Source organism: Chelon labrosus (assembly GCF_963514085.1).
Source record: "Chelon labrosus genome assembly, chromosome: 21".
Taxonomy (NCBI): Eukaryota; Metazoa; Chordata; class Actinopteri; order Mugiliformes; family Mugilidae; genus Chelon; species Chelon labrosus.
In genome coordinates this window covers 21206893-21351071 of record NC_140354.1, presented here as the reverse complement: position 1 = coordinate 21351071, position 144179 = coordinate 21206893, and the positions used below count along the sequence as shown (strand labels likewise).

The following is a 144179-nucleotide window of genomic DNA, read 5'->3' as shown; positions in this document are numbered from 1 at the left end:
AACATTATTTGTCACAGCCCAGTCCCCCATCTCCCTCGACGTACTTTTCCATTGACCCCCCCTCTGCATCACTCAGCCTGCCAGCCACTCCCACCTCATCAGTCAACTCAGCTCACCTGTGCACACAGCTGCTTCTCATTCTCTAATCAGGCCAGCATATATTCTTCAGTTCCACACTCACTCCTCTGTCAGCTTGTTCTTTGCCATGTGAGACTTCCTGGTACAGACCCTACCTGTCTCTGACTCATCTGCTCCATCTGCCTTCCAGTCAACTATCTCAGCCTTCTGTTCCCCACCAAGAGTTTTGTCTTTGTCCTCCTGGTTCCTGTAGCTGTCCCATTAAACCATCAAACTCCACACTGATTCTCAGCAGAGTATTTTGAGTAGGGCTGAGGACAGATGCTTTATATTATTGCATGCTCTCATCTGCTCCACAATAAGCTTCCAGGCAGTGGTGGAACACACTGGTAGGACTGGTGTGTCTGTGTGTCTCTGAGAGGACAATGACATTTAATATTTGTCCAAAAGTCGAATTGTGAGTTGATTCCCTTGAATGTGACTTTAATAGATGGAGTGATGTAGGAGGAGCTGACTGTAACCAAATTCTCACAGGGCTCCAGTTGACATCATATTTAAAGGGGAGTTGAAAACCTACTAATCACACTGTCAACATGGCTGACAGAAAGCTGACACTCTTGGTGGTTGCTCTGTTTGTTTGGAGTGGAGCTGAAGGTTGGACCATAACAGAGTCTGAACCAGTGGTTAAAAGACCTGGAGAGTCTCACACACTGACCTGTACAACATCTGGACTGGACTTCAGCAGCTACTATATGGCCTGGGTCAGACAGGCTCCTGGAAAAGGACTGGAGTGGATTTCCCTTATGCATCCTTCTCTTAGCAGCCACATCTTCTACTCTCAGTCAGTTCAAGGCCGGTTCACCATCTCCAGAGACAACAGCAGAGAACAGCTGTTTCTGCAGATGAACAGTCTGAAGACTGAAGATTCTGCTGTTTATTATTGTGCTAGAGACTCACAGTGACTGAAGTTGGTTGAGCAGCTGTACAAAAACCTCCACAGACAACAAACAGCAATGTGACTCAGAGACAGCTGGGTTTTCTCTCCACCTACAAAACCAGTTTAATGAAGTTTGATGTATTATTTACTGTTAACAGATGAGAAAATACTACTCCCAATAATCACTTCAGTACTATCAAGGTTAAATGTCATATTCCTTCTACATTAAATGAAATGAGTCTCAAACAAAGACCAAACTGAACAGAACTCAAAGTGAATTTGTCTGAATAAGATCATTAGAAATGTGAAATGTTCACAATCTCAACTATATTAAAACATTAGTATGACACAGAGAGATGGAAATAAAGCAACAAGTGATTGTCAGTGTCACATGATTCAAAAGATTGATGACATTTAAAAAGTCTTCATATCCTGTCTGCTCTGCTCATTAGAAATGGTCTTTATACCAAAATGAATTTAATTTCACCTCATTTGAATAAAGCCTGTTTGTTATCAGCTGTCTGTTTATTATTGTGCTTGAGACTCACAGTGACAGGTTCTTAGTTTATTTGAGACACTGGATGAAATCCTACTGTCCTTCTTCTTATCAGAACTTCAGGTAACTTCAGCACTGGACAGCTCCTCTGAACCCCTCTCTACTGCCAGGCTAACACAAGGAGAGGTAACTTCAGCACTGGACAGTGTCTACGGGGGACACATCAAGTTCACCTGTCTCTGCTTGAGGCTTTAGTTGTACATGTTCCCTCTCACAGTACAGCTTCAACATATTGACATTAAAAACCTCCAGTCCTCATCTGAAGTTGGCTGACAGACAAAGACTACCTCACAGAATTATAGTCCTAGTTCTGACTGCCAAAAAAATGAAACTAAAACACTGATCTTGATACAAATACAAGAAGAAATTGTCTGTCTTTCAGTCCAGCCATAATAGTGGTTACTTCACTGGTTTCTGAATGAATCAGTCACTGTCACCATGCTAACTTTTCATTCAGGATTATACCAAACGTGAAAAATTGTATCAGTGAAATTAAATTCTGACATCTTTCCATCATATCATGGAGACTGAAGGTGGAGACAAAAGCAGCCCTGACTCTACATCCAATATAAAACTGGAAAAAAATATCATGTCTTTTTAAATGTGAGACAGACTTGATAATCATTTGATGAAGCCTGCACAGTAGAAAAATCACCAAGAAAGGGTCTTAAGGTAATTGAAAATGGTTCAGTCATTTTTTTTACCAAATGATCCGAAGATATATTCATCCATATATTTTCATAACTGATCACATCCACCTACATCCTTCCTGAGAGGAGGAGTCAATGCAAAACAAAGATGTCTTCCACCTCTACTTATCTGACTGCAGAGAGGATGACAGAGAACAGTGGACACACAGTTTAACATGCTGGACTGTAGGACAGGACTGCTGCTTTTAACTATCTGCTGGGCAGGTCAACACTTTCACTCATCTTCATTTTACATAGCTTTGATTGGAGTCAGCAGCTTATTTCACTTGATGCTTTTTATTCTCTTGACAGGTGTTGATGGTCAGACTCTGACACAATCTGAACCAGTGGTTAAAAGACCTGGAGAATCCCACACACTGACCTGTACATGCTCTGGATTCACATTCAGCAGCTACTGGATGGTCTGGGTCAGACAGGCTCCTGGAAAAGGACTGGAGTGGATTTCCCTTATTCATCCTGATGGAAGTAGCAACAAATACTACTCTCAGTCAGTTCAAGGCCGGTTCACCGTCTCCAGAGACAACAGCAGAGAGCAGGTGTATCTGCAGATGAACAGTCTGAAGACTGAAGACACAGCAGTTTATTACTGTGCCAGAGAGTCACAGTGAGAGACAGAAACAGGAGAGTCATACAAAAACTACTTCCTCTATTTACCATCTTTGTGTTTTTAAAGGAATCATGGATGATCAGGAAAATACTTTACAATGACCTACAGGTGGCAGCAAGACATCATGAATGAGAGGATAGAGAATGAAATACAGATGCACACCAGTAACGGAGCAGCTGTGGTTGTGGTTTGTGACTTCCTGTTTCATATAGTTGACAATAACAAGTTGTTTTTTGGACAACGATTCTCATGAGAAGTTACAGCTCTTGTATCACGGAATGTTTTAAATATTAATAACTCTTATAAGTTTGAATTTTTCATTACAATTTAATATTTAAAAATTAGTTCAATACATTCTTAATGAAAGTAAAACTAGTAGTAAGTTTTAATCAACCATGTCATAAACAGCAGCTGATCACTGATGTTGAACTTCTATGAATAAAAACATTTCTACAAATCAAGAGACAATAATGTCTGGAAATGATGTTAAACTGAAATACAAGATAATGTGAGAGTGAAAAGAGCTTCTGTTACAAAAGATATTCATTAATACACAGGATTAGATGTAACAATCCCTTGTGTCAAAATCCCAGGCAAAACACATTTAGAGGCCCTGTCCAACTGAGAAACCCTAACAAACCTACAGTCATGTGATATGACTCTTAACCTCCAATCTAAATGAACTAAGTAAATGCTGCTGGCCTGTATGGCCCGCTCAGCAGCTAACCAAACAAAAAAATATCGCTGCCAACATGAAGACATCAGGATACCTGGCCAGTCACCAGCAGTATGCAGCATGTCACTGGGGTTTTCAAGTGGGCACCTCCCTTCACCGATGTTTCATTAAGTTAGGCCCACGACACCTCAAGAAGGCTTAACAGTGAATTCCAGCGTCCTGGAGTCACCCCCCACCACGCTGCCACTGTAAAACCCAGTTTTTTCCCACCATTTATCACCATTAATATTAGACAACAACTAATATTTCAATAATTAGCCTCGTCCTTTTATGAATCACGACCCAAACAAACATATCTACCGTGTTTCGCCCCGTTGATGCGGGCTGAAACATGAACCAATCGACCACATCTATGATGATTTGCAAACACACTAAAGTCACGCAGATAGATTAAGATATCAATCCTTGTCATGATTTTCCACCATAATTTTAACTGAACATTCTGTTAAATCTTTAAATGTTAAATCAGTGATCAACATTTATCTCTGTATGTTTGATTGGGTTACATTCCTTAAACAGAAATAAAAGCAACGAGCTGAAAGTCAATAAAACTCCATAAATCCATGAGGAGCTGCAGATTGGAGTCAGAACTCAGTCATCACTCTGAGTCCACTATTACCTGTCTAGATAGGCTGATATTAATGCTTCATATGTTTGACTGTATGCAAACTCAGTGACGTCGTCTCTACTCAGATATAAAAACTTCACATCAGACTGTGGAGTTCACAGAACATCAGACTCAACATGTTTCCTGTAGCTCTGCTGCTGCTGTTGGCAGCTGGATCCTGTGAGTCTCTCTGGGTTTGTCTCAGTCAACAGTTGTTCTTTTAAAGTTGATCATTTGATGGGAACTATTTTCTTCTTTTAACAGGTGTGAAGTGTGAACAGTTGACACAGCCAGCCTCTGTGACTGTGCAGCCAGGTCAACGTCTGACCATCACCTGTCAGGTCTCTTATTCTGTTGGCAGCTACTACACAGCTTGGATCAGACAACCTGCAGGAAAAGGACTGGAGTTTATTGGAATGAGAGTTGGTACTTCAACAATCTACAAAGATTCACTAAAGAACAAGTTCAGTATCGACTTAGACTCTTCCAGCAACACAGTGACTCTAAATGGACAGAATGTGCAGCCTGAAGACTCTGCTGTGTATTACTGTGCCAGATACTCACAGTGGTTAAAGTGAACAGAGAGGCTGTACAAAAACATCCAAGTATTTATTTCCACTAGAACCTCCAGGGGGCAGTAGAAGACCTAAAATATGAAGTTCAACACAAACAGTGAAGACAGCAATCAGCTGATGATGAGCTTTGTTACTGCCCATTATAGTGGTGATAGATCATCAGTCATCAAAGGCTGGTTCACCATCTCCAGACAACAGCAGGTGAATCTGCAGATCAAGGTTCAATATGTTTATTATGGTGCTCCAGAGACACAGTGACACAAGAGGGAGGGACGCTGGAGAAAAACTCAACACATCAAGCAGAACAAAAATAAAAACCTCTCAGTGTCTGAACCCTTGGAACATGAAGCCTCCAGAGGAGGAGCCCTCACACCACTAATGATTTCACATCAGATCACTGAGAGAAACAGTTCAGCATCTGTCAGACTTCTCATCTTTATTCATTATAATCTAAAATAGGGATGATATTAAATTATAATTTCAAACTTATCTGAGTTTCTTTGTTTCTCTTATCTTACAATATTCACATTTATTGTGAAGCCCGTGTGAATAATGACAGCATGATTCTCACTGTTGATTTCAAAAAGAAGACACGTTGCACTGATCCATTAATGATGAATCTATTTTCCCATATTTTAAACTATGTAGAGAACAGCAGAGCTCTCATCAGTCCAGCTTCAGCATCATATGTTCTGCTGGCAGCTGGATGGCTATAAATAAAAGACCATGTAACCTGATGTGTTGATGTTGAGTTTTGTTGGAGGTCAAGTTAAATTAGGTTTTTCATTCAGATTACCTGTGATGGTTCTGTGTTAAGTTTTCCTATGAACCAGTATTGAGTTTCCTGTTTTATTTTGTAAAGTTCTTCCTTGGTTTCCTGTTTAGTGTTCCTCCCTGTGTTTTCCTCTCTTTGATTGTTTCATTGGTTTCTCCTCGTGTGCTCCGTCCTCATTGGTTTCACCTGTGTCTCGTCACCCCTCTGTCCACTTGTGTGTATATATAGCCCTGCCTTTCCCTTTGTTCTCTGTCGTGTCGTCTGTTATTCTTCCTGTGTTGTGTGGAACTTTGGTCCTGTTATTTCTCCTGTCTTCTTATTTTCCTGCCATCCCTCCAGAGCCTTTAGTTTTTTGTTTGTTTTTTCATTAAATACATTTTGTGCCAACTCCTGCCTCAGCCTGCTCTGTCCTGCACTTGGGTCCTACCCCAAACCTTGACAGAATGTGACCTCTCCCTCACACCAAACAGTCCAGACTGTTCTTCAGTCTCTGAGCTTCAGCTCATTCACTTTGAAATCAAACAACAGATACCACATTAAAGAGTCTCAGCTTTGATTGGAGGAGGTTTCCATCAACACAGAAAGAAGTGAGAGTGAGAAAAACATGGAAATCAAAAAAATCTAATTTTATTATATCTCAAATGAACTCAGTTGCACTGTGTCAGGGAGCTATAATTTAAAATGGGGATATAAGTGAAATACTTAAATGATTAGAAAAGCAACATTAGGCCTTTATGCATCTCATTAAAAAGAGCATTGAATGTGACTTTAATAGATGGAGTGATGTAGGAGGAGCTGACTGTAACCAAATTCTCACAGGGCTCCAGTTGACATCATATTTAAAGGGGAGTTGAAAACCTACTAATCACACTGTCAACATGGCTGACAGAAAGCTGACACTCTTGGTGGTTGCTCTGTTTGTTTGGAGTGGAGCTGAAGGTTGGACCATAACAGAGTCTGAACCAGTGGTTAAAAGACCTGGAGAGTCTCACAGATTGACCTGTACAACATCTGGACTGGACTTCAGCATCTACTGGATGGCCTGGATCAGACAGGCTCCTGGAAAAGGACTGGAGTGGATTTCAATTATTGAATATGACAGTGATAGTATCTACTACTCTCAGTCAGTTCAAGGCCGGTTCACCATCTCCAGAGACAATGACAGAGAACAGCTGTTTCTGCAGATGAACAGTCTGAAGACTGAAGATTCTGCTGTTTATTATTGTGCTAGAGGCTCACAGTGACTGAAGTTGGTTGAGCAGCTGTACAAAAACCTCCACAGACAACAGCAATGTGACTCAGAGACAGCTGGGACAGCTTCAACATAATGACATTAAAAACCTCCAGTCCTCATCTGAAGTTGGCTGACAGACAGAGACTACCTCACAGAATTGTAGTCCTAGTTCTGACTGCCAAAAAATGAAACTAAAACACTGATCTTGATACAAACACAGGAAGAAATTGTCTGTCTTTCAGTACAACCATAATAGTGGTTACTTCATTGGTTTCTGAATGAATCAGTCACTGTCACCATGATAACTCTTCATTCAAGATTATACCAAATGTAGACAGTTATATCAGTGAAATGAGATTTTTATTTTATTCATGTGACATCTCAGCATCACATCATGGAGACTGAAGGTTTCTCAGGGGACAGTACATGGAGCTCTAACAACTTCTATTGAATTCAAAACAAACATCCAGTGTAAAACTGGAACAATGTCATGTCTTTTTAAAGGTGAGACTGGACATTTACAGTTGCTTCTCAAAACACTAGAGGGCAGTCTAGGAGCAGGACTGGTTGTGATACTTGTTCTCCGAGAATTACTTGATAATCATTTGATGAAGCCTGCACAGTAGCAACATCACTAAGAAAGGACCTTAAGGTAATTGATAATAGTTCATTCATTTAAAACAAACTTAACCTGATCCAATGATCTATGTTTCATGAGAATTAATATCATATTAAACTATTATTCATTCGTATATTTTCGTAACTGATCAGATCCAGCTGCATCCTTCCTGAAAGGAGGAGTCAATGCAAAACAAAGATGTCTTCCACCTCTACTTATCTGACTGCAGAGAGGATGACAGAGAACAGTGGACACACAGTTTAACATGATGGACTACAGGACAGGACTGCTGCTTTTAACTATCTGCTGGGCAGGTCAACACTTTCACTCATCTTCATTTTACATAGCTTTGATTGGAGTCAGCAGCTTATTTCACTTGATGCTTTTTATTCTCTTGACAGGTGTTGATGGTCAGACTCTGACACAATCTGAACCAGTGGTTAAAAGACCTGGAGAATCCCACAAACTGACCTGTACAGGCTCTGGATTCACATTCAGCAGCTACCACATGGCATGGGTGAGACAGGCTCCTGGAAAAGGACTGGAGTGGATCGCTTGGATACACAGCGGCAGTGGTGGCAGCATCTACTACTCTCAGTCAGTTCAAGGCCGGTTCACCATCTCCAGAGACAACAACAGACAGCAGGTGTATCTGCAGATGAACAGTCTGAAGACTGAAGATTCTGCTGTTTATTATTGTGCTAGAGACTCACAGTGACTGAAGTTGGTTGAGCAGCTGTACAAAAACCTCCAGTACTCGTATCTAAGCACATTGAATCAATCAACAATGAAGTAAATATTTTTTCTCTTACTTTTCTTTTGGTTTTGATGACACAGACTTTATTGGTATGATAAAAAATGTATAAATAAATGAATACATACAAAAAGGAAATATTTAATCAGCAATACAATTACATGCATGTGTTAATGAACCATCTTTCACCAAACTTCTGTGTACAATGTGCTTCTCTGATCAGAGCCTTCAAGCTCAGCTTAAATTCAGCTCATGTCCACAAAGATCCTGAAACAGCCCAGTCACCCCGGACACTCTCTCTTCTCTCTACTGCCATCAGGCCGGCGTTTCCGATGCCTGAGGACAAAGACTGAGAGGCTGAAGAAGAGTTTTTATCCCCATGCCATCCGCCTGCTCAACTCTGAGCCTTAACTTGATTTAAATATCACTGCACTTTATTCATGTAGCTGCTAATGCTGTACATTTATGTACATATACAACTACCCCCCCCTCCTCGAAGTTTACCAGTCTATATTTTTATTCAGTCTATATTTTTATTTTTATTTTTTATTTTATTTCTCTATCGGTGTACATTACACTATATTGCTTACCTTGTGTGGAAACTAATGTTTACTGTAGTACTTACAGTATATATTTTTTTTACTACTGGCTGCAGGTACAACAATACATTTCACTGTGCATGTGACAAATAAAACCTATCTATCTATCTATTGACAGTACAGTTCAGCTTCTGCTGATAACCAGGCAATAGACTGGTTGTGGAGTAAACACACATTTAGAACACACCCAGTGCATTATTTAATTAATGTAAATAATTTAAGATGCTTGCAGATATATAGTTGTAATAATGTTAATATAGTTTCTTCCTCACTGATTACATTAAAGGTCTCCTTTCTCTCCACTGCAGGAAACAGTGTTTAGTTTTTGTAGGAGGGTTTATCACAGTGAGACAGGCTGCTGGTATTTTGACTACTGGGGACAAGGACCTGATCATTTTTTTCAAACAGAGAAGTTCAGTTCATATGTTGTTGAAATTTATACTGACAGAGTTGACCAGGTGTTTTTAATGCTGCTGTTTCTTTAAAATAAAAACGGTACAACTTAACAGTCCAGACTGTTGCAGTATATGTAAAAGTAGAACTACAGTATGGTGTGGTGTATTTATTTTAGTGGATGTTAAAGACACAGTGAGTGTCAGATAAACAAACAACAGAAACAAACAAAGGTTAAATAATTAGAACCTGATGTAGACTGCAGTATTGAGTTTTAAATTTTTTTTAGGGGAATTGTAAAATCATCTCAATATGATCACACACATGAAAAGAGCACAGATTTAAAAATGTTTAACTTCACAACACAGTCCTGCTCTGGCAGGTTTTAATTTAAATTCTGTCATTCTGTCTTGTTTTTGCAAATGTGTTCCTATACACAGAAATAATCAACAGGACAAAAAACATGCTATTCATATTATCTTATCTTATCTAAATAAACAGCAGCATTTAAATTCCATCTGCTCAACTATCAGCAACATATCAGCTGAATGTCTCCACCATCCACACTGTCTAAACGCAGATATTGTGTTTACATGAGGCTTACCTGAAGATATCCTGACTTTAGTTCCTTCACCCCAGACGTCATATAAAGCCCACTCACCCACCCCACCTCTGGCACAGTAATACACAGCAGAGTCTTCAGGCTGCACATTCTGTCCATTTAGAGTCACTGTGTTGCTGGAAGAGTCTAAGTTGATACTGAACTTGTTCTTCAGTGAATCTTTGTAGTGTGACTCTCTAGTATATTTCATTCCAATCCACTCCAGTCCTTTTCCTGCAGGTTGTCTGATCCAAGCTGTGTAGTAGTCACTAACAGAATAAGAGACCTGACAGGTGATGGTCAGACGTTGACCTGGCTGCACAGTCACAGAGGCTGGCTGTGTCAACTCTTCACACTTCACACCTGTTAAAAGAAGAAAATGTTTTCTATCAAATGATCAAGTTTAAAAGAAGAACTACTGACTGAGACAAACCCAGAGAGACTCACAGGATCCAGCTGCCAACAGCAGCAGCAGAGTTACAGGAAACATGGTTTCTGGTGAAACTGACGTGCTGTGAACTCCACTGACAGTCTGATGGTTTTATAGCTGAGGAACATGGAAGGTCACTGAGTTTGCATAGAATGAATCAAACATGTGAAGCATCAGTGCTGCTCTAAGTGGAGTCAGAGTCCAGAGCCTCTGCAGAGTGAATCATAACATGAAACATTATATATTTATTGCATCATTTCAAACAGTGGTAAAGTTATAAGTCCCAATGGTGATATTACAGAAATCAAAACTCATCGATAACACTTCTTGAAATCAGAATATGTCTCTCGTCTTGTCTCGTGTCATTAAACTTTTTTTATTGCTCCATCATCACTAACCCCACATGAGTGTGACAAACATAAAAAGCCTCAGAGAATCTTGTTCGGCACAAGACTCTAAAACCATTAAACACGTCATGATCATGTGAAGTCAAACCTATAGTCCTCATCTGAAGTTGGCTGACAGACCTCACAGAGTTACAGTCCTAGTTCTGACTGCAACAAGAAGAAAACTAAAACACTGATCTTGATTCAAATAGAGGAAGATAATGTCTGTCTTTCTGTTCCACCATCATAGTGGTTGCTTCATTATTATTGAATACATCAGTCACTGTCACCATGGTAACGGTTCATTCAAGATTATACCAAATGGAAAAAATTACATCAGTTAAACTATTTTTTTCTCCACTATTTTCAGTATAAAAAGCTTTGTGAATCAGATATTATTCTGAACAAAGAGGATCTTTCTCAGCATCACATCATGGAGACTGAAGGTTTCTCAGGGGACAGTACATGGAGCTCTAACAACTTCTATTGAATTCATAACAAACCAGTCCAGACAAAAATCTCTACTAGTTTTAAAATATATATGAACATGAAACAATGTTGACTCAAGATCTAGATAATAGAACAATGTCATGACTTTTTAAAGATGGGACTGGAAAATTACTATCACTCGTTTTGTAACACTAGAGGGCGCTCTAGGACCAGAGACCTGGAATTTCAGAGTTTGACAACTTTCCTTGGGTCAAGGCCTCTGACAAGCAGCAGTCACTCACTTCAGCACTAGACAGCTCCTCTGAACCCCTCTCTACTGCCAGGCTAACACAAGGAGAGGTAACTTCAGCACTGGACAGTGTCTACGGGGGACACATCAACTTCACCTGTCTCTGCTTGAGGCTTTAGTTGTACATGTTCCCTCTCACAGTACAGCTTCAACATATTGACATGACAGAGACGAGATCTGCATCAATGACCTGGAGTGGACAAGAGATAGTTTGTATCACTAACCAGTATATTGAGCTTCCAAGCTAGACCCAGGGAAGCAATACTAAAACCTTGTCACCAGGTAAAAATGTTCTACTTTTCCTGTGCTCTTCAAACCAACCTTTCATCCTGACCTGTGCTGTCTCAACATTAACTGAGTTTAACTGAATTTGCTCCCACAGTCCAACAAGTTTGGTTCAGTGTTTTCACACAGTCATTTTTCACCTTAAAGTTTAATGGACCTTGGACTGTAACTGAATTTGTATTTATTTATTTATTTATATATAAATTCAAACTGTTCCTGAGATATGTAAAAAATGGGAGAAAAAAAATGGAAACATAATTCCTCAATTAAATGCAGTCACCAAAAAAAATAAATAAATAAAAAATAAAAAAAACATACACTGTGTCTGGGAGCTAAAATTTAAAATGTCTGTGGGTTGCAGTTCACTTGAGCCTATCCCAGCTATCAGTGGGTGAGAGGAGGGGTCCACCCTGGACTGGTCTCCAGTCTATCACAGGGCTAACACAGAGAGACAGACAACCATTCACACTCACACCTACAGCCAATACGAGCATGTGTTTAGATGGCAGGAGGAAGCTGGAGTACCTGGAGAGAACCACTATATGAAAACATATTAAAACATGACTTTGGCTGATGATTTGGCTTAGATTATTTATTTTGTTGTAAAAACAACCTGATATCTAAACTAGGACTGATATTTTAGAATGATTAAATGAATCATGGTTGTAGTGTTGATGATATACACAGATCAGAGAGGATTGACTTGTTGACATCAGTTCCCTAGTTTTACCAAATATCAGAAGTCTCACACAGCACAAAGGAAGAACAGAGGCTCAACAAATACTTCACAATAGCCTACAGGTGGCAGCAAGACATCATGAATGAGAGGATAGAGAATGAAATACAGATGCACACTGGGAAAGGAGCAGCTGTGGTTGTGGTTTGTGACTTCCTGTTTCATATAGTTGCCAATAACAAGTTGTTTTTTGGATAACCAATGGATAATAATGATATTTTACAGCAGTGTTGAATGACACATGAACTGTAAGTGGACATTTCTCCATAATATTCCAAATCTAAAACTGGTCCAGTTGCTGCTGAGAACAACAATATGAATCAAGTTAAAAACTGCAGTAACATATTGAAGAGAAGTTGTGAAATATATATCATTAATATTGAAGTTGATTTAGCAGCTTATTTCTCCATCAAGTTGTTTATTTATGGAGTCAATAGGAAGCATCATCATCATTTATTTGGAGTTGTGTCTTTGTCCAGTTGAAGCTTCAAGGTGTAAATATCCAAATGTAGAATAATGATCTACATAGTTGAGTTTTCAGAGATGTGTGAAATATGGTGTGTTTCTCTTTGAGGAGGAGGAGTCAATGCAAAACTGATATCTTTGATGTGTTTATATGTGTTGCAGAGCAAAGGTCAGCTCAGTCTAACATACACACTGCAGACTGGACAAAGACAAGTGACTTTTACAATGATCACACCTGTTATATCAGATCATCATGTTTTGTACCTTGGCTGGTAAGGACATGAAAATGTGTTGGACAAACAAAGTGATGTGAAGACAATGTGACTGAACTAATGAGCTGTTTCCATTTCTGCAGGTACTGAGGGTCAAACACTGACTGAGTCTGGACCAGTGGTTAAAAGACCTGGAGAATCCCACACACTGACCTGTACATATTCAGGGTTCAGTGGTGATATTAGTGCTGCTTGGGTCAGACAGGCTGCTGGAAAAGGACTGGAGTGGATTGCTTACATTAGTAGTGGTGGTGGCAGCATCTATTACTCTCAGTCAGTTCAAGGCCGGTTCACCATCTCCAGAGACAACAGCAGAAAGCAGGTGTTTCTGCAGATGAACAGTCTGAAGACTGAAGATTCTGCTGTTTATTATTGTGCTAGAGACTCACAGTGACTGAAGTTGGTTGAGTAGCTGTACAAAAACCATAATGCTCATATTAAGTTGACTCACAGACCAAGGGTCGCTTGGGAACCTGTAAGATTGCTAACATACAGTATCACCTCGGACAGGTTGTATTTTCCCTATCACTCGTTTCAAAACACTAGAGGGCGCTCTAGGACCAGAGACCTGAAATTTCAGAGTTTGACACCTTTCCTTGGGTCAAGGCCTCTGACAAGCAGTAGTCACTCACTTCAGCACTGGACAGCTCCTCTGAACCCCTCTCAACTGCCAGGCTAAAACAAGGAGAGGTAACTTCAGCACTGGACAGTGTCTACGGTGGACACATCAACTTCACCTGTCTCTGCTTGAGGCTTTAGTTTTACACGTTCCCTCTCACAGTACAGCATAGAATATTGATCTTCCAACCTAGACCCAGGGAAGCAATACTAAAACCTTGTCACCAGGTAAAAATTTTCTATTTTTCATGTGCTCTTCAAACCAACCTTTCATCCTGACCTGTGCTGCCTCAACATTAACTCTGGCTTTTTAACAAGCGTTTAGTCTAAACCTGAAATTGCTCCCACAGTCCAACAAGTTTGGTTCAGTGTTTTCACACAGTCATTTTACACCTTAAAGTTTTAATGGACCTTTGACTGTATGGACAAATACCAACTCAGATGGACTAAACCCCAGAGATTCCTGTACCACCTCCCTTATGGCAAACATCTGTAAATGAACTCCTTCATCCCAGTCCCAGTTTTTCAAAATCCGGACAGTATGTGCGTAACATGATGTCTGTAATGTCTGGTGAAAGGGCTCTCTGGGTGATTTACACTGGAATAGCAATGTTTAATCTTGAGCTGCTTTAACACCTGAGGCCAAAAAATATGCTGTAAAATACCATGATATGTTTGAAAGAATGGGAATGTAGAGTCCAATTTATGGAGACACTAGAGGACAGTGAAGGACAAGGACTAAGTTTGATATTTGTTCATTTACAATTACTTGATAATTTTTTGATGGAGTAGTCCTGCGATAGACTGGCGACCTGGCCAGGGTGTACCCCGCCTCTTACCCGATGACAGCTGGGATAGGCTCCAGCAAACCCCGCGACCCTTCACAAGAACAAGCGGTTACAGAAGATGGATGAATGAATGTTTGATGGAGTCTGTGCAAAGGCCTTAAAATCAACTGATAATGGTTTATTTATTCAGATCAAATCTCTGTTGTCTTCTGGTCTAATCATCACCAACGTGTAAAGAAAAATGTATCCTACGTATCTGACTGCAGAGAGGATGACAGAGAACAGTGGACACACACTTTAACATGATTAAAAGCAGTCACCAAGAGAAAAACATGGAAATCAAAGAATCTTGAATTGCAATCAAAATTTTGGTTATTTTAATATATGTAAAATAAACACAATTGCAGTGTGCCAGGGAGCTATAATTTAAACTGGCTCCAGTTAGAACAGCACTATGAGTTTACTAAATGAACATCCAGATGGAACATTAACACTGATGCTTCATATGTTTGACTGTATGCAAACTCAGTGACCTCCTTTGTTCCTCAGCTATAAAAACTTCCCATCAGACTGTGGAGTGGAGTTCACAGCAAGTCAGCTTCACCAACAAACATGTTTCCTGTAGCTCTGTTACTGCTCCTAGCAGCTGGATGTGAGTCTCTTTAGATGATAGTCAGCACATGTTGTTTTCTAATATAACCTGATCATTTGATAGAAAACATTTTCTTCTTTTAACAGGTGTGAAGTGTGAACAGTTGACACAGCCAGCCTCTGTGACTGTGCAGCCAGGTCAACGTCTGACCATCACCTGTCAGGTCTCTTATTCTGTTGGCAGCTACTACACAGCTTGGATCAGACAACCTGCAGGAAAAGAACTGGAGTTTATTGGAATGAGAGTTGGTACTTCAACAATCTACAAAGATTCACTAAAGAACAAGTTCAGTATCGACTTAGACTCTTCCAGCAACACAGTGACTCTAAATGGACAGAATGTGCAGCCTGAAGACTCTGCTGTGTATTACTGTGCCAGAGACTCACAGTGGTTAACGTGAACAGAGAGGCTGTACAAAAACATACAAGTATTTATTTCCACTAGAACCTCCAGGGGGCAGTAGAAGACCTAAAATATGAAGTTCAACACAAACAGTGAAGACAGCAATCAGCTGATGATGAGCTTTGTTACTGCCCATTATAGTGGTGATAGATCATCAGTCATCAAAGGCTGGTTCACCATCTCCAGACAACAGCAGGTGAATCTGCAGATCAAGATTCAATATGTTTATTATGGTGCTCCAGAGACACAGTGACACAAGAGGGAACATTATTTGTCACAGCCCAGTCACCCATCTCCCTCGACGTACTTTTCCATTGACCCCCCCTCTGCATCACTCAGCCTGCCAGCCACTCCCACCTCATCAGTCAACTCAGCTCACCTGTGCACACAGCTGCTTCTCATTCTCTAATCAGGCCAGCATATATTCTTCAGTTCCACACTCACTCCTCTGTCAGCTTGTTCTTTGCCATGTGAGACTTCCTGGTACCGACCCTACCTGTCTCTGACTCATCTGCTCCATCTGCCTTCCAGTCAACTATCTCAGCCTTCTGTTCCCCACCAAGAGTTTTGTCTTTGTCCTCCTGGTTCCTGTAGCTGTCCCATTAAACCATCAAACTCCACACTGATTCTCAGCAGAGTATTATGAGTAGGGCTGAGGACAGATGCTTTATATTATTGCATGCTCTCATCTGCTCCACAATAAGCTTCCAGGCAGTGATGTGGAACAGAGCTTTGAACTGCTGAATGTTCCTTTTTAAACCTGTAGAGGGAGCTCTATGCAAAGTTTTGCTCATTTATAAACACAAAAATGTGAGATGTCCACAATCAATCATAATTTTAAATCATTGGTGTGACTTTGTGAGATGACAAAAACAAGTTAGTCAATGTTCAGAATAATGACTAGTGTACCTGATATCTAAACCAAGACTGACATTTTGTAATTAATAAAATCCTCATGGTTGTAGTGTTGATGATATACACAGATCAGAGAGGATTGACTTGATGACATCAGTTATTCATTTTACCAAATATAGGACTGGCGTGTATCTGTGTCTCTGAGAGGACGATGACAATTTTTAATAAAAGTCTACTTCAAAATAATTTAACACTCTGCAGATACACAGACACTTCCACTGGCTGCAGTTAGACCAACACTGATGCTTCATATGTTTGACTCTATGCAAACTCAGTGACGTCGTCTCTAAACAGATATAAAAACTTCACATCAGACTGTGGAGGAAACAGAACATCAGACTCAACATGTTTCCTGTAGCTCTGCTGCTGCTGTTGGCAGCTGGATCCTGTGAGTCTCTCTGGGTTTGTCTCAGTCAACAATTCAGCAGCTTCAGCAGAATGAATGGATAATTGTTATAAAATATATTCTTCTTCTTTTAACAGGTGTGAAGTGTGAACAGTTGACACAGCCAGCCTCTGTGACTGTGCAGCCAGGTCAACGTCTGACCATCACCTGTCAAGTCTCTTTTTCTCTAAGCAGCTATATTCAATTCAATTCAATTTTATTAATATAGCGTCAATAACAATACAAATCGTCTCAAGACGCTTTACAAAAACCCGGCCTGAAACCCCCAGAGCAAGCCTGAAGGCAACGGTGGCAAGGAAAAACTCCCTTTTAACGGGAAGAAACCTCGAGCAGAACCCAGCTCATATGGAGGGACCCATCTGCCTAAGGCCAGCCGGGTACAGACAGAAGAAAGAGAGAAGAGAACAGCAAAGAGAGAAGAGAAGTGAACAGCAAGATAAACATACATCTGTCATAGATACACATATCTGACTAAAGTGTACATGTGGAATCTTATGATACAAACTGATGATGTTACATGACAGTTTGAAAATGTAAGAGGAATCATAGGCAGGTTGGAGAATTGTTCATTCAGGTAGGAGTGGATAACTGCAGGATTCCATGAAGACTAGGCAGGCTGATGAGACCACGACAACAGATGTAGTATAGAGCTCCACGGGAGGGGGGAAGAGGGGGGAAGGGGGGTGGGGGGGTGGGGGGGGGACACACACAGCAGTAAACATTCTACATAGTAATAGCACAGAATTGTATGACTAGTAGTAGATAGGAAATTAGAGGGCAAGAGCTCTGTGCCAGAGAAAAGAAAGTGGAGGATGCGAGAGGGGAGAGAGAAGAAAGAAGGAGGACATGTGTTTGGTGCATCGTCCCCCAGCAGCCGAGGCCTATAGCAGCATAACTAAGGGATGGTTTAGTCCAGCCCTAACTATAAGCCTGATCAAAAAGGAAAGTCTTAAGCCTGACCTTAAAAATAGAGAGAGTGTCTGCCTCCCGAACCCAAACTGGGAGCTGGTTCCACAGGAGAGGAGCCTGATAGCTGAAAGCTCTACCTCCCATTCTACTTTTTGAAATTCTAGGAACCACAAGTAGGCCTGCACTTTCAGACCGAAGTGATCTGCTGGGATGATATGGTACAATAAGGTCTTTAAGATACGATGGAGCTAGGCCTTTAAGGGCCTTGTATGTAAGGAGGAGGATTTTAAATTCTATTCTAGACTTTAAAGGGAGCCAGTGAAGAGAAGCTAAAACTGGAGTAATATGATCTCTCTTGCTAATTCCTGTCAATGCTCTTTGCTGCGGCATTTTGAATCAACTGGAGGCTTTTTAAAGAGCTATTTGGACAGCCAGACAGTAATGAATTACAATAATCCAGTCTGGACGACACAAATGCATGAACTAGTTTTTCAGCATCACTCTGAGACAGGATGTTCCTAATTTTGACGATATTGGATAAGACAACCTGCAGGAAAAGGACTGGAGTGGATTTGAGGTGCAGGAGTTGGATACACCTCAAGATACAAAGATTCTCTAAAGAACAAGTTCAGTATCAACTTAGACTCTTCCAGCAACACAGTGACTCTAAATGGACAGAATGTGCAGCCTGAAGACTCTGCTGTGTATTACTGTGCCAGGCGACCACAGTAACACAAACCATCAGTAGACCTGAACAAAAACCTCTCAGTGTCTGAACACTTGGAACATGAAGCCACCAGAGGAGGAGCCCTCACACCACTAATGATTTCACATCAGATCACTGAGAGAAACAGTTCCTTCATAAAGTGCATGTATAACAGGCTTAGGGTTAACTAGATTTAAAAAAAATCTTACCAGCGACAAGACATCTTAAATGAATTATTATAACATAAAATAACGACAAACTTCTCTGTATTAATAAACTCCCTTGTATGTACTGAATATATTGATGCTTTATTTTCCTTTTTAATAAACATATATTTTAGTCATTACCTTATGAATAATCATTTAATCCTCCTGTTACCTTCAAATTTATTAACACTTTTTATGCTTGAGTTCAGTCTGACTCCAGCAATTTAAACCTCCAGTAAATGATTAAAATTCAAATAAAATCTCACTGACTGACCTTAAATTGGAAACAGATATGTTTAAGTGGCTTTATATCATTTATAAATACACATTTTTTTTTTTATCTATAACATTTGGTATTAAAAACCATTATCTAGAATCATAACATATATTATGTTCGGGGCCAGTGTCCGTGTCAGTGTCAGCAGCACAAAGCCTTGCTGTAGCTTCACCTTTTGACTTCTACACTCCTGCCAACATGAGCTACCTAATGTAGGCTTGTTAGTGGGTCACATCCAAGTCTATCCAAATGTCCCCATATACTCACCACCCCTCTAAATATGTCATCTCAAGTATATCATTTCTCATTGATGGTATTATAAAGAGCTCCAATGCTGATCTGATGTCTTGGACATGGCTGACAGTATATCTGCTGGGGCCTGGAACCATTTTGATGACATTAGCAGCACTAAGTCTAGCCTGTTGTTCAAGTAGGGAGCTGGACCATAATATCTTTCCATTTTTGGAAGGTAGTGTGTTTACTGGTGGTTGAGAGACAACAGGAGGATCAACACTGAGGGTCTCATTCTCATCAGAGGAGGATGTCTCATAATCAGCTTCCTCCTCAACAACGTCCTCTGTCTCAGACACATTCTCACATTGAGAGAGAGCAGAAAGATAGAGCACACAGAGCACCAAGAGAAATCCAGAAGGTTTAGAAGGCTGCTGTGCAAGCTTTTATATGTTGCTTCACCCCTATGTTGAGTGAACTATCAATATCTTCACAAGAACCATGTTTTCTTCCAGTCACAGCATGTTAGGTTAGGGCCCTAAAGCTGGTTGGAGATTATAAAACTGCATGTTCTAGTGACCTCAACATCATCCACAACAACCATAAGAAATGTGAGTAAAATGTTGATATTTCTGAAATGTTTTATAAACATCTGCTATGAAGTCTGAACAGGCAACATGTAGCTGAATGTTCCTTTTTAAACCTGTAGAGGGAGCTCTATGCAAAGTGTTGCTCCTTTATAAACACATCATCTGGAACTCTCATGTCATTTGTGACAGAGCAGTTTGGAGACTTTTATTAAATCTGACAAACACTCTGATCATAAAGTGTTGAACTATGGAAAATCTACTTTCCTGGAGTTTGTTCTTTATAGTCAGTGTTCACGGTAAGAAAATCATTTCTGCTCTAAAACACTGAAGACTTTTTCTGTTAATATCACAGTATGATGGATGATGATCACAAGTTCTTTGCTTCCAGGAGTTTGGAGTGAGATCAAACTGGACCAGTCTCCTTCTGAGGTGAAGAGACCTGGAGAGACAGTGAAGATGTCATGTGTCACATCTGGTTACGACATGACAAGCTACAATCTTCACTGGGTACGACAGAAACCAGGAAAAGCTCTGGAGTGGATTGGGTGGATGAACACAGGTCGTAACTCTGCTAGCTATGGCAGTTCTTTCCAAAGTCGTTTCATCATGACTGAAGATGTGTCCAGCAGCACTCAGTACGTCCAGGTCCAGAGACTGACAGTAGAAGATTCTGCTGTTTACTTCTGTGCTCGACAAAGCACAGTGACTGAAGACAGTGGAGCAGCTGTACAAAAACCTCCACAGACAACAAACAGCAATGTGACTCAGAGACAGCTGGGTTTTCTCTAAACATATGTCCACAATAGATTTCTGTATGTTTTACATCAAATACATAAGTAATACACATTTTATAGTATTTGATATCAGATATTTATATGAATTAATATGTTAATATTACAATAATAATTATCCCCTGTTATGACCACCTTGACTGGCTGACAACAAACCGATTGAACACAAGCAGAAACTGCTTAAAATGTAATTTATTAAGATTAAACAACTTAAACAATGAAGGAACAAGATGGGTCAGTCAAATAAACTAAACAAAGAAGAAGCCACTCAGGCCAGCCCACAAAGGACCGTAGGACCTGGTGTTTTCCCCCTAACCCTAAACATACCAAACTGAACCCTGATCAGAAATAAGACAGAGAAAGATAGACTACTGAACCCTTCCAACACAATAAAGAAGTAAAACAGAACCTACATAAACACTGACTCCTGCTGCACTGACCAGGAGAATACGATGTGAGACAGAGTGCCAAGGTTCCTCCCCCTATTTATTGGATCCTTCTGATTTCTCCAGATCAGCTTCATCTGAGGGAGAGAACACAAGATGTAAACAGTCTTTCCTGCTCTGGACCAACAGAGGGGAACACCATCATTTTAGATTTACATTTATGTTTGATCTTCTCACATCACTAACAGTAACAGAACTCTTTCAATGACAAAAGCACTGACATTTTAGAATGATTAAAATCCTCATGGTTGTAGTGTTGATGATATACACAGATCAGAGAGGACTGACTTGATGACATCAGCTCCACAGTTTTATCAACTATCTGCAATAAAGCTGCATCCTTCCTGAGAGGAGGAGTCGATGCAAAACAAAGATGTCTTCCACCTCTAATTATCTGACTGCAGAGAGGATGACAGAGAACAGTGGACACACAGTTTAACATGATGGACTGTAGGACAGGACTGCTGCTTTTAACTATCTGCTGGGCAGGTCAACACTTTCACTCATCTTCATTTGACATAGCTTTGATTGGAGTCAGCAGCTTATTTCACTTGATGCTTTTTATTCTCTTGACAGGTGTTGATGGTCAGACTCTGACACAATCTGAACCAGTGGTTAAAAGACCTGGAGAATCCCACACACTGACCTGTACAGGCTCTGGATTCACATTCAGCAGCCACTGGATGGTCTGGGTCAGACCGGCTCCTGGAAAAGGACTGGAGTGGATTTCCTTTATTCATCCTGATGGAAGTAGCAACAAATACTACTCTCAGTCAGTTCAAGGCCGGTTCACCGTCTCCAGAGACAACAGCAGAGAGCAGGTGTATCTGCAGATGAACAGTCTGAAGACTGAGGACACAGCAGTTTATTACTGTGCCAGAGAGTCACAGTGAGAGACAGAAACAGGAGAGTCATACAAAAACTACTTCCTCTATTTACCGTCTTTGTGTTTTTAAAGGAATCATGGACGATCAGGAAAATACTTCACCATGACCTACAGGTGGCAGCAAGACATCATGAATGAGAGGATAGAGAATGAAATACAGATGCACACTGGGAAAGGAGCAGCTGTGGTTGTGGTTTGTGACTTCCTGTTTCATATAGTTGCCAATAACAAGTTGTTTTTTGGATAACTATTCTCATGAGAAGTTACAGCTCTTGTATCATGGAAAGTTTTATATATTAATAAATCTGATTAGTTTGAATTTTTCATTACAAGTTAATATTTAAAAAAATAGTTCAATACATTCTTAATAAAAGTAAAACTAGTAGTATGTTTTAATCAACCATGTCATAAACAGCAGCTGATCACTGATGTTAAACTTCTATGAATAAAAACATTTCTACAAATCAAGAGACAATAATGTCTGTAAATGATGTTAAACTGAAATACAAGATAATGTGAGAGTGAAAAGAGCATCTGTTATAAAAGATATTCATTAATACACAGGATTAGATGTTACAGTCCCTTGTGCCAAAATCCCAGGCAAAACATATTTAGAGGCCCTGTCCAACTGAGAAACCCTAACAAACCTACAGTCATGTGATATGACGATTAACCTCCAATCTAAATGAACTAAGTAAATGCTGCTGGCTTGTATGCTCCACTCAACAGCTAACCAAACAAAGAAATATCGCTACCAACATGAAGACATCAGGATACGTGGCCTAGTCACCAGCAGTATGCAGCATGTCACTGGGGTTTTCAAGTGGGCACCTCCCTTCACCGATGTTTCATTAAGTTAGGCCCACGACACCTCAAGAAGGCTTAACAGTGAATTCCAGCGTCCTGGAGTCACACCCCTCCACGCTGCCACTGCACAACCCCGTTTTTCCCACCATTTCTCACCATTAATATTAGACAACAACTAATATTTCAATAATTAGCCTCGTCCTTTTATGAATCACGACCCAAACAGACATATCTACCGTGGTTCGCCCCGTTGATGTGGGCTGAAAGACGAACCAATTGACCACATCTATAATGATTTGCAAACACACTAAAGTCACGCAGATAGATTAAGATATTAATCCTTGTCATGATTTTCCACCATAATTTTAACTGAACATTCTGTTAAATCTTTAAATCTTAAATCAGTGATCAACATTTATCTCTATATGTCTGATTGGGTTACATTCCTTAAACAGAAATAAAAGCAACGAGCTGAAAGTCAATAAAACTCCATAAATCCATGAGGAGCTGCTGATTGGAGTCAGAACTCAGTCATCACTCTGAGTCCACTATTACCTGTCTAGATAGGCTGATATTAATGCTTCATATGTTTGACTGTATGCAAACTCAGTGACGTCGTCTCTACTCAGATATAAAAACTTCACATCAGACTGTGGAGGAAACAGAACATCAGACTCAACATGTTTCCTGTAGCTCTGCTGCTGCTGTTGGCAGCTGGATCCTGTGAGTCTCTCTGGGTTTGTCTCAGTCAACAGTTAAGCAGCTTCAGCAGAATGAATGGATAATTTGTAATAAAATATATTCTTTTTCTTTTCAACAGGTGTGAAGTGTGAACAGTTGACACAGCCAGCCTCTGTGACTGTGCAGCCAGGTCAACGTCTGACCATCACCTGTCAGGTATCTTATTCTCTTAGCAGCTATAGGACAGGTTGGATCAGACAACCTGCAGGAAAAGGACTGGAGTGGATTGGAATGAAATATACTGGAGATTCATTCTACAAAGATTCACTAAAGAGCAAGTTCAGTATCAACTTAGACTCTTCCAGCAAAACAGTGACTCCAAATGGACAGAATGTGCAGCCTGAAGACTCTGCTGTGTATTACTGTCCCAGAGAACCACAGTGCCCCAAACCATCAGTAGACCTGAACAAAAACCTCTCAGTGTCTGAACACTTGGAACATGAAGCCACCAGAGGAGGAGCCCTCACACCACTAATGATTTCAGCTGTGTTTACTGTTACAGTACAGACAGAAACAGTCTTTAGATTTGATCAAATGTTCTTCATTTAATACACAGTAAATGTTTAAACAGTTGAAATGCTCTAACAGTATAATCATTCTTCATTAGTTTAAACAGTACAATACAATTTTATTGAAATAAAATCAGCTCAACATGACTTTAAAAATATAAATTTATCTTAAATAAATCATTTTATCTTTCATCATATTTTTACTGGAAAAGAGAGTTTTAGTATTCCTATCATTATATATACTAGTGCAGTGCCCGTCGGAAGTATGTATTCCTATAGTGGGAGCCTACAGGTGCTGTGTATGAGGATTAGTGGAAATATTAGAGCGGAGAAAACCTATTTTACCGATATATTTTACATTTCTTATCCAAACAACGTCAAACTTAGCAGTGCACATCTTCGTGCCCGTAGCGAGACACCTGCCCAGTTTCAAATCCATCGGGCCAACGGTTCGCGAGATATGCGTCCCACAGACAAACAGACACACAGACAGACGCTCCTTGCATTATTAGATAGATAAGATTACTGACAAACTCGTCCGAGTCTCATGGTTGCCTTGGCAACCGCTCAGCGTATCGGTACGGCAGCGCGGCGCTCTGACATTCATACGGGTGACCAATAAAAGCTCAAGACACAACCATTAGAGCACTAAATACTAAAATATGTTTACTGGTACAGCATATAAGATGTAGCTGATTGAGTTTGACACCACTGTCCTAAACAACCAATCAAACCACAATAGTCTAATAAAATAGGCTATGCCCATGAACTGACATCTTCTGGTAAAAGCACAACCCGATAGGAAATCAATCATAACATAATGTCCCATATCGTATCAGTCTCAGAAGATGATTGGGGATGAAGAACGTTTTTTGAGGAGTATCGGGATGTAGAGGACATTTTTAAAAGGCGCGGGTTATGTGAGCAGCGCTGTGTGTGGTGTCTGTCTCTAGGCAACAGTGACAGGGGGCGTGGCTACAGTCAGACGGAGCAGAAGAACGGTAAATTAGTAAATGCTTGTTTTAACGATATCTTTAGTGTTTATGGTCCAGAAACCACGAAGCTTTGGACTGCACTCCCGCGAACCATTGGGAAGATACATAGCAAATTTGAGGTGGATCGGATAAGTGGTTCGAGAGTTATGCGTGGAACAGACAAACAAACCAACAGAGTGACACACAGACAGACGCTCCTTGCATTATTAGATAGATAGATATATATTTTTTTTTCACACCACACATGTCTGATAAAGTTTAAATAGTTGAGATGTTCGAACATAATATGAAAACTTTGTTTCAAAGAAAATAATCCAGAAACATTTTGTGTGATTGTATTTGAATAGCAGCATGAACATTGTTTTGACATGTCTCTAATAAATAAACCATGGAGATAAAAATAATTAGAGGAACAAACAAAGCAGAAAGCACAAAATTGTCTTAAGGCTCTTTTACTTTAAATGGATACCTCAAATGAGTCACAATGTTCAGTTTGTCAAATACGGTATCCTTCCTGAGAGGAGGAGTCAATGCAAAACAAAGATGTCTTCCACCTCTACTTATCTGACTGCAGAGAGGATGACAGAGAACAGTGGACACACAGTTTAACATGATGGACTGTAGGACAGGACTGCTGCTTTTAACTATCTGCTGGGCAGGTCAACACTTTCACTCATCTTCATTTTACATAGCTTTGATTGGAGTCAGCAGCTTATTTCACTTGATGCTTTTTATTCTCTTGACAGGTGTTGATGGTCAGACTCTGACAGAATCTGAACCAGTGGTTAAAAGACCTGGAGAATCCCACACACTGACCTGTACAGGCTCTGGACTCTCAATCAGTGGCAACTATATGGCTTGGGTCAGACAGGCTGCTGGAAAAGGACTGGAGTGGATCGCCTGGCATGATAGCGGCAGTGGTAGCAGGAGATTCTACTCTCAGTCAGTCCAAGGCCGGTTCACCATCTCCAGAAATGACAACAGACAGCAACTGTTGCTGCAGATGAACAGTCTGAAGACTGAAGATTCTGCCGTTTATTATTGTGCTAGAGACTCACAGTGACTGAAGTTGGTTGAGCAGCTGTACAAAAACCTCCACAGACAACAAACAGCAATGTGACTCAGAGATAGCTGGGTTTTCTGTCTCAGTGTTTGTTACTTTATCAAGTACAAACCATATAAGATATGAAATCAGGTCGATCACAATTATATCAAAGCATGATTTTGGCTGATTAGGAATGTGAGAACAGAGGCTCAAAAATACTTCACAATGACCTACAGGTGGCAGCAAGACATCATGAATGAGAGGATAGAGAATGAAATACAGATGCACACTGGGAAAGGAGCAGCTGTGGTTGTGGTTTGTGACTTCCTGTTTCATATAGTTGCCAATAACAAGTTGTTTTTTGGATAACCAATGGATAATAATGATATTTTACAGCAGTGTTGAATGACACATGAACTGTAAGTGGACATTTCTCCATAATATTCCAAATCTAAAACTGGTCCAGTTGCTGCTGAGAACAACAATATGAATCAAGTTATAAACTGCAGTAACATATTGAAGAGAAGTTGTGAAATATATATCATTAATATTGAAGTTGATTTAGCAGCTTATTTCTCCATGAAGTTGTTTATTTATGGAGTCAATAGGAAGCATCATCATCATTTATTTGGAGTTGTGTCTTTGTCCAGTTGAAGCTTCAAGGTGTAAATATCCAAATGTAGAATAATGATCTACATAGTTGAGTTTTCAGAGATGTGTGAAATATGGTGTGTTTCTCTTTGAGGAGGAGGAGTCAATGCAAAACTGATATCTTTGATGTGTTTATATGTGTTGCAGAGCAAAGGTCAGCTCAGTCTAACATACACACTGCAGACTGGACAAAGACAAGTGACTTTTACAATGATCACACCTGTTATTTTCTTCATCATGTTTTGTACCTTGGCTGGTAAGGACATGAAAATGTGTTGGACAAACAAAGTGATGTGAAGACAATGTGACTGAACTAATGAGCTGTTTCCATTTCTGCAGGTACTGAGGGTCAAACACTGACTGAGTCTGGACCAGTGGTTAAAAGACCTGGAGAATCCCACACACTGACCTGTACATATTCAGGGTTCAGTAGTGCTATTGATGCTGTTTGGGTCAGACAGGCTGCTGGAAAAGGACTGGAGTGGATTGCTTATGTAGACTGTTGCAATAGTAACGTCTACTACTCTGTCAGTTCAAGGCCGGTTCACCGTCTCCAAAGACACAAGCAGAAAGCAGGTGTATCTGCAGATGAACCGTCTAGAGACTGAAGATTCTGCTGTTTATTATTGTGCTAAATACTCACAGTGACTGAAGTTGGTTCAGCCGCTGTACAAAAACCTCCAGTCCGCATCAGGGACGCTCACATACATAGAAAGGGTACATTCTAATTCCTTTTTTAATATACATATACTTTTAGTCATTACCTTATGAATAATCATTTAACCCTCCTGTTACCTTAAAATTTTTTAGCACCTTTTATGCTTGAGGTCAATTTAACCCCACCAAGTTCAAACTCTAGAAAATTATTAGAATTAATATAAAATCTCACTGCGTGGCACAGTAGTGTGGTGGTTAGCACTGATGCCTCACAGCAAAAAGGTTCCGGGTACAAATCCATGGCTGACTAGGGCCTTTCTGTGTGAGTGTGAATGGTTGTTTGTCTCTTTGTATATCTTGGTCTGTGATAGACTAGAGACCTGTCCAGGGAGTATCCTGCCTCTCGCCTGATGACAGCTGGGATAGGCTCTACCTGACCCCCACCCCGCGACCCTTCACACTACAAGCAGTTACAGAAGATGAATGAATGCAGTTGTTAAGGTTACCTTATCTACATCAGTACAGACTGAGTATTACCGAAGATCTGAACATATGCCCAGCAGAGATGATTAAGCATGGAGTCTTTTTCCACAACAACTTGTTTTCAGTAGAATGTCTGTCAGGAAATCACGTTATTTAATTAGTTGTAATCCTAGTCAGTTGGATGTTTATTAAAATCGCACACTGAAAATATGGAGTTTAAAAATGTCCTGTGTTGTGATGTTAGACCTCAGAGTGATTGACAATTAAACATGAAAAGCAACAAGTGGGATGATTCAACAAACTGTGACAGTGTGTTAGTAGATGAGCCCCTCCCTCCTCAGGATATCCTGATGCAAATGTTCAGTGTGTGCAGTGTACTTCTGTCCTGCTGACTGCTCTTGTTCTTTGTGTGGAGCATCAGAGGTCACATCTCCAGCCTCAGGATGATGAACACACTCACTCTTCTGCTGCTTGCTCTCTCTCTGCCCTGTGAGTTCTCCTGCTTCCTTCTGTTTCATCTTTGATCAGACAACATTGACTGATGGTCAGTCAGTGACAGCAGAGAACTTCCCAGATGACTGTCTGACTTTCTTCTGTGCTTCCTCTCTCCTTTCATCTCATCAGGTTGTGCAGGTCAGAGTATGGAGTCCATTGCTTCCAGTTCAGTAGTGAAAAGGCCTGGGGAGACTCTCAGTCTCTCCTGCAGGGGATCTGGCTTCACATTTAGCTGCTGCAGTATGCACTGGATCAGACAACCTGCAGGAAAAGCACTGGAATGGATTGGACGTATCTATAGCGATGCTAGCAAAACTGATTATTCTAGCAGTGTGCAAGGACGAATTGAAGTTACCAGAGATAACAGCAACAGCATGGTGTACCTGAGACTGTCCAACCTAAAGCCAGAGGACTCTGCTGTGTCAAACACTGACAGTGGTTAAAGTGAACAGAGAGGCTGTACAAAAACTCTGGAGAAAACATTTTCACTATGACCTCCAGGTGGCAGTAGAGGATATGAATTAGATGACATTAAATAAACAATGTCTCTAAATATGCCACAAACATGAACACTATGAAAGTAGCAGCTGACTTTGTGGTTAGTGACTTCCTGTTTCTTTGGGTTATGAATAGTAAACACATTATACACTGAAAAAAGTGATACTTTGGATCAACTTAAAAAAATTAGTGTAATTTGTTACACCTAAATTTATTAGTTTTTCACAAATTAAATTTATAATTTGGTTGAAACATAAATTTTGATTTAATGTAAATAAATTTTGTATTTTAAGACAAAACAAAAAATTTGCTTTCATACAAAGTAAAAACATTATTCATTACAAAGACCATAAACTATTTTTTTTTCTCTTTTACAACTTATTTTTTTCATTTGGGAAAACTTAATATTAATTATTACTTCTAACTATAAATTTTACTTTGGAATAAACTAATTAAATTGCTGTAATTCTGTTACATGCAATTTTTTTAACTTTTCTCAAGTTAATTTTCTACTTCAGTACAAAGTATTTTTTTTAATTATACCATAATCAATATATTCTCTTTAGTCAAACGCCAAAGTATTACTTAAATAATGATATTTTTTGCCTTTTTTAAAACTGAGATATCACCATAAACAAAATGTCATTCCCTATAATGCAAGACTAAAACTCACTGAACTGACTGACTAAAGATAAAACTTAAACAAGAACATTCTCTTCAAAAGACCATTTATTTTGGCTCTGAAATAGGCATCACCTTTAAAATAAAAACAAAACATCAAAAAATAAAACTTGCAATCAGCAGCCAGTAAAGTATGTGCTTTACACCTCACTTAAAACAGAAACTTGCATGTAAAATAAAATAAACTGGTCTTTTCAACATGTCGTTATTTAAAACTTGCTGTAACTGTAAACACATTAATTTACATGCACATCTTCACATGTATAATTGGTTGTACCCTTCTTTAAAACTTGAGTTTCTAACAGTGTTAAATCTTTGCTATCCTTTGACAGAATGATCAAAATGTATTAATATCATTACTTTTAATCATTATAAATGCAAGGAAGCCAAAAAGATACACCAAGGATAAACACAGTTGCTATGGATGCAATTGTACAAAGTCAGTTCAAGGAAAAAAATGGAACCATTACTAGTGTTTTTCCTGAATTTAGCATTGTTCACATCTTTTGTGTTACAATACAACAGAAAGAATTCCATTAACGAAGAATGGAATTTAAATTTTCTTTGGCTCTATCTCCATGAATATTTTCTGCAGTGCATCGAAAGTGTGTTTGAGCTCACCTGGGCAGCTCAAGTTTAGAGCATAGATGAGGCCAAATAAGAGGGCACATCCATGTGCAATTGATGGCAGCTCATTAAGCACCTCCACACCTTCAATAATGATGCCTATGTCATATGGTTGCTTCAATGGATCTTTCTCCTCTCTGATGACAAACACTGCCATTGTGCACTGCTGAAGCTCTCTTTCGGCGTCATCCTTCTCACCAACCTGACAAAAGACAAGACATTTATTGTAGGGCTAATCTGTATGTATGCACACAAGTCCGTCTCATAGCAGGAAGTGATGTAATCATACAGGAGAAGACCAGAAGACTTTTTCTCTCAGCTGTAGTAAACTTGTAGTGGACAGTTACTCATAGTTTCTGCCTGTGATTTTAGTTATTTTCCTTTGGAAGGGTGCTCTTGTGATACTCAGAGTGTCATAAAGAAATGTAAGTACCATTTCTGTTGTACTTACGTTTTGTTTCAGTAACTCAGGTGTTACATGTTAGATTTGCGTATATATCCATATAGTGGGAGTGACCAGAGCACCGCAACGCATTATCTGCCGCGAAACTCGTTCATTTCACCAATATTTTGTTATCGTACGCTAGTGCTATTCCCCGTTGAGTCCGAAGTTACCCGCTATCATCATCTGGGGTCTGTGGATTGACCTACGGACCCTGGAAGATGTTATCTCTGAGCACTGCGCGCACCCGCGACGGTCGGCTTGTTTATCTGTAATAGTTTTTTGCAACATGACTGAACATTTTTCCGATTCTGAGGTTGTGGACGAACCACAGCAGTAGTGAATTACAGGTAAATAAGCCACCGTTGTGGGTGCGCACGGCACTCAAAGATGACATCATCCAGGGTCTGTAGATTGACCTACAGACCCTAGATGATGATGGCAGGTAACTCCGAATTCAACGGGGAATAGCACTAGCGTACGATAACAAAATATTGGTGAAATGAACGAGTTTCGCGGGAGATAATGCGTTATTTAGAGGCTGCGTTACGGTGCCCCATTCACTCCCACTATATGGATATACAAGATCTAAATATCTCCCGAATGACTACATATTACACAAAAGTTATATGGGTGAGTAAACGATCGTATTTTATGCCAGAAATAAGGTCCAGGTTGTAAGAAACAGTAGTTCCCCTTTAAGTACACACCTGATCAAGAACTTTCAGCACATCCCGGGTCTTCTCTCTGACAGTTCCTCCCTTGTTCCTGATGATCTCAATCAGCTTGCTGTGGTGCTTGTCCAAGGAAGCAAGGAATCGCGGTTGAAGTGGAACAGTAGTAATCCTCAGAAATTCAGCATTGATCTTTATAAAACAAAATATCACATATGCAAGTTATTACATTACATTAAAACTCTGGAGTAACATCTTTTTGTGGCATTTTTGTGACTGCCTTGGCTAATATTTTTTCACAAGTTTGATATAATAGGGGATATTAATATTTAATTAATATTTAATTTACAGGCTACCACTGACCTTTTGTTATTGAGTAAACAAATTAATTACCTCATCCGCTGTGAACAATGCAGGCCACCTCTCTTTCACCTCTTCCACTCCTGATTCCTTTGCCACAATTTCCTGTCTTCGCAGTGAGAAGGTCTTGTCCATTTTGTTCTTTATCACTGTGCGATTGTTTCGCTTCTTCACTTCAGTCAAAAGTGACAGTCTCTCATCTTCCAAATTATCTGAGGTCTCTCCAGTTGGAATGTCAGGTATATGGTTGGCTTCTCCTCTCCTAGGTCTTTTGACCTTTTTTGCGTCCATAATGTCTGTGCTCAAGCTTGTAATGTTTGAGAAGCTCAGATCTTCGTGAGACACAGGCATTTCCACATTCATTGGAAGTCTAGAAAAGGAAAAAGAAGACCCACCTTACCCATTTACCACTTAATGCAATTGACAAAATGCCACATGGTAGGTGGTTCATTTGCATTTACACTACTAAAACAGTTATTTGTTATCACGTTACCTCTTCAGGAGAGCAAAACCCCTAAAAGCTAGTAGTTATTCATTTCATTATATTACCTCATCCTGAAAATCTGCAGACACTGCAATAATTCAAAAGCTGGAGTAAGTGGCCATAGTATATAAGACACAAAAAAACTATGATTTATTTCTAGGCACAATAACTGCAATCACTCTTTTAAATTAAATATTTTACTTCCATTTTTAACATTATTTAAAACTGCAAGAAATTATTTCCCCTTATTTATTGTTATTACCTGATAAAATTGAAGTTATTTCTGTTTGAAATATAACATGTCAATGATACTAATGTCACTTAAACATCCATGAAAATAATTTCCACAGTTGTTCATTTAGGGACTTACCAGCTGCAACCTTTGCGGGAGCAAACCTGTAAACAGAAATGAAAGATTTCACATTAAGTTTTTTGTTGGGACAGTTAGCATTGTCCATGATACTGACAGATGAAAGAATGGAATATAAACTCTTCCTCTTCCGTGGATCCTTTGATACTGGGTCGCACTGAATGAATAGAACATTAATTGTCTGTAAATTATTTACATTTACTCTGCACGCTTGGAAAAATATGGCTTCAAATATGCCCGCTCATAAACAGCCTATCATATCCCTGGATGCTCGGAGTGACAGGCAAACAGCTTATCATCTAACGGCTATGAAATTCGGTGCGTTTACAACAGAACAGTAAAAATGTGAGCATTGACTGAGAGGAACAAAAAAGGACAGGTGGCGTTAATGCTATCACTGAATAATAACAGGAAAGTCAAAATAAACTTCCTCACATATACTTTTTCTGTCTCCCCCGCCCTTTCTCCGGCCCCCTTCCTGCAGCTACCTTCGTTCACATACCTATTCACTCCATTTTTTCATGACGCGACTGCACAATAACATTAGCAACATTAACTTTGCACTTGTTAAACACAAGCAACAGAGCGTAGTTGTTGTTAACGTTTGTGCAAACGACCTTGTTTAACTAGCGATATCGCACAAAATACAACGCTAGTCTTTAAGATAATGTCAGTTGTACACTCTGCCACTGACCATAAATGTTCATGAAAAGCCCATGCTGAACGAAAACAGCACAATTTTGAATTCTTACCTTGTTCTGTAGAGTTTCTTCGCAGGACAAACGGTCCACACTTGCTTGCACGCCCCACTTGATGCGATGAAATAATGGCGGACTTCAACTTGGAAAAGAGCGGTCTGACGTGACGTCACATTGTCATGTGACAGGAACCCTCTGGTTTGAACTAAAAATACCATTTAAGTAGAAGTGTTTCTTTTAATTTTGTCCAAGGGGAGTGTCATTTGCTTTGAAGCAAACTGAAAACATCAGGTTTAAACATGAATCCATCATTTTCCATTAGACCAATTTAAAAATACACTTTAAATGAGTGACACAGTAGTTTCACTTTTTTCAGTGTAACAACACATTGATCTACAGTCTGCAGTTCTCCAGCTACTGAGAGAAGGAGTCAATGCAAAACAAAGATGTCTTCCACCTCTACTTATCTGACTGCAGAGAGGATGACGGAGAACAGTGGACACACAGTTTAACATGATGGACTGTAGGACAGGACTGCTGCTTTTAACTATGAACCACCACCTTGACCTGGCAGCAGTGGGCCAACACCTCAACAACTCTCCGGTAGTGGGAGGTGGCTCACAGACTGGTGAAGGACAGAGTGCAACATGATAGGCCGTAAAAAGTGAGTCTTATGTGAGTGTAGAATTTTTTATTCATCTTTCTTCTTTCTTCAGGTAAGACACATTTAAACATAATATCTGCAGTGACTTCTTTATATTTTATTTTAAATTGTATTTATTGAGGGAAAAAAAAGTTGCGTTCATATGTTGTTTAAATTTAAACTGACAGAGCAGATGAAACAGAGCTGACCAGATGTTTTTAATGAGGCAGTTTCTTTAAAATAATTAGAAAATATTCTTCTAAATCATTATCAATTAATTCAGGACGGTGTTTGATGTAATATTAATGTTAATGTTACCGACCGGGAGATGAAAATCTACATGCTTGTGTATGTTTTTCCATTCTATCTGGTATTTATAGCGTATAAATGACATAAATATGGATCATAACTACAGTAGAATAAGAAGTTTTTTATTGTCATTGTCTGGTGAAAAACAACCAAATACAGTTTGGTAGCTCTTTGGTTCAGGAGCAATAAAAATAGAAACTATAGCAGCTATACACAATAAAATACAATATATACAATAAAAGCAGAGTAGAATGTAACAGTGTAAACGGCCGCAGTGAAACTAAAATTAGAAATAAAATGTGGTGTGCTATATTTATTTTAGAGGAAGTTAAAGAAACGGTACGTGTTTGACTGAAACAACTCAACCTTGACTAAAAAATAGAAACAAGGAGGAAAAAGAAAGAAGAAAGAAAATTAAAATCATCATATGCACAAATCTGCAGTGACGGTTAAATTATTTGTAATTAATCATATTATCTAATAACATGATGTGTAGTTTGAGACGATACACTTTCAGGTTTTTTATAGATGTAATTATTTTACACAATAATAAAATATAAAATAAAATAATAATTTTAAAAAGCTCTCTTTCTTCCTCTTTATTTTAACCTATTTGTGTTTTTACTGGACACAAAGAGAAATTAATTTCGCTAAAAAAAATAAACTTGTACAAACTGTATCCTTTAAATCATGACTTAGACATGTAAAAAGCTTGATTTCTCTTTATTGTAATTTTTGTCACTACATTTTTCTTAACAGCTCTTGATATGTGGTGTGGTATATTTATTTTAGAGGAAGTTAAAGAAATGGTACGTGTTTCACTGAAACAACTCAACCTTGACTAAAAAATAGAAACAAGGAGGAAAAAGAAAGAAGAAAGAAATTGCACAAATCATATGCACAAATTTGCAGTGAAGCAGTTAAATTATTTCCAATTAATCATATTATCTCATGACATGATGCAGTATGAGACAAAATACCTTGAGATTTTTTATAGTTGAAATTGTACTGCATAGTAATAAAATAAAATAAAATAATAATCATTTTAAAAATCTCTCTTTCTCTTGTTTTTTTAACATAATTGTATTTTACCAGATACAAAGATAAAATAATAGTGATAAAAAAATAAACTTGTAAAACCATATCCTTTGAATCGTGGCTGAGATATGTAAGAAAACATCAATTTTTTAAACATATTCACAAAATTAAGAAAAAGGCAGTCTTCATGATATTGACTTTCAAACTATTTTCAATTGTGAGGCGGCTGAGAATTGTAGAACTTTGATGAGCATTTATTTCAGTTATTTGTTTTTATTTTATTAAATCTGTTAATGAAGGTTGTTTTCTGAAATGACACATTTGTGTAGCTATATATTTAGAAACATTTAAACTTCAAACTTCCTCTTCTTTCGCAGAAACTGTTTCCCCACCGACTGTGTTCCCTCTGGTTCAGTGTGATTCTGGGGCTGGAGATCAGATCACTCTTGGCTGTCTCGCTCATGACTTCAACCCAGGGAGTCTTACTTTTACGTGGACCAATGGCAGAGGGACAAGTCTGGATTCTCAACAATATATTTCACCTCCAAATAACAACAAATATACAGGAGTCAGTGTGATCAAAGTGTCCAGATCTGATTGGGATTCTACAACTTTTGACTGTTCAGTGACTCACCCTGGAGGGAACGGACGCGCAGAAGTGCGCAAAGTTGAAGGTTTGTGGTTTCTAATTTCAGAAAGTCATTCTGTAATTTGTACATGGGTCTCAGGCAGTAGAAAATGATTAATCAGTTATTAAATATGAAAAACATTTTGTATTATTTTTTTTTTCTCTACAGTGGTGGTATCTCCTCCAAAGGTAACTTTGCTATCAGTACCAAGCAGAGAAGACCAGGCTCTGGTTTGTACTGCTGAGGAATTTTCCCCTCCAGCACTGACCATCAGTTGGAAAAAGAATGGAAACACTGTCACTGGCTTCATCTCTCACACACCCACAGAAATTCAAAATGGATATTCATCTGTCAGTGTCCTTAAAATCAGCAAATCAGACTGGGACAGTAAAGCTGTGTACACTTGTGAGGTGACTCACAAAGGACAACAATATACCAAAGAGATCTCCAAAGGTACACAGGCATTAACATATGTAAATCTGAAGATAAAACTAAGAAGACTGTCTTTTCTGTTTTCTCCTCCAGAAAAAAAAGTAAATAGTGCTGAGTCATAATTAATTTCATTACTTCCCCTCATGTAGATCCCATCACAGTGACACTGAACCCTCCAAATCATAAGAAGCTTTTTGACAACAACCAGGTACAGTTGGAGTGTGTCATCACAGGGAAGGACAGAACTACTGTCTCTGAAACTGCAATCAGTTGGCAGATTAATGGACAGACTGTGACAAACAAAATTAATACACAAGATAGTGGACAGAGTAAAACCAGCAAACTGACTCGAAGTCTCACTGAGTGGAAGACAATCAACACAGTGAGATGTTCTGCCACCAGAGGAGATATGACACCAGTTATCCAAGAGCTGACTGTGAACAAAGGAGGTATGTAACCAAGTTAAAAAGACTAGATATCAAACTGTAGCTATTAAACACATTTGTTGTCGTAAGGTGCAAAAGTGATTCAGATTCAGAAAACTTTATTTGTCCCGAGAGCGCAATTTAATTTGAGGCGGACTTTTAATGTTGAGCACTAGAAAATTAGTTAATAATATTAGAGCTGTATCTGTATCAAGATGACTGAAACTTAGCTCTTCAAGCTAATACATGGATCTCCATGTTAATCTGAGTATCTCTTTCAGATGGAACAAAGCCAACAGTGACAGTACACACACTGCCAGAGAACGTCATTGACAATAGAGGCTCAGCTGAGGTCACTCTGGTGTGTCTGGTCTCCAGTCCTGTGCTGCAGGATCACTACATCACCTGGTCAGAAGATGCTGGAGGCTTCACTGATGGCACCAGTTTCCCTCCACAGAAGACCACAAATGGCTACTCAGTTACAAGTCTTTACATCACCACCAAGGAAAAGTGGAACCAGAACAAGATGTTCTACTGTAACGTCAGGTCTGCTGGTAGTGATCAGTCTATGGAACGTCGAGGAGTGTCTAATCCCACAGGTAATTCATGTGAATGGGAAACATAGTAGATTGAGTTATGAATGTGGTTTTCTGAGCTGATGTCTCATTAAGTGTCAGAGTGAACTTTCTCCAATGAAAACATGTTGATGCTGTGATGTCCTCAATCACTGTGACAGTACAACATTTTCTTTCTCATCTTGTTGTGGTTCAATTCGTATTTTAATTGATTTCCTTTTCCCTCTGAACAGGAAATGTCATTAATCATTGTTGGTTTTTTTTCATTACTTCCCCTCATGTAGCTCCCATCTCAGTGACACTGCACTCCCCAAAATCTACAAAAATATTCAACAATCAGGTAGAGTTGGAGTGTGTCGTCAGTGGACAGGAGAGAACCATTGTCTCTGGAACTACAATCAGTTGGCACATCAATGGACAGCCTGTGACAAAAAACATTAATACACAAGACAGTGGACAGAGCAAAACCAGCAAACTGATTCGAAGTCTCACTGAGTGGAAGTCGGTCAACACAGTGAGATGTTCTGCCACCAGAGGAGATATGACACCAGTTATCCAAGAGCTGACTGTGAACAAAGGAGGTATGTAACTAAACAAAAAAAACTAAATAATCGAAAAATACTACTGATTGTATCATTGTGTTCCATGCTCACCTTACCTTCAACTTTAGACTAGTCACACATAGATGAACTAGAATAACAATGACACAACTAAAAGTATAACCTATGCATTATCCTTTATTTAACATCTTCATGACCCTTTGTGTAACATCTCTATGGTTGGATTTAGAATGTCTTCTCAGCTGTTCTTCTGCCTTCACAAGGCTGTTGCACTGAGGATGTTGCGAGCAACAAGTGATAAGGGACCGATAGAACTCACATTACCATGGAAACCACATACCGAGATAATCTCTATAAAAGCTGTGTGTGTAGGGGAGACAGCCAGAGGAACTTCTGTCCAGAGAGAACCTGTAATTAGACTCTCCATGAATCGCTGATTAAAGAAACCTTTTTGACTTTTGACCAGAGTCTCTTTTTCTATCACTAAATATCAAACCGCCGCTATTAAACAGATTTACTGTTGTGAGGTGCAAAAATGAGGCAGACTTTTAGCTCGAGAAAATCAGTCAATTATATTAGAGCTGTACCTGGATCACGATGACTGAAACTCAGTTCTTCAAACTGATACATGGATCTCCATATTAATCTGCGTATCTCTTTCAGATGGGACAAGGCCAACAGTGACAGTACACACACTGCCAGAGAACTTCATTAACAATAGAGCCTCGGCTGAGGTCAGTCTGGTGTGTCTGGTCTCCAGTCGTGTGCTGCAGGATCACTACATCACCTGGTCAGAAGATGCTGGAGGCTTCACTGAAGGCACCAGTTTCCCTCCACAGAAGACCACAAATGGCTACTCAGTTACAAGTCTTTACATCACCACCAAGGAAAAGTGGAACCAGAACAAGATGTTCTACTGTAACGTCAGGTCTGCTGGTAGTGATCAGTCTGTAGAACGTCAAGGAGTGTCTAATCCCACAGGTAATTCATGTGAATGTGAAACATAGTTGATTGAGATTTAAATGTTGTTTTCTGAGCTGATGTCTCATTAAGTGTCTGAGTGAACTTTCTCCAATTAAAACATGTTCACTCTGTGATGTCCTCAATCACTGTGATTTACAAACATTTTCTTTCTCATCTTGTTGTGGTTCAGTTTATATTTTAATTTTCTTTTCCTTCTGAACTGAAAATGTCTTACTTCCCCTCATGTAGATCCCATCACAGTAACACTGAACTCCCCAAATCCTATAAAAGTGTTCAACAACAACCAGGTAGAGTTGGAGTGTGTCATCACAGGAAAGGACACGGCCACTGTCTCTGAAACTACAATCAGTTGGCAGATTAATGGACAGCCTGTGACAAACAACATTAATACACAATACACAAGTGCACAGAGCAAAACCAGCAAACTGACTCAAAGTCTCACTGAGTGGAAGACAGTCAACACAGTGAGATGTTCTGCCACCAGAGGAGATATGACACCAGTTATGCAAGAGCTGACTGTGAACAAAGGAGGTATGTAACTAAATTAAAAAGACTAAATATCTAACTGTTGCTATTAAACAGATTTACCGTTGTGAGGTGCAAAACTGAGGCAGAACTTTAATGTTTAGGTACAGAAAATTAGTCAATACTATTAGAGCTGTTCCCATATCAAGATGACTCAAAGTCAGCTCTTCAAACTGATACATGGATGTCTATGTTAATCTGAGTATCTCTTTCAGATGGGACAAGGCCAACAGTGACAGTACACACAGTCCTGAAGGAAGATATTGGAAATAGAGCCTCAGCTGAGGTCACTCTGGTGTGTCTGGTCTCCAGTCCTGTGCTGCAGGATCACTACATCACCTGGTCAGAAGATGCTGGAGGCTTCACTGATGGCACCAGTTTCCCTCCACAGAAGACCACAAATGGCTACTCAGTTACAAGTCTTTACATCACCACCAAGGAAAAGTGGAACCAGAACAAGATGTTCTACTGTAACGTCAGGTCTGCTGGTAGTGATCAGCCTATAAGAAGTCGAGGAGTGTCTAAGGCCACAGGTAATTCATGGAAATGTGAAACATAGTAGACTGAGATTTAAACATCATTTTCTGTGCTGATATTTGATTCAATCTCTGTGCCATGAAAACCTCTTCACTCTGTGAAGTCATTAATCAGTGTAATTGTACAAAAAAATGAGGTTTTATTTGGCATCATTTTCTTTTTTAGTCCATATTTCAATTAATTTTGTTTTCTTTCAGAACAGGAAATCCCAGTCATCATTGTTCTTTTTTTTTCATAGCTTACCCTTCTGCAGCTCCCATCACAGTGACACTGAACTCCCCAAATCCCAAAGACATGTTTAACAAAAACAAGGTAGAGTTGGAGTGTGTCATCAGTGGACAGGACAGAAACATTGTCTCTGGAACTACAATCAGTTGGCAGATTAATGGACGGCCTGTCACAAACAACATTAATACACAAGATAGTGCACAGAGCAAAACCAGCAAACTGACTCAAAGTCTCACTGAGTGGAGGACAGTCAACACAGTGAGATGTTCTGCCACCAGAGGAGATATGACACCAGTTATCCAAGAGCTGACTGTGAACAAAGGAGGTAAGTAACCAAATTAAAATGGCTAAATATCAAACTGTAGCTATTAAACACATTTATTGTTGTGAGGTCCAAAAATAGATACAATTTCAATGTTTAGCACGAGAAAATTAGTCCATAATATTACAGCTGTATTTGTATCAAGATGACTCAAAGTCAGCTCTTCAAGCTGATGCATGGATGTCCATATTAATCTGAGTATCTCTTTCAGATGGAACAAGGCCAACAGTGACAGTGCACACCCTGCCAGAGAACGTCATTGACAAAAGAGACTCAGCTGAGGTCACTCTGGTGTGTCTGGTCTCCAGTCCTGTGCTGCAGGATCACTACATCACCTGGTCAGAAGATGCTGGAGGCTTCACTGATGGCACCAGTTTCCCTCCACAGAAGACCACAAATGGCTACTTAGTTACAAGTCTTTACATCACCACCAAGGAAAAGTGGAACCAGAACAAGGTGTTCTACTGTAACGTCAGGTCTGCTGGTCGTGATCAGTCTATGGAACGTCAAGGAGTGTCTAATCCCACAGGTAATTCATGTTAGTGGGAAACATAGTAGATTGAGTTATAAATGTTGTTTTCTGAGCTGATGTCTCATTAAGTGTCTGAGTGAACTTTCTCCAATTAAAATCTATTCACTCTGTGATGTCCTCAATCACTGTGATTTGCAAACATTTTCTTTCTCATCTTGTTGTGGTTCAATTAGTATTTTAGTTGATTTCCTTTTCCTTCTGAACAGGAAATGTCATTAATCATTGTTGGGTTTTTTTTATTACTTCCCCTCATGTAGCTTCCATCTCAGTAACACTGAACTCCCCAAATCCTACAAAAGTGTTCAACAACAACCAGGTAGAGTTGGAGTGTGTCGTCACAGGAAAGGACAGAACCATTGTCTTTGAAACTACAATCAGTTGGCAGATTAATGGACAGTCTGTGACAAACAACATTAATACACAAGATAGTGGACAGAGCAAAACCAGCAAACTGACTCAAAGTCTCACTGAGTGGAAGAGAGTCAACATAGTGACATGTTCTGCCACCAGAAGAGATATGACACCAGTCATCCAAGAGCTGACTGTGAAGAGAGGAGGTATGTAACCAAATTAAAAAGGCTAAATATCAAACTGTAGCTATTAAACACATTTATTGTTGTGAGGTGCAAAAATAAGGCAGAACTTTAATGTTTAGGTCCAGAAAATTAGTCAATAATACTAGAGCTGTTCCCATATCAAGATGACTTAAATTCAGCTCTTCCAACTGATACATGGATGTGCATGTTAATCTGAGTATCTCTTTTAGATGGGACAAGGCCAACAGTGACAGTACACACAGTCCTGAAGGAAGATATTGACAATAGAGCCTCAGCTGAAGTCACTCTGGTGTGTCTGGTCTCCAGTCCTGTGCTGCAGGATCACTACATCACCTGGTCAGAAGATGCTGGAGTCTTCACTGATGGCACCAGTTTCCCTCCACAGAAGACCACAAATGGCTACTCAGTTACAAGTCTTTACATCACCACCAAGGAAAAGTGGAACCAGAACAAGATGTTTTACTGTAACGTCTGGCCTGCTGATAGTGATCAGCCTATAAGAAGTCGAGGAGTGTCTAAGGCCACAGGTAATTCATGTAAATGTGAAACATAGTAGATTGAGATTTAAACATCGTTTTCTGTGCTAATATGTGATTCAATCTCTGTGCCATGAAAACCTGTTCACTCTGTGAAGTCATTAATCACTGTGATTGTACAAAAAATGAGGTTTTGTTTGCCATCATTTTCTTTTTTAGTCCATCTTTCAATTAATTTTGTTTTCTTTCTGAACAGGAAATCTCAGTAATCATTGTTCTTTTTTTTCATAGCTTACCCTTCTGCAGCTCCCATCACAGTGACACTGAAATCCCCAAATCCGAAAGACATGTTTAACAAAAACCAGGTAGAGTTGGAGTGTGTTGTCAGTGGACAGGACAGAACCATTGTCTCTGAAACTACAATCAGCTGGCAGATTAATGGACAGCGTGTCACAAACAACATTAATACACAAGATAGTGGACAGAGCAAAACCAGCAAACTGACTCGAAGTCTCACTGAGTGGAAGACAGTCAACACAGTGAGATGTTCTGCCACCAGAGGCGATATGACACCAGTTATCCAAGAGCTGACTGTGAACAAAGGAGGTATGTAACTAAATTAAAAAGACTAGATAATAGAAAAATACGACTGATTGTATCATTGTGTTCCATGCTCACCTTACCTTCAACTTTAGACTAGTTACACATAAATAAACTAGAGTAACAATGACACAACTATAAGTATAACCTATGCATAATCCTTTATTTAACATCTTCATGACCTTTTATGTAACATCTCTATGGCTGGATTTAGAATGTCTTCTCAGATGTTCTTCTGCCTTCACAAGGTTGTTGCACTGAGGATGTTGCGAGCAACAAGTGATAAGTGACCGATAGAACTCACATTACCATGGAAACCACATACCGAGATAATCTTTATAAAACCTTTGCGTGTAGAGGAGACAGCCAGAGGAGCTTCTCTCCAGAGAGAACCTGTAATTAGACTGTCCATGAATCGCTGATTAAAGAAACCTTTTTGACTTTTGACCAGAGTCTCTCAAAGTTCTTTTTCTATCACTAAATATCAAACTGCCGCTATTAAACAGATTTACTGTTGTGAGGTACAAAAATGAGGCAGACTTTTAGCTGGAGAAAATCATTCAATTATATTAGAGCTGTACCCGGATCAAGATGACTGAAACTCAGCTCTTCAAGCTGATGCATGGATGTCCATATTAATCTGAGTATCTCTTTCAGATGGAACAAGGCCAACAGTGACAGTAAACACCCTGCCAGAGAACTTCATTGACAATAGAGGCTCAGCTGAGGTCACTCTGGTGTGTCTGGTCTCCAGTCGTGTGCTGCAGGATCACTACATCACCTGGTCAGAAGATGCTGGAGGCTTCACTGATGGCACCAGTTTCCCTCCACAGAAGACCACAAATGGCTACTCAGTTACAAGTCTTTACATCACCACCAAGGAAAAGTGGAACCAGAACAAGATGTTCTACTGTAACGTCAGGTCTGCTGGTAGTGATCAGTCTGTAGAACGTCAAGGAGTGTCTAATCCCACAGGTAATTCATGTGAATGTGAAACATAGTAGATTGAGTTATGAATGTGGTTTTCTGAGCTGATGTCTCATTAAGTGTCTGAGTGAACTTTCTCCAATTAAAACCTGTTCACTCTGTGATGTCCTCAATCACTGTGATGGTACGAACATTTTCTTTCTCATCTTGTTGTGGTTCAATTTGTATTTTAATTGATTTCCTTTTCCTGCTGAACAGGAAATGTCATTAATCATTGTTGTTTCTTTTTCCATTACTTCCCCTCATGTAGATCCCATCTCAGTGACACTGAACTCCCCAAATCCTACAAAAGTGTTCAACAACAACCAGGTAGAGTTGGAGTGTGTCGTCACAGGAAAGGACTCGGCCACTGTCTCTCAAACTACAATCAGTTGGCAGATTAATGGACAGCCTGTGACAAACAACATTAATACACAACACACAAGTGCACAGAGCAAAACCAGCAAACTGACTCGAAGTCTCACTGAGTGGAAGTGGGTCAACACAGTGAGATGTTCTGCCACCAGAGGAGATATGACACCAGTTATCCAAGAGCTGACTGTGAACAAAGGAGGTATGTAACCAAGTTAAAAAGACTAAATATCAAACTTTACCTATTAAACACATTTATTGTTGTGAGGAGCAGAAATGAGGCAACACTTTAATGTTTAGGTCCAGAAAATTAGTCAATAATATTAGAGCTGTTCCCATATCAAGATGACTCAATGTCAGCTCTTCCAACTGATACATGGATCTCCATGTTAATCTGAGTATTTTTTTCAGATGGGACAAGGCCAACAGTGACAGTACACACAGTCCTGAAGGAAGATATTGGAAATAGAGACTCAGCTAAGATCACTCTGGTGTGTCTGGTCTCCAGTCCTGTGCGGCAGGATCACTACATCACCTGGTCAGAAGATGCTGGAGGCTTCACTGATGGCACCAGTTTCCTTCCACAGAAGACCACAAATGGCTACTCAGTTACAAGTCTTTACATCACCACCAAGAAGAAGTGGAACCAGAACAAGATATTCTACTGTAACGTCAGGTCTGCTGGTAGTGATGAGACTATAAAAAGTCGAGGAGTGTCTAAGGCCACAGGTAATTCATGTAAATGTGAAACATAGTAGATTGAGATTTAAACATCGTTTTCTGTGCTAATATGTGATTTAATCTCTGTGCCATGAAAACTTGTTCACTCTGTGAAGTCATTAATCACTGTGATTGTACAAAAAATGAGGTTTTATTTGCCATCATTTTCTTTTTTAGTCCATATTTCAATTAATTTTGTTTTCTTTCAGAACAGGAAATCCCAGTAATCATTGTTCTTCTTTTTCATAGCTTACCCTTCTGCAGCTCCCATCACAGTGACACTGAACTCCCCAAATCCCAAAGACATGTTTAACAACAATCAGGTAGAGTTGGAGTGTGTCGTCAGTGGACAGGACAGAAACATTGTCTCTGGAACTACAATCAGTTGGCAGATTAATGGACATCCTGTAACAAACAACATTACTACACAAGATAGTACACAGAGAAAAACCAGCAAACTGACTCGAAGTCTCACTGAGTGGAGGACAGTCAACACAGTGAGATGTTCTGCCACCAGAAGAGATATGACACCAGTTATCCAAGAGCTGACTGTGAACAAAGGAGGTATGTAACCAAGTTAGAAAGGCTAAATATCAAACTGTAGCTATTAAACACATTTATTGTTTTGAGGTGCAAAAAGTAGATACAATTTGAATGTTTAGAACTAGAAAATTAGTCAATAATATTAGAGCTGTACCTGTATCATGATGACTCACAGTCACTCATCTGAGTATCTCTTTCAGATGGAACAAGGCCAACAGTGACAGTACACACACTACCAGAGAACGTCATTGACAATAGAGCCTCAGCTGAGGTCACTCTGGTGTGTCTGGTCTCCAGTCCTGTGCTGCAGGATCACTACATCACCTGGTCAGAAGATGCTGGAGGCTTCACTGATGGCACCAGTTTCCCTCCACAGAAGACCACAAATGGCTACTCAGTTACAAGTCTTTACATCACCACCAAGGAAAAGTGGAACCAGAACAAGACGTTCTACTGTAACGTCAGGTCTGCTGGTAGTGATCAGACTATAAAAAGTCAAGGAGTGTCTAATCCCACAGGTAATTCATGTGAATGTGAAACATAGTAGATTGAGTTATAAATGTGGTTTGGGTGAACTTTCTCCACTGGAAACCTGTTCACTCTGTGATGTCCTCAATCACTGTGATTGTACAAAGATTTTTTTATTTTTTTTTGCTATCATTTCTATTCAAATCCATATTTCAGTTAACATCATTTTCCCTCTGAACAGGAAATCCCACTAAAAATAGTTATTTCTTTCATAGCTTCTTTTCCTGTAAAACCCATCAAAGTGAATCTGAACCCTCCAACTCCCAAGAAAATATTCAGCGACAACCAAGTAGAGTTGGAGTGTAACGTCACTGGAAAGGACAGAGCCATTGTCTCTGAAACTACAATCAGTTGGCAGATTAATGGACAGCCTGTGACAAGCAACATTACTTCAGAAGATAGTGCACAGAGTAAAACCAGCAAACTGATTCGAAGTCTCACTGAGTGGAAGACAGTCAAGACAGTGAGATGTTCTGCCACCAGAGGAGATATGACACCAGTTATCCAAGAGCTGACTGTGAAGAGAGGAGGTAAAATTTAAAAGACTAAATATCAAACTGTACCTTTTCAACAAACTTACTGTTGTGAGGTGCTCAACATATACGTAATGTGTAATACTAGAAAGCTAGATTAGATCAGGAAGACTCTGGGTCTCCCTAGTAACATGAGTATCTCTTTCAGATGGGACAAAGCCAACAGTGACAATGCACATCCTTCCAGAAGATGACATCGGTAGAGGTGGCTCAGCTGAGGTCACTCTGGTGTGTCTGGTCTCCAGTCCTGTGCTGCAGGATTACTACATCACCTGGTCAGAAGATACTAGAGTCTTCATTGATGGCGTCAACTTCCCTCCACAGAAGACCACAAATGGCTACTCAGTTACAAGTCTTTACATCACCACTAAGAAAAAGTGGGTCAGAAACGAGATGTTCTACTGTAACGTCTGGCCTGCTGGTAGTAATCACTCTATGGAGCGTCGAGGAGTGTCTAAGGCCACGGGTAATTCCATTGAATGTGAAGGAAAGTAATTTTAAATGTTGTATTTTGTGCTGCTGTGTCATTCAGTGTCTGTGTCATGAAAACTTGTTCACTCTGTGATGTCCTCAATCACTGTGGTTGTACAACTATTGTTGTTTTCTTTGTCGTCATGGTGTGTTTCAAATCTGTCTTTGTCCCATTGTCCAGCAGCTTGATGAGTGTGCTGACTGTTTCAAATAAATGTTGCATTGAGAAACGTCTGTTATGTGTGTACATAAATGATTCAAATTAGTGTAAAACATGATGGAAATGCCGCGTTGAGTTAACTACTTAGTTTGTCAGTTTACAGACCCTATTTACGAGGAGTCTGTTATTTGGGCAATACATTCTGTAAGGGTATCTTCTGCAGAGAAGATGCCTCTCTTTAAGGACAGAATGTATTTCCCTTACAATATAACATTTCCTAACCCTCACCCTGACCCTAACCACATATACTGTACCATCCTATTTTCCTTCTTCAGGCTCCACACTAAGTGTGAGCTGCACAGACGATGACATTGAAGAGGATGAGTTCGACAGCCTGTGGTTCACATCCTCCTGCTTCATAGGCCTCTTCATATTCTCTCTCCTCTATAGCATGATATTCAGCCTGATCAAGGTAAACATGCAGAATCTGTCTGCATATCTGTTTTATTAAGGGGTAAAGTTAATGTGCTTTACTGTCATTTTCATCTTCATAGGCGAAAATGTGCAGGAGACAGGATGATATTTGGTATGCAGAACATCAGTCACATTGACTTGTTTGTAACGAGTGGAAGTGTTACTATGTTAACCTGCATTGTCCCTATCAAATAAACTAAATTAAATTAAATTAAATATTTGATGTGATATAAATTAACGTATTCATTTAGTTTCATCAAATAAGGTCCAAAATACAAAAAAGTGAGGGTTTAATTAATTATGAGAAATATGTAACACATTTTGAACTAGCTGCATCGATATGACCAGCTAGCCAATAAAAATGTAATGTCCTTTTTGTGTTCAAATACACAATGTCACATATATAGAAATAATTCAACAACAAAATAACATATCAGATTCCAACATAGCAGATCCTTATACTTAACTTAGTGCCAGAGGAAGTTAGGCTTCAGGTTTGACACATACTGCACATCCAGACAGAATACGAACATACCGTAAAGGCATGAACACAATTGTGTCCATAAATATTTTTAGATGTTTCATACATAATATATAATGTGTCTCACATCCAAATTGAAGGAAAATTATAGGAATTACAACCATTTGTAACCAAAAGTGAGTGGACAGCTGGCACAAAAGTCGTTTCATGGAGAGATGCCAAACATTTCGGCAAAAGGTCTGATGTTGTTCACAATTTACACGTGGATTCGGAAATTGTCACAGTGAACCTATATAAGAAAAGTTCAATGCAAGTGTAAAAAGACCTGGATCTCCATGAACCACAGCAGTGGTGATTAATGACAGGTCCTCTCCACGGAAAAGCTCTTCACAACATCGAGCTAAGTAAGCATATCATTATCCAAGAGAAGACTTCACAAGAGCAAATACAGAGGGTTCGCCAAAATTTGAAAGAATGAAAAAAATATACCACAATAGAAGGGCCAGAATAGACTGGATATATTGTCTCCTCGGATTCAGCCAAATGAAGCAAAGATGCACAGAATAAGGGATTGGCAATGTGCAAGATGAAAAATGGCCAAAGACATCCCAGGAGGTTTTCAAGGTGAAGAAGTGAAATATTCTTTAATGGATGAGTCAGCAACCAGATCTAAACCCAACCGAAGATCCGTTTTACTTGCTAAGGACAAAAGTCCAGTCAGAAAGACCAACAGTCACAACTTACTATGGTGATGTTCACTGGGTTCTAGACTTCAGTCCATTATTTCTTGCAAAGGAATGTGAGAAAACTGTGAAAAATGAACACTCATGCTAAGTAAAATGTTTACAACTACTTTAAAAAATTCCAAAGATAGGGGTCTGTGTATTAAAATGGTTGTAATTCTTGCACATTTCCTCCACTTTGCATGTGGATGCCATCAATTTAAAGCCAAGTCTGCTAAAGTAAAGAAGCAGAGATTGAAAGTAACTTATATATTAAACAATTCATGTCAAACTGTATTTATGACATGCTTTTTGTTTCTGTTTTTACAGATGAAGAAACATTAAGGGACGGGATGGAAACACGCCTGATCTTATGTCTACTTTTTGAAACATGTAGATGCATTCAACTTGCCAGTTCATTAGGTATACTAGTGAAAACATATACTGTACATTCTAATATAACAGTCCAGCATTCAGGTTATGGTATTCATCAGCTGTTTAAAATAACTGAGTTAGCTTCTGATATAACGGCATATCATTTTTGTGTTTTCTTTGTGTTTTCTTTTTAGAGGTCTGTAGTTTGTACTGTTGAATTGTATTGTGTTGCTGCGACACATGTTCCTATTATTTTGACATTGTAGTCAGTGGGCTAAAGGGGTTTAACACTTTAGTGTTTTATTCAATCCAGTTTAACAAAGTATGTCCTCCTAAAATGATCATCCAGGTGAATCACCAACTTTCTGATGCAGTTTCAATATCAACAGGACATTAGAACAGACATGAAGGAGGACTTAGTGCAGGACTATTATACCGTATCAGAATGCATGCATTTTTACTAGTGTTCTTATTTTTTTGAAGTGTATTCAATAATAATGTGTTTAAATGTTGATCTTTTATCAATTTTGACCAAATCAATGAGAGGTTTGTAACAAAAAAAACATTAAAAAAAACCATAAAAAATAAATAAATACCTTAATGTCATTTAATGTGTTGCATGTGTTAGTGTAGAATTATAATTTCAATGACATGTAAATAACTCATTTTAATATAGTGGAGAAAAAAAATGCAATTCATTTGTAGCTTTTAGTTTAGTGACAGTATATTTTTTTCTGTTAATATTTGCTCATTTTATTTTCATTAGTAACTTGGAGAGTACAATAAAGATTTGCTGCATTATAAATTGAAGGAATTACGAGTGATGATTGTGAGAAACGTCAAAAGCACTTGAGGATTTGCTCTGTTGCTTCAGTCCAAAAACATCTAAAATAACAGCATGTGAAGTCAACACACTGTGAACTTCTGTTATCAGTTAAAGTCTGCAGGCTTTCAGTTTCCTGCTGTTTCTAAACTTGTCAAACTTGTCTCAAAGTCTCACTGAGTGGAAGAGAGTCAACACAGTGAGATGTTCTGCCGCCCGAACATCTCATGATGTGTTTCAAATCTGTCTTTGTCCCATTGTCCAGCAGCTTGATGAGTAAATGTTGTATTTGAGTTTCAGTGACATTTAAATGATACATTTTACTGTGTTGGCTTTTGTATTTTTTATTCTTACTGTAAATAGCAGGTTTGTAAACTGTATTTGAAAAAAATAAAAAATAAAAAACTTGAATGTCATTGAATGTGTTGTATTTCTTAGTGTTGTGTTGAAATGTCAATGAAAATAACTTTTACTGTAGTAGAGACAGTTCAGTTGTAGTTTAACAATAAATGCTTTTTTATATATAATATTTGCTCATTTAGTTTTTTGAAGGAATTGTGAGTGATGAGTGTGAGAAAGACAAAAAGCGTCTGAGGATTTTCTTCTGTTGTTTCAGTCTCAACACAGGGCTCTAAGAACATCTAACATAACAGCATGTGAAGTCAACGTACTGTGAACTTCTGTTATCAGTTAAAGTCTGCAGGCTTTCAGTTTCCTGCTGTTTCTAAACTTGTCATCTTTAGAGAGCCACTCCCCCGCTCTCTCTGCACCTCTGGGACCACACCTGCAGGCCTGAAACTTTGTGGAAACCTCCAGAGCTGCAAATGCAAATAGATTTCCTCGAAGCGATGCACACATCTGTCACTGCACTACGTATTTGCATGTCCGCACGTATCCAGGCATGAAATCACCCTCATGCTTTCAGCAGGACGAGGTTCACATCAGGCAAAGGTCAGAATAAATGTGGCCTCAAATGATCAATAATAATAATAATGATAAATTCTTCTTCAAACTTTTTCCTTCAAGCTCAGGTGGGTCCTTTACTGAACCTGAGGGCCCTGCGTGGAGTGCACTCTTTTAGACAGGTCTTGGACGTTGTTCCTGGAATCTGCTGTATATATAAAATATATGAAAATATATTAAATAAATTCCAGATATTTATAGAAATGTATTTATAATAAGATACGACTTTATCAATCCACAAGGGGGAATTTAGGTTTTACAGCCGTGGGGCAAGATTGTGCAAAAGTTCAATTTAGATGAAAAAAAGAAAGAGAACTAATTATATATGTGTAAATATATTAAGAGTACAAAAAGTAATTACACCTGCTGTATCAACCTTAAGTAACTAACTTAAGTTGGTTACTTAAGGTCTGCAAAAGTAAAAGGTCTGCACTTTGGGGGACGAAGACGGCCAAGGCCGCCTGCGAAAAGCCCCGTTGAATAAACCACCAAAGTTAAGTAAGTAGACTGAAGTGCAATGAAGGGTTGAGGTGGTAGAAGATGTTTGGTGAAATATTTAGCATCATTTGAATATTCATCATTAAACCATGTGAGATGTTGAGAGGGAAGAACCAAAAATAACATGCAAAATTCTAATACTTTGAAGACGAACACAAAATAAAACGCTGTTTAAATATTTGACCATATTTTTCATTTATTATTTTTCATTTTGTAAAAGCTCATATAATTATTAAGTGTGTCAGAATAAATATCGTGGAGTAGAAAGGACAATATATGATTTTGAGAGGGTAATTCAGGTTTTCATTGCTTCTCATTTAGACTACTGGAACTCTCTGTACACCGGGCTGGACCAGTCATCAACACGCTGCCTGCAGGCTGCACAGAATGCAGCAGGCCTTCCATTAACTGGGGAAAAAAACAATGAAACCAGCAATGACCACAGTCTAAATGCTTCCCTGTGAGGAACCAACTGGACTGTGGTCATTGCTGATACCACTGTTATATTATATATATATATTTGATTATATAACTTAAATATATTCCATATCTGTTTCTATGTGATGAAGCTACTGGACACCAAATTTCTATCTATCTATACAGGTACTGACATCCCCACATTGGTTTCCAGTCCATTTTATGATTCATTGTAAAATTTCATTACTAGTTTTTAAGAGCCTTAATGGCTGGCCACCATCTTACCTGTCAGAAACTACTTCGTCGCCACACTCCAGCAGAGCTCTGGGATCAATGGACCAGCTGCTACTGATAGATAGATAGATAGATAGATAGACAACTTCATTAATCCCTTTGGAAGGTTACCGCAGGGAAATTGACATCTCCAAATTTTACAGTTGACTGCAACTTTACAATGTCTTTGTAGGTGATGGAGGAAATATAGACAGTCTTGGTTTCTTGATCCGTGGAAGAGAGATAGGACCTTGCTCTGAAATCCCCAACTCACTACACTGACTAACTTATAAGAACTACTAGTGTTAACCGAGGTTGGCTTTCTTACTTGATACTTCGGCGCGCAGAAAAGAAAAATGACCTTAGAGAGCGGACAAAAGTTACAAAGTATAAAAACGCAAATGTATGCATAGAAGAAGACGAAGAAGAAAACTAAAACTAAGAGTTAAAGAGGAGCTAAGAGAGACAAACGGAACTGAGAGCAGAACAAAGAGCAGACAAAGACGTCCGGCTTGTTTTCTATGTCATTTTCCTGGGCGGATTTTGGATCGACTTTCCAAATTCGCTTTTATTATTTTTTAAAGGAAAGAGACAGCAACTAGCTCTTTGTCTTTAGATATCCTGTTACCTGATCTTCTTAACCTACTTTATATTTACTAATTTAATTATTCCACCATCGTTCACCATGGTTCATTCGCAATGTTTTTGCCTATGCAGCAACATTCAACATTACAACATTACAAGATGACATATCTGAATGACAAAATCAAAATAGCTTACAAGCATCAGTAAACGAATAACATCAGGTTCAGCATGTGTGTATCTCTGAAAATGAAGAATTAATGAATCACAGATTTAAAATGTTATGGAGTATAACATTAAGGCTTCTAGCTTCTGTCCATGTGAAGTAGGAAAAGTAACTCCTCTCATCTGTCCTTTTTAGTTCCTGAGATCCTGCTGATGTTCTTTTAATTCGACACTAATTAGATAAGAAAAAGAGAGTGGGAAATTCCACAGGATTATGAGTCTGTCTTTTTGACTCAGTTGACGTCCTCAGTGTTCAGAGAGGCCCCTTAGCTTGGGTCTGTTCAGTATCAGAGACTGGAACCTTTGCTAAGGTGGAAAGATGGGCCCGATAAGGTTCTTCCACAGGGCAACCTCTTAAATTTACTTTCAGGGGGGACAGCAGGGGCCCCTACATATTTATTTTACATTATCGGGGGCTGCTGATTTATTCATATTTGTTCTGCTTGTATGGCACTTTGGTTTAAGTCAGGTTGTTTTTAAATGCGCTTTAGAAATAAACTTGACTCCATTTGGATTTTTTTTTGTTACGGGGCCATGTTTCAGCTGACACAGAGAGACCAAATGGTTAGTTCAAATCCCCTCTCGAGCAACGGAACATGTGACAGTATGTATAACCCTTATGCTATTTTTACACCGAATTTGATAAGCAGATTAGTTCAGTGGTCAAGACATGCTTTTCTAAATTAAGACTTCTGAGTAAGTCCTACCTCCCCCACATATGATTTTGCTGCTACTGGTCCTCCCCAGATCCAGGCTCAGAAACAGAGGCGATAGAGCCTTTTCAGTGGTGGCCCCCAAACTCTGGAACAGCCGACCCTTTTATATCAAAGCTGCTCCCAGAGTTTGGAGCATTTTAAATCATTGTTGAAAACCCACTTCTTCTCGCTGGCCTTCAGTCCATGTTGAGCAGGATATCTTGGATTTTATTATTTATTATTATTGTTCTGCTTGTTCAGCACTTTGGTTCAACTCAGGTTGTTTTTAAATGTGCTTTAGAAATAAACTTTGACTTGACTCCATCTGGATTTTTTATTACGGGCCGTGTTTCAGCGGACACAGAGAGAAAAACGCCTCCGCATGCAAATGGTTAGTTCAACAACCAATCAGAGCAACAGAACATGTGACAGTATGTATTAGCCTTCTACTTTTTTTACACTGACTTTTACAACCGTCTGGCCCTGCTGCTGTGACTCCTAAATTCCACCTTGTCACTACACGAAGCTCCGCTCAAATGATCTAACTGGCCCAGCAGATCTTTGCAGGACCCTAATGAGTTCCCATCAGAGGAGTCCCAGACCAACTTTCCACCAGAAAACTTGTAGGCTGGGACTATTTCCCTCTTAAACGTAATGTGTAGAGTGGAATCATAAAGAATTATTTTATTTTATTTTTCTCTTGTGGTTCTCAAGAGTGTTTTTTATGTGCATCTGAGCTACTGTGACCAAGCAATTTCTAAGTCTAAGAAGAATAACATTAAAACACACAATTCAAGTGCACGTACATCAAAACCATACAAGTAAATGTACTTTCTGCTGTATTTTGATTTTTGATTTGATTTGATTTGATTTATTTTGGATCAAAGACAGTAAAAACAGTAATCCAAAGGATGACATGCAAAAGTAACATACTTATTTCCAGTATGGTCCTAGGTGTTACACACAGACGTTACAGACAGGAAACAAATACACAAGACGCAGACAAACTGTAAACATCACATGAAACCAAATAAAAAGAAACATAAAAGCATGAATAATCTGTCCAATTAATCAATGAATATTTACCTTATTCCATAAAAACTGCTTGACCTGTCTTTTAAAAATCCCTCGTGATGATAGGAGTTTGGTAGCAGTAGACAAACTATTCCATGCCTTGATACCAGTGTAAAAGAAAGAATTTTTAACTGCATTGTTAGCTCTAGGAACTATGCAGGAGCGGATGCTGACTCTGGTGTTGTGACTATGCTGCGTGTGGACCATGGTTACATTAGTGCACAAATAGTTGGGGGCATGACCATTAACAATGTTAAACATATGGTTTAGCTTAAGTTGTTCTACTCTGAGATGTACAGGTAGTAGACCAGCTCTAGTAAACTAGTAAACTAGTATGTATAAATGAGGTTTTCATATGGTGCACGCCTTATAAATGATCTGGCCCCAATGTCAGCTTGTTGATGAGAAGTCGGAAACCTGAGTAAATGCTGCCATCTGGTGGGGAAGTCTGTGTCAAGTGATTTTCCTTTCCTCTTGTTTTTTCCTTTTCGTTCTTTCATTTCCTTGCAGCACCTGCAAAGTCTCACACACTGCAGCAGGTGATAAAAAGCAAATGACACAGGGGACTGGCTCCCAGGAGCATGCACTGTGAGTGATGGGAAACTCAGAGGTGGATTTTAGAAGCTGATAAACTAGCTTGGACTGCCATCTGGTGGTCGCTATTTGCACTTACGTCTGCTATTTTAAAGCCATATTGTGTGAAGCTGCGTGAACTTGTGTTTCAGCTCACACTTAGTATCCAAGATAATACAGCTTCCCACTCCCAGTCTCACTGATGCAAATGACACAGCCACCACACGCCTTGCCCGCACCATAGCAAGTAGCCCTGACCATCCCCTGAACCGTTTTTTCACCCTACTCCCATCTGGCCGCAGATACAGAGCCCTGGACTGGAAAAAAGCGCACTTTAAGAAGAGTTTTGTACCCTCAGCCACCACTGCACTTAACAAACTCCAGTGACAATAATCCATCCCCTCTATTCTTTTGTGTTTATGTTGTCTGCACTGTCCACTTTTGCTTGCACTGTGTTGAGGAGGGAGGGTAACTAGAGGGGAGGGGGGGGGGTATGGTGTGTCATATTATATGTTATATGTTATCTGTAATGTGTGATATATGTATGAGACTGTGATGTTAACATCAATGCTGCTGTCTTGTATGGAATGGAATGACGTGTGAAGAAGAATATCCTTTATAGGACAATAAAGACTCTATCTATCTATCTATCTATCTTGAGGTCAGCACAGCATAGCCTTTCTGCAAGATTAAGTCTGGAGGTGGTGTATTAAAGATCTTTCATTTATTCATTCATTCATTCATTTGTTTTCTTTAGGGCACCTGTGGGGCTGGAACCTGTCCCAGCTGTCATTGTGCCCTGAACAGGTCTCCTGTCCATCATAGAGCGAGCTTCATTTATGTCAGGTATGTTCCAAAATGTTATGCTTGAACTAGTATCACCCACAAAAAAAAGGAAACTAAAGTGCATTTATCCAACCTGTAACAAACAAACAAGCAAAAAACAAAAAAAATACACATCCAACTCTAAGTTTCTTTTAACTTTGTAATGTCTTTCTGAATTTGTCAGGCACCCGAAAATATGTGTGTGGCCTCAGAAAACTGTGGTGAGGTTTTGGTAAGAGCTTGTGTCACTGTGGTAACGTAGCGGCTGGGGTTACAACACGGTGTTACACACCATAACAAAAACCATGTTGTGTCTTTCCTGCTAATGAAATGCTTCCAGGTTTGTTGAACTTTGAAAATTTTCCTTAATGTCAAGATAATAAAAGAGACATAATATATTTTGTATATGTTTGATGCAACTGCAAAGATGCACACAAATATGCATTATTTTAATAGTTATTAAAACTAATTAACACACCACAGGTGAAAAATAAATGAATAAAATATAGAAATACTGTGGATGTCATGATGAAACCTTTATTATTATTTACACTGAGTACATTCTCTGAAGTTTTATATTCATTTATTTAGATTTAAATATGCAGGTATAGGGTATATCATTTGCTTGCTTTTCTAGTAAATAAAATTATAAAATGCATAATATGGACATTTTATTTCCACCAGTCTGCTTCAGTTATGGAAGTAAAATGGAGCAGTGCACAAAAATTCAAGTTTGCATTGTATGGGCTACAATAAAATACAGAAAATGCAGTCTGCATCTGCTATTTCTAATGGTCATTGTGATCTCATAACAGTAAGTTTGTGAATAAAAACTGAATTACCTGTAGTATTTGTGTATCTGTGTATGACTAAAACGGCAGCGGTTCACACTGCTACAAAAACCCCCAAATTCAAACTCACGGCAGTTTGTGAAATAGCCATGGATCAGCCGATCGTCATCAGTTGATTTGGGTCCTTGGATGCAACGCAGACAGGAGTTCAACCACGGAGGCTGGCTGGGGTTCACAGAGCCACAAAAAAAAAACAACAACAAAAAAAAAACTCATTAAAAAGTCTCTGTAAGTAAAACGTGCAGTATATCATCGTGCAATATTGTGTTTTTGTTGACAGCTGCAAGAGGAAAGAAAGCTCCTTAAAGACTTTAATCCTGCACATTGATCCTTAAAAAAAAAAAAAAAAAAATCTACAGTAAAAAAAAAAAAATCACATTTTACAGTAATTTATATTTTTAATGATGCAAATTTAAAAAAGGTCCTGTTGTGTCCTGCAGAGATGAGTGTGAAAGCTAGCAGTTTTTGCACGGTGCTGTTTCACTGTGCTACTCTGGTAGCGGCCACAGTGATTCACACTGTTACAAAAACCCTTCCAAGTTGGACTAGCAAAACACCTGTAAAAAATGCCGGTTATGAATTAAAAAAAAAAAAAAAGAAAGTGTGAGGGGGTTTCATTAGTGGTGCATGACAGCGGTGCATCCTGTCATGGAACATCATCAGTTGATTTGGGTCCTTGGACACAACAGACGGGAGTTCAACCACGGAGGCTGGCTGGGGTTCACAGAGCCACAAAACAAAACCACAGTAAAAAGTCAATGTAAGTAAAACATGCATCTTTAGGGAACACCCTGCAGGCTGAGCCTTCATTAATGTACCGTCAGTATATCATAGCATAATGCAATATTGTGTTTTTGTTGACAGCTGCAAGAGGAAAGAGAGCTCCTTAAAGACTTTAATCCTATAAATTGATCCTTACAAAAAATAAATGAATAAATTTCTACAGTAATTAGATTTTTAATGATGCAAATTAAAAAAAAAAAAAAAAAAGTCCTGTGTGCTATGTGTTGTGTGCTCCAGAGATGAGGGTGAACGCTAGCAGTTTTTGCACGGTGCTGTTTCACTGTGCTACTATGGTAGCAGCCACAGTGATTCACACTGTTACAAAAACCCTTCCAAGTTGGACTGGCAACAAATTCATTGAAAATGCAGCCAGACCAATTGTAAAATGCCGGTTATGAATTAAAAAAAAAAAAAAATAAAAAATGTGAGGGGGTTTCATTACTAGTGCATGACAGCAGTGCATCCTGTCATGGAATACCATCAGTTGATTTGGGTCCTTGGACACAACAGACGGGAGTTCAACCACGGAGGCTGGCTGGGGTTCACAGAGCCACAAAAAAAAACCTCAGTAAAAAGTCAGTGTAAGTAAAACTTTAGGGAACACCCTGCAGGCTGTGCCTCTGTTAATGTACTGTCAGTATATCATAGCATAATGCAATATTGTGTTTTTGTTGACAGCTGCAAGAGGAAAGAAAGCTCCTTAAAGACTTTAATACACCACATTGAACCTTTTTTTTTTTTTTTTTTTTAAAAAAAAGAAACACATTCTGCTATAATTTACTTTTAATCACGTACTGTGTGTTGTGTGCTGCAGAGATGAGGCTAGCAGTTTTTGCACGGTGCTGTTTCACTGTGCTACTACACCAGCGGCCACAGTGATTCACACTGTTACAAAAACCCTTCCAAGAGAGCCTGGCAACACTGTCAATGACAATGTTATAAAATGCCGGTTATAAATTAATATTATTTATTTATTTAAATTAAATTAAAACAGCACATCTTCTGCAGGTCACATTAGCATCTGGATGATTTTCCTAACTCTTTTTTTTTCTTCTTTTTGCCTCCGAGTCTGTCGTTTGTGCATTCTTAAGATTAAGTTATTATTCCTAAACACATAAATATAAACGACCATTCATCAGGAAATCCTTTCACTGCCTTTCACATAATTAGCTTTTCTAAAACAGCGGTGCAGTTAAAGTTAAAGGCCACGTACGGCATGATGGCCGACGTGCAGGGAGGAGTATTTGTGCAGGCTTGTACCACGGTGCAGTATAACAGCCACGGCGATACATCCTGTGACAAAAACCTCCTCCTGCTGAGGAAGACGTGTGACGCGTGAAGCACGATGTGAACATATGTGAGGGATTAAATACTGCTGGTACTTATCCACTGTTGATCTGATGTGAGTACTCCAGTGTGAATGCTTTACTCGTTTAATAAATGACCTCTATTAGAGCTCTTTGGTTAAAAGCCTCTCTGTATGTGGCTAAATGCAGTGGCTTGGAAATCTATATTTTTGCACAAATAAAATCAGTCTTTGTCCACTGCCTAATTTTGATATTCAGCCATGAACTCTAAAATAACACTGCAGAGAAACTAAACTGCAGCACGGTGTCATGCAGCTGAGCATATTAAAAAAAAATAAAAAAAAAAGGCAAGAAAGAAAGAAAAGAGCATGCTGGATAAGGCAAAGGTTTTTGTTTGACTGTGTGCCACTGTGTCTAGCTGGGGGCCACAGTGACACATGGCCGTACAAAAACCTGTGCCACGAGGAAAAGAGAAGAAGAGGTAATTTCCCAGAGTCTCCAGTCGTTGGAAGGACAAGTCAGACTTCATGAAGAAAAGGAGAATTTCACTTAGGATGGAGATTTTCCTGTTCATGTGTGTTTTGCATGCTGCCTGTTTTATAGATGAGCTTATAGTCAAAAGATAAAGTGTACTATGTTTCACAGAAACAGACTTGTGAATGTATCATCCAGTCATCATGTTCATCTTTTTGCATCTAGAATAGTTTTTATTACTCACACAAAACTTGATAATGATAAATAATCATTCTCTAAATAATACTTATATGTTTGTTTTATTTGATTATGATCATCATTTTCAAATTACCTTCAGAACTGTATACATGGTGAACTGATAGAAAAAGAGCAGAATAATAATAATAATAAAAAAGATACCCATTGAACTGGTCGTTCATTTCCTTTTTATCAGCTCTAATGTGAAAAGTTTAAAATAACTGTATTTATGTGTCTTCGTGGTCTGTGTGCAGGGTGACGTTTTTGTACGAGGATGCACCACGGTGCAGTACGGCGGCCACAGTGATAACCCCCAATACAAAAACCTCATTCCACCGATGTGACGGCAAGTGGGTGCAGGTGTGTACGTGTTAAACCTGCACCTGCACGTTGCTTAATAAATGAAAATCCAATGAATTCATCCTAAAGTCCTGGAGAGTCAATACAGTGGAGCTGAAGTTTTATCTGTTGAACCGGGCGATCATATCATCTTTTTGTTTTGCCGAATTTCAGAAATTTAAATATGCAGATGAGGTGATCCTGTTTTCTTCAGATGAGTTATAATTATACGTTAATATTTAAAATATTCATTAAAAAAAAAAGCATATTTTTATTTATTTGGTTGAGAATATGTGACAACCAAATAGAGCAAAACACTTCCTGTGTGTTCAACGTTTAAAAATGTTCAGATATTTTACTCGGAAAGCCTCAATCAACTTGTGTAAAGGCGTTTAAAATCTGGGATTAAATCATCCTTAGGAAATAAATGAACAAATGCACAAACATGGAAATAGCTTCTTTTACCTTTCTAATGTCTTTCTGAATTGTTTCCCAATTAGTCAGGCGCCGGAAAATGTGTGTGTTGCCTCAGGAAAGTGTGGTGAGGTTTTGGTAAGCGTTTGTGTCACTGTGGTATTACGATGGCAGCTGGAGTTACAACACGGTGTTACACACCATAACAAAAACCATGTTGTGTCTTTCCTGCTAATCTCAAAGAGAAAGAGAATGCTTTCAATGTTGTTGAAAATTTCCCCAAATTTCAAGATAATAAAAGAGACACAGTGTCAGGGGAAGGGTTAAGTTCAACAGGAAGGGTAAGTTGTATTTATGTAAAATTGGATTTGTTTCCACTTTTTCATTAAATTTCAAGGACAAAACACCTTGGAAGGAGGTAAATACGTTAATATTTAAAATATTCGTCAACAAAGAAAAAAAACAAAAACAAACATGCATCCAACTCCAAAACCAGAAGATTTGGACACTGGTAGTTGGTCCACGTCTCGCTGTTCTGAGGTTTAGCTGCAGCCAAATGCGTATTCTTATTTATTTATTTTTTTTATTTGGTTGAGAAAATGTGACAACCAAAAAGAGCAAAACACTTCCTGTGTGTCCAACGTTTAAAAATGTTCAGATATTTTACCCGGAAAGCATCAATCAATTTACGTAAAAGGCATTTAAAATCTGGGATTAAATCATCCTTAGGAAATAAATGAACAAATGCACAAACGTGGAAATAGCTTCTTTTACCTTTGTAATGTCTTTCTGAATTGTTACCCAATTTGTCGGGTGCCGGAAAACGTGTGTGTTGCCTCAGGAAAGTGTGGTGAGGTTTTGGTAAGCGCTTGTGTCACTGTGGTATTATTATAGCAGCTGGGGTAGTTACAACACGGTGTTAGACACCATAACAAAAACCATGTTGTGTCTTTCCTGCTAATCTCAAAGAGAATGAGACGTGCTTCCAATGTTGTTGGAAATTCCCCCAAATTTCAAGATAATAAAAGAGACACAGTGTATTGTTTATGTTTGGTGCAACTGCAAATTTGGTAGTTTCCCAAAATGTCCAGCGTCAGGGGAAGGGTTAAGTTCAACAGGAAGGGTAAGCTGTATTTATGTAAAATTGGATTTATTTCCAATTTTTCATTAAATTTCAAGGAGAAAACCCCTTGGAAGGAGTTAAATATAAACGTTAAACTTTAACAAATGGGTTTTTAAAATTGAATCTAATATAAAATGCTTTACTCATTTAATAAATGACCGCTATTAGAGCTCTTTGGTTAAAAGCCTCTCTGTAAGTGGCTAAATGCAGTGGTGTGATATCAGCTTGGAAATCTATATTTTTGCACAAATAAAATCACTTTATTCATCAGAATCACAAATGCTACTTCTCTTCTCTGCATTTTGCAAGTAGTTTTTTTTTTTTTTTTTTTACATTTTGTTATCTAATGCATAAAAATGCTGTGTGTGGCTTTGAATCCAAATCAGTATTTGTCCACTGCCTAATTTTATAATTCAGCCATGAACTCTAAAATAACACTGCAGAGAAACTAAACTGCAGCACGGTGTCATGCAGCTGAGCACGTTAAAAAAAAAAAAAAAAGAAAAGAAAGACAAGAAAGAAAGAAAAGAGCACGCTGGATAAGGCAAAGGTTTTTGTTTGACTGTGTGCCACTGTGTCTATATAGCGGGGGCCACAGTGACACATGGGCGTACAAAAACCTGTGCCACGAGGAAAAGAGAAGATGAGGTAATTTCCCAGAGTCTCCGGCCGTTGGAAGGACAAGTCAGATTTCATGAAGAAAAGGAGAATTTCACTTCGGATGGAGTTTTTCCTGTTTATGTGTGTTTTGCATGCTGCCTGTTTTATAGATGAGCTTATAGTCAAAAGATAAAGTGTACTATGTTTCATAGAAACACACTTGTGAATGTATCATCCAGTCAGAACATGTTCATCTTTTTGCATCTAGAATAGTTTTTATTACTCACACAAAACTTGATAATGATAAATAATCATTCTCTAAATAATACTTATATGTTTGTTTTATTTGATTATGATCATCATTTTGAAATTATCTTCAGAACTGTATACATGGTGAACTGATAGAAAAAGAGCAGAATAATAATAATAATAAAAAAGATACTCATTGAACTGGTCGTTCATTTCCTTTTCATCAGCTCTAATATGAAGTTTAAAGTAACTGTATTTATGTGTCTTCGTGGTCTGTGTGCAGGGTGACGTTTTTGTACGAGGATGCACCACGGTGCAGTATAGCGGCCACAGTGATAACCCCCAATACAAAAACCTCATTCCACCGATGTGACAGCGAGTGGGTGCAGGTGTGTAAGTGTTAAACCTGCACCTGCACGTTTTTGTTTTAACTGCAAATATGCACATATGCAACCTTGCGCATTCAGCATTAAACAAAAAAGATTTTTGGAGCTGAAGTTTTATCTGTTGAACCGATCATATTTTTGTTTTGCCAAATTTCAGAAATTTAAATATGCAGATGAAGTGATCCTGTTTTCTTCAGATGTGTTCTAATTATACATTAATATTTAAAATATTCATAAAAAAAAAAAAAAAACATGCATCCAACTCCAAAACCAGAAGATTTGGACACTGGTAGTTGGTCCACCTCTCGCTGTTGGTCCACCTCTCGCTGTTCTGAGGTTTAGCTGCAGCCAAATGCATATTCCTATTTATTTATTTTTTTTATTTGGTTGAGAAAATGTGACAACCAGAAAGAGCAAAACATTTCCTGTGTGTCCAACGTTTAAAAATATTCAGATATTTTACTTGGAAAGCATCAATCAACTTGTGTAAAGGCATTTAAAATCTGGGATTAAATCATCCTCAGGAAATAAATAAATAAATAAATGCACAAACATTGAAATAGCTTCTTTTACCTTTGTAATGTCTTTCTCAATTGTTACCCAATTTGTCAGGCGCCGGAAAATGTGTGTGTGGCCTCAGGAAAGTGTGGTGAGGTTTTGGTAAGCGCTTGTGTCACTGTGGTATTATTATAGCTCGGGTTACAACACGGTGTTACACACCATAACAAAAACCATGTTGTGTCTTTCCTGCTAATCTCAAAGAGAATGAGACGTGCTTCCAATGTTGTTGGAAATTCCCCCAAATTTCAAGATAATAAAAGAGACACAGTGTATTGTTTATGTTTGGTGCAACTGCAAATTTGGTAGTTTCCCAAAATGTCCAGCGTCAGGGGAAGGGTTAAGTTCAACACGAAGGGTAAGCTGTATTTATGTAAAATTGGATTTATTTCCAATGTTTCATTAAATTTCAAGGAGAAAACACCTTGGAAGAAGTTAAATATAAATGTTAAACTTTAACAAATGTGTTTTTAAAATTGAATCTAATATAAAATGCTTTACTCATTTAATAAATGACCGCTATTAGAGCTCTTTGGTTAAAAGCCTCTCTGTAAGTGGCTAAATGCAGTGGTGTGATATCAGCTTGGAAATCTATATTTTTGCACAAATAAAATCACTTTATTCATCAGAATCACAAATGCTACTTCTCTGCATTTTGCAAGTAGTTTTTTTTTTTTTTCTTTTTACATTTTGTTATCTAATGCATAAAAATGCTGTGTGTGGCTTTGAATCCAAATCAGTATTTGTCCACTGCCTAATTTTAGAATTCAGCCATGAACTTTAAAATAACACTGCAGAGAAACTAAACTGCAGCACGGTGTCATGCAGCTGAGCACGTTAAAAAAAAAAAAAAAAAAGAAAGACAAGAAAGAAAGAAAAGAGCACGCTGGATAAGGCAAAGGTTTTTGTTTGACTGTGTGCCACTGTGTCTATATAGCGGGGGCCACAGTGACACATGGGCGTACAAAAACCTGTGCCACGAGGAAAAGAGAAGATGAGGTAATTTCCCAGAGTCTCCGGCCGTTGGAAGGACAAGTCAGATTTCATGAAGAAAAGGAGAATTTCACTTCGGATGGAGTTTTTCCTGTTTATGTGTGTTTTGCATGCTGCCTGTTTTATAGATGAGCTTATAGTCAAAAGATCAAGTGTACTATGTTTCATAGAAACACACTTGTGAATGTATCATCCAGTCAGATCATGTTCATCTTTTTGCATCTAGAATAGTTTTCATTACTCACACAAAATGTGATAATGATGATAAATAATCATTCTCTAAATGATACTTATATGTTTTATGTTTAATTTGATTATGATCATCATTTTGAAATTATCTTCAGAACTGTATACATGGTGAACTGATAGAAAAAGAGCAGAATAATAATAAAAAAAGACACTCATTGAACTGGTCGTTCATTTCCTTTTCATCACCTCTAATGTGAAAAGTTTAAAGTAACTGTATTTATGTGTCTTCGTGGTCTGTGTGCAGGGTGACGTTTTTGTACGAGGATGCACCACGGTGCAGTATAGCGGCCACAGTGATAACCCCCAATACAAAAACCTCATTCCACCGATGTGACGGCGAGTGGGTGCAGGTGTGTACGTGTTAAACCTGCACCTGCATGTTTTTGTTTTAAGTGCAAATATGCACATATGCAACCATGCGCATTCAGCATTAAAAAAAAAAAAAAAAGATTTTTGCAGCTAAAGTTTTATCTGTCGAACCGGGCGATTATATCATATTTTTGTTTTGCCAAATATCAGATATTTAAATATGCAGATGAGGTGATCTTGTTTTCTTCAGATGTGTTCTAATTATACTTTTATATTTAAAATATTCATTAAAAAAAAAAAAAAACATGCATCCAACTCCAAAACCAGAAGATCTGGACACTGGTAGTTGGTCCACGTCTCTTTGTTCTGAGGTTTAGCTGCAGCCAAATGCGTATTCTTATTTATTTATCTATTTATTTATTTTTATTTGGTTGAGAAAATGTGACAACCAAAAAGAGCAAAACACTTCCTGTGTGTCCAACGTTTAAAAATGTTCAGATATTTTACTCGGAAAGCATCAGTCAACTTACGTAAAGGCATTTAAAATCTGGGATTAAATCATCCTCAGGAAATAAAGAAATAAATGCACAAACACTGAAATAGCTTCTTTTACCTTTGTAATGTCTTTCTGAATTGTTACCCAATTTGTCAGACGCCGAAAAATGTGTGTGTTGCCTCAGGAAAGTGTGGTGGGGTTTTGGTAAGCGCTTGTGTCACTGTGGTATTATTATAGCAGCTGGAGTGGTTACAACACGGTGTTTCACACCATAACAAAAACCATGTTGTGTCTTTCCTGCTAATCTCAAAGAGAATGAGACGTGCTTCCAATGGTGTTGGAAATTTCCCCAAATTTCAAGATAATAAAAGAGACACAGTGTATTGTTTATGTTTGGTGCAACTGCAAATTTGGTAGTTTCCCAAAGTGAAACACCTTGGAAGGGGTTAAATATAAATGTTAAACTTTAACAAATGTGTTTTTAAAATTGAATCTAATATAAAATGCAGCACTTCATGGCAGAATCGTCTGTAGTTATAAAAAAAATATATAAATAAAATACATATATTATTAATCCACGTGTAGATATATCCCTGTTGAGGTCAAGCACAGGTTTTTGTATTAGCGTGCACCACAGTGTGGGATGGCAGCCACGGTGATAAACAGCAACACAAAAACCTGAATGTGTCATCATTCAAACCAAAGTCATTGCGCCTAATGGGAAAAGAAAAAAGATCTCTTCAGGGTTTAATTTCTCATATTTATTCAACACTAAATAAATGGCTATTTATTTCAAGAGTGAATGGACTTCACCCTAAAAACACAAATGTTATGTGTTTGTTTTAACTGTCAATATGCACATATGCAAACTTGCACATTCACTATTAAAAATAAATAAATAAATAAAAATAATAAAATCCAAAATTTTAGTATGCAGATGAGGTGATACCGTTTCTATGGGACACATAATACGTCAATATTCTATAAATCATAAACAGGAAATCATCGTTAAAACTCACACTATTATGTTTTTGTTTTGACTGCAAATAAGCACATATGCAACCGTGCACATTCAGAATTAAAAAAAGATTTTTTGTCAAAATTTTAATATGCAAACAAGGTGTTACTGTTTCTTTAGGACACGGGCTAATAATACACCAATATTCTAAAAATATTCACAAAGTAAACATAATTAAACTTGTGTGTTAAATGTGTTTTTGAAAGAGGTCAAATAAAAAATTGAGCAAAATTAGATGTTATTTCACGAGTTCATAATATTTTAGCAGTATCCCTGCTGAGTTCAAGCACAGGTTTTTGTATCAGCATACATCACAGTGATGGACTGGCAGCCACAGTGATAAATAGCAATACAAAAACCTGAACGATGACACAAAGTCATTGTGTCTAGTTGAAAAGAAAAAATCTCTTCTTGGTTTAATTTTTAATATTTATTCAACACTAAAAAAATGGCAATTTATTGCAAGAGTGAATGGACTCCACCCTAAACATCATAAAAAGGAAATCTTAACACCATCATTAAAACTCCCAATATTATGTTTTTGTTTTGGCTGCAAATATGCACATATGCAACCGTGCACATTCAGCATTAAAAAAATATTATTTCCAAAATTTAAATATGCAAAAGGTGTTACTGTTTCTTTCGGACATGGACTAATACTGTAATATTCTGAAAATATTCACGAATACAGATGATTAAACTTGTGTGTTAAATGTGTTTTTGAAAGAGGTCAAATAAAAGAAATTGAGCAAAATTAGATGTTATTTAAAAAAAATATTAAAAATTATAAATTCATATTAATGCGTGTGTAGGAGTATCCCTGCTGAGGTCAAGCATAGGTTTTTGTATTAGCATGCTTCACAGTGGATGGGGTAGCGGCCACAGTGATAAATAGCAATACAAAAACCTGAACAATGACACAAAGTCACTGTGTCTAATGGGGGGTCTCTTCATGGTTTAATTTCTCATTTAAACTGCAAGAGTAAATGGACTTCACCCTAAAAACACAAATATTATGTGTTTGTTTTAACTGCCAGTATGCACAAATGCAAACTTGCACATTCAGTATTGAAAAAGTAAAAAAAAAATAAAATCCAAGATGTTAATATGCAAATGAGGTGACATTGGCTAATAATACGCTAATAATCTAAAAATATTCACAAAATAAACATGATTAAACTAGTGCTTTAAAGTGTGTTTTTAAAAGGGGTGAAATAAAAAAAACGCAGCAAAATAAATTCATGATTCCATTGCGTATTCTGTAAAAAAATAAAAATATAAAATGAAAAAGTATTATAAAATAATAATAATGCGTGTGTAAGAGTATCCCTGCTGAGTTCAAGCGCAGGTTTTTGTATTAGCATGCATGACAGTGGATGGAGTGGCAACCACAGTGATAAATAGCAATACAAAAACCTGAATGACGACACAAAGTCACTGCATCTAGTGGAAAAGAAAAAAATCTCTTCATGGTTTAATTTTTCATATTTATTCAACATGAAAAACGGGGATATTTATTGCAAGAGTAAGTGGACTCCACCCTAAAAATCATAAAAGGGAAATCTTAACACTATCATAAATCCTCACAATATTATGTTTTTGTTTTAACTGAAAATATGCACATATGCAAACGTATACTTTAAGTATAAAAAAAGAATTTTCCAAAATTTTAATATGCAAACGAGCTGATACTGTTTCTTTAGGACACCGGCTAATAATACGCTAATATTCTAAAAATATTCACAAAATAAACATGATAAAACTTATGTGATAAATGTGTCTTTAAAATGGGGTGAAATAAAAAAAAAAGCAGCAAAATTAGATGTTATTTTAAAAAATATATAAAAAAATTACAGAATAATATTGATGCATGTGTAGGAGTATCCCTGCTGAGTTCAAGCAAAGGTTTTTGTGTCAGCATGCATCACAGTGGATGGGGTAACAGCCACAGTGATAAATAGCAATACAAAAACCTGAATGATGACACAAAGTCACCATGTCTAGTGAAAAAGAAAAAAAAATCTCTTCATGGTTTAATTTCTCATATTTATTCAACATGAGAAAAAAAGAGATATTTATTGCAAGAGTAAATGGACTCCACCCTAAAACTCATAAAAGGGAAATCTTGACACCATCATAAAAACTCACAATATTATGTTTTTGTTTTAACTGCAAATATCCACATATGCAACTGTGCACATTCATTATATATATATATATATATATATATATATATATAAATAAAATCCCAAATTTTAATATGCAAACGAGGTGATACTGTTTCTTTAGGACACGGGCTAATAATACACTAAAAATATTCACAAAATAAACATGATTAAACTTGTTTGTTAAATGTGTTTTTAAAAGGGGGTGAAATAAACAAAATGCAGCAAAATTAGATGTTATAAAATATATATATAAATAATATTTATGCATAGGAGTATCCCTGCTGAGCTCAAATGAAGGTTTTTGTATCAGCATGAATCACAGTGTATGGGGGTAGCGGCCACAGTGATAAATAGCAATACAAAAACCTGAACACAGACACAAAGTCACTGCGTCTAGTGGAAAAGAAAAAAATCTCTTCATGGTTTAATTTCTCATATTTATTCATCACAAAAAAAAGGATATTTATTGCAAGAGTAAATGGACTCCAGCCTAAAAATCATAAAAAGGAAATATTAACACCTTTAACACATTGTTAAAACTCACAATATTATGCTTTTGTTTTAATTGCAAATATGCACATATGCAACCGTGCGCGTTCAGTATTAAAAAATAATTTTCCAAAATGTTGATATGCAAATGAGGTGATACTGTTTCTTTAGGACACGGGCTAATAATATGCCAACATTCTAAAAATATTCACGAAATAAAACATGATTAAACTCATGTGTTAAATGTGTTTTTGAAAGAGGTCAAATAAAAAAAATGCAACAAAATTAAATGTTATTTTATGATTCCACTGTGGTACTGTAAAAAAAATAAAAATATTAATACATGTGTAGGAGTATCCCTGCCGAGTTCAAGCAAAGGTTTTTGTATTAGCATGCATCACAGTGGATGGGATGGCAACCACAGTGATAAATAGCAATACAAAAACCTGAATGATGACACAAAGTAACTGTTTCTAGTGGAAAAGAAAAGATCTCTTCATGGTTTAATTTCTCATATTTATTCATAATACACTAATATTCTAAAAATATTCACAAAATAAACACAATTAAACTTGTGTGCAAAATGTGTTTTTGAAAGGGTTCAAAGCAAAAGTAGAAAAACATATATTAAAAATTACAAAATGATATCAGTGCATGTGTATTAGTAGCCCTGCTGAGTTAAGCACAGGTTGTTGTATTAGCATGCATCACAGTGTATGGAGTAGCAACCACAGTGATAAATAGCAATACAAAAACCTGAATGATGATACAAAGTCAGAAAGTCTTCCCACATTTGTTGTGAGTTATTCAACAGCTGAAATAAGTTACATTTATTGGGAGGGTAACTGGGCTTTATGTGTTGTAGTTTTTTTGTTTGTTTGTTTTCCCTTAAATGAAGGAAATCCGTCACTAAAATCTAAAAAAAAGAGTTGTTCTAATTCTATTGTCACTACTGTAAAATACATGTGATACTGTGCTACAGTACATAGTAATGTCACACAACGTTTGCTGTGATAAAAAAACACACAAATATTCACACTTGTTCTAAAGTTACCAAAGAACATGGCAGAGTATTCAGACTATTAAAAATCCAATTTATTAATTCTGACATTAAACAGTTGAGAAATAAAACATGCTATCACTGTGGCCTTTAGAATCGTATCTAATTAATTTAACTGTTCTGTTTTTGTTGTTGTTTGTTGCAGGCTAAGGCAGCTCCACTGTGACGATGGTTTTTGCATCGGGACGTGTCACTGTGTATAACTGGGGGAGCCACAGTGATTGACACAGCGACAAAAACCAACACAGGTCTCGCGGCAGTTCGTGAAGCAACTGAAGGATTCGCATCCTTCAGTTGTCTTTATTTATTTATTTTTTTTTGCATTGCTCTTTTTCTCTCGCTCCTGGTCAGATTTAGGAGATGGTGATGGTTTGGGTTTGAGTGCATATTTATGCTGCCAGTTGCAATACATTAAAAAAAAAAAAAAAGAAAATGAAGAAGTCTTGTCAAAGCACACAAATCACATTCATTCAATGAATATTGCATAAAGTCCATTAAGACTGGGCTGAAACCTTATAAAATAGGTACAGGAGCCCTGAATACACAGTCTTTGCAATTTTACAGCAGACTGCATGAAAAAAAAATCTTAATGTATTTTTTTTCTCACAGTAAAGCTGTTACTGTGAGGGAATGTGGAGATAATTAAATAAAGGAACAATTCAAAAAAATTGCTGGGAACATTTTTTAATGATTTATTTCATGTGCCTTATTTATCTTATTAAAACACACTGCTGCAATTTTTCAAAAGCTGCTGAGCTTTGCGTATTTATTCACCACCTAGTAGTGCTACAGTGGGTGTAGCAGTATTTTTGCTTCATTTATTGTCCAACTCACTCGGATTAGAAGCTTCACACTACCATTCACTCTGATGTTATCCGTGCACAGCGACTCTAAAGGGACGGCGTGTTTCTCAGCAGACTTTCATGACGTTCAAGTCACAAAATAAACAACGCATTTAACCTCACTCTAAATTCATATTTTCATACAAAAATTGTAGAAATTGTCACCTAAAAAAGTAGCAGAGCATGCCCAGTGTTCACTTCTCAAACTGGAGGTAATAATTTATTCGTATACCATACATTTCCTTTCAGTTGGTTGATTTCAAATCAATTGCAAAAATGGAAAAGATAAGTGAGGTAAGCTTAGGTAAAGGGCAATTATCCTTTTCTCTTTTTTTTTTTTTTTTAATTGATGTAGTTAATTTCAAACGTTTGCTTCAAACTGTTTGACCACAGCGGTGAACCGATACCGGGCAAGTGTAAAAAATGCGACTTTCTGGAGCAGAATAAATAAATTGGGTTCAAAGGGTAAGAATGCAGTGGATAAAAAAAAAAAATAAATAATAATAATATTCTGTCTGAAAGGACTAAAAAAGGGGAACAGCAAGCATGGTGTTACGTCAGGCCAGTGGTTTTTGTGTGACTGTGTACCACTGTGTATGGTGGCTACCACAGTGAAATATAGCAATACAAAAACCTGCCCTGAACTAAACTGAAGCACAAGAAAAGAAGAACATCTGAAAATATCTCCAGCTTTGACTTTGACTATCAGAATGAAAAATAAAATAAAAAATCATAAAATTAAAAAAAAAGTATACTTGCATATCTCTAAACTAATCTTTTGTATACTGAAAAAAAAAAAAACAAAAAAAAAAACATAAATATGAAACTTGTAATAGTTAAAGTAGCGGCCAGTGTGCAGGGTGATGTTTTTGCATTGTATCAGGCCAGAGGTTTTTGTATGACTCTGCACCACTGTGAGTGGAACCACAGTGAAATATGGCAATACAAAAACCCGCCCTGGAATAAACTAAAGTCTCTCCAGACCTTTCAAAGGTAGAATTTAAAGAAAAGCATTTAAAAGCAAAATAAATAAATAATGATTGATTGCTTCTCATCTCGGAAGCTAGTGTGTTATATGAAAATATGAAAAGCCTAAAGGAAGAGGCAGCGTTCAGGGTGAAGTTTTTGTATGGGCTAGAACCAGTGTGAGACAATGGCTACCACTGTTATTCATCGTATGACAAAAACCAAAAACACAGCATCCAGTGCACGCTGCTGCTGCTGCTGACGTTCTGCTACAGTGATGGAAACGTCCGATCCATTAGATGGTTGTCGAGACATTGCACCGTGGACCAACGTGGTTAACAGGCCAACCTTTCCATAACTAGAAATGACCAAAGTTTTCAAAGCTCAGATCTGAACATTTTTTTCAGATCTGAGCTTTGAAAAAAGCGGAAAATCTTAACACGGGACTTCATTAACTTGCTTGGTTTCATACACTGATGAACATGAAAAGCTTTACGGTTAAAGCAACCGGCAGCGTGCAGGTTTTTGCGCGGGGCTGAACCACAGTGGATATGACGGCCACAGCGGTACGTCCTGTGACAAAAACCTCCACTTAAGGAGGAAATGCTGAACATGCTGTTTCCTGCGTGTGTCTTCATGAAAAAACGGCCACCCAAAGAGGTTTGAAAGAGTGAAGTGGGTTCAAACAAAAAGGGGTTTATAGATTTTATTTTTATGATGCATTTTAGAAGTTTGATTACAATGGAAACATTCAGATTCAGAAAACTTTATTTGGCACAAGTGAACAGCATGACCTGCAAGAGCCAGACACTTTTAAGGAACAAAAAGCAACAAAAAGAACAATACAAAGTATATACACACAACAAAAACTGTGCCATAAATTATCCAAACTGTTGCATAAAGTGCAAATTTAAACAGGGATTATATAGGAATCATATATTTATATATTTACTTGTTATTGCAGAGGTAATATGGGTAATAAAAATGAGAATAAATTTTTTTTAAAAAAAAAGGTGCTTGGAAAACAAAAAAAAAAAAAAGAAAAAACTGCCTACCGTGTGATCCATCAGATAGTTTCAGTGTGGACCGAGGCAGTGTGTGAAAATCACCAGCGTCTAATGAATGTGTTAACAGACTTCGGAAGCACGGATTAATTAAGGCTTGATAAAAATAAATAAATAAGGTGGCATCTGGGATTCACGCGACACAAACTGTCAGTGAGCAGTGCATCACGTCAGCCTCAAGGTTTTTGTATGACTGTGCACCACTGTGCCTGGATGGAACCACAGTGAAATATGGCAGTACAAAAACCTGAACTGAACTCCTGAACTAAACTGAAGCACTGAATGGGAAACAATCCTATTGGCCAGATCTGAGTTTAACTTTTTTTTTGGAAGGAAAAAGATATGGAGAATCTCAACGCAAGATTTCTTTTTACTTGCTTCACATTAGCAAAGCCATTAATCTGTTTTTTGCTTTTTTTTTTTGTTTTTTTTATGCGGACAAACACTAATGTGAGAAGCTCTATAGTTAAAGTGAAGGTATTTTATATTTTACTATATATTCCATCAAATAGTTTCTGTTAAGACATTTCAGTGTGAACCTTTAATTTTCAAACCTCAGTGCAATTACCCTATAGGACGTGTGCAATAACCTCACTGTTCTACTGAGTATATATGTATTTACCCCTGTGCATACTGCATAGTGTGCAGTCATTTTTTTTATATATATATAGTAATTATTGCTCATCATGTGTTGCTCTTGAGCTTTGCACAGACATTCCTATGTTCCCGTATTTTGTGTGTGTATAAAAGGCAAATATACTTTCTTTAACTAACACAATTAAGAGAAAATACCTTAGAAAGTATTTTGTTACTTGCTTCATATTAGGAATATTTTTCCGTCCTTACAAACACTAAAAGCTTCATGGCTAAGGTAGCGGGTGATGTTTTTGTATGGGGCCAAACCACAGTGGGATACTATAGCAGCCACAGCGATATATCCCATTACAAAAACCTCGCTCCACTAAAGAGGAAACGAGCCGTGTGCCCTGGTGAGGATGTTCTGCTTCCTGTCCAACAAAGCGGCCCATAAACTGCGTGTCTGGGCCGACTTCACCCTCAGCCAAAGTGCACGGGGGAGGAAATGGTCGAGACTCCAGCAGCAGTTGTAGTATAAGGAACATTAGATGGGACGTGTTTCGGCTCACGGCCTTCATCAGGGAAGGAACAAAGCTGTCTATCCAAAGACGTTTAAATGTGGAAAATACTGTGTTCTTACGCCGAGAGGGATGTCAGGACATCTTGAAAGTTTCTTTGTATTTATTTTTAACTGACATCAGTGGCTTCAGTGGTCAAGACAAATGAAGTGAGCTCAGAGGTGAAGGAATCTGCTTTTTCTTTATAATTTTTGATACTTCTCGAATGTTTGCTTCAAATTTTTCTGGACCACATTGGTGAAGCGGCCGAGGGACGAACTGGCTTCGCCATGGCAGCAGTGGACTACATCAGGTTTTTGTATGAGGGTGTGCCACTGTGGACAGTGGGAGCCACAGTGAAATATGGCAATACAAAAAACAGTCGTGATGTGAACCGAAGCACTGGAGCCAATAAAATAAATAGCAAAGAAAAATCTGCTCATCTGAAGTAGCAACCGGTGGAGGTGTAGAGGGGTGAAGTTTTTGTATGGGGTTCAACCACCGTGGGAAACTACCACACAGTGATAAACCCTGTGACAAAAACCTCCCTCCCCTTCACGGAGGAAATGCAGTGCACGCCGGTGAAGATGTTCTGCTTCTCCTTGCATGTGTCCAACTCACCTGCACGCGTTTGAATGCTGACAATATAACGTGCAACATCCGTCTGAACTTCAGTTTAATTTCGGTGTCTGCAGACTACACACAATACTAAAGAAAGGAACCATCAGTAAACAGGGCATTTTATCAGGCAAAGGTTTTTTTCATGACTGTTGGCAATACAATAACCTGAAATATTTCTTCAAAGGTTACGGTGCATCCAAGTGTGAGAAAAGAGAACCTTGAAAAATATGAAAAACTTAACTTCACAGAGAAATATAAAAAGCTTCTAAAGTTAAAGTGACAGCCAGTGTGGACAGGGACGTTTTTGTACAAGGTTGAACCACAGTGCAGCATACGACCACACTGTTACATCCTATGACAAAAACCACACTCCACTGAGTGGGAAATTATTTGTGTGTTGGTGAAGATAAAGGAAAAAATAAGCAGCTGTAAACGTCCTTCTGCTTCCTGTATGTGTCCAACAAAACCCTAACCCTAACCCTACAATTGTTTAAATGTTGACAGTACTGTGCAATTTCCACCAAATAACCGAATGGAAGCACAGTTAATATATGACAAGACAAAAACCTAAAGGAAAATGAAAGTGTGGGAAATCTGGAAAAATAATTAATAAGAATAATCCATGGACGAATATGAAAAGCTTCTGTAGTTAAAGTGACGGCCAGTGTGGAGGGGAACGTTTTTGTAAGGGGTTCTACCATAGTGCAGGATACTACGGCTACCACATTGTTGCATCCTATGACAAAAACCTCACTCCACTGAGAAGGAAATGCCGTGTGTGCTGGTGAAGATAAAGAAATAGTAGCAGTCTGTCTGCTTCCTGTATGTGTCCAACAAAGCCCTAACCCTAATTCCTAACCCTAACCCTAATGTTTAAATGTTGACAATACTGTGCAATATCCACCAAATAGCTGTTGAGACGTTTCAGTTTGGAACAAAATGGTGAGCAGATCAACTCTGTCATGACTGAGAAGTGTAATACATGTTTTTTTTTGTTTTTTTGTTTTTTTAGAAGGACATAAATAACAAATAGAATGAAAAATACTAAATTGGGACAAAGATGGACTTCAGTTTAATTGTGGTGTCTGCTGAATACATGCAGGGCTAAAATGAAACGTGCATTGTATCAGTCAAAGTTTTTTTTGTAGGATGGTGTGATATTGTGGCTGAATGGAAGCACAGTTAATATATGACACGACAAAAACCTGAAGGAAAGTGAAGCACAAAGTCGCTCTGCCTCGAGAAAATAGGAGATCAGAACTTTTAGATCTGACACTCCAGTTCTTCATAGGTTACAGTACATCCAATGGAAAAGTTTGGGAAAATAATAAATAAATAATAATAATAATCCATGGACTAGTATGAAAAGCTTCTGTAGTTAAAGTGACAGCCCGTGTGGAGGGGGACGTTTTTGTACGGGGTTGAACCGCAGGCAGGATACTACTCTAGTGGCGTATACTACACCTACCACATTGTTACATCCTATGACAAAAACCTCACTCCACTGAGAAGGAAATGCCGTGTGTGCTGGTGAAGATAAAGAAATAGTAGCAGTCTGCCTGCTTCCTGTATGTGTCCAACGAAACTAATCTAAGAAAAATCACAGAATAAATCTTGGTGATAATGAGAAGGCCTGTGTCAGGAGATCATGACTATAGCATTTATTTCATTTCTATTCACTTAGTATTATATTTACTTTAAAAATAATGAATTAAATTAATTAATAAATGCAGGTAAAAATACAGTTGTACTCAGTGGCCAGTTCATTAGGTACACTAGTTAAAACGAATGCATTCTAATATAACAGTCGTGCACTGAATCCACCTTCATGATTTGATGCTGAAACAGCATCACAACGGTGTTAATTCACCTGGATGTGCATTATAGGAGGATGTAGTTTGTGGTGCTGTTAAACTAGATTGAATTAAACACTAAAGTGTTTCTGTTATTTAGCCTAGCCCACTGACTAAAACATCAAAATAATAGGAACATACAGCACAGCCTCCAAGATGAAAACCCAGCTGAATCAACAGTTATTTTAAACTAATGCATAACATTCAGTAATACACAGGATAAGATGTTATAATCCCTTGTGCCAAAATCCCAGGCAAAACACATTTAGAGGCCCTGTTCAGCTAAGAGACCCTACCAAACCTATGCTCATATAATATGACAATTAACCTATAATCTACATAAACTAAGTAAAAGCTGCTGGCTTGTAAGTCCATTGAGCAGCATAGTTCAGACATTGTAAAACATAAACTAACTAAACGCTGCTGGCTTGTATGGCCCACTCAGCAGCTAACCATAGCTACCACGTAACAAGAAGACAACAGCAGTATGCAGCATGTCATTGGGGTTTTCAAGAGGGCACCTCCACCATAACCATAACTTAATACCATAACCTTCACAAGGCTCAGGTTTAGTTAGGATTGTTTTTAGAATGCATTCATTTTGCTGAAAGGCAATGGAAACCCCCTATTATAGTTGTACTCTGGGAAACTTTTAAAAATCACAGTCTCAAAAAAGCCTACCTTCTTTTTTTGACTTATATTAAATATGAAAAGCTTTTGTAGTTAAAGGGACAGCCAGTGTGGAAGGGGACGTTTTTGTACAGGGTTGAACCACAGTGCAGGATACTACAACGGGGGATACTACTACAACCACACTGTTACATCCTATGACAAAAACCTCACTCCACTGAGTGGGAAAATATTTGTGTGCTCGTAAAGATAAAGAACACAAATAGCGGCAGTAAACGTCCTTCTGCTTCCTGTTTGTGTCCAACAAAACCCTAACCCTAAACCCTAATTCCTAACCCTAACCCTAATGTTTAAATATTGACAATGCTGTGCAACATCCACCAAATAGCTGTTGAGACATTTCATTTTGGAACAAAATGGTGAGCAGATCAACTCTGCCATGTGATTTTTTATTTTTTTTTTAGAAGGACATGAATAACAAATAGAATGAAAAATACTAATTTGGGACAAAGATGGACTTCAGTTTAATTGTGGTGTCCGCTGAATACATGCAGGGCTACAATTTGACTGCATTGTATCAGTCAAAGTTTTTTTTGTCGGATGATGCGCCAATTTGGCTGAATGGAACCACGTTTAATATATGACACGACAAAACCTGAAGGAAAGTGAAGCACAAAGTCACTCTGCCTCGAGAAAAGAGGAGATCGGAACATTTAGATCTGACACTCTAGTTCTTCAGAAGTAACGGTACATTCAATGGAAAAGTGTGGGAAATCTGGAAAAATAAATAATAATAATCCATGGACTAATATGAAAAGCTTCTGTTAAAGTGACAGCCAGTGTGGAGGGGGACGTTTTTGTACGGGGTTGAACCACAGTGCAGCATACTACAGCGACCACACTGTTACATCCTATGACAAAAACCTCACTCCACTGAAAAGGAAATGCCGCGTGTGCTGGTGAAGATACAGAAATAGTAGCAGTAAACGTCTTTCTGCTTCCTGTGTGTGTCCAACAAAACTAATCCTGAAATAAATCTTGATGAAAATGAGAAGGCCTGTATCAGGACATCATGAACATAACATTTATTTCATTTTTATTCACTTATTTATTAATATTTTTAATAAGATAAGATAAGACATGTTTATTGATCCCACGTATGGGAAATTAACTTTTTGTCAAAATATACAAAACAAGTAATGATTGGAAAATATATACAAAAAAATAACAACAAATATAAAGACATTCTGTATATACACTGTGGTGGTGGAATAATAAATTTACAAATAAATAGATTGCTAAAAACTTTAGGAAAAACTATAAGTTGGTGAGGTAGTGGTTTGTGCAAAAAGGCAGTGCAAAAAGGCAGATATATTTGTGCAAAATGACAGTTCTTATTGATTCAGGCTGGTGTTGTACAGCCTGATGGCAGCTGGAATGAATGACCTGCGGTAGCGTTCCTTCTTGCAGCGTGGATGCAGCAGTCTGCTGCTGAAGGAGCTGCTGAGGTCTGAAACAGTCTGATGCAGTGGGTGAGAGGGGTTGTCCATGATAATAATTCAAAAGTAAAAAATGTAATGCATTTAATTAATTAATAAATGCTGGTAAAAATTCTGTTGTATTCACTGGCCAGTTCATTAGGTGAAAACCAATGAATTGATCGGATTTAATTCAACACTAAAGTGTTTATGTTATTTAGCCTAGCCCACTGACAAAAACATTGAAACAACAGGAACAACACAACAAAATTCAATAGCACTACAAACCACAGCCTGCAAGATGAAAGTGAATCAACAGTTATCAGTCAAGCTAATGCAGAAGACCATAACCTTCACAAAGCTCAGGTTTTGTGGGGGTTGTTTTTAGAATGCACTAATGTTGCATAACCCTTTATAGGCCAAGGAACCATATTTGGTCTGCGAGGTCCACCTCTGCATGACAAGTGCCTGAATCAGCACTTGACGTGTTCATTCATTTATTTTCTATACCCGGTTATTCCTGTTAAGGGTCGCGGGGGTCTGCTGGAGCCTATCCCAGCTGTCATCGGGCGAGAGGCAGGGGGTACACCCTGGACAGGTCGCCAGTCCATCGCAGGGCTAACACAGAGACATATAACCATTCACACTCACATGCACACAGGGTTGGGTCAGATTACTTTGAAATGTAATCGATTACTGATTACAGATTACATGGCAAATTTTGTAATCAGTAACGTAATCTATTGGATTACCCAAAACATGTAACGTAATCTGATTACTTTAGGATTACTTTTTACACAACTTGTACAAGACATACACAATCTTATTTTCCTCTGTCTTTAATTCAAAGTTGTGGCGATGTTGCCAAGTACTGAACGTATTTTTGCCGACTGGAACAGGTCTATTCCCAGATAGCAAGAGGCTGGCGGACCACCGTCAGCCCACTGGGGATAGACCTGGCAGTCCGCTGGAGTTTTGCTCCGGTTCACTGGCGGTCCGCGAGCGAGTTGTCGTCAAATGCCCCAATATTTTGTCACTATTGGTCTAAAACCTTTTTCATTTATTCAGTTATACTTCATCCATCACTTTAATAACATTTCATGTATTTTCTTAATATTCATGATAAGTTAAATTTCAAGAGATGGTGGACCACAAGTGGCATGCCACCAGCGGTCTGCTATCTGCCAATCTGTTTTTTTGCTATCTGGGTTGGTTGACGTTGACGGTTCCTCCATCTTGGGTTTTGATTTGAACCTTTTTCTTGTCAAGAAACTACACAGGCAAATGGATGATAATGACATCTAGTGAACAAACAAATGGGCTGCTTGTCAAATGAAAACACTGGCTAGGCTATCATAAAAAAGTTGCATTGTTTGCATGATAAAATGTAATCAGGTAATCCCCAACAATGTAAATGTGATCTAATTATGCATTTTTGTATTGTAGTCTGGGCTGATTACAGTTACTTGATTTTTGTAATCTGATTACGTAATCTAGATTACATGTAATCAGTTACTACCCAACCCTGCATGCACACCTACGGCCAATTTAGAATCACCAATTAACCTAATGAGCATGTCTTTGGATGGTGGGAGGAAGCCGGAGAACCCGGAGAGAACCCACGCAGACACAGGGAGAACATGCAAACTCCACACAGAAAGGCCAGCCGGCCCATGGATTCGAACCGGCACTTGACATGTTCTAATGGTCTAAATACATGTTTACATTTGTTTACCATTTAAGGGCAAGGAACCATATATGTTAAATTCATTTACCTCGATCTTCTATATGAAAATGAAAATCTCTGAAAATTGTCACTAAAGTAAAAACGTCTTCTTATGCTCTACAATAACACTCGGGTTGAAATTTAGAATTTCAACTTCAATGAGTGCCCTATTAAGGGATAAGAGGTTGTCACTGTGCATGTAGTGGGAGCTGGGAGTCAGTGTTAAAAGGCACTAAAAACCCTATTATAGTTTTACTCCCTCAGAGAAGACTACTTGGATTTCTTTGTAACTATCTTTCTTTCAGTTTAATCAGAAAAGATAATATACCGTATTTTGCATAATGACAAAACAATATTTTATCTCCAAAACAGTTTAAAGCAAAAGTTTCAAATTTAAGTAAATAGTCACAGGATCAACCAGCCATTTATTTATCAGACTAATTAGTCAAATGTGTCTTAATCTTCCAGACTGTTAAAGATGCTTTTAAAATTGTCATGTGAGTTCAGACTGCACACAGTTTTGGACTTGTGGCTGGCAATGTCTTTACTGGTTAATATTTATGTAACAGGAAACAATCCTTCACCGCAACAGGTGCTTCCGCAACCACTTAAACTGAAACTCTGGGCTGAAAGCCGAAAGCTGATAACACATGGAAACACATTACAGCAAAGAAGGCAGAAGAGAGTGGATTTGTATGTTTGCAATGTGAATAATTAAACTAATAAATTTAACAGAAATGGTTTGCTTAAAACAACACATTCTGAACCAGTTGTAATCCTCGATATTGATGACTTGTGATTAAGATTAAATGAATGTTTTTAGTTTTTTTTTTTATTTTGTTGTTTTTTGTCAAATAAATGTAAATGATCAAATGCATGTTTGTGTTTGTGATGCTTCCTGTCTTGACCAGGGCGTTCTTGTAAAAGAGACAGATTTTGTACACTAAAACTCTAAATATACGTTCAGACTGCCAGCTGTTTGTTGGCGTGTCCAGACTGAATCCAGATCAATTAAAAAAATGTCTGGACCGCAACACAACAAAATCCAATTTCTGCAAACCAGGCCCATTGCCACAGATGCATCTCAAATGCAACAACGATGTCAAATCAGAAGAGCGGAATTCAAGCTCATCCAAACAACATGGAGAACAATAGACAGTCGTTGAAATGTTTGGTGACTTTTTTCATGCAAGGTTTCTGTACAGAAAAATCTGGAAGGAACCTCTCAGAACAAGACATTTAATTACTGAAGACTACATTGTTATCACAACCTTGTCTGTGAAGGTTCTCACTCATCTAGGTCATGGTATATCCCAAAAAATGTTTCAGAAAGATAACTGGACTTTATTGAGAAGACGTTCCGCTACTCATCCGAGTAGCTTCTTCAGTGCTAAGGTATTAGTGGGAAGTTGAGGATTACATAGGAAACGTTAAAGGCTAGATACTTACATGTCGTTGACGGGGTCTCTATGTTCCTGCCTCTTTACCTTTGGATCGTGCTGTAACGGCCCATTATCAGTCAACAATACAGTCCTAACTTCTGTCCACAAGAAGTTTCAATCCCATTCACATCTTGAGACTGGAGCCTGTGGCTGATAATGGCAGCGACAGGTAAGCTACTAGTCATGCTAGTTTTTGGTCATTAACAGAAAAAGTCAAGCAAGTTTCTGGTGGGTTATACCCACAGATGTTTAAACCTCAACTTCCCACCAGTCCATTAGAACTGAAGAAGTCCTACCTTTCTTTAACTTTTTTTTTTTTGTATACACAGCAAGCTTTGCAAATGTCCCGGACACCTGGATACACAAATCCAATCTGATTTCTCGCAAATGACAAAGAGGGCAGTCTATCTGAAAGGTAGTAGTGAAGAAACATGTCAACATTGCCTGCTGACTGAAGAAAGTCTTAGACTGAACATTGTGTTAACAGCATCATTTCAGAATACATACTACATGCAAGCTATGACCTGATAAGAGCAAGTTGAAACTTGCAAGCCCTAGTAGTTAAGGCCCAAAATGTTGGCAAACCAGCCAAACCTCTCATATACATTCAGTAGATTTGGTAGTCAAAGGACGAGGCCAGCAAAGAGTTTCCAAGATTCATCTTCTGTAACTGCTTGTCATGTGAAGGGTCGCAGGGAGGCTGGAGCCTATCCCAACTGTCACTGGGCGAGAGGCGGGGTACACCTGGAGACAGAGAGACAGACAACCATTCACACTTACACGCACTTACATTTAGAATCACCAATTAACCTAACGAGCACATCTTTGGATGGCGGGAAGAAGCCAGAGCACCTGGCAGAACATGCAAACTCCACACAGAAAGGCCCCAGTTGGCCCATGGATTCAAACCCGGAACTTTGGCTGTGAAGCATCAGCATTAACCACCACACCGCTGTGCCGCCCCGAGTTCCCAAGATCAAAAAAACTAAAACAATCCTAATTTAAAAGTGAAGAACCTTACTATATAAAAGAAAGATCATGTGTGGGAAGGGCAGATACTGTATATGGCAACCCAGATACAAAATCAAAACCTGAGACAACCCAGAATAGTCAGTGAGTCAATAAAGGTCTTCAGAAACACAGGTGAAGGTGTAGCAGCTGCCAGTGAGTGGATACCTTCATGATGAGCAGGCTGGGTTCACTGCCAGTACTGTGGCACTCAAAAAAAAAAAAAAAATGAAAATATCAGGACAAGTATCTCATGGTAGTTCTTGGGTGAAAGTTTTTTTAGAAAGGTTGTTGGCAAGGCTTACGTAAGTATACGCAAAGAGTGAGGGGTAAAGTCAATAAAACTTAACAGGACAGGACAGAACTACGCAAGCAACTGAACAAATACAGCAGTAGTAGCATGGGATATCTCATATAGGTGAAGCCTGGTATGGTGGTAGTGGTTTGGCACATGGAAGACACCGAACAGAGAGGTTGGTGTCTTAGGGATAAAGTCAAGGGATTCAACACTAGGCAGAAGCCGGTGCAGTTTCACCTAATGGGTGGTGGAATTACTCATTTGCTGTGTGGCAGGATTAGCGTTTAGCTTGACTGCCGTAAAAACACAGGATTTCAACTCGACGTTCTCTGTCAGGACACAATCTTTTTGTATTCTTGTGATTCTTGTGAACAACTTGCATTAAGAAATAACTTAAAGCTTGACAAGACATTGCTTCTTTACACATTTGTTCATTTATTTTATTCATTTTCTGTAACGGCTTGCCCTCTGGAGGGTCGCTGGGGGGCTGGGGCCTGTCCCAGCTACCAGAATCACCACCTAATCTAACCAGCATATCTTTGGACAATGGGAGAAAGCTGGAGTACCTGGACAGAACCCACACAGACACAGGGAGAACATGCAAACTCCACACAGAAAGGGCCCAGTCGGAAACGGATTAAAACCCAGAACCTGTTAACAGGGTGAGACAGGCTCCTGGAAAAGATCTGGAGTGGGTTGATTTTACCCGTAAGCAGCATCTACTACTCTCAGTCAGTTCAACGCAGGTTCACTATCTCCAGAGACAACAACAGAGAAAAGCTGTGACTGCAGAGGAACAGTCTGAATGTTGTGAGTCACTGTCCATCTGTACAGTGAACGATTCCCCATCATCTCTGCTCCACTTGGTTGAATCAAAGCAGACAGTATATCGCTGTACACTTCAGAATTCATCCAACTGCTTCTGTCTTCCCTCACCTCCTCAATAAACACTAGTAACCCAGTATCATCGTGGGGCCACTCATGAGTCACATTATCCACTGTGTTTTACAGATGATGATGTATTCTTCTGATCATGAGTTCCTCTTGTCGTTCTGGTACAGGTTGATCAGAGGTTTTTCTACCAAAAGAACACTAAATATACACAATACATAATATAATAAAACATGAGATGCCTCCAGGGGTGTTCCCTACAACAGATCAAGTGAGCATGCACAAAGAATACTGCCGAAAACAAGGACTTAAGTGCAACACAGATCTGTTAATATCCTCAACTCATAATGCCTGAATCAATCTGTTTTCATGAACTCCATGCTGCAGGAGCTGGAGGCAACACAGGATCTGATAAAGAGGAAGTTCTCTCTAACTGCTGGTGGCAAATTTTATGTAACCCAGACCACAGGAAGTGGATATCACAAGGGAAATAATATAAAATAGCACAGGGGGAATTGCTTTGTCAGTGAATGCTTTGCTGGGTTTAAACTGAATAAGTATTTGTATTAGAAGAAGAGTGAATTATATCACTGTGACGGCTACTTTGACTACTGGGGGAAAGGAACCCAAGTCACAGTGACTTCTGGTAAGTAATAATCGGATATATTTTGAGAGAAGCGAATTTGGTATTTTTTGTCAGATTTATCATTAAATGTGTCTTAAATTCTGGATGAAAACTAGGATTTGATCTGCAGCTTAAAATCTGGGCAAAAAATAGGTATGACCAAGTGTTTATTTAATTTAGTAGAATGCTGAATCAGTTGGCACAAGCTGTGGGATATTTTTGCACTAAAGTGCTATTGAAGCGTATGGCTGTGCTACTACTTTGACTACTGGGGAAAAGGGACCACGGTGACCGTCACATCAGGTAAAAAATAGCTTTTCTTCCTCCGCAATAACAAACCGTGATAATTTAACATTTTAATGTAGAATTTTAGATGTCACCATCTAAAATTCTTCAAGGCGCTTGTTTTTGTATGTTGGATGTGTTGAGATATTACACTGTGACGATGCTTTTGACTACTGGGGAAAAGGAACCATGGTGACCGTCACATCAGGTAAAAAAGGCATTTCACCTTCGTGTTAAAAAGAACATAATCATTTGACAGTTCAATGCAGAATTTTTAGGATGTCGTCGCCAATGGCATCTTTAAGGTCAACGTTTTTGTATGTTGGGTCTGTTGGGATATTATACTGTGACGCTGCTTTTGACTACTGGGGAAAAGGAACGATGGTGACCGTCACATCAGGTAAAAAGAAAAAAATTTCGTCTCCATGTAGACTTTTTAGCCGTCTGTGGCTTTAGCAGCATCTTTAAGGTGGTTGTTTTTGTATGTTGGATGTGTTGAGATGTTGTACTGTGACAATGCTTTTGACTACTGGGGGAAAGGCACGATGGTGACGGTCACATCAGGTAAGTCGATCAAATTATTTCTCTCTAACGTATACATTTTGATTTAAAAACATATTTTTTGTTTTGTTTTTTAACATGCGCCGTTGTGGCACAGTGCTGGAATCCTGTCAAATGTGTCATAATCTTCCAACTTTTCTAGCGAAAAACTTTTATGTTAAATCAGAATTTGCAAAAACCTACAAAGAAATAATGGCATATGGTAGAAAATCAAAACCATGGCCAGTGTCTAAATCTGGGGAGCAGGTTTTTGTATGCAGTGGTTAATAATTTGTTAGACTGTGACTACGCTTTTGACTACTGGGGAAAAGGCACAACGGTCACCGTCACCTCAGGTATGAAATTTTATTATTTCCAATTATAGAAATAAATTTCTAACCATGCCATAAAAAATATTTACGATCGTTTTTTTTTTTTGTTTTTTTTTTATGTGGTTCCAAGTTTGGGCCATCAGTATTCTGTGGCCTGACTGTGAATCTGGCAAAAGAAAATTAACTGTTTGGCTGTTTAATTAACTCTAACAACAGATAATTATATTAGATTTCTTCCAAATTTTCCAAAAACCAAATTATACAACGTGGAGTTTTAGGATATGGTAGTAAAGAGTTTTTGTGAGAAGCGTGAATAGACTTTCTTTACTGTGACTACTGGGGTTTCGACTACTGGGGAAAAGGCACCATGGTCACCGTCACCTCAGGTATGAAATTTTATTATTTCCAGTTAAAGAAACTAATTTCTAACCATGCCATAAAAATATTTACAATCGTTTTTTTGTGGTTCCAAGTTTTGGTCATCAGTATTCTGTGGCCTGGCTGTGAATCTGCCAAAAAAACTGTGAACTGTTTGGCTGTTTAATTAACTTTAACAGATTTCTTTTAAATCTTCCGAAAACTAAATTATACAACGTGGAGTATTAGGATATGACAGTGAAGAGTTTTTGTTATGAGTGTGAATAGACTTTCTTAACTGTGACTACTACGAAGCTTTTGACTACTGGGGAAAAGGCACCATGGTCACTGTCACCTCAGGTATGAAATTGTATTATTTCCAGTTAAATAAATACATTTCTAACCATGCCATAAAAATATTTACGATCGTTTTGATGTGGTTCCAAGTTTTGGTCATCAGTACTCTGTGGCCTGATTGTGAATCCGTCAAAAAGAAATTTAATTGTCTGTCTGTTTAAGTAACTCTGTGGACAGATAATTATTTTAGATTTCATTTAAATATTCCAAATAAAAAAAATACTAACTAAACCAAACATGAAGTAACAGAATCTGTCGGTAAAGAGTTTTTGTGAGAAGCGTGAATAGACTTTCTTAACTGTGACTACTGGGGTGCTTTTGACTACTGGGGAAAAGGCACCATGGTCACAGTGTCGTCAGGTAAGAATTCAGTATTTGCTGCTTAAAATCTGCACTGGTTAAACTTTTTAAATGTCATATTTTAGTTATCACCTAATTGGTCACTATGTCAGGTCTCACTTCAAAAGTTACTCATTCTGGCAAAGTAATTGAAGTAACAAGTCAACATTCTCAAATATAATAGTGGATATTAATGTCTAGCGTACACGGTGAGACTAATTAAATGTTAAAGTAGGTTTTCGGAGTTCCCCATTAGTAGATTAGCTTTTTATACTGACTGGCTGAGTAGATTCAGCACTGTGCTACTACGGTGCTTTTGACTACTGGGGAAAAGGCACGATGGTAACCGTCTCATCAGGTAAGAACACAATTTAATCGCATTCATAACCTCTGAAATTGAATCAATTTAAGTGATTTTTGTAAAAGATATCGTGAATTCAAAGACAGTTGATGGTTAAATGTTTAGCGACTTTACATCTGCCTTCATTCAGTGTCAAACAGAGCATCCTAATTGTGAATTTAAAATAATTTATTAATTTATATACAAAATAGGAAAAGCTGAAAAGGTTATATTAATGACAGCGGTCGATCCGGATGCAACAAATAGCTTCAAATACTTGGATAAAGGTTTGAGTATGGTGGACATAAAATGTCCACATTTAAAATTTTAAAGTCTGTTGATGGTGTGTATTTTTTGATGGCTGTGGTTTTTAGTTGTATTTGTATTTACTGTTTGTTCTTTTGTGCCCTTAAAAAAATAGGAAAATCAGGATCCCACAGTGTGTTTTTCAAAGTTTTAAACGATAACTGTTCCACTCTTTTTTCATTAGAATATTGTTAGTCCAAATATTTATTTATGCCTTCATTCAATTTCCAAAAATCACTTTATTGTCCAACAATTTAAAATAACATTTAAAATAACCATAAATGATTTGAATGAATATTAAATGAACAAACAATCTCACCTAAATCTGTTCATTTTTGTGTTGTGTATGGATGACACATAGTTTCTGCATTTGACTTTTCAAATGTCATTCATGCTGTTTGATTTTGTATGTCTGTGTTTTTTATTGTGTTTTTATAAAGATTTGTGCTTTGGTCCCATTGAAATATGAGAAAATGAGGTTCCTTCAATGCGTTTTTTTAAGGTTTTTTAATAATAATTGTTCCATCATTTTCATTTATATTTATTAGAATATATTTATTTTAAATTCCGGTTAGTTATTGTCCAAATTGTGCATTTAAAATAAAAAAAACAGTGTATATGTAGAGTAACTTGGACAAATATTAATGAAGGAAACATCTTCTGACAAAGTGAAAAAAGAAAAGGTTTGTGTATATGATGCCCACATTTTAACATTTTAAAGGTCATGCTGTGCATTTTTAATGACTTTTTTAATTGTTTTTTAATTGTATTTTTTGTTTGTACCTCTGTCAATGTGTTTTCAGTTGAAGCGGCTTCTCTTCAAAACATTCTTCACAAAAACAGCTTGTTGTGTTATTTAATGTGTTTTTTGTGTTAAAATTGCACCGTTGTTTTTCAGGATCTACAACTCCAGCTCAGCCAACGGTTTTTCCTCTGATGCCCTGCTCCTCTGAGACCGGTGAAACGGTCACTCTTGGCTGTCTTGCCAACGGCTTCACACCAGCCACGGTGACTTTCTCTTGGACCAAAGGCACGGACGCATTGCAGGACTTCATTCAGTACCCCTCAATGCAGCAAGGGAGCGCCTACACGGGAGTTAGTCAGGTCCAAGTGAGGCGGCAGGACTGGGACAATCGTCAGCAATTCAAATGTCTTGTGCAGCATACTGGCGGGAATGGACAAGTAATTCTTCAGAAGAGAAGTAAGCCTTATGCTAAATAATTTATTACTTTTTTCCACAGGACTGGACAGGACAAAAATGTATTAGTTGTGATTGTCGGTTAACTAAGGTATAATACAGTATCAAATGCAGTAACATAAATCAAAGATGATACTGCTACTTAAATTAATTATACTAGTTAATGAGTTTGCTGATAAGGATAAACTTTGAGGTTTACTTTGAGGTTGACATTGTCCCAGGTGAACTGATTATGAGCTATTTTGGAAACAAGTACAACTTTTAGCGGATGAAATACTTTAACTCGGTCCTTGGTTTGGGGAGGTTAAAGCTTGCTCTTGTGTATTCGGCTTCAGACTGTTTTATTCTTCACTAACACACCCTGTGTCTCCTGTGTCTGAGTACTGTGGTGTGTTCTGCTTCGTTCCATTTCCATCCATTCTGCATAATCCCCTGCCTGCCTCCACTTCCACTCTTGATCTTTAACATTCACCTGAAATCTGCGTTTTTTTTTTATGCTTGCCAGACAATGTATATGCAGAAGCAAGCATCAAAGCTCTGCTCCTCAGTTATATAATCTCATGACTATGAAAATCTTATTTCCTTCTTTATGCACACACAAAAAAAAAATAAAATAACAGTATTGAGGAGAAACGTGTGCTAGTTACAGAACATACATTGTTCTCGCTTGTTATATTGTGACTTCAAGCACATTGTTCTGGCTTCTGCATATATATATTAATGTCCCTGCTTCTGCATTTAATATATATATATATATTTGTGTATGTCTTTGTTTTTCAGGCGTGTATTATAAGTCGCCAAATCTTACAGTGTCCTCCTCTGAGGAGGGCGATAAGGCTACCTTCTCCTGCTTTGCCAAAGATTTTTCACCAAAAGACTTTGAGTTGAAATGGCTGAAAAATAATGTTGCGGTCACCACCGGAGATGTCCAGACCATGGCACGTTCTGAAAGAAAACAGGTCTCAGGTGAAACCGTGTACAGCGTGGCAAGTTTTCTCACTGTGCCAGTCACGCAGTTGGACGATACGCCCTTCACGTGTCAGTTCAAGGGGAAAGGGGAGAACGACGCTGAAGTACTGATACCAAAAAATTCAACTGCGGTTATCAAAGACAATTGTCAGAGTGAGTAAACTTATTGTAAACTTATACTTTGAAACATTTCTGCGCATTTCTATGTTGGTTCTCTTCATTAATTGTTGGTTGTTTTGTTATTCAGACGATGCCCAAGCATGTCCGGAGCCCGATGCAGATATAAGTATCATAAGCCCAACAGGTGAGGACATGCTTCTCAACAGAAAAGGAATTCTTACATGTCAAGTGGTGGTAAAGGTTGGAAAATTTGAGGAGATGCTGTGGGAGAAGGGTGGAAGTGAAGTAGCTGGCTCCGTAATGAAAAACAAAAATGGAAAGACAGGCACATTCACCAGTACAACTTCAATCACTTATGACGAATGGGTCTCAGGGACCAAATTCGTCTGCTCTGTTAAACTCGAGGACTGGCTGGAACCAGAGAAGAGACATTACGTACGGTTTACAGGTAAGAAAACTATTCAGCAACTGTCCACCAACAGTCATTATGTATTCATCTGATCCTGACTTCAAACACATGAAGAACGTTATGTCTTTGTGTATTATCTGTGATACAGGGTCTAATTGTTCTCTCGTTCTTTGCAGGAGGACAGGTTGTGCGTCCTTCAGTGTTTATGCTGCCTCCAGTAGAACACATTAGAAAAAATGAGGTGACCCTGACTTGCTATGTGAAAGACTTCTATCCTCAGGAGGTTTTCGTGTCTTGGCTTGTTGATGACGAGGTTCCAGATTCAACATTTGATTTCAGTACCACAGAGCCTATAAAGAGCAACGGGGGGTACTCCACCTATGGCCAGTTATCCATGAACGTCACGCAGTGGCAGCAGACTGATGTGGTGTACAGCTGCGCAGTCTACCACCAGTCTGTGGCCAACACAACTAAAGCCATCATCAGGTCCATTGGATACAGAACATTCGAAAACACCAACATTGTCAACCTCAACATGAACGTCCCTGACACGTGCAAGGCCCAGTAGATGTGACTGTGTGTCGCTGCGTCTTCTGTCGTTTGTTGTTTAATGTGTGTTGCTCGTGATATGACATTGTGTTTGTGTGTGTTTAAAGCAGATTCAAAATAAAATAAAAAAAAAAAACTTTGCAACTCTGTTGGTGTCTGTCGCATTGTTCATGTCTTTATTGAACCGGTGTTTGTTTTTACACGTTTGTCGTCTGCACTGTAATGCAACACTAATTAGGTCTGCATATTGCATAACAATAATACACTGAAACTCTTAAACTATATTTAGCACCACATCACTAACACATTAAATCATATGAATTACAGGCTACAGGATTTACACATTGTGCATTAACACTGCTTCTGTGACTTGTCTGTGTGTGCCTGTGTTTCCTCTACTGGGTCCTGCACCCCCAGTGTGACAGATAATTGTCTGAGGTCCAACTCCAATGGTTCACAAGTCAAGCACTAATAATGACGTCCTTCAAAAGCAAGTCAGGATCACTGTAACTTAATAACACATTTGGGGGAAAACTTTTATGTCTTGTTGAAGCTAGTCACTCTGATTATCTTTGTGAAGGTTGTCGGCCATCCATGACATCGTATGTGCAAAAAAGCCAAAAAAGAGGGCAACTAGAGTTTCCTGAAGATGTTTTGCCACACATCCAAATAGCAGAAGAACTGAAGCAACCTGGATGAAACGTCTTCAGGAAACAGCTGCCCTAGTTTTCTGCTTTTTTGGATCAGCAGTACAATAAATATATTTCCCAATTAGAGGAGATGAATTTCAGAATTTAAGGAACATTATCTCACGTGGGTTTTTTTTGTTTTTTTATGTTTTGTTTTTTACTGGGTGTGGATTAACCCAATATTTACTGTACAGTACATCCAGATGTCCCGGCTTTTATAACCTACTGCAACAAGGACCCAGAGGGAGAACAAGATAATATGGGAAAGACGGCCATCACCTTCATCTTTCTCTTCCTCATCACTCTGCTGTTTTCCATCGGAACCACTGCTCTGAAGGTAACAGTACATTCACACGTGCACAGGTTTGGGCATAAAATACCTGAAAGTAGAGCGGCAGCACGTAGTAATCCTCATAAATTTATCAGATCTGATGTTGAGCTGTGACTGCTTGACCTCTGTGTAGGGTATATACAAATTCTACACACCGCCATAAAATAATCACCAGGTTTTTTGTGATGTGAAGAAATTAAACAAAGATAAATCGCAAGAAGAAATGATATGCTTTTATTTTTATAATTTTAACTTGTGCGATGATGCTGGAAACCAGTGTTAAACATTTAAGAGAATGAGATAAAAAAAATATATATAAAATATTTTCTTTAGACACTTGACTAGATATATTCTCCAACTAAATTAATACTTCATTTTATTGCAACAACTTTTGGATAAAAGTATAGGAGCGTGGCACATCTCAACTATTATATTATATTATATTTATATTTTATATATCCCCACTCTAGTTTGCAAATAAAAATGTATCTCCTCATCGATTTTCATTTTTATATATATTTTTATATAACTTTTTTCTGAAGTCTTTCCCAGTGGGTTTCACTGGTATTGTATAAGTTGAAATGTATAGAATTAAGGGACAAAAGTTCAGATTTGTCTTTGTTGTTTTTTTTTTTTTTTTTTTAACATCACAAAAATATGCAAATTTAGCAGGAGTACAGACTTTTTTATATCCTGCACTTAGAGCTTTATATGCTGCACTGTTATAATTCTAGAAAGAAACTGTTAACGCTCATGAACACATTAACAATTTAAAGCATAAAAAATGGTGATCTTTGAATAAACTAAAAAAAGAGGAATCGCCACTGTGAAGTTAATAGTTTTATGCATGAGAGCAATCATTGTAAAAGAGTTTTGTTTTTGCATTTTTGCACGTACAATATTATCCCAAAATCTAAGCCCATTAAGCTAATCTGTCAAATAACGGCAAGATAGTTTTTTGATTGCAGCATATGTTGAGTTATTTAATAAAGTCATCTTCATTAAATAATAATAATAATAATAATGATAATGATGTAATGTGTATATCAATACAGAAATTTTTACTGGAAATATAAAGGGTGCAAATGTATTTATTCATGTATTTTCTAATCTCTTCCAGATCAAATAAAACAAGGGGAATATATAAGAAGAGTTTTCTGTAAAAACAAAGGCAAAAAAAAATGCATTTTTCTTTTAAACTTTGAGTATCATGTAAGTAGTCTTGACTGTCATTTCTTTGTCATTTTAATTACAAAACATTTTGTCTTTTTTTGAAAAACTAAATAAATGTTTAAATGAAGATAACCACTGATGCTTCTCCTCCAACTTATTTTCTCCCTCAGTACTCACAGCAGTGTTAACTATTTTTGTACCCTGTTATGTACATCGCTTCCTCAGCACCTGGAGCCAACAGCCCAACTCATTATGTAAATTGGGACTTTTTACAGTCGGCTGCCTTTTGAGTCTTTTCTTACAAGACTCGAGAACTTTGGCAAAGTCACGAGAAGCGCCTGGAGTCATAATGCATGCAAAACAACGCAAGATATTTAAATGTGTGTGCTCTGTTGCTCTTACTGGCATGACCACACCTCACACCTGGCGTCTGCGATGCTCCGTTGCTCTTTGTGCTGTTTCACTTCTGTTTTTTGGTACTGTTTTTGGAGCTGAGCATTTCTCAATGTTTCCGCTTGCTGCTAGCCCCGATCACTCTGCCCTATCATGCTTAACATCTGTGCAACAGACTTCCAGCCTAACTCTAGAACGCCGAATACTGTAAAAGTACAACCACGACACCTAGCCTAAATCTGAGGCATTTAAAACTGAGACTAGACAGATGGTTACTTACCATGACAAGAAGGTATGTATAACTGATTAAATCATCTTGCTATTTTTTTTTTTTTATATCTTTATATCTAACGTTGAGACAGAGTAAAGATAACATAATCTGTGTTCCATCTCAGAACCACGGGTTGTCCCTCCAAACATCACTCTACACCCTGTTTGGGACGGTGACATTGGCAGCTCACGAGTCAGACTCATCTGCACCCTGAGCGGATTCTATCCAGATGGGCTGACAGTGGTGTGGAAGCAGGACAATGAGGTTCTGTCCATCCCAAAGAATGAAAGGAAGCTGCAGAGTGTCGAGGGAACGGAGAAAACATTCACCTTGAGCAGCGAGGTCGAGCCAAATGCCGAAAATTCGACAAAGGGCTCAAGTTTCACATGCAAGTCCGTTCACCAGAGCGGTGAATTAAATAAGACAATAAGTATATGTCAAGGTAAGTGTGTGCAGCTTCTCTCTTGCAGGTTTGCAGAAATATCTCTGAAACTCTAATTTAAATTCTGAATAACACAATATTTCCCTCAGTCTATCCTTCTATTCATGTGGAGACTCCCAGCATCATGACGGAAATGACAACGTCTGAAGTGAAGGCAACATGTTTGGTCCGCACTGTTTTTGCTGCCAAGCTGACCTGGCTGATGGATTCCAAAACAACTGGTAACCAAGTGAAGCATACATCAAACGCAACTCATGTCATCAGTGATGTGACAGTTTCCTCAAATGAATGGAAACAACTCAAATTTATAACATGCAGAGCAGAACACAAGTGTTTCTTATCCACTGAGAAGACTGTACCTGTTGCAGGTGAGACGCCTTAATAAACTGAACATCCGATATCTCTGTGACCCCAGGCGACCTGAAGGATTTAATTCTGTCATGTTTTCTTGCTGTGTCATCAGTTAAGGCTCCAACAGTAGAGATCAGGAGATCTCTTCCAGATTTGCTGAGGGGAAAAAGTGCTGTGCTTGTGTGTGACGTCAAACAGCTCTTCTCGCGTGACCTCTACATCACCCTCAGGACTGACAATAATGTCATCCCTGACAAAGTGCTCGTTCATCTCTCTGAAGGCTCGAAAGTCGATTCAATCAGTCAACAGTTCGACGTTCCTGAAGAATACTGGAATAATGACACGAGTTTCACCTGCATTGTCGATCAAGGCTCGGTCACAACTGAGTCAAACTCCACTGGCAATATTTTTGGTGAGAGTTGTCTTCTATTGCTTTGAAAAGTCAATATGTCTTAGTGGTTCTTTATTATTATTATTATTTAAATTGAATGATAATTCAACTGAGTCATTCATTAACATTATTTTGACATACTATTTAGTGGACCCATCAATGGAACTTCTTCTGGCCCCGAGTGAAGAGTCAGAACCACAGAAACTCCTCTGCACTGGATGGGGCTTCAACCCTCAAATTCAATGGCTCTCTGAGTCCCAGCAAAGATCTCCATCAACCAGTGACATCACCATGGGTGCAGACGGACGTGTGGTCGTAACCAGTCAACTTCCAGTTGATCGAACAGAGTGGAAAACTGGGAAGGACTTCACTTGTAGAGTATCAGACAAGACTCTGGGCAAGAATGTTGAAAAGACAATCAGCCTCTGTTCAGGTAAAAATCAGTGTAGTGAATCATATCACTGCTGTGACCATCCCTATGAGTATTGACAGCTTCATAAAAACAGTCACATGGTTTGATCTTATTTCATCATGTTTCTTGTATTTTCACCAACAGCTTATTCAAACGCCGCTCCTTCTATTCATGTGGAGATTCCCTCCTTTGAGACGGTAATGACAAAGTCTGAAGTGAAGGCAACATGTTTGGTCCGCACTGTTTTTGCTGCCAAGCTGACCTGGCTGACGGATACCAAAACAATAACAGATAAAGTGAGTCAGGATTCAAACGAAACTCATGTCATCAGTGATGTGACAGTTTCCTCAGATAAATGGAAGCAACTCAAAGTTATAACATGCAGCGCAGAACACAAGTGTTTCTCAACCGCTGAGGAGACTGTAGCTGTTGCAGGTGAGACGGCTTTACAAACTGAACATCAGATATTTCTGTGATCTCAGAGGACCTGAAGGATTAAATTCTGTCACGTTTTCTTTCTGTATCATTCAGAACCTGAAGTTAAGGCTCCAACAGTAGAGATCAGGAGATCTCTTCCAGATTTGCTGAGGGGAGAAAGTGCTGTGCTCGAGTGTGACGTCAAACAGCTCTCATCACGTGACCTCTACATCACCTTTCAGGCCAATGGCGTTGACATTTCTGAAAGAGATTATATTCATCTTCCTGAAGCCTCGGGCCTCCAATCAATCAGTCGACAGTTCTTGATCCCTTCAGAATACCGTGTGAAAGGCAAAAGTTTCACCTGCAAAGTGAATCAAGGCTTCTCCAGCAGCACAGAGTCAAACTCCACTGGCAATATTTTTGGTGAGAAGAATAAGCCTTGTTTCCATAACAACAGCTGTTTTGATCTTTTTATGTAATGCTTTGTTAATCTTTATCAGATGGATTCATTAATGCACTGATTATTCTGTCATTAGTGGACCCATCAATGGAACTTCTTCTGGCCCCGAGTGAAGGGTCAGAACCACAGAAACTCCTCTGCACTGGGTGGGGCTTCAACCCTCAAATTCAATGGTTCTCTGAGTCCCAGCAAAGATCTCCATCAACCGGTGAAATCAGCATGGGCGCAGACGGACGTGTGGTCGTGACCAGTCAACTTCCAGTTGATCGAACAAAGTGGAAAACTGGGAAGGACTTCACTTGTAGAGTATTAGACAAGACTCTGGGCAAGAATGTTGAAAAGACAATCAGCCTCTGTTCAGGTAAAAATCAGTGTAGTGAATCATCTCACTGCTGTGACCATCCCTATGAGTATTGACAGCTTCATAAAAACAGTCACACGGTCTGATCTTATTTCATCATGTTTCTTGTATTTTCACCAACAGCTTATTCAAACGCCGCTCCTTGTATTCATGTGGAGATTCCCTCCTTTAAGACGGTAATGACAAAGTCTGAAGTGAAGGCAACGTGTTTGGTCCGCACTGTTTTTGCTGCCAAGCTGACCTGGCTGACGGATACCAAAACAATAACAGATAAAGTGAGTCAGGATTCAAACGAAACTCATGTCATCAGTGATGTGACAGTTTCCTCAGATGAATGGAAGCAACTCAAATTTATAAAATGCATAGCAGAACACAAGTGTTTCTCAACCGCTGAGGAGACTGTAGCTGTTGCAGGTGAGACGGCTTTACAAACTGAACATCAGATATTTCTGTGATCTCAGAGGACCCGAAGGATTCAATTCTGTCACGTTTTCTTTCTGTATCATTCAGAACCTGAAGTTGAGGCTCCAACAGTAGAGATCAGGAGATCTCTTCCAGATTTGCTGAGGGGAGAAAGTGCTGTGCTCGAGTGTGACGTCAAACAGCTCTCATCACGTGACCTCTACATCACCTTTCAGGCCAATGGCGCTGACATTTCTGAAAGAGATTATATTCATCTTCCTGAAGCCTCGGGCCTCCAATCAATCAGTCGACAGTTCTTGATCCCTTCAGAATACCGTGTGAAAGGCAAAAGTTTCACCTGCAAAGTGAATCATGGCTTCTCCAGCAGCACAGAGTCAAACTCCACTGGCAATATTTTTGGTGAGAAGAATAAGCCTTGTTTCCATAACAACAGCTGTTTTGATCTTTTTATGTCATGCTTTGTTAATCTTTAGAAGATGGATTCATTAATGCACTGATTATTCTGTCATTAGTGGACCCATCAATGGAACTTCTTCTGGCCCCGAGTGAAGGGTCAGAACCACAGAAACTCCTCTGCACTGGGTGGGGCTTCAACCCTCAAATTCAATGGTTCTCTGAGTCCCAGCAAAGATCTCCATCAACCAGTGAAATCAGCATGGGCGCAGACGGACGTGTGGCCGTGACCAGTCAACTTCCAGTTGCTCGAACGGAGTGGAAAACAGGGAAGAACTTCACTTGTAGAGTATCAGACAAGACTCTGGGCAAGAATGTTGAAAAGAAAATCAGCCTCTGTTCAGGTAAATGAATATAACGTAGTGATGTTTATGTTTAATCACTATGAATTATCCATCAGAGACACTTGCTTTCATAATTATTATTAAATAAATGATGCATTTTCTATTTTCAGTAACTCCAGCATCCTCACAGATAGTTGGGGTCTATGTTCAGGGACCAACACTACAGCAGCAGCTTCGGAACAAGGGACATGTGACTATTAGCTGTCTTCTGGTCGCCCCTCATCTCAGTGATTTCTCCATCACCTGGAAAGTAGATAGCAACAACTATTCTGGCCAAGATGAGGCACCGGTGAGACACAGCAATGGGACAGAGACAATGCAGAGCTCCCTCAATGTGTCAGAAGAGGACTGGCGTGCACATAAGCGAGTGTCCTGTGAAGGAAAGCACCGATGCTCCAACCAGGGCTACGAAGACCATATAAGCAAAAGCACAGGTAATGTTTATTGTAGTAAAAAGAATTGTATGGAAATGGATGGCTCAACAGAATATTCAATACATATTCACTGTTTTTTGTGTGTGTGCGTTTTTCCAGACTTGCATGTACCTACAGTGAAGATATTTCAACCACCTCCCTCTGAGCTGTCTGACAAGCTCACGCTTTCTTGCCTAGTTTCTGGATTTTTCCCATCTAACATCATAGTGTTCTGGAAGGAGAACAACCAGAGTCTCCCGCCGTCTCGTTACATCAACGGTCCTGCATGGAAATACAAAGGCAGCAGCACTTACTCAATGAACAGCAGACTAAACGTATCCAAAGACGAGGACAAAGCATCGTCATATACTTGTGTTGTGAAGTACGAGTTGAATGAAAGTTCTCTTGAAAGCACAGTAAAGGATGTGTTTGGTGAGCATTTAGCAGTTTTATGTTTTTTTTCCTTGTTTTTTTGTTTTCTTTTCTTTTTCAAAAGAAGCTTTGTCTAAGTAACAATTGTGATTATTTGCCTCAGCCTCGGTGACCTACAGCAAACCGGCGGCCCTCTTGTTCCAGGGCACTAATGAACTCGTGTGCCTGGTCTCTGGCTTCAGCCCCGCATCCATTAACATCACTTGGTTACGCAATGGAGACACGGAACTCTCGGACTACAACACTAGTGAACCCCACAGAGGCCCAGACGGAAAGTTCGCCATCCAGAGCCACCTCCGTCTCTCCCAAATCGACTCCTTGCCCGGAGTGGGCATCACATGCAGGGTGACACATGTAAACACCACCCTGTCCCTGAATATATCTAAACCAGGTGCCGATTCAGCCAGTCGTCCTCATTTTTCTACAACAAAATAGATCATCTCTTCACTTTTTCTGACCTATCTAAATGTTGTGAATCTCATTTCATTTCTACCACAGATCAGTTGGACAGTTGTTATTTCTTAGATAAAATCATGGACGCTGATGTGAGCCAATTCACGGGGGTGGAAGCCTGGTATATGGCTGTCATTTTCCTCATTTTATTCCTCATCTCCATCATCTTTGGAGTCATAGTAACCACAATTAAGGTAAGATGAAGTCAGTTTTCGCAGTCTGAAAGTCAGCTTTTTATTCAATTATTCCAATACGTGACTGCGTAATTAATTCAGGGTAGCTAGAATACAATATTTGACTTTTTTTTTTTCCTTTTCAGACTAAATGATGACGAACACGGGGGCGAATCGTTTTTATCTGGAAATGTGATGACTTTTGATAACATGTAACGATTAATTTTCTATTTTCTATTATTATCAATTATCTTTTTATTTTTTCTGTATGTTTAGTCGATGTGATGTATGTAAAAAGTGCAAAAAAATAAATAAATGAAACTGAAATGCTTTGAGTCATTATCATATCATGCCACATTCTTGAATTAAATAAATAAAGATTTAAATACAGCAGTTTGTCATAATTATGAAAATGATGCATGCATTCATTTGGCACTATTTTTGTATCTGCACAAATACTTTCAAAGGCACCCCAATGCCGTGGCAGCCACAGGGTTTTATGGAGTTGAATAATGGACAGGAATTTAATTTAATTCAACTTTAAAAATATATATTTTTATGCTGACCACAACTTGCATGTAGCTGCAATTACTGGCAGGTAGAAAGAGTTTAAAGGGAAATTGGAAATATAATTCCTCAATTAAAAGCAGTCACCAAGAGAAAAATATGCACTGTGCCAGGGAGTTTAAATTTAAAATGTGGATATAAGTAAAATACTTAAATACACAGATTAGGCCTTTACATATCTCACTAAAAAGAACCTTGAATGTGACTTTAATAGATGGTGTGATGTAGGAGGAGGAATCTGCACCAGCTCTATTAACCACCAAACAGAAGGTTTGCAGGCTAAATCAGCAATCAGCAGGAGTCACACAGCTAGTTAGCACCGAGCTGCTAACAAGCTACTTCAAGGAGCGGCCAGTTTCCCTCCAACGTCTGCCATCAGGAACACACACAAAGACTGCCTCTCAGCACTGGAACATCAGCTTGGCCCTTCCACCAGGAACCGCCAGCAACAGGAGCAATGTGCCAGAAATCTACTTTTCCACCAAAACTGGTAGTATGACCTGGGCCTTTGACTTTGATTTAATGTGATATTTGTTTTTATTGAGGTGTGATCATAAGGTTATAGTATAGTAATTTGATGTTAATTTAGGTTATGCAAAACACAGACTCAGGGTCTTTTGCATGCTAAACTAACCATTCTTCTTCTAACCTGGCACCTCATAAAACCCCTATCAAATTCCATACATACACTCAGCCAGCATATGGTCTTGAGTGTTCCTACTCAGCAGCCATCTTGTTTTCTGTGTTCAAGGCCTCAAAGCCTCAGCAGTCATCTTGACACACCCACACCCGCACACACACACACACACACCCCCACCTACACACACACATACCTGTATATACACGTATAAAACACGTTAGATGGTATTTTTTTCCTTTTATTCTTGTAATGACTATCTTTTAAACATGCCTGTTGTTTGTTTAATGTTGCACAAGAGTGAATTTGCCAACCTCTACACCGTCAAGAACTCCAAATTCCTTCAACTTTAACTAGTTGTTAACGCGGTAATTTTGGTTATAGTTATTAAGTTAATTATTAATCAGAGCTCCAAATTAACAGTAAATATTATGAGACTGAGTTGATGAATTGGCTCTCTTTTCCCTTCTCAGAAGGGTGGTGCCCTGAGGTGATCCAGTGTATTTAGATCCAATTATTTAATAATAAATAATTAGTTTTGATAATTATTAATTATTATTGATAGCCAAACCCCAATATGTAGTGCCCGTAGTACACAGGTCCAACATAAATGTACTTTCTACTGTATGTATGAGATTTTCATATGGTGCACGCTTTATAAACGAGCTGGCCTGTTTGTTGTCCGGTGCTTTAAATGTCAGCTTGTTGATGAGGTGAAGGCTCAAGTTGCCTCACATTCCAGCTGACTGGGAGAAGCCTAAATGCTGCCATCTGGTGGGGAAGTCTGTGTCGAGCAAGGATTAGCAAGCAATGATTTTCCTTTCATTCCTCTTGTTTTTCCCTTTTCGTTAATTTCCATTCATGTCAGTTCATGTCTGCCAAAAATGAAGCATGTGATAACAAGCAAATGACACAAGGGACTGCCTTCCAGGAGCATGCACTGAGAATGATGAGAAACTCAGAGGTGGATTTTAGAAGCTGATAAACTGGCTTGGACTGCCATCTAGTGGTCTCTATTTGTACTTACGTCTGCTATTTTAAAGCGATATTGTGAGAAGCTGTGTGAACTTGTGTTTCAGCCAGCAGAGGTCAGCCCAGCAGAGCTTTAGATTAAGTCTGGAGGTGGTATATTAAAGATCTTTCATTTATTTATTCATTTTCTGTAACCGCTTGTTCTCTGGAAGGTCCTGGTGTGGCTGGAGCCTATCCCAGCTATCATTGGGCGAGACACAGGGTACACAATGGACAAGTCTATCACAGGGCTAGCTTCATTTATGTCAGGTATGTTCCAAAAAGGCTTGAACTAGTATCACCCCAAAAAAAAGGAAACGTAAGAGCCTTTATCCAATTATCCAACCTGTGAAATGAAAAATAAATAAATAAATAAACAAATGACAATAAAAATAAATAAATGAATAAAAAAACATACAGCCAATTCCAAAACTAGAAGACGTGGACACTGGTTTTGGTCAACATCTCTCTGTTTTGCAGCCAAATGCAATTTTTGAATGTGACAACCAGCTGAGAAAGCAAAGCATCTTAAGTGAAGGCGTTTAAAATCTGAGCTTAAATTATCCTAAGGAAATAAATAAATGCACAAACATGGTAATAGATTATTTTACCTTTGTAATGTCTTTCTGAATTTGTCAGGCACTGGAAAATGTGTGTGGCCTCAGAAAAGTGTGGTGAGGGTTTTGGTAAGCGTTTGTGTCACTGTGGTATCATAGTGGCTGGGGTTACAACACGGTGTATTTATGTAACAGGAAACAATCCTTCACCGCAACAGGTGCATCCGCAACCACTTAAACTGAAACGCTAGGCTGAAAGCTGAAAGCTGATAACACAGTGAAACACATTACAGCACAGCAGGCAGAAGAGAGTGGATTTGTATGTTTGCAATGTGAATAATTAAACTAATAAATTTAACAGAAATCATTTGCTTTAAACAGCACACTTCGAACCAGTTGAAATCCTTGATATTGATGACTTGTAATTAAGATTAAGTGAATGTTATTTTTATTTTGTTGTTTTTTTTGTCAAATTAATGTAAATTGTCAAATGCATGTTTGTAATCTTTGCTGCTTCTTGTCTTGATCAAAATGTTCTTGTAAAATAGATAGGTTTTGTTCACTAAAACTCTAAATTTACGTTCAGACTGCCAGCACATTTCTGTTTGTTGGCATGTCCAGATTGGAAAAAAAAAAGTCTGGACCGCAACACACAAAATCCAGTTTCTGCAAACCAGGTCCGCTCCCACAGATGCATCTTAAAAGCAAAGACGGTGTCAAATCAGGAAAGCAGAACAACAGACCATGGACAGTCGTGAAATGTCTAGTGACTTTTGTCAGGAAAGGTTTCTGTGTAGAAAAAATTTGGAAGGAACCTGTCAGAACAAGACAATTTAATTACTGAAGACTACATTGTCATCACAACCTTGTCTATGAAGGGTCTCAGTTGTCTAGGTCATGGTATATCCAAAAAATGTTTAAGAAAGGCAACTGGGCTTTATCGAGAAGATGTTTCGCCACTCATCCTAGTAGCTTCTTCAGTTCAAAGGGACTGGCGGGTAGTTGAGGTTTAAATAGGAACCTCTGTGGGTGTAGCTCATCAGAAAGTTGCTTGACTTGTTTCTGTTAACGACAAGAAACTGGCACAACTAGCGTCCGTTAAAGGCTAGATACTTACATGTCGTTGAGGGGGTCTCTGTGTCCCTGCCTCCTTACCTTTGGATTGTGCTCTAACGACTGATTATTGATGAACAATACAGTCCTAACTTCTGCTCACAAGAAGCTTCAGCCCCATTCACATCTTGAGACTGGAGCCTCTGCCTAATAATAAGTCATGCTAGTTTTTGGTCGTTAACAGAAAAAGGTCAAGCAAGTTTCTGATGGGTTATACCCACAGATGTTTAAACCTCAACTTGCCACCAGTCCATTAGAACTGATTTTTTATTTTTTTTTTTGGATACACAGCAAGCTTTGCAAATGTCCCGGGGACACCTGGACACACAAATCCAATCTGATTTCTCACAAATGACAAAGAAGGCAGTCTACTGTCGCCCGATGACAGCTGGAACCTATTCCAGCTGTCATCGGGCGAGAGGCACCCTGGACAGGTCGCCAGTTCATTGCAGGGCTAACACAGAGAGACAGACAACCATTCACACTCACACTCACATATATGGCCAATTTAGAATCACCAATGAACCTAAAAAGCATTGTCTTTGGACAGTGGGAGGAAGCTGGAGAACCTGGAGAGAACCCACGCAGACACAGGGAGAATGTGCAAACTCCACACAGAAAGGAACCAGTCGGCCAGCGGATTCATACCCAGAACCTGTTAACAGGGTAAGATACGCTCCCGGAAAAGATCTGGAGCGGGTTGATTTTACCCACAAGCAGCATCTACTACTCTCAATACAGTAACACTAGTGACCCAGTATCACTGTAAGGCCACTCATGCATCACATTGTCCACTGTGTTTTACAGATGATGATGTATTCTTCTGATCATGAGATCTTGTCATTCTGGTACAGGTTGATCAGAGGTTTTTCTACCAAAAGAACACTAAATATACACAATACATAATATAATAAAACACGAGATGCCTCCAGGAGTTTTCCCTACAACAGATCAAATGAACATGCACAAAGAACACTGCCGAATACAAGGACTTAAGTGCAACACAGATCTGTTAATATAATCAACTCATAATGCCTTTTTATGAACTCTGATAAAGAGGAAGTTCTCTCTAACTGCTGGTGGCAAATTTTATGTAACCCAGACCACAGGAAGTGGATATCACAAGGGAAATAATACAAACTAGCACAGAGGGAATTGCTTTGTCAGTGAATGCTTTGCTGGGTTTAAACTGAATAATTATTTGTATTAGAAGAAGAGTGAATTATGGCTACTTTGACTACTGGGGGAAAGGCTGTGACTACGCTTTTGACTACTGGGGAAAAGGCACAACAGTCACTGTCACCTCAGGTATGAAATTTTATTATTTCCAATTATAAAAAGAAATTTCTAACCATGCCACAAAAAATATTTATGATCGTTTTATTTAATTTTTTTGTGGTTCCAAGTTTTGGCCATCAGTATTCTGTGGCCTGACTGTGAATCTGCCAAAAGAAAATTAACTGTTTGGCTGTTTAATTAACTCTAACAACAGATAATTATATTAGATTTCTTCCAAACTTTCCGGAAACCAAATTATACAACGTGGAGTATTAGGATATGGCAGTAAAGAGTTTTTGTGAGAAGCATGAATAGACTTTCTTTACTGTGACTACTGGGGTTTCGACTACTGGGGAAAAGGCACCATGGTCACCGTCACCTCAGGTATGAAATTTTATTATTTCCAGTTAAAGAGACTAATTTCTAACCATGCCATAAAAATATTTACAATTGTTTTTTTGTGGTTCCAAGTTTTGGTCATCAGTATTCTGTGGCCTGGCTGTGAATCTGCCAAAAAAACTGTAAACTGTTTGGCTGTTTAATTAACTTTAACAGATTTCTTTTAAATCTTCCAAAAACTAAATTATACAACGTGGAGTATTAGGATATGACAGTAAAGAGTTTTTGTTAGAAGTGTGTATAGACCTTTATAACTGTGACCACTGGGGTGCTTTTGACTACTGGGGAAAGGCACCATGGTCACCGTCACCTCAGGTAAGAAATTTTATTATTTCCAATAAATACATTTCTAACCACGCCATAAAAATATTTATCATAGTTTTTATGTGGTTCCAAGTTTTGGTCATCAGTACTCTGTGGCCTGATTGTGAATCCGTCAAAAAGAAATTTAATTGTCTGTCTGTTTAAGTAACTCTGTGGACAGATAATTATTTTAGATTTCTTTTAAATATTCCAAATAAAAAAATACTAACTAAACCAAACATGAAGTAACAGAATCTGTTGGTAAAGAATTTTCGTGAGAAGCGTGAATAGACTTTCTTAACTGTGGCTAGTGGGGTGCTTTTGACTACTGGGGAAAAGGCACCATGGTCACAGTGTTATCAGGTAAGAATTTAATATTTGCTACTTAAAATCTACACTGGTTAAACTTTTTAAATGTCATATTTTAGTTATCACCTAATTGGTCACTATGTCAGGTCTCACTTCAAAAGTTACTCATTCTGGCAAAGTAATTGAAGTAACAAGTCAACATTCTCAAATATAATAGTGGATATTAATGTCTAGCGTACACGGTGAGACTAATTAAATGTTAAAGTAGGTTTTCGGAGTTCCCCATTAGTAGATTAGCTTTTTATACTGACTGGCTGAGTAGATTCAGCACTGTGCTACTACGGTGCTTTTGACTACTGGGGAAAAGGCACGATGGTAACCGTCTCATCAGGTAAGAACACAATTTAATCGCATTCATAACCTCTGAGATTGAATCAATTTAAGTGATTTTTGTAAAAAATATCGTGAATTCAAAGACGGTTAATGGTTAAATGTTTAGCGACTACATCTGCCTTCATTCAGTGTCAAACAGAGTGTCCTAATTGTGAATTTAAAATAATTTATTAATTTATATACAAAATAGGAAAAGCTGAAAAGGTTATATTAATGACAGCGGTCGATCCGGATGCAACAAATAGCTTCAAATACTTGGATAAAGGTTTGAGTATGGTGGACATAAAATGTCCACATTTAAAATTTTAAAGTCTGTTGATGGTGTGTATTTTTTGATGGCTGTGGTTTTTAGTTGTATTTGTATTTACTGTTTGTTCTTTTGTGCCGTTAAAAAAAAATAGGAAAATCAGGATCCCACAGTGTGTTTTTCAAAGTTTTAAACAATAATTGTTCCACTCTTTTTTCATTAGAATATTGTTAGTCCAAATATTTATTTATGCCTTCATTCAATTTCCAAAAATCACTTTATTGTCCAATAATTTAAAATAACATTTAAAATAACTTTATAAATGATTTGAATGAATATTAAATTAACAAACAATCTCACCTAAATCTGTTCATTGTTGTGTTGTGTATGAATGACACATAGTTTCTGCATTTGACTTTTCAAATGTCATTCATGCTGTTTGGTTTTGTATGTCTGTGTTTTTTTTATTGTGTTTTTATAAAGATTTGTGCTTTGGTCCCAATGAAATATGATAAAATGAGGTTCCTTCAATGCGTTTTTTGAGGTTTTTAAATAATAATTGTTCCATCATTTTCTTTTATATTTATTAGAATATATTTATTTTAAATTCCGGTTAGTTATTGTCCAAATTGTGCATTAAAAATAAAAATAAAAACAGTGTACATGCAGAGTAACAAAAAACTGGGACAAATATTAATGAAGGAAACATCTTCTGACGAAGTGAAAAAAAAAGGTTTGTGTATATAATGCCCACATTTTAACATTTTAAAGGTCATGCTGTGCATTTTTTAATTACTTTTTTAATCTTTTTTAATTGTACTTGTTGTTTGTACCTCTGTCAATGTGTTTTCAGTTTAAGCGGCTTCTCTTCAAAACATTCTTCACAAAAAAGCTTGTCATGTTTTTTAATGTGTTTTTTTTGTGTTAAAATTGCGCCGTTGTTTTTCAGAATCTACAACTCCAGCTCTGCCGACGGTGTTTCCTCTGTTGCCTTGCTCCTCTGGGACCGGTGAAACGGTCACTCTTGGCTGTCTTGCCAACGGCTTCACGCCCGCCGCGGTGACTTTCTCTTGGACCAAAGGCACGGAGGCGCTGCAGGACTTCATTCAGTACCCCTCAGTGCAGCAAGACAGCAAGTATGCGGGAGTTAGTCAGATCCGAGTGAGGCGGCAGGACTGGGACAATCGTCAGCAATTCAAATGTCTTGTGGAGCATGTCGCCGGGAAAGGACAAGTAATTATTCAGAAGCCAAGTAAGCCTTATGCTAAGTCATTTATTACTTTTTTTCACAGGTCTGGACAGGACACATTAAAAAAATAAAAAATAAATTTGAAGGAATTAAAATAAAATGTATTATTTGCAATTGTTGGTTAACTAAGGTATAATACAGTATCAAATGTAGTAACCTAAATCAAAGATAGTTTTAGATGTTACTGTGACTTGAATTAATTATGAGTTTTCTGATAAGGATACACTCTGAGGTTTACATTGTCCCAGATTATGAACTGATTATGAGATATTATGGAAACAAGTACAACTTTTAGCAGATGAAATACTTTAACTCGGTCCTTGGTTTGAGGAGGTTAAAGCTTGCTCTTGTGTATTCAGCTTTGGACTGTTTTATTCTTCACTAACACACCCTGTGTCTCCCGTGTCTGAGTACTGTAGTGTGTTCTGCTTCGTTCCATTTCCATCCATTCTGCATAATCCCCTGCCTGCCTCCACTTCCACTCTTGATCTTTAACATTCACCTGAAATCTGCGTTTTTTATTTATTTTTTTTGCTTGCCAGGCAATGTATATGCAGAAGCAAGCATCAAAGCTCTGCTCCTCAGTTATATAATCTCGTGACTATGAAAATCTTATTTCCTTCTTTATGCACACAAAAAAAAAAAAAAAAAAAAACAGTATTGAGGAGAAACGTGTGCTAGTGACAGAACATACATTGTTCTCGCTTCTTATATTGTGACTTCAAGCACATTGTTCTGGCTTCTGCATATATATATTAATGTCCCTGCTTCTGCATTTAATATATATATATATTTGTGTATGTCTTTCTTTTTCAGAACCTTATTATAAGTCGCCAAATCTTACAGTGTCCTCCTCTGAGGAGGGCGATAAGGCTACCTTCTCCTGCTTTGCCAAAGATTTTTCACCAAAAGACGTTGAGTTGAAGTGGCTGAAAAATAATGTTGAGGTCACCACCGGAGATGTCCAGACCATGCCACTTTCTAAAAGAGAACAGCTCTCAGGTGAAACCGTGTACAGCGTGGCGAGTTTTCTCACTGTGCCGGGCGATACGGACGATACGCCCTTCACGTGTCAGTTCAAGGGGAAAGGGGAGAACGCTGATGTACAGATGCAAAAAAATTCAACTGTTAACAAAGAAATTGGTCCATGTGAGTAAACTTGTACTTTGAAACATTTCTGCACATTTCTATGTTGGTTCTCCTCATTAATTGCTGGCTGTTTTGTCATTCAGGTGAACAAGCATGTCCGGAGCCTGATGCAGATATCAGTATCATAGGACCAACAGGTGAGGACATGCTTCTCAACAGAAAAGGAATTCTTACATGTCAAGTGGCGGTAAAGGTTGGAAAATTTGAGGAGATGTTGTGGGAGAAGGGTGGAAGTGAAGTAGCTGGCTCCGTAAAGAAAAACAGAAATGGAAAGACAGGCACATTCACCAGTACAACTTCAATCACTTATGACGAATGGGTCTCAGGGACCAAATTCGTCTGCTCTGTTAAACTCGAGGACTGGCTGGAACCAGAGAAGAGACATTACGTACGGTTTACAGGTAAGAAAACTATTCAGCAACTGTCCACCAACAGTCATTATGTATTCATCTGATCCTGACTTCAAACACAAGAAGAACGTTATGTCTTTGTGTATTATCTGTGTCTGACTGTGATACAGGATCTAATTGTTCTCTCTTTCTTTGCAGGAGGACAGGTTGTGCGTCCTTCAGTGTTTATGCTGCCTCCAGTAGAACACACTAGAAAAGATCAGGTGACCCTGACTTGCTATGTGAAAGACTTCTACCCTCAGGAGGTTTTCGTGTCTTGGCTTGTTGATGACGAGGTTCCAGACTCAACATTTGAGTTTAATACCACAGAGCCTATAAAGTGCACCGGGGGGTACTCCACCTATGGCCAGTTATCCATGACCCTCTCGCAGTGGCAGCAGACTGATGTGGTGTACAGCTGCGCAGTCTACCACCAGTCTGTGGCCAACACAACTAAAGCCATCATCAGGTCCATTGGATACAGAACATTCGAAAACACCAACATTGTCAACCTCAACATGAACGTCCCTGACACGTGCAAGGCCCAGTAGATGTGACTGTGTGTCGCTGCGTCTTCTGTCGTTTGTTGTTTAATGTGTGTTGCTCGTGATATGACATTGTGTTTGTGTGTGTTTAAAGCAGATTCAAAATAAAAAAAATAAAAAAAAAATTTGCAACTCTGTCTGTGTCTGTCGCATTGTTCATGTCTTTATTGAACCGGTGTTTGTTTTTACACGTTTGTCGTCTGCACTGTAATGCAACACTAATTAGGTCTGCATATTGCATAACAATAATACACTGAAACTCTTAAACTATATTTAGCACCACATCACTAACACATTAAATCATATGAATTACAGGCTACAGGATTTACACATTGTGCATTAACACTGCTTCTGTGACTTGTCTGTGTGTGCCTGTGTTTCCTCTACTGGGTCCTGCACCCCCAGTGTGACAGATAATTGTCTGAGGTCCAACTCCAATGGTTCACAAGTCAAGCACTAATAATGACGTCCTTCAAAAGCAAGTCAGGATCACTGTAACTTAATAACACATTTGGGGGAAAACTTTTATGTCTTGTTGAAGCTAGTCACTCTGATTATCTTTGTGAAGGTTGTCGGCCATGTGCAAAAAAGCCAAAAACGAGGGCAACTAGAGTTTCCTGAAGATGTTTTGCCACACATCCAAATAGCAGAAGAACTGAAGCAACCTGGATGAAACGTCTTCAGGAAACAGCTGCCCTAGTTTTCTGCTTTTTTGGATCAGCAGTACAATAAATATATTTCCCAATTAGAGGAGATGAATTTCAGAATTTAAGGAACATTATCTCACGTGGGTTTTTTTTGTTTTTTTATTTTTTGTTTTTTACTGGGTGTGGATTAACCCAATATTTACTGTACAGTACATCCAGATGTCCCGGCTTTTATAACCTACTGCAACAAGGACCCAGAGGGAGAACAAGATAATATGGGAAAGACGGCCATCACCTTCATCTTTCTCTTCCTCATCACTCTGCTGTTTTCCATCGGAACCACTGCTCTGAAGGTAACAGTACATTCACACGTGCACAGGTTTGGGCATAAAATACCTGAAAGTAGAGCGGCAACACGTAGTAATCCTCATAAATTTATCAGATCTGATGTTGAGCTGTGACTGCTTGACCTCTGTGTAGGGTATATACAAATTCTACACACCGCCATAAAATAATCACCAGGTTTTTTGTGATGTGAAGAAATTAAACAAAGATAAATCGCAAGAAGAAATGATATGCTTTTATTTTTATAATTTTAACTTGTGCGATGATGCTGGAAACCAGTGTTAAACATTTAAGAGAATGAGATAAAAAAATATATATAAAATATTTTCTTTAGACACTTGACTAGATATATTCTCCAACTAAATTAATACTTCATTTTATTGCAACAACTTTTGGATAAAAGTATAGGAGCGTGGCACATCTCAACTATTATATTATATTATATTTATATTTTATATATCCCCACTCTAGTTTGCAAATAAAAATGTATCTCCTCATCGATTTTCATTTTTATATATATTTTTATATAACTTTTTTCTGAAGTCTTTCCCAGTGGGTTTCACTGGTATTGTATAAGTTGAAATGTATAGAATTAAGGGACAAAAGTTCAGATTTGTCTTTGTTGTTTTTTGTTTTTTTTTAACATCACAAAAATATGCAAATTTAGCAGGAGTACAGACTTTTTTATATCCTGCACTTAGAGCTTTATATGCTGCTCTGTTATAATTCTAGAAAGAAACTGTTAACGCTCATGAACACATTAACAGTTTAAAGCATAAAAAATGGTGATCTTTGAATAAACTAAAAAAAGAGGAATCACCACTGTGAAGTTCATAGTTTAATGCATGAGAGCAATCATTGTAAAAGAGTTTTGTTTTTGCATTTTTGCACGTACAATATTATCCCAAAATCTAAGCCCATTAAGCTAATCTGTCAAATAACGGCAAGATAGTTTTTTGATTGCAGCATATGTTGAGTTATTTAATAAAGTCATCTTCATTAAATAATAATAATAATAATAATGATAATGATGTAATGTGTATATCAATACAGAAATTTTTACTGGAAATATAAAGGGTGCAAATGTATTTATTCATGTATTTTCTAATCTCTTCCAGATCAAATAAAACAAGGGGAATATATAAGAAGAGTTTTCTGTAAAAACAAAGGCAAAAAAAAATGCATTTTTCTTTTAAACTTTGAGTATCATGTAAGTAGTCTTGACTGTCATTTCTTTGTCATTTTAATTACAAAACATTTTGTCTTTTTTTGAAAAACTAAATAAATGTTTAAATGAAGATAACCACTGATGCTTCTCCTCCAACTTATTTTCTCCCTCAGTACTCACAGCAGTGTTAACTATTTTTGTACCCTGTTATGTACATCGCTTCCTCAGCACCTGGAGCCAACAGCCCAACTCATTATGTAAATTGGGACTTTTTACAGTCGGCTGCCTGTTGAGTCTTTTCTTACAAGACTCGAGAACTTTGGCAAAGTCACGAGAAGCGCCTGGAGTCATAATGCATGCAAAACAACGCGAGATATTTAAATGTGTGTGCTCTGTTGCTCTTACTGGCATGACCACACCTCACACCTGGCGTCTGCGATGCTCCGTTGCTCTTTGTGCTATTTCACTTCTGTTTTTTGGCACTGTTTTTGGAGCTGAGCGTTTCTCAATGCTTCCGCTTGCTGCTAGCCCCGATCACTCTGCCCTATCATGCTTAACAACTGTGCAGCAGACTTCCAGCCTAACTCTAGAAGGCCAAATACTGTAAAAGTGCAACCACGCCACCTAGCCTAAATCTGTGGCATTTAAAACTGAGACTAGCCAGATGGTTACTTACCATGACAAGAAGGTATGTATAACTGATTAAATCATCTTGCTATTTTTTTTATATATATCTTTATATCTAACGTTGAGAACGAGTAAAGACAACATAATCTATGTTCCATCTCAGAACCGCGGGTTGTCCCTCCAAACATCACTCTACACCCTGTTTGGGATGGTGACATTGGCAGCTCACGAGTCAGACTCATCTGCACCCTGAGCGGATTCCATCCAGACAACCTGACAGTTGAGTGGCAGGAGGACGAGAAGGCTATGACCATCTCAGACAACAAAAGGGAGCTGCAGAGCGGCGAGGGAACGGAGAAAACGTTCACCGTCAGCAGCGAGGTCGAGCCAAATGCCGAAAAGTGGACAAAGGGTTCAAGTTTCACATGCAAGTCCATTCACAAGAGCGGTGAATTAAATAAGACAATAAGTATATGTCAAGGTAAGTATGTGCAGCTTCTCTCTGACAGGTTTGCAGAAAAACTTTTATTTAAATCCTGAATAACACAATATTTCCATCAGTCTATCCTTGTGTTCATGTGGAGACTCCCAGCATCGTGATGGAAATGACGAAGTCTGAAGTGAAGGCAACATGTTTGGTCCGCACTGTTTTTGCTGCCAAGCTGACCTGGCTGACGGGTACCAAAACAATAACAAACAAAGTGAGTCAGGCTTCAAACACAACTCATGTCATCAGTGATGTGACAGTTTCCTCAAATGAATGGAAACAACTCAAAGTTATAACATGCAGAGCAGAACACAAGTGTTTCTCATCCACTGAGAAGACTGTACCTGTTGCAGGTGAGACGACTTTATAAACTGAACATCAGATATCTTTGTGACCTCAGGCGACCTGAAGGATTCAATTCTGTCATGTTTTCTTGCTGTGTCATCAGTTAAGGCTCCAACAGTAGAGATCAGGAGATCTCTTCCAGATTTGCTGAGGGGAAAAAGTTCTGTGCTGGTGTGTGACGTCAAACAGCTCTTCTCGCGTGACCTCTACATCACCCTCAGGACTGACAATAATGTCATCCCTGACAAAGTGCCCGTTCATCTTCCTGAAGGCTCGAAAGTCGATTCAATCAGTCAACAGTTCGACGTTCCTGAAGAATACTGGAATAATGACACGAGTTTCACCTGCATTGTCGATCAAGGCTCGGTCACAACTGAGTCAAACTCCACTGGCAATATTTTTGGTGAGAGTTGTCTTCTATTGCTTTGAAAAGTCAATATGTCTTAGTGGTTTTTTATTATTATTATTATTTAAATTGAATGATAATTTAACTGAGTCATTCATTAACATTATTTTGACATACTATTTAGTGGACCCATCAATGGAACTTCTTCTGGCCCCGAGTGAAGAGTCAGAACCACAGAAACTCCTCTGCACTGGATGGGGCTTCAACCCTCAAATTCAATGGTTCTCTGAGTCCCAGCAAAGATCTCCATCAACCAGTGACATCACCATGGGTGCAGACGGACGTGTGGTCGTAACCAGTCAACTTCCAGTTGATCGAACAGAGTGGAAAACTGGGAAGGACTTCACTTGTAGAGTATCAGACAAGACTCTGGGCAAGAATGTTGAAAAGACAATCAGCCTCTGTTCAGGTAAAAATCAGTGTAGTGAATCATCTCACTGCTGTGACCATCCCTATGAGTATTGACAGCTTCATAAAAACAGTCACACGGTCTGATCTTATTTCATCATGTTTCTTGTATTTTCACCAACAGCTTATTCAAACGCTGCTCCTTGTATTCATGTGGAGATTCCCTCCTTTAAGACGGTAATGACAAAGTCTGAAGTGAAGGCAACATGTTTGGTCCGCACTGTTTTTGCTGCCAAGCTGACCTGGCTGACGTATACCAAAACAATAACAGATAAAGTGAGTCAGGATTCAAACGAAACTCATGTCATCAGTGATGTGACAGTTTCCTCCGATGAATGGAAGCAACTCAAAGTTATAACATGCAGAGCAGAACACAAGTGTTTCTCAACCGCTGAGGAGACTGTACTTGTTGCAGGTGAGACGGCTTTACAAACTGAACATCAGATATTTCTGTGATCTCAGAGGACCTGAAGGATTCAATTCTGTCTGTCACATTTTCTTTCTGTATCATTCAGAACCTGAAGTTAAGGCTCCAACAGTAGAGATCAGGAGATCTCTTCCAGATTTGCTGAGGGGAGAAAGTGCTGTGCTCGAGTGTGACGTCAAACAGCTCTCATCACGTGACCTCTACATCACCTTTCAGGCCAATGGCGCTGACATTTCTGAAAGAGATTATATTCATCTTCCTGAAGCCTCGGGCCTCCAATCAATCAGTCAACAGTTCTTGATCCCTTCAGAATACCGCGTGAAAGGCAAAAGTTTCACCTGCAAAGTGAATCAAGGCTTCTCCAGCAGCACAGAGTCAAACTCCACTGGCAATATTTTTGGTGAGAAGAATAAGCCTTGTTTCCATAACAACAGCTGTTTTGATCTTTTTATGTCATGCTTTATTAATCTTTAGAAGATGGATTCATTAATGCACTGATTATTCTGTCATTAGTGGACCCATCAATGGAACTTCTTCTGGCCCCGAGTGAAGGGTCAGAACCACAGAAACTCCTCTGCACTGGGTGGGGCTTCAACCCTCAAATTCAATGGTTCTCTGAGTCCCAGCAAAGAGCTCCATCACCCAGTGACATCACCATGGGTGCAGACGGACGTGTGGCCGTGACCAGTCAACTTCCAGTTGATCGAACAGAGTGGAAAACTGGGAAGGACTTCACTTGTAGAGTATCAGACAAGACTCTGGGCAAGAATGTTGAAAAGACAATCAGCCTCTGTTCAGGTAAAAATCAGTGTAGTGAATCATCTCACTGCTGTGACCATCCCTATGAGTATTGACAGCTTCATAAAAACAGTCACACGGTCTGATCTTATTTCATCATGTTTCTTGTATTTTCACCAACAGCTTATTCAAACGCCGCTCCTTGTATTCATGTGGAGATTCCCTCCTTTAAGACGGTAATGACAAAGTCTGAAGTGAAGGCAACATGTTTGGTCCGCACTGTTTTTGCTGCCAAGCTGACCTGGCTGACGGATACCAAAACAATAACAGATAAAGTGAGTCAGGATTCAAACGAAACTCATGTCATCAGTGATGTGACAGTTTCCTCAGATGAATGGAAGCAACTCAAAGTTATAACATGCAGAGCAGAACACAAGTGTTTCTCAACCGCTGAGGAGACTGTACCTGTTGCAGGTGAGACGGCTTTACAAACTGAACATCAGATATTTCTGTGATCTCAGAGGACCTGAAGGATTCAATTCTGTCACATTTTCTTTCTGTATCATTCAGAACCTGAAGTTAAGGCTCCAACAGTAGAGATCAGGAGATATCTTCCAGATTTGCTGAGGGGAGAAAGTGCTGTGCTTGAGTGTGACGTCAAACAGCTCTCATCACGTGACCTCTACATCACCTTTCAGGCCAATGGCGTTGACATTTCTGAAAGAGATTATATTCATCTTCCTGAAGCCTCGGGCGTCCAATCAATCAGTCGACAGTTCTTGATCCCTTCAGAATACCGCGTGAAAGGCAAAAGTTTCACCTGCAAAGTGAATCAAGGCTTCTCCAGCAGCACAGAGTCAAACTCCACTGGCAATATTTTTGGTGAGAAGAATAAGCCTTGTTTCCATAACAACAGCTGTTTTGATCTTTTTATGTCATGCTTTATTAATCTTTAGAAGATGGATTCATTAATGCACTGATTATTCTGTCATTAGTGGACCCATCAATGGAACTTCTTCTGGCCCCGAGTGAAGGGTCAGAACCACAGAAACTCCTCTGCACTGGGTGGGGCTTCAACCCTCAAATTCAATGGTTCTCTGAGTCCCAGCAAAGAGCTCCATCACCCAGTGACATCACCATGGGTGCAGACGGACGTGTGGCCGTGACCAGTCAACTTCCAGTTGATCGAACAGAGTGGAAAACTGGGAAGGACTTCACTTGTAGAGTATCAGACAAGACTCTGGGCAAGAATGTTGAAAAGACAATCAGCCTCTGTTCAGGTAAAAATCAGTGTAGTGAATCATCTCACTGCTGTGACCATCCCTATGAGTATTGACAGCTTCATAAAAACAGTCACACGGTCTGATCTTATTTCATCATGTTTCTTGTATTTTCACCAACAGCTTATTCAAACGCCGCTCCTTGTATTCATGTGGAGATTCCCTCCTTTAAGACGGTAATGACAAAGTCTGAAGTGAAGGCAACATGTTTGGTCCGCACTGTTTTTGCTGCCAAGCTGACCTGGCTGACGGATACCAAAACAATAACAGATAAAGTGAGTCAGGATTCAAACGAAACTCATGTCATCAGTGATGTGACAGTTTCCTCAGATGAATGGAAGCAACTCAAAGTTATAACATGCAGAGCAGAACACAAGTGTTTCTCAACCGCTGAGGAGACTGTACCTGTTGCAGGTGAGACGGCTTTACAAACTGAACATCAGATATTTCTGTGATCTCAGAGGACCTGAAGGATTCAGTTCTGTCATGTTTTCTTTCTGCATCATTCAGAACCTGAAGTTAAGGCTCCAACAGTAGAGATCAGGAGAGCTCTTCCAGATTTGCTGAGGGGAGAAAGTGCTGTGCTCGAGTGTGACGTCAAACAGCTCTCATCACGTGACCTCTACATCACCTTTCAGGCCAATGGCGTTGACATTTCTGAAAGAGATTATATTCATCTTCCTGAAGCCTCGGGCGTCCAATCAATCAGTCGACAGTTCTTGATCCCTTCAGAATACCGCGTGAAAGGCAAAAGTTTCACCTGCAAAGTGAATCAAGGCTTCTCCAGCAGCACAGAGTCAAACTCCACTGGCAATATTTTTGGTGAGAAGAATAAGCCTTGTTTCCATAACAACAGCTGTTTTGATCTTTTTATGTCATGCTTTATTAATCTTTAGAAGATGGATTCATTAATGCACTGATTATTCTGTCATTAGTGGACCCATCAATGGAACTTCTTCTGGCCCCGAGTGAAGGGTCAGAACCACAGAAACTCCTCTGCACTGGGTGGGGCTTCAACCCTCAAATTCAATGGCTCTCTGAGTCCCAGCAAAGATCTCCATCAACCAGTGACATCAGCATGGGTGCAGATGGACGTGTGGCCGTGACCAGTCAACTTCCAGTTGATCGAACAGAGTGGAAAACTGGGAAGGTCTTCACTTGTAGAGTATCAGACAAGACTCTGGGCAAGAATGTTGAAAAGTCAATCAGCCTCTGTTCAGGTAAAAATCAGTGTAGTGAATCATCTCACTGCTGTGACCATCCCTATGAGTATTGACAACTTCATAAAAACAGTCACATGGTTTGATCTTATTTCATCGTCTTTCTTGTTTTCACCAACAGCTTATTCAAACGTGGCTCCTTCTATTCATGTGGAAATTCCCTCCTTTAAGACGGTAATGACGAAGTCTGAAGTGAAGGCAACATGTTCGGTCCGCACTGTTTTTGCTGCCAAGCTGACCTGGCTGATGGATTCCAAAGCAACTGGTAACCAAGTGAAGCATACATCAAACACAACTCATGTCATCAGTGATGTGACAGTTTCCTCAGATGAATGGAAGCAACTCAAAGTTATAACATGCAGAGCAGAACACAAGTGTTTCTCAACCGCTGAGGAGACTGTACCTGTTGCAGGTGAGACGGCTTTACAAACTGAACATCAGATATTTCTGTGATCTCAGAGGACCTGAAGGATTCAGTTCTGTCATGTTTTCTTTCTGCATCATTCAGAACCTGAAGTTAAGGCTCCAACAGTAGAGATCAGGAGATCTCTTCCAGATTTGCTGAGGGGAGAAAGTGCTGTGCTCGAGTGTGACGTCAAACAGCTCTCATCACGTGACCTCTACATCACATTTCAAGCTGATGGCGTTGACATTTCTGAAAGAATGTATGTTCATCTTCCTGAAGCCTCAGATGTCCAATCAATCAGTCGACAGTTCTCGATCCCTTCAAGACACTGTGTGAAAGGCAAAAATTTCACCTGCAAAGTGAATCAAGGCTTCTCCAGCAGCACAGAGTCAAACTCCACTGGCAATATTTTTGGTGAGAAGAATAAGCTTTGTTTCCATAACAACAGCAGATTTGATCTTTTTATTTCATACTTTATTAATCTTTAGTAGATGGATTCATTAATCCACTGATTATTCTGTCATTAGTGGACCCATCAATGGAACTTCTTCTGGCCCCGAGTGAAGGGTCAGAACCACAGAAACTCCTCTGCACTGGATGGGGCTTCAACCCTCAAATTCAATGGCTCTCTGAGTCCCGGCAAAGATCTCCATCAACCAATGAAATCAGCATGGGTGCAGACGGACGTGTGGCCGTGACCAGTCAACTTCCAGTTGATCGAACAGAGTGGAAAACTGGGAAGGACTTCACTTGTAGAGTATCAGACAAGACTCTGGGCAAGAATGTTGAAAAGGCAATCAGCCTCTGTTCAGGTAAAAATCAGTGTAGTGAATCATATCACTGCTGTGACCATCCCTATGAGTATTGACAGCTTCATAAAAACAGTCATATGGTTTGATCTTATTTCATCATGTTTCTTGTATTTTCAGCAACAGTTTATTCAAATGCCGCTCCTTCCATTCATGTGGAGATTCCCTCCTTTAAGACGGTAACGACGAAGTCTGAAGTGAAGGCAACATGTTCGGTCCGCACTGTTTTTGCTGCCAAGCTGACCTGGCTGATGGATTCCAAAGCAACTGGTAACCAAGTGAAGCATACATCAAACACAACTCATGTCATCAGTGATGTGACAGTTTCCTCAGATGAATGGAAGCAAATCAAAGTTATATCATGCAGAGCAGAACACAAGTGTTTCTCAACCGCTGAGGAGACTGTACCTGTTGCAGGTGAGACGGCTTTACAAACTGAACATCAGATATTTCTGTGATCTCAGAGGACCTGAAGGATTCAATTCTGTCACGTTTTCTTTCTGCATCATTCAGAACCTGAAGTTAAGGCTCCAACAGTAGAGATCAGGAGATCTCTTCCAGATTTGCTGAGGGGAGAAAGTGCTGTGCTCGAGTGTGACGCCAAACAGCTCTCATCACGTGACCTCTACATCACATTTCAAGCTGATGGTGTTGACATTTCTGAAAGAATGTATGTTCATCTTCCTGAAGCCTCAGATGTCCAATCAATCAGTCGACAGTTCTCGATCCCTTCAAGATACTGTGTGAAAGGCAAAAGTTTCACCTGCAAAGTGAATCAAGGCTTCTCCAGCAGCACAGAGTCAAACTCCACTGGCAATATTTTTGGTGAGAAGAATAAGCCTTGTTTCCATAACAGCTGATTTGATCTTTTTATTTCATGCTTTGTTAATCTTTAGAAGATGGATTCATTAATGCACTGATTATTCTGTCATTAGTGGACCCATCAATGGAACTTCTTCTGGCCCCGAGTGAAGGGTCAGAACCACAGAAACTCCTCTGCACTGGGTGGGGCTTCAACCCTCAAATTCAATGGTTCTCCGAGTCCCAGCAAGGATCACCATCAACCAATGACATCAGCATGGGTGCAGACGGACGTGTGGCCGTGACCAGTCAACTTCCAGTTGCTCGAACGGAGTGGAAAACAGGGAAGGACTTCACTTGTAGAGTATCAGACAAGACTCTGGGCAAAAATGTTGACAAGACAATCAGCCTCTGTTCAGGTAAATGAATATAACGTAGTGATGTTTATCTTTAATCACTATGAATTATCCATCAGAGACACTTGCTTTCATAATTTTTATTCAATAAATGATTCATTTTCTATTTTCAGTAACTCCAGCATCCTCACAGATAGCTGGGGTCTATGTTCAGGGACCAACACTACAGCAGCAGCTTTGGAACAAGGGACATGTGACTATTAGCTGTCTTCTGGTCGCCCCTCATCTCAGTGATTTCTCCATCACCTGGAAAGTAGATGGTAACAAATATTCTGGCCAAGATGAGGCACCGGTGAGACACAGCAATGGGACAGAGACAGTGCAGAGCTCCCTCAATGTGTCAGCAGAGTACTGGCATGCATATAAGCGAGTGTCCTGTGAAGGAAGGCATCGATGCTCCAACCAGGGCTACGAAGACCATATAAGCAAAAGCACAGGTAATGTTTATTGTAGTAAAAAGAATTGTATGGAAATGGATGGCTCAACAGAATATTCAATACATATTCACTGTTTTTTGTGTGTGTGTGTTTTTCCAGACTTGCATGTACCTACAGTGAAGATATTTCAACCAGCTCTCTCTGAGCTGTCTGACAAGCTCACGCTTTCTTGCCTAGTTTCTGGATTTTTCCCATCTAACATCATAGTGTTCTGGAAGGAGAACAACCAGAGTCTCCCGTCGTCTCGTTACATCAACGGTCCTGCATGGAAATACAAAGGCAGCAGCACTTATTCAATGAACAGCAGACTAAACGTATCCAAAGACGAGGACAAAGCATCGTCATATACTTGTGTTGTGAGGCACGAGTCGACTGTAAATTGTCTTGAAAGCACAGTAAAGGATGTGTTTGGTGAGTTGTTTTTTTTTTAATTTATTTTTTTTTTTATTATTATTATTTTTTAAATAGCTTTATCTAAGTAACAACTGTGATTATTTGCCTCAGCCTCGGTGACCTACAGCAAACCGGCAGCCCTCTTGTTCCAGGGCACTAATGAACTCGTGTGCCTGGTCTCTGGCTTCAGCCCCGCATCCATTAACATCACTTGGTTACGCAATGGAGACACAGAACTCTTGGACTACAACACTAGTGAACCCCACAAAGGCCCAAAAGGAAAGTTCACTGTCCAGAGCCACCTCCGTCTCTCCCAAATCGACTCCTTGCCCGGAGTGGGCATCACATGCAGGGTGACACATGTAAACACCACCCTGTCCCTGAATATATCCAAACCAGGTGCCGATTCAACCATTCGTCCTAACTTTTCTACAGCGAAATAGATCATCTCTTCGCTTTTTCTGACCTATCTAAATGTTGTGAATCTCATTTCATTTCTCCTACAGATCAGTTGGACAGTTGTTATTTCTTTGATAAACTCATGGACGCTGATGTGAGTCAATTCACGGGGGTGGAAACCTGGTATATGGCTGTCATTTTCCTCATTTTATTCCTCATCGCCATCATCTTTGGAGTCATAGTAACCACAATTAAGGTAAGAGGAAGTCAGTTTGCTCAGTATTTGCAGTCCGAAAGTCAGCTTTTTAGTCAATTATTCCAATATGTGACTGTGTAATTAATTCAAGGTAGCTAGAATACAATATTTGACTTTTTTTTTCCTTTTCAGACTAAATGATGACGAACACAGGGGCGAATCGTTTTTATCTGGAAATATGACGAGTTTTGATGACTTGTAATGATTCATTTTCTATTTTCCATTATTATCAATTATCTTTTCTATTTTTTCTGTATGTTTAGTTGAAGTGATGTATGTAAAAAGTGCAAAAAATTAAAAAACTGAAATGCTTTGAGTCATTATCATATCATGCCACATTCTTGAATTAAATAAAGATTTACATACAGCAGTTTGTCATAATTCACCTTTGTTTCAAGAAAACAAATGAAGACACGTTTTGCTATAATCAGTACATTCTCTCTGAATGTTGCCTACTTCTGAACAGACACAGTTGTAATACCCTGACTGTCCACAAGAAGGAGACAACGTTCACCAAGCAGCATGAGCAGCAGCAGCACTGACACCTCTGTGTGAAACAGTAATTTAAAGATGCTGACAGATCTGAATTTGACTTAGTATGGCACTGGGATGATACAGAGCTACATTCACTTAAAAGCACAGGGACTTTTTGTACCGCCTCTCCTTCCCAGTCATGGAAATGTGTGCACAATCTGCCTTTGAGTTTGAGCGTGTGTGCATGTGTACCTTGTGGGTTTATAGGAATTCACATCTGGGAGGGATGACACCAAGCACATCGGGGCTTACCATTGGCTAGCTCGGCACTGCGTGTGCCCCCATTGGCTGGGGACCCTGTGGCAGGCAGCCCAAATCTGTGACGCTGTTGCTGGGATGGAGTCACAGCACACTGCTGCCAGCCTAAGTGCCAAGGGGCCCGGGAATGGGGAAGCGGGGCACCGTGCCCAGGAGGCTGCCTGAGAGCGTCTCCTTGTCTGACACCCCCGTACAGTCCTATCCACTCGTGCCAAGACAAGAACCCTCCCTCTAGGTCCTTGCTTGACCTTTTTTGTGTTTGTGTGTCCATACAGACCAGGGATAGGTTGCAACCCAACATCCTGGTACCTGAACTAACAAGTTGGCTTAAATTAGGACTCATCCAAAAGCAAAATACATCTTAACTAACAGTTATTAAGTGAGAAGAAGTTTGCTAGGACTTTTTCTTTTAATTCAACAGAAAAGGCACAAAGTGAAAAAAAAAAAAGGGAAGAGAAAAGGGCTCAAAGTTTTAATGAACAGGAGAGAACTTTGCCTCTTCATGCCACGCTGAAATGTGAACTAGTTAATAACCCTTGGACACAAACAACTTTTTTTTGTGGCACATTGGGTGACTATAAAAATGCATGCGTTCATTTGGCACTATTCTTGTATCTGCACGACTTCTTTCAAAGGCACACCAATGCCATGGCAGCCACAGGGTTTTATGGAGTTGAATACATGGACAGGAATTTAATTTAATTCAATTTACAAATACAATATGTATTGTTATACTGACCACAACTTGCATGTTGCTGCAATTACTGGCAGGTTGAAAGAGTTTGGAGGGAAATTGGACGGGTGGTAAAGGTAGTGGTTAAAAAAACCCGAATACACGTGCACCCACATTCTACACATAGAAACAGCAAAAAAAAAAAAATAAATAAAATTAACAATAACAACCAAAAAAAACTGTACTTTCATGAGACCGAGTTCATATGTTCCACCCCTGAGCAGACTGAAGTTACTGTTGTCTCCATTTTACATTTATTAAGGAGTTGGACAAATTTTGTCTAAAAAAAAACCCCCAAAAACAAATATGCATAAGAACAAATCCTTACTCAACCTTAACCTGTTGTCTCTGTCTCCTAAATGTTCCTGTTTCTTGAAAATATAAAAACAGACAAAACAACCGTAACATCTACATTATGCCACAGAAAAATGCCCTTAAAAAAATGACCTCTTGGGTTATTTGAGCAAGAGGCACAGAGACAGTGACAGTGTCCTCTAGTGGCTGTAGTAGTTATGACAGGAGTAAAAGGAAGCAACAATGACACACACAAATACACGCAGGGATGAGGTCAGGGTGGAGCTCACCGCCTTCAGCAAGAATGATCCTCAATGCCTGATCACGTCCCTTCTGTCTATAAAAGGTTTCTCTGTCAGTTTCTAGTGAGCAAAGCTGAAAGTCCTCTAGAGGCAGACTCAAACATCACATAATTTCAAGAAGTTGAATTTGGACCAGAAATAACATCACTGTCTTCCTGTGCGGCATTCAAATGTAATCCAATCTGTTTTATTCTTTGAGCTTATGGTTTTCACTGTACCGCTCTCCCTCTGTACTTTCTGATCATGTTGCAAGTGCCCCGTGAGCCGAGCTGAATCTGGTAATTCTTCACAAGCAATCTTGCCTTTTATAACAGGCCTGTCCTCTATTTTAAACAATATAATGGTAATGATAACAATAGTAATGATCTTTATCATTTCTAAAGCATTTTTCAAATGTATCAGTTAATCACGAAGTGCTAAAACAAGATATCTGCAGTTTTAGAAACAGGCACATATAACAAAGTTAATGAAAATGAAAAACTTGATTGAAATCTCAATTAAAACACAGTTAAATCCAGGAAAGGCTCTCAGATAAAGGTACGTTTTAAAAAGATATTTAAAGGAGATCACAGCTGACCTGATTTCCTCGGGCAGATCACTCCACAGCCATGAAGGGGGGCCTGGAACAGACAGTATAGACCCCTGCCTGAGAATCTCAAAGCACGTGGCGGCCTGCATGGTGCTAAAAGGTCAGTGATACAGCCCCGGGTGTGGGCCATAAAGAGCTTTAAAAGTAATAAGTAAGATCTTAAAATTGATTCTAAATCATACTGGGAGCCGGTGGAGACCTGACAGAAGTGGTGTGGTATGACTCCTTTTCCTGTTTCTAAACCATGGCCTGTATAAATATGGACAACGAGTCTCCACTTCCTTGAATTGGCCAAACTGATGGTATTTTTCCGGTGATACGGGCGGCACCATCTTGCGACTTTGGAGTCTGCGCAGTGCGGTCCGAGAGTGGCGTCACACGGAGCCGCGATATCGATGCCCCGCCCACACTTCCTCCAGACTCACTCCCGTTTTCATTTAAGTAATACTACCAAAGAGCTTAGAATACCTTTGATACTACGCTCAGATCTACCTCCACCAGTTACAAGGGAATGCTAGATTATACATTGTACTTTATTTTATTCTTATTTTTTTTCAGTTCTCATGAATGGTTGGCATGGCAACTTGTGTTGATTATGATGTCACATCCTTCTTATATAGCTTCAAATAACTAAAATGAAACTTCTCAGACACTTGAATATGAATCAGCATTATATTAACTACCTAAAATGATAGAAACCATCCTTGAAAAAAAGAATGATTTGACGTGTATTTTAGTGTTTTAGCTTCTCATTCACACTCATCCACTAACATGGAGGGGGTGTAGCTTACCTGTACTGCAGCCAGTCACCAGGGGGAGCTCTACTTGATTTGGCTTCACTTTTGAGGAGCTGCTCCATAGTCCATCCTTATACAACCAATGGTCTAAACGTTGGGAACTGAATTTTGTACCATCTGCTAAATACCCACTTTATTTTGTTGTCATTTCTGCTGCCGTATTTGCAGTTACTGCACATTTTATAATGGATGTTTAAAATCAATAACGCTTGAAGGATTTGGAATGTATCTGTTGTAAATGATTCATATGATTGCAACTGCTCTTCTACTGACTGAAGCAGCCAACTGTCTGCGTCAAATTACATTCACTAAACCTGCTTGTTTTTGCCTCAGATTGACTCAGACTGAATCACTGGTCTACTGAGGGATTGTTTTGCCGTGGTGTAAAAGGTCTCACCCGCCGTGGTCATGCCGGTCAAAGGTGCCACTGAAAACATGCCAGTCTGCTACAGTTCACCTCGCCTCTGTCACAAAAACAACAGAACATTTGAAATGAAAGCAAGCAAAAGTAAAGTAAAAGTCGTCTGGATGACTGGACAATCACAAAAAAAAAAAAAAAAACACCTCTCCAGGATGTGAGCGTGCATTCTTTCTTGTTAATGGCCAAATTGAATAAATATCAGAGGATTCATCACACAAGATGCAAACTTCTGTTCAGCCTCAGAAATATACTATAGACAAAAAAAAAAAATTCAACCTCAATTAAAATGCTTGAGAAATGTGGAAAAAAAGCCAACAACCTCGTCTATCCAACGTGGCTGCGTTTCTGTTCTGGCATGGTCGCCAGTGGAACTGTCACACTCTCATTTACTCATGGTTTCACTGGGTGACAGATGCTGACAGGATGAATGCAGTGCTACAACAGGAGCATTCTGAGCTCTCAGCCAAAGCTATCAACACTCATTAGATGACATTTCATCATCCAGCATAGCACTGACCTTGAATATGGAGCCAGAGAGACTCTCTGGCTGACGGTCGGCCGGGCTCGACTGGCCGAGGTACGGGGCGAGGAGCTCCGTGGACATCCGTGGTTCGGGTGGTTCTGGGTGAGGTCGCCTCCTCGGCATCTCCCTGGGAGGAGGTCCCAGGCTAGACCCAGAATTTGTTGGAGGGACAGTTTATGTAGACTTGCCTGGGAACACTCTGGGATCCCCCAGGAAGAGTTGGAGGTTGGTGCTGGGTAGAGGAACATCTGGAATTCCCTTCTTAGCTTATTGCTGCAACAGCCCGACCCTAGATAAGCAGATGATAGAAGGATGGATTCATACTTTCTGGGTGAATATGAGGAATAGCATGCACTGCAACAGACTGAAGCTGGCATGACAAGAAAAAGCAGAAGGAGGCTGCAGGGAAGGCCTATGACAGAGGTACCAAAGAGGACGCAAAGCACCTGCTGATGACTATAGGACCAAGTGACACGCATGACAAAAGTGCACATGAACAGTTTCCAGTGCTTCGTGTGTTTTCCCTTGACACTCTTTACTGTGCTCAATATATTTGGTGTTTGGCCTCCTTCTGCTCCAGGAATTTTAATGTGACATATTTACAGTCGTCGCTGCAAGGCATGATGACATGCTATGAAACCACAACTCCAGAGATGGAATTTCTGCGTCCACATGTTTACTGTTGGCATCCTACATGAAATATGTAGGCTGGTCGAATGTCTGCTGCTCCTTACACTCTCAGGTAAACAAAACCACAGAGTCCACTGTGGCGTGCTCTGATGCCACTGTGGGTTCTTTCAACAGATACTCGGACAGTGATGACTTTTACGTTCTTTATTTTATGTCACAACCCTATACACACATTTCACTGTCGTTCACAGGCGTCCTCTCTCAGGTTCCTTCACTGCCGACATCCACGTGTGCGTGTGTCTCTTGGTTGTGACTCTATCTCCTCCAGGTCCAGCACGCTACTGTGTTTAAAAGGAGAGAGTGACTAACAGGATGCAGGTGTGCCAATCACTCTCACCTGGTGCTGCTCTCATGAGCCCTCTCCACACCTCTCTCCTGCGGCTGATGCACCACGCCCCCTCCACATCCACGTAGATGACCAGGTTTATGATAAAGCAGGTCTAGGTCAAGCTTAGGACACACAGTATATCTCATGTCCATACTTTGTACAGTCACATACTGTATGTATTGTATATTTACACACACAATTTCCCCTATATGTGTCTATCACTATACATCGTGCACTATGTTTATACATTTTATATTACCACGTATCCTCATCTCCATTTTTATCACGTTTATATAGACACAGATCAGGCATAACACTACGACCACCTTCCTAATATTCCCCTGTTGCTGCTGTGAAGGAAATTCTTACTTATGAAATCTAACAATTGTGGACGCAACGTTAGCTTGTATGTAGGGTGGAAGCTTGTGTCTTGGACATAACCTCTGCCTTATGATAATCATGTGGTTGCTATGTATGAATAGATATGTTGTTGTATGCTCCATTGTATAATATGTTGTGAGAATTAACATAAGGAACTCACTTTAAGGAGTTGACCCTGAAGGGGGTATTTGAAGTGCCTCTTCTGTGTACATGTGTTCTGAAAATGGGTCACTGTGTGACACACATTAATGGTTAAAGTGTAGGAGAAGTCTTACGTGTGTCATGAGGTGGATGTTGAGATGTTAGTACAATGTTTTGTGTTAAATCACGTGCAGCTTGTGATTTGACTACTGATATGAACATTGTTTAGGCTGTTAAAATGTATGCGTTGATGATGAATGGCTCTTGCTTGCAAGCAGTAAAGGAGAATGGACGTGGGCCTTCTGAGGGTGTCCTGTGGTGTCCGGCAACAGAATGTTGTTAGTGGGGGGTGGGGTGGGGTGGGGTGGGGGTGAGGGGGGGGGGGGGGTTTTGAGGGGAGGATCCTCTGTGGATCATGCCACAGATACTTGATCAGTTTGGGATCTAGTGAATTTGGAGGCCAGGTCGACACCTTGTGCTGTTTTTCTTTTTTGTTTTAGTTGTTCCTAAAGCATTTTTGTGTTTGTGTGTGTGTCAGGCTGGGGGTGTCATTGCTATGGGGTGGGGGTGCCTGGTCTGGTCTAGGTGGGTGCTACATGTCTAAGTAACTTCCACACCAATGAATGCCAGGTCCAAAAGTTTCTCAGCATTCACTTCTCCTGTCAGTAGTCACAATGTTGTGGCTGATCGGTGTGTATATTATATTATATTATATTATTTTTTACCACTCCTGTCTCTGTAATGATGCTACTGAATGTCCCATGGGATAAATAGCCCAATCTATCTATCTATCTATCTTAATGTGTTCTGTAGGGTGAATTAAGTCATGAAAACTGTGGAGCAGGTCCTCGTGTCTTGTGTGGGCATGACTGGTGTCACAGCTCCCTGCATTTTGCACATAGGCATTCGCTTGTTTACAGCCAGCTAGGGCGCGGCTTTATCCCTACTTTATATGCGCTCACCGAGTTCATCCAAGTTAAACACACTCGGCCTACTTTTCCCCAATTCTATCTCCCATATACGGGGAGAGAGAAAAAAAAAAAAGAAGAGAGAGAGAGACGGTTTCTCCTCGCAAGCCTGCCGCTGCCGATTCTGTTGTGCCAATGCGCAAGCAGTCCACGCCGCGGGATAGGTCTCCCCCAAATTGAGGCTGCGCTCGAAACGATCATGCGACTGAATGACGAGCGCGTCATGCTCGTCTTCCTGCTCCGCCGTTCCGCGCGATCAGTGGCTCTGCGCTCCGCAATCCCCTGGGATACCGCGCCGCCCTCGATGGCTCTGCTATCGGCGACTCGCTCGCACTGAATGGCTGCCCGGAGTCAGGGAAAACGAGGAGAGGGAGCGCACGGTCTCCCGATTTAAGCCAGCGATCCGCATCGGCTTCCCGGCGAGCGAGGGAAGGTGAGTGTGTTGTCTGCCGCCGCGCGAGGCGTCCCGTCGGGGTCGTCTGAGGATCCACCACCGGCGGTACAGCAGCAGCAGCAGCAGCAGGAGGAGGAGGAGTAGGAGGAGGTGGAGGAGAAGGAGGAGGAGGAGGAGGAGGAGGAGGAGGAAGGGGTGATGTGGGCTTATGTATTCCCATTTATTTAGGTTTGGAGAAGGAGCGAGTCAGCAGATTTCCTACGGGACAATTAGAGTTTGGGACAAGTGAGGGACGCGTCCAGGTTGGCACAATCCAAACTTCCTTTAACCTCATCAAAACTGAAATATATAACAACACAGGAGCGCAGGATTTCTTACTTTGCGTGGCTCGCAAAATACACAACTACAGTCAGGTGTGGGGTTTTTTTTTTTGTTGTTTTTTTTCGGCAGCCCCTTGTGAACGCCGGTTGCAAAGAACTGTGCCTTGTTGTGCTCCCACCTCCCTCTCTCCCCCCCCCCCTCCGCTCCGTGCCGCACTGGTTCCGTCTGGCTCGCCCTCAGCTGCTGCTGCGTGTCCTGGGATGACCTGTTGATGTCGGTAGAATGGAGAATGGCAGGGGGAGCGATTTCCCCCATCACCAAAATATTTAAGTGAGCGACGTTCGGGGCTTTTTGGCAACCGGCGTTGTCGCAGCACGGCCGCCTCGTCCGCCCCAGCCAGTAAGTGTCTCGTTTAATACGTGTGTGTTGCGCTTCGCCGTTTGCGGAAATGCTTGACATTGTGCGAGCTTGAGTGGATGGCGGTGCGCCGGGGCGAACCCAAAAAAAAAAAAAAAAAAAGATGTTTAAACAGTGTCGCTAGCATTAGCCGTTAGCCGCCGCCTCCTCCCCCGTTATAGGCCCGCTGCGGATGGGTGAGGGCATCAAACATTTACGCGCTGTCAGCCGCGGTGGAAACGAGAGGCGAACCGCCGCCGCCGCCGCCGCCTGGGTCCGCTGAAAGCTGCTCCGAATTGATGCCATTTGGCGGCACGTAAACAGAACCACACCGTCGCCTTCAGCCGGGTATCACCGGGGTTTGCTGCCATCCTGCCCCCCCCCCCCCTCTCTCTCTCTCTCTCTCTCTCTCTCTCTCTCTCTCTCTCTCTCTCTTATGCATCCATGGAGTCTCCCCCTCCCTCTTCCCTCTTCCTCTCCCCTCTAGGCTGGAACGCGGAAAGTCATCCCGGTGCGTTAAAGTGCTCCTTATCTGTGCCACATTATCCTAAAGAACCCGCACAAAGGCGCTCTGTGCTCATGAGGCGTGCGTGCGTAAAGATTTATAAATATGGAGTTTAAAAGTTCAGCCTGTCCTGCAGCTGTGATGTTCAGAGTCTCCTTTTTTGTACCAGATAATTCAACGCCTGTATATTTATATATATTTGTACATGTGTGTGTCTTGACTTGATGGGCGCAGCAGGGCCATGCAGGCATGGGCACATGAGAACCAGGAAATGCCTATAGAGGGAATGCATTGTGTGCCAGCTGCACCAGTGACTCCACAGTAATCATTCTGAAAGCCCTTCGCTGTGTTTTTTCAGCGGCGGAACCGGATTAACTGGAAAGTGCTCAGACAAATTAAGAAGTTCTGAAACGAAAGCGGTCCCATCAAAACATAACGTAAGCCCTTTAAATGCAGGCAAAATGTTCCCAAGGCTTACTCAGAGAAGTCTTAAGTGTGTTGTATGTTTGACCTACTTTCCTCTCCAGGCTGGTCGGTGTGAGAGTTTAAGCCGCGGGGTGAGCTCGGGTGAGTTTCACTGCTGCACTCTATATATTAAACGGGAATAAGGGCCCGGGATGATCCCTCTCATCTCGGCAGGCCCCCGCGGCCCCTCCTTGGCGCACACAAAAAGACACACATGTACACACAAACACACGCAGTCACATTCCCTCTCACTGTGCAGGGCAAACTGTGCAAACACACCCAGCCCTCGGTGTTTGTGTGTCTTTATGTGTGCTTACTGCGGCTCGCCAAACTGTAAACAGGCAGTATTGTCTCATGTCTGTGTGTGTGACTCAGTGTGCCTTTTGTGGGTTTGTTTGAGTTTGTGTGTGCGCGCATCTGTGTTTTAGTATGAGGGAGAGGGAGCTTGAGTGAGACGGAGACAAAGGGAGCGTTTCTCTTTACCCCGGAGCTTGGCTTGGTCCCAAATGCAAGGCTTTGGATATGATGGGGTGGCTCGCTCCGGGCTCTCGTCAGTCACCGAAGTCAGTTGTGTGCTTCTTACAGTTTAGTATCAGGGAGAACCTTATATGTCTCATGCATGCACACTTTCGTGTCGTGCAGGCCTTATCTTTACATATAGGAAACTACTTATGACTAGTCTGTGGCTTTGAGTAAAGGTTTGTGGGCAATGAAATGCCACACGAGCTGCTCAGTGCATCTGTCGTAGCTTTTGTTGTGAAAAGTTTGGGTAAAATAGTGGTTGAGGTGCAGGGGCTATACACATACGTGTTATGTAGAATGAGGGCATGCATTCATCTTAATCCTAAAACGGAAAGTAGCTGGTATAATGTCTTTAGAGTGAAGTGGTTGATTTAAATTTATTGGCAGGCGTAAATATAGAGACAGGCACCAGGGCAAGGGGGTATGTTTGCATTTGACTGTTGACTGAAGTGCATGGAAACATGCTATGTGGTTTTTCGTTTAGGCCACACACGCTTTCGCACATAGAATAACAGAACATGACCCAGTTATCTGAGGGCGCGGGGTTTTATAGCTCGCGCAAGACAGAAAATAAAAAGGCTTTTACTTAGCGCTCCCCTGGCAATAACAACCACTGCAGGGCTGAAGTGTAGGATTAATGCAATGTAGATTATCCGTGGAAGTTTCAACAAAACTTTTAAACGTAGGCGTCATGCGAGCCTGCCAAGCGCCCTCAGTTAAGACCATAATTGAAGACGTATTTGTGGACCATGTCAACATGGTACGCCAAGGGATATAATTCTTGTTCAGGACCACTCTCCTCTCCAGTAGAGGCCTTTTTTTTTTTTTTTTTGTGGGAGGTGGTAATTTGGCGTAACGGTCATACAAAGCCTTTTTATTGTGTCAACATTAAAGTCTGACATTCCTCACCTGTTTTGTTTTAGGTCTATTTGAGCTTTCTGTCTTTTAGCATAGCCTTGTTACATTACACCTCCTCCTCCTCCTCCTCCTTCTCCTCACATTGCCTGCTGAAACCCTTCTCACACCTAACAGCTCGAGATAAAACAGTTTTTGCCATTTCCAAAAAAAAAAAACAAGTTGAAACGAGGGCAACAGGACTTGAAGCGTTTCTTGAAGGCACGTAGACACTCATTTACTGTAAGTAGCTTCTTCAGTTCCGAAAGATCTTGAAGGCATGGTCTTTGACCACCCTCGTCGTCTCTCAGTAACACCCACAGATGTTCTTGTTAAAACCCCCACTCCCCACCAGTCTTTTAGAACCGAAGAAGCTACTTGGATGAAACGTCTTCTAGAAACCCTACAAGCTCACTTGCAGCTTGTTTCAGCTTGTTTTTTTTTATGGATACACCATGACCTACATGACCGAGAACCTGTTGTGAATGACTCTGTCCTCATAAAGCGATGTGACTCATGCATCACAGCATCCACAATTATCATAGATTAATATTTGAGCCAGGAGACTTGACAAGATGGACATTCGGCTCTGTAAGCTATGTAAGACGACTATAGTATTGCCCAAATTAACCCAAGTGCGGCAACTACATGCGGTGACCTACAAAAAAGCACCAGCCTGCTACTTCCTAGGCCAGTTGATCTAATTTTTAATACCCATCATGTGGAAGTAATTTATTAACCTCCTCTTTGCCTTTCTTTCCCAACTAGACCCTTTGGTGGTGTGCCTAGGCGCACCATGGCCCAGACCCTCCAGATGGCGATCCCGAACTTCGGCAACAACGTTTTAGAGTGTCTGAACGAGCAGCGGCTGCAGGGCCTCTACTGCGATGTCTCCGTGGTGGTCAAGGGCCATGCCTTCAAGGTGCTTATGAAACATTGCTGTTTTATGGGGGTTTTTTTGTATTTGGATGAGAAGTCAAGGTTGAAACTGGGCGTCAGTCAGCCCTGTGACCCTTGATACAGTCGTTCTGCTCGACAGAGAAAAATAAGGGCTGTTTGACATTCATGTTGTGACATGTAACTTTTTATAGCTTGTTTCAGCAACCGTGTATCATTCAACCTTCAGTCCTGATACACTTCCGCAGTTTACAGGTTTTCTCAAGCGGTTTTGATGCATGGTCATGAGTTAGATTGTTGTAGTCTTGGAATGTAATTTCAGTTGGATTATTTCCTTTTGGAAAATGTTGCAGTATCAGAATTGGATGTCTCTTTTTCACTCTCATCTAAAGTTACTGTTGTAAACAAGCACTGAAATGCTTTAATCGCAAGTAAAAGACATCTAGCCTGCCCAGAATTGATTCTGGTAACACGCTGTTTGGATTTCCTTATGGGTTTCAATCGATACAGAGGAAAAAAAACACCTCTGAACGCCACTAGATAGTCCTACAACCAGTCAGAACCATTTTGTTGTGAACAAATTTAATTCCACAGCGCTCAGATGACGTGTATGACTACGTCGCTGTTACTCTTCTGTCCACCGCCACATAAGATGTTTGCCAGAGGAATTCCTGACGGAGAGACTCCAGACCAACTTTCCCCCACAATAAACATTGTGGGTGGGGAAGATGGTCTGGCTTTCAGGCTAAAACAAACCTCTTTGCTAGCTTCTCATTCTGATAAACAGTCTTATACTTTCTGTATTATGTTTATTTCATAATGACATTAAAAGCCAATAGAAAGTGTCGCCTAATCTGTACACTTGTTTTGAAGTCCTACAATTTAAGTAACCCAAGAAGCGCTGGCACAATAATTAATTTGATTTATACTTCTGCCAGTTTTAAACAACTTTATTGTGGTTAGGTTCTCTCGCAGGAACACAAAGGTGACACAAATTTTAAAATAAAAAGGGAAGTATAAGTATTTTGTACCATTCCATCTAATTTAAACGATTCTCATCTTAAACAAATCTCAACATCTCAAAAGTTCTAAAAAGAACAACATATCTTCTTTCACCTCAGGCTCACCGAGCTGTTCTGGCCGCCAGCAGTTCTTATTTCCGGGACCTGTTCAGCAACAGCGGCAACGGCGGAGGTGGCAGCAGCAATGATAACAGCCCAGCCGTAGTGGAGCTCCCACCGGCTGTGCAGCCCCACAGCTTCCAGCAGATTTTGGCTTTCTGCTACACAGGCCGCCTCAGCATGACCGTAGGGGACCAGTTTCTCCTCATGTACACTGCTGGCTTCCTGCAGATCCAACAGATCATGGAAAAGGGCACGGAATTCTTCCTCAAGGTAAAGCAGAATAATTTGGATGAGAAACTTTAGTAGCAGAGTAGTAAAAGAATTGTATAATAGCTGGGGCTTATTAAAAAAAGAGAATTCATACTTGCAGTGTTCAATAACTACAGAAAGTTAACGGCATACCCATTAATTGCCATGGAGTCTTACTGCTAGAGATCTTGATCAGGTTTTGTTCATCCCGCCAGTCCAGATCCATTTTCGACCTATTGAAAGTCTGGAGAGCAAAAATCAGCTGCAGTTTTTACAAGGTGGTTCCAAATTAGAGTTGGATTGCTCAAATCTAATTTCGCAACATGAGCAGAATACATGTTGCTACTGTCGGAGTGCCATGGAGAAACATAAATCCATAGACAGATGGCAAAATACTGCTAGCTGCTAGCTTTCGGTACAGGCACAGCTTGAAGGAACCTACTTGAACAAGAGCATTTGAAGGATCATCTCCTATGTAGCTGTGTTGGTACTGACATCTACGTCATAACCATAGCAAGTCATGCAGAGATCTTTCTAGTAACGGAGCAGACAGTCTGTTCTAAAAATCTGAATTGAGAAACAATTCAGATTAGTTTGAACGAAGCCAACACAGTCAAACCAAGCCTAAGTTTCCAAAATAACCGTAGAGGTTGTAGAGGTGATGGACTGTCCAACAGTCAGATACTGTATGCTGTTTCATCAAAATGTTATGTTTACTGACTAAAGTTGATGTGTCCGTTTCCAGGTATCTTCCCCTAGTTGTGACTCCCAGGGCCTTCATGCAGAAGAGGCCCCACCGTCTGAGCCGCAGAGCCCTGTAACACAGACCAGTAACAGCGCAGCCCGGCCCGCCTCCTGCCTGACGCCACTACCTCTGGTATCGAGAGTGAAGACGGAGCAGCCAGCTAGCCAACCAGAAGCAGCCACTCCTTATTCTGTGGTCTGCACTCCCGTAGCCAAGCGGCTGTGGGAGGGCGGCAGCAGCCGGGACGGGGGCGGGTTAGGCTCAGGTGGAGGAGGAGGGGCCAGGAAGGCAGCTCGTTATTCCCAGGAGGCGGTGCGGGGAAGTGCTATCCAGAGCCCCGGAGCCCTCGGCCTGACCATGGGTATGGGTGCTACCACGACCAGTCTGGCGGGTGTGGTGGCCGGTGGCGGGGTTAGCGGCAGCATCAACGGGAGCTCTGCGTCAGGGCTCGGCTTGTCAGAAGGCGCCAGCCCCGGCACCCTGAGTACCTATGCTAGTGACTCACCCATCAGCTACCACGATGATGAAGAAGAAGAAGAGGGGACGGATGAATGTGCTGAGGAGCAGTACAGGCAAATCTGCAATATGTATACCATGTACAGCATGCTCAACATGGGAGCTACAGGTAATGGACCCGAGACGAAGTCAAACACCACTCATCTTTTCTGCTGAGATTTTTAGTTTTGCTTCTCATCTGGTCTGGGTTTATTCTGATTCTGCCGTATTGTGCTTGCCCAGCTGCAGGTGAGCGTGTTGAAGCCCTACCAGACCACACAGAGACACGGGGTCGGATGCGAGGCCGAGATCTCACGTGTCTTCCCGCAGAACTCATCGCTCAAATCGGCAACCGCTGTCATCCCAAACTGTACGAAGAAGGAGACCCTGCTGAGAAACTAGAGTTAGTCTCAGGTATGAGCACACTTGACGAAACTTATGACGAGTAACACCCAACTCCCAACTCCCAAACTCCAACTCCCAACCAGTTCTACCACTTTTAGAACTGAAGAAGCTACTCGGATGAAACGTCTTCAAGAAACCCTACAAGACTAGTTTCCCTTGTCACATATTGGATATTAACGAAACTTAAATTTACAGAACTAAGGTGCTTGAATTTGAGATAATTTCTTCTGGTCTTCTAAAGTCTATTCAATTGTACAACAATGATTTGGGTACTGGTAGCATGGAAGCGAACCCCAACTACCCATGCCCACAATTTTTTTGTGGGGCAAAGGTGGTCTGGAGTCACTTCACTTGGGAGATGATTGTGCAAAGATCTGCCGTGCCAGTCAAATGGTTTGGATGGGCTTATCATACAAGTCATCTGAGCATTGTGGAGTTGCATTTGGGCATTTCCCAATATGCACTCTGGTCTGTACTTGGGTTCATCAGTCACTGCCCAAGTGCTGTTACAATTCAAAGTACATCTCGGACCAAGTTCCAAATGCCCGTATGTGTTCTTGTTTTATCGAGGACGCGGCGGGTGGAAATTTGTGTTGACACGGGGCGGCCAGATATCCCAGAATGCACTTTACGAACGTCATAAAGTACTCTGCCGTTCCATCCATCCTCCCGAGTCAGAGTTGAGCATGTCAAGTCCCAACTGTGCAAGTTCACATGCTTTTGTCTCACACACACTGTGTTTGGCTCTGATTGCTTGGAGGATTATCTAATTGCATGCAGAGGTATTTTATTTTCTCTTCATCGGTTGAAACATGCCCCATAATGAAATCCAAATGGTGAGTTACAAAACAGGCTTGTATACCGGTCTACACAATGTCAAATATCCAGCCTCAGGCTTGGGTATATTTATATGTGAACCCTAACGCTCAAAAAAAGTTTGATTACATTTTCATCAGCACTTTTTAGTCAACAGTTTTTATCAAGTAGGCTTTCAGCTAGTATACAATGCAACTGAGCAGGCTTCACTGCCTTGTTGACTTAAGACTAGTGGAATCAATTTTAATGTTTTACCGATTGCCTTTAAAGCTGCACTGCTATATTGCTGTACTTAAAATATTTTATTATTGTTAGCACCCTATTCTTTTTCATCTTTGCTGTAAAGTTCATCATGAAAATTATTTAAGAAAAAACGACTAAACTTTAAAGCAATCATTTGACAATGACCCAACTTAACCTCAATCATGCGATCTAGACAGGACAAAGCAAATAGCACTGATACGTATAGGAGTATTTAGAGGACGCTGTCCTCAATGCCACTGGGCTTGGCATTGGCATGCAGCGGCGTATTTCACATGTGACTCATTGTGTTGATGTCAAGGACAGCCTGTGACAATGTCTGGGCTGGGTTACACCTTTCACTTTGTGTTGCTGTGTGCGTGTGACACAGAAAAGGAGAGAACGAAAGAGAGAGAGAATGAAGAAAGGAGCAGAATTATGAAACAGAAATCCAAGAAAATGAACGATTATTTGTTGGGATTTGTGATTGAGATGCAAAATGAAGATTTTAAAAAAAGCAAAGAGAAATTTTTTTTTTAACACAGCCCAAAAGCAAAATCCAATCTCAAGCTATGAGCAAGGCCCTGTCACTCCCACCTACAGCTGCACTGTGATATGAATCAGTTGTCTCTTAATAAACAAATTATTCTTTCCAGTAAAGGAAAGTCTTTTATCAGTGTTGCACATGATCCACAAAGCCGAGCAGATAAATTACAGAATGCTGCCGTTCTTCTCTGCAGGTACTTCAGTGTATATATCGCGAGCTCAGCTAATGAACTGTCACGTGAGCGCTGGGACCAGACACAAGGTGCTGCTGAGGAGGCTGCTGGCCGCCTTCTTTGACAGGTTCGTTCCTCCCGCTGGGTCTATTTATGCAAGTGTCTCATGTGAAGTTAGAAATAGTTTTAATGTATAAATTCATTTTTCCTTTTTATCTGTTGGAATACGAGGGATAAAACAGCTATTTTTGTCTTCCTCTGTTCTGTGCTCACTCACTCACTCTTGTTCTGATTCTCCAGGAACACTCTGGCCAACAGCTGCGGAACCGGGATACGCTCGTCCACCAACGACCCGAGCCGCAAGCCCCTGGACAACAGAGTGCTCCATGCGGTCAAATGTGAGCGAACAAGTTTGGTCTCTACGTGGGTGTTTGACCACAAGCATGCAAACAATTTGCTCGCCGTGCCGGGTACAGATAGAGGGGACGCATTCAAATTGTGCATCAGCATATTGTGCATTCATACTCGAGAGCACGAGAAAAAAAAGCATGAAATATTTGCAGTCTAATGGTCGGATAGTAACTCACAGTTGCCACTAGATAGCAACATTCACCCTGAACCAGACCATAGAGATACTGTATACTCTATTACTGTATTATCTGGATGCATACAAGCAGATTATTTTTTTTTCTAAGACATTTGAAAGAAATTTGAATTTCCCTGCATCTCATTATCAAAATGGGAGGAGTACATATTTTAAGAGGTCTGCGTGAGCTGCTCTACTTTCAGTTATCAGCAGCAGTCCTGGAAAAATTACCTGACCTTCTACATTTTTATTCTTGAAACCCCAAAATGTTGTCTTTAACAATCTTCTGGCAGAGTTTGATGCAAACACTAACTCTGATGTTATTCTGTTAAAAGGTGCACTTTGTTCCAAGCGTGCTCCAACCCTAACCCTAGCCCTAACCCTAAAATAACTGTCTGTAAACCAAAGATGAACAGAGAGAGAAGTGAAGGCACCTCTTTATCGATACTCAAAATCAGAATACTTTATTGATCCTTCAAAGAACTCAAGGTTTTGTTGCAGTTGCTCCCATAAAGTGACAGTTGCAAGAAGATAGAGTAAAGCAACGTATGTCAAGATATATAAAAAAATGTAAGGTGGATCAAATGAAATACAAAAAAGTAAAATTACTGCTACTGGTGAGGTGTTGATGTTATTGTACAAGTAACAGTGTTGTACACGAGTTACTACACAAGCACTAGTACTCTAAGCCCGGGAAATAGGACGACATGAAGCGTGGTCTCGTTCCTGGACCCAAGTTATAATAACTTCATATAAGAGACAGATGCCAATCTTCTCACATAAGTGGAGAAGGGCATTTCCCCCAAAATTGTGGCGCTAACCTTAATTATAATTATGCAAATGAGTCGGTCTGTCATTCAAATTGTGTCCTGAGGTCATTGTTTCACTTTAACATGACAGCTGCGCTCATTTGCATAAAGAAGCAGAAACGTAGAGAAAGAAAATGTAAAGAGGAAAGATGAAAATAAATGCGTCTGGGCGAAAAGCAGGGGAGGGCAAGGAGGGAAAATCAATTGACTAATGAGAGCAAATTAATTGCACAGAGCAAATTAAAACAGATGCACCATTTCCTGCATTTTGTCCCTTGTCTCTCACCCATAGCTTCCTGTCTGTACTGATTTGTCCAGTAAAGGCATAAAAAATAGATTAAATAACCAGAGATGTTAATTTATGCCACATTGCACTGATGGTTGTGGCTGTTTTAAGTGGAGGACCAAGCAAATGTTTAGAGAATAAGACCGCATCTAGACCATCGTATATCCAAAGATCTAAGGGTAGCGCTTCAAGAAACTCCGGTTGCCAGAGACAACGTTTAAACCTCTTATTCTCAGACTTCCTGTCTGACTATTCGCTTAGTTGTCTGTGAAGTTTCTCAGTCGTCCAGGTCGTGGTATATCCAAAAAACAAGCTGAAACAAGGGCAACTGGACTTGTAGTCCAAGTTTAAGAGCAACTTGGAGTCTGGAGTCTGTGGCCATTAATGGGTCTTTGGCGTACCATTCATTGGAACAAGAATACAGGATCAAAACAGAGTTTGTTCAATTCCAGTTAAGAATCTGGTCTTTAACAGATCCTAGCCATACAAGTTTTATGTGGACTATTCAAACCCCAGCCTGCCAGTGAAGAAGCTGCTTGGATAAAACCCTACAAATCCAGTTACCTTTGTTTCAGCTTGGTTTTATTCAATCCTCTTGATAGTTGTAGTAGCAGCATAAAGTGCGATCAGTCTAACTTTTATGGTTTCTCCCTCAGTTTATTGCCAGAACTTTGCCACCAGCTTCAAAGAGAGCGAGATGAACGCCATCGCGGCCGACATGTGCACCAACGCCCGACGCGTGGTCCGCAAGAGCTGGATACCCAAGCTAAAGCTACTGATGGCCGAGAGCGACGCCTACACCGCTTTCCTCCCCGACGGCGTCAAGACGGAAGACGACGCCCTGGGGGCCGACGCGTCCTTCGACCCCGCCTCTTTGGAGGCGACCGGCGGTGCTGGCATGGAGTCGGGCGGCTCCTCAGGTGAATCGCTACCGGGTGTGGGCGGGGACGGAGCGCCGTTGTTTTGAACTTTGTGTCCGGGGGGGGAAGGCTGAATTTTGGTGACGCACATGCCAGTATTCCCCAGTTGTGCTTGCCTCCTCACTTTTTGGCCCACGCTGATCTCTCACATCTTGACTGTCTATACTACACTGCTAGGGCCAACGGTTGATGCCCTAATGTAACCAGGACGTGAAAACTTAAACCTTTGCTTTATGACTGCATAACGGGGTTAGTCGAGGAAAGGGAGAGCGTACGAGGGTTTTCTCCCGGCTGCCCTCTGCCTCCCCTTGTCTTTTTAAGGTGTGTAAGCGCATCCACTGTTGCATATTAAATACATTCCCTGAGGTGCAGGTGGTGGGGGGGAGTTCCCGGTGCAGACTGAGGAGGAAGGAATGGATGGCTGGATGGACAGAGTTTATTGAATGTAAGTGTCGGTGGCATTTTTCTCTATGCAAGCCTGACAACTTGTATTCCAGCCTCGGGGAAAGGAAACAAAATCTAAAACGTTATTAAAATGAATTAACACTACCTGCTCTTCCTCCCCTTGCATCTTCCACTCATCACCCCGCGAGTATTCTTCAACCCACCTCACCTTTCTCGAGACCAGAGAATCTCACCCGAGTGTTCCACTGTGCCGTGTCTTATACGAATATATCTCATCTATAATGTTCTCTGTTTTCTAAATTTCTAGCGGGTTTGTCAGTCTGCGAACTGAAAAAATGATCCAGAGAGAACGGGAAAAGCTTTTTACTAAGATGATTGTAAAGAAAACTGAAGGGTAACAGGTGATTATAAAGATGGTCATATTTTTAGAAGTCAAACTATATTTATACAAGTGCCCATGCCTAGAACGGTGTGAGGGAAGAGAGCGAGAGGGATTGTTTTAAAATCTCCATATTCAGCTTTTAATGAAAGAAGTCTTGTCAAACAAGGAAAAGAGCTATTTTTGCAGGAGTGTAATAAATCAGTCTTATTGCAGGTCATTTATTTTTATCTTCATTTCACAGCGAACGTGATGAAATGAGCAGTTAAACTGCTACATTTTGACGCATTTCATCTTCTGTTCGCCAGGCTTTAAAAGGAACAATAAGACTGTTTCAGCTGGCTTGACTGTGTCTCTGAGAACCTTTTGTTATTAGGTTCTGAACCTGCAATGTTCGCCTCCTTTTACGAAAAACCGACCCACAATTTAAAGGTTACACTGATCTGACAACTTGGGCTGGTTTTGGCTTTAAATTAAAAGTCACAGGAAATAAATAGAACATATTGGAATGTGCCTTTTTTAAATGAAATCAAAGATGAGAATTTGGAAGGTCTAGTGACCGTGAGGAGGCAATGTCGCTCGAAGCGAACAGGTTATATGGTACTATCTGTGTGTGTGAAAGGAAATTTGAAAGAAAGCAACGTGCAGATGTGTCTTTGTGTATGCGGTTTATTCGTGTTTCTAATGCACCACCTCTTTAATCTGGAAATTGTTATTTTTTTTTTTTTCTTTATTTTGGAATCTGAAATGATTTTGCACCTTCCATAAGCGTTGGCGGTTTCTGCACCTTAATGAGAAGAACCAGTGGTTCATGCACCTTTTGAGAAATGTTGTGTAGCAATCAAACCCCTATAGGTGGATTATTATTTTACTCCCCTCCCATGCCTGTTTCTCGTCTAGAGGTGGCACAAACTTCTACTGTAAATAATTAAGAAGACTGTTGAGTTAAACCCCAAGTGTTCTTCCTTTTTGTTGCTGGATGTGTTGAAAACAGACCTTTTTTTTTTTTTTTTTTTCTTTTTATGTGAAAGTTGGTGTTTGCTAGAAAACCTATGGATGCACGTTGACTCCTAGACATGGGTCAATACATACAGGGGATACATTATTCTCAACTTTTCAGGTTCTGGTCTGGAACGGCGGGTTCAGGTACAACCAGGAAAGGGATTCATGCTTCCTATTGAGTCTGAAACTGCTCCCAGTCCGACCATTATGGCGCAACCGGTTCTCATTATTGTTTAAAATTACAGACTTGACTTTAGGTGGGTGATACGCTGTCAGAACAAAAATGCAGTACCGTGTGAGTATTCAGGAAGGGCAATAACAAAAGAAACCTCAGATTTGCATTTGACTGTAGATGCCACACGAGCACCTCCCCCACATACCTCTCCAGTACCTTTTGAAGACTGTTGTGCTTCCTGTCCCTTTGTGCAGCTGGTGTCTTGTTTCACTTCCACAAGTTTATTCATGTGATTCTGAGAGAGGCAAAGCAGCAGATTAGGCATGTCAGCTGAATATTATGTCTGCATCTTTAATTTGTTTAGCAGGAGTTTTTGTTTCGCACACAAAAAGTGTAACAGTACAGAAAGTCTGCCAGGTGCGTTGAAGGTAATCAGCTAAAACGTTTTATCACATGTTACAGAGAAGATCCGTCATTTCAAAAGGCAGAGAGTCTGCACCAAAAAAAACAAACATAAAATAAAGATTTTGAAGCTTAGAATTCATCATGTTAGTCGTGAATGATTTGTAGTCTAGTCTTTTGAGTCATTCTCGCCGCTGACTTAGCAGACTCAAGGAAACCCAAATTCAGAAATGTCCACCATTGCACCATTGACTGTTAGTCAGAGTATCCTAGTCCAGAGCTGCTGTTGCAATCAGTTGAAGTGGAAGTAAGTGTTGATATGGTACATGTCAGGGGCTTTACCAACAGTCAGCTTTCAGGGCCAAACTTAGTAAATGTCTCGTCAAAGAAAAAGTCCCTCACTCACAACCTACTTGCACAGTTCTTCACCTTCAACGGGTTTGTGAGCGTGTCTGTGTTTTACTTGTGTGTTTATTCGAGAAAGGAAAGCTTTTTTTTCTTTTCTTTTTCCACCCTCCCCCGAAGCAAACTGTAATTCACGTGTTTACACTTCGCACATCACGTAGACCTACACACTTGAATGGATGAGGTGTGGCATGGCATGGGGAACCTTTTGTCACCAAACCGTACATATATAAATATGAGTATATAGGTAAATAATGTATATTATATATAGACGCACACATAGAGGTCAGATTGTTTGTCGTGCACTCGCAGCATGAGGTATATATTTACCCAGAAACAGCAGCTTCTCCACGGCCCGTGCAAGTAACTGGTCGGCCCCACGTCTTTGCCCCTGCTCCTTGGCCTCTGTAACCCCGTAGCGCCACTGGACCTCCTGTACTGCTCATCCTCTTCTTTCTGTGTTCCAAGTGCCAATAACTTCGTGAAAGCCCTGTAACTGTGACCCGACATTATCAAAGGTAATTGCACATTAACGACTGTAAAATAAATAAATACAAATCATAGAGAAAATGACAAAATGGATTAAATAATGAATATCTTAATAAAAGATTTGTAACAACTTCTGTCCGAGTACTTTTCTTTTCGTCTCCTTTGTTGGGTGTCTCGCTTTCTGTTTCCTGGTCTTTTTGTATGTATAATTTTAAGAGTTTAATACTGAAAGAAAGTTTTAAAAAGTGCCGTCTGCTGTTTTATAATTGATTTATTTAAACCAGAATTTCATTAAAAACAGTAGAAACTCAATCTTGATCCTCTTACAGCCTGAAAGTCAATATCAAAATTGAATAAAAAAAAAAAAAAAAGTCAGCTCTTTCAGATGTGTGTACAAATGCAAACCTTTTTAATGCAATTTACTGGCAGTGGCGAATTTCCATAAACACAAAACCAAGTATGCATGCTCATGCTTGAATGTTCCTCTCAGTATTCACACCTGGAAGCTGCCATGTATGACAAGTTTTTTCATGCATCATAACCATATCCCGCACAGTTGTCTCTGCCTTCATTTGGCTGTAGTTTTGCTTTCGCCCTTGATACAGACATGGTCACGAATCACTGGAATGTTTCATGTTCACCTCTGTGACAGAACAAACACCCGGTGATGCATAAAATAGGGAAATGAGGCGTTTTATGTCACACAATCTTAAACTTACATCAAGAAAATGTGGTTTTACTTGACCTATTTTACCTATATTTACCACATAGTAAATATGCGTCTTAAAATCTTTTTTTTTTTTTTTACGTATCTCTGGCGTCGCTTCACTGTTTAATATTGCACAATCTTGGCTCGTATCATTGATTGTGGTTCAGATGAACTTGGAAGGCTCAATGTGCGATGTATCGGATCAGCAGCTGCTGTCAACAATGTTGTCTTTTTCTTTGCATGCCTGACCTCTTTGAGCATTTTGAAAGAGAACGCCCAAATCTTGGCCTCTTCAGTTCCCTTTGTTAGTGCACCACCCAGCGTCAAAAGCCCATCATGA

At 39.6% G+C, this 144179-nt stretch overlaps 3 protein-coding genes and 4 gene segments (V, D, J or C); 6 read left to right on the top strand and 1 right to left on the bottom strand.

The window, feature by feature from the left end:
* Positions 1 to 29553: 29553 nt before the first annotated feature.
* On the bottom strand, positions 29554 to 33352 carry LOC311506438 (uncharacterized protein). 2 transcript variants are annotated; one of them, XM_084570388.1, is made up of 5 exons: positions 33189 to 33352; positions 32437 to 32462; positions 31616 to 31952; positions 31259 to 31414; positions 29554 to 30308 (listed from the first exon to the last, which is right to left on the bottom strand). In XM_084570388.1, the coding sequence occupies exons 3-5, from the start codon at positions 31943 to 31945 to the stop codon at positions 30033 to 30035; spliced, it is 762 nt and encodes a 253-aa protein (XP_084426514.1). In that variant the 5' UTR covers positions 31946 to 31952; positions 32437 to 32462; positions 33189 to 33352; the 3' UTR covers positions 29554 to 30032. The 2 variants fall into 2 exon arrangements, with proteins under 2 accessions (XP_084426514.1, XP_084426515.1); XM_084570389.1 differs by lacking the exons at positions 32437 to 32462; positions 33189 to 33352 and having other exon boundaries at positions 31616 to 32203.
* A 5035-nt stretch (positions 33353 to 38387) lies between these two features.
* LOC311506522 (Ig heavy chain C region, secreted form-like) lies at positions 38388 to 45737 on the top strand. The segment is given in 8 exons: positions 38388 to 38726; positions 38958 to 40870; positions 41131 to 41957; positions 42198 to 42512; positions 43164 to 43481; positions 43744 to 44046; positions 44256 to 44573; positions 44814 to 45737.
* Positions 45738 to 57043: 11306 nt separating this feature from the next.
* LOC311506838 (uncharacterized protein) lies at positions 57044 to 121723 on the top strand. 9 transcript variants are annotated; one of them, XM_084570947.1, is made up of 32 exons: positions 85341 to 85660; positions 88234 to 88536; positions 93562 to 93879; positions 93969 to 94247; positions 94343 to 94642; positions 94770 to 95054; positions 95178 to 95468; positions 95565 to 95876; positions 95990 to 96274; positions 96398 to 96688; positions 96785 to 97096; positions 97210 to 97494; positions 113669 to 113959; positions 114060 to 114371; positions 114485 to 114769; positions 114893 to 115183; positions 115280 to 115591; positions 115705 to 115989; positions 116113 to 116403; positions 116500 to 116811; positions 116925 to 117209; positions 117331 to 117621; positions 117718 to 118029; positions 118143 to 118427; positions 118545 to 118841; positions 118938 to 119249; positions 119360 to 119644; positions 119755 to 120078; positions 120178 to 120489; positions 120583 to 120870; positions 120978 to 121126; positions 121259 to 121723. In XM_084570947.1, exons 1-32 carry the CDS (start codon positions 85525 to 85527, stop codon positions 121265 to 121267), a joined length of 8925 nt encoding a protein of 2974 aa, XP_084427073.1. In that variant the 5' UTR covers positions 85341 to 85524; the 3' UTR covers positions 121268 to 121723. The 9 variants fall into 9 exon arrangements, with proteins under 9 accessions (XP_084427079.1, XP_084427078.1, XP_084427075.1 ...); XM_084570953.1 differs by lacking the exons at positions 85341 to 85660; positions 121259 to 121723 and adding an exon at positions 57044 to 57410 and having other exon boundaries at positions 120978 to 121227; XM_084570952.1 differs by lacking the exons at positions 85341 to 85660; positions 121259 to 121723 and adding an exon at positions 84065 to 84500 and having other exon boundaries at positions 120978 to 121227.
* LOC311506841 (immunoglobulin heavy constant gamma 2-like) lies at positions 88449 to 91597 on the top strand. The segment is given in 3 exons: positions 88449 to 89655; positions 89750 to 90070; positions 90208 to 91597.
* LOC311506839 (Ig mu chain C region membrane-bound form-like) lies at positions 104473 to 110105 on the top strand. The segment is given in 5 exons: positions 104473 to 104512; positions 106729 to 107031; positions 107845 to 108177; positions 108261 to 108578; positions 108726 to 110105.
* LOC311506840 (immunoglobulin heavy constant mu-like) lies at positions 112205 to 113656 on the top strand. The segment is given in 4 exons: positions 112205 to 112379; positions 112460 to 112738; positions 112834 to 113133; positions 113261 to 113656.
* Positions 121724 to 128381: 6658 nt separating the features above from the next.
* On the top strand, positions 128382 to 143219 carry nacc1a (nucleus accumbens associated 1, BEN and BTB (POZ) domain containing a). 4 transcript variants are annotated; one of them, XM_084570938.1, is made up of 8 exons: positions 128382 to 128518; positions 132351 to 132504; positions 133601 to 133873; positions 134598 to 135222; positions 135336 to 135506; positions 137294 to 137399; positions 137573 to 137670; positions 139610 to 143219. In XM_084570938.1, the coding sequence occupies exons 2-8, from the start codon at positions 132379 to 132381 to the stop codon at positions 139918 to 139920; spliced, it is 1710 nt and encodes a 569-aa protein (XP_084427064.1). In that variant the 5' UTR covers positions 128382 to 128518; positions 132351 to 132378; the 3' UTR covers positions 139921 to 143219. The 4 variants fall into 4 exon arrangements, with proteins under 4 accessions (XP_084427064.1, XP_084427066.1, XP_084427067.1 ...); XM_084570940.1 differs by lacking the exon at positions 128382 to 128518 and adding an exon at positions 128709 to 128781; XM_084570941.1 differs by lacking the exon at positions 128382 to 128518 and adding an exon at positions 128948 to 129199 and having other exon boundaries at positions 135342 to 135506.
* Positions 143220 to 144179: the final 960 nt, after the last annotated feature.

What these genes read in the sequence shown, in the direction of transcription:
- LOC311506838 (XM_084570945.1), top strand. Translation starts at nt 85,525, where the DNA reads ATGGTAGAAAATCAAAACCATGGCCAGTGTCTAAATCTGGGGAGCAGG. An exon ending in GACAATAAGTATATGTCAAG is followed by an intron (nt 93,880 to 93,968) that starts GTAAGTGTGTGC and finishes TATTTCCCTCAG; the next exon opens with TCTATCCTTCTATTCATGTG. An exon ending in CCTGAATATATCCAAACCAG is followed by an intron (nt 120,871 to 120,977) that starts GTGCCGATTCAA and finishes TTTCTCCTACAG; the next exon opens with ATCAGTTGGACAGTTGTTAT.
- nacc1a (XM_084570938.1), top strand. Translation starts at nt 132,379, where the DNA reads ATGGCCCAGACCCTCCAGATGGCGATCCCGAACTTCGGCAACAACGTT. An exon ending in GAAACTAGAGTTAGTCTCAG is followed by an intron (nt 135,507 to 137,293) that starts GTATGAGCACAC and finishes TCTTCTCTGCAG; the next exon opens with GTACTTCAGTGTATATATCG. An exon ending in AGTGCTCCATGCGGTCAAAT is followed by an intron (nt 137,671 to 139,609) that starts GTGAGCGAACAA and finishes TTTCTCCCTCAG; the next exon opens with TTTATTGCCAGAACTTTGCC.
- LOC311506438 (XM_084570388.1), bottom strand. Translation starts at nt 31,945, where the DNA reads ATGAATGTGGAAATGCCTGTGTCTCACGAAGATCTGAGCTTCTCAAAC. An exon ending in CATTGTTCACAGCGGATGAG is followed by an intron (nt 31,415 to 31,615) that starts GTAATTAATTTG and finishes TGTTTTATAAAG; the next exon opens with ATCAATGCTGAATTTCTGAG. An exon ending in TGCTGAAAGTTCTTGATCAG is followed by an intron (nt 30,309 to 31,258) that starts GTGTGTACTTAA and finishes GTCTTTTGTCAG; the next exon opens with GTTGGTGAGAAGGATGACGC.